At 43.6% G+C, this 144,179-nt stretch overlaps 1 protein-coding gene across 3 annotated transcripts; it reads right to left on the reverse strand.

Moving 5' to 3' along the window:
- Positions 1-30,570: 30,570 nt before the first annotated feature.
- On the reverse strand, positions 30,571-100,031 carry LOC147896312 (2-oxoglutarate (2OG) and Fe(II)-dependent oxygenase superfamily protein). Of its 3 annotated transcripts, none has more exons than XM_087382749.1 (8): positions 99,788-100,031; positions 99,468-99,594; positions 88,308-88,383; positions 88,153-88,225; positions 59,958-60,053; positions 48,756-48,800; positions 31,764-32,396; positions 30,571-31,523 (listed from the first exon to the last, which is right to left on the reverse strand). In XM_087382749.1, exons 1-8 carry the CDS (start codon positions 99,842-99,844, stop codon positions 31,173-31,175), a joined length of 1,458 nt encoding a protein of 485 aa, XP_087238875.1. In that variant the 5' UTR covers positions 99,845-100,031; the 3' UTR covers positions 30,571-31,172. The 3 variants fall into 3 exon arrangements, with proteins under 3 accessions (XP_087238875.1, XP_087238876.1, XP_087238877.1); XM_087382750.1 differs by lacking the exon at positions 99,788-100,031 and adding an exon at positions 99,714-99,768; XM_087382751.1 differs by lacking the exons at positions 48,756-48,800; positions 59,958-60,053.
- Positions 100,032-144,179: the final 44,148 nt, after the last annotated feature.

The following is a 144,179-nucleotide window of genomic DNA, read 5'->3' on the forward strand; positions in this document are numbered from 1 at the left end:
TTGCAAATGATGTCAGCATGACCAATCACTCTTGACAAGGCCTTGCACTTCAGGAGGTCATCAATGCCATGTGGAGAAAAATTTTTGTGGATAACCACAAAGTGCCCTTTTGCTTGGCCAAGGTAATGTGCTAGTGAGTGATCTCGGCCGAAGCTACTGCGAACAAGGCATTGTCGAGATGAGAATAGGTTGACATCAAATGCCTCTTGCAACAGTCCAACATTACATTAGAATTCCATTAAAGCAAAAGTATACCAGGAGAGAAGAAATTAAAAGCTCATAGTTTCTTACCACTATGGAGTCATCATGCTCAATCCCTTCCTCTTTGTCAATGAGGATGGATCCAGAGGCCTCCTGCTGTCTAGAGTGAGATGTGGAGGCTTCTTCTGGAACATCAGGTAGGTCGGAGTAGATTGATGTCTCTGCATCTTTGATTTGGGCCAGTGTTAAAGCAAGAACCTCTTCTATTGAATCATCTGCTCCCAAAAACCCAAGTTCTTACATACTTGTGTCCACCTCATATCCACACAGGATACCAAGAGCTTCATCCTCCCAGAGACCAAACATAACCTCTATGTCATGGAGAAAGAGGTATTGTTCTCCATCGACAAGAAGGGGAGCAAGAAACCATATCATTGTTGCAGGGTCAACAGAGGTGTTGCCCAAGGTGGATGGAATTTGAGAAGTAGAATGGGGTTCAGCACGTCGTTGGAGCACTTCCAGGGCCAATGCAGCTTCCCGCTCCTCAGCTTCTTCATCTATGGGCTCTTCATTGTAGATGTTGGGCTCATCTACAGAAATAAGAGGATCGGAAAGGGCAGGGGTAGGGTCAGGGCTTAGATCGAGGCCTCCTCTTCCATTTGTCCCTCCTGGAGAAGGAAAATAAAGGTCCTTTCCCAAGATAGGAACCTATTTCCTGTGTTTCCGATGACTCCACATGCTAGGAGGTCATCAGTGTCCACCTCCCTAAACCCTAGGGTGTGTGAGCTGGGCTCGAAAGTGATTTAAACGCTTCACGAACCTGGGTTCTTGATTGAACAAGTACTTGAAATAATCAATTGGGACCCATCTTTTTTGTAGACTCATCAAGTTGATATGCAAAACTCATGATGTAGTCTTGTATGTACTTGATGAGGTCTTCAAAATCATCTCGGGCTCCCAAGTAGGTGCCTAGGACATCTATGCTCTTATCAAAGACTAGAAATAACTCCTCCTCTCTATCAATTAATGAAGTACGGGAGATGAAATTGTGGAAGGCAAACCTAGCAGAATCCATGGTAGTTTGTTAGCTATGATAGTGAAACTTTGAAACTAAAGTAACTTTATAACCTATATATACCCAAATGTTCTAAATATAAAAAATAAAAAGAATTATAAAAATTTTGGGAAAACTTGACATTGACATGAAACCAAAACAATTCAAAACATCAAAATTAATTGCACCACTATTAATTGGAAATTGTCAAAATCCACAATTGTTCCACCCCACATTTTCTAGGCAATCTTCAATATTGCAGGAGGGATAAAAGTGGCACTATGCACGAGCTTCTCTGCACACTTTCCTACCTTTTCACCATTTAAGGTAAAGTGAAAGGACTCAGACATGCCATCCTCCATGACCAATATGTGTTCCCGCATGTCCCTGAGAGTCCACTGTGACATGACAGTCACATTCTTAACATCTCCTAAATGAGAACCAATACATAAACTTACCCCTATATTATCATCATCGTTAGAGTCAAGGGGGAGCCAATTGTCACCTGTTTTCTTCCATCGCCTATATTGGAAAGCAAAATATAACATTTGGTGGGAGATGTGGTACTTGACAACCACATTGTCCTTACATACATGGCATTGAAACAGATCACCCTTTTGTTCACCTGACCTACTTTCCCAATTCACCCCAAGCGATTCCTCAAGGGCATTCTCATGTAGGCACTTGCATGACCACATGGTTTTTGTTCTGTGCATCTGGATAATATGAAAACAAGAAGCAAAAATGTGCAGAGGCATAAACCAAGACAACCTTACCCATTTAGAGCCAAATGTAAACTTCATGGCCATGCCCACATCCTTTGCAATCTTTTCCTTGTATGATTGCATTGTTCTTGTGTCCACCATGTTGCAATCCATGTCTTCAAGTTGTGGTGTTGCAATGCATTGAAGATGGCCATAGCCTAATGCCATCCTTGGAGTAATGTACTTGGCATTATACTAATAGATATTTCTCTGTTTCAAAGCAGAGGACTTCTCTCCAGCATGCATTTTCCTTCCTAAATCCTCATGAATGTCAGTAAACTCACCTAAGAAGCACTCGACTGGTTCCACTCCTCAAAGTCTGAAGGAAATATGTTTGCTATGCACAAGTGCTATTTCAAAATACAATTTCAAACTGACTCATTACACTGGTTCTATTTCAAAATACAATTTTAAACTGACTCATTACACTTCAAAATCTTACACAAAATGCAGACTTACAATGCAATGGTATTGTCGATTGATTGCTTGATGGAGGAAGGCGCATGTCCTTCCCCATGTAGATATGTTGCACCTTTGCAAGCAATCCTTTCTTCCCAAGCTTGAACTTCATGATGCGGCCCTTCCATTCATACAAAAGATCGCCTCTTTTGCTCTTGGGAAGCTTATGTGGACCCTTGGCAAATCCTCTCATGACTATCCAATCATTCAAGCTGTAGGTGCAAGGCACCCATTCACCCAGTGCATTTTTACTCCTGTGGGACATAGAGTACATGTATGCTCTCCTCACCATGCTTGTACAGAGGTCACAACAGCAATAGTGGACTAGAAAGTGCAGCTTGGAGGGAGAGAGCAGCTCCGATAGAGGGAGAGAGAGGGAGAAGGTATAGAGGGTGCAACTGAAGCTTGAGAGAAGCTCCAAGAGGTGCTATAGCTAGGAATGGAGGGAGAAAGAGTAGAGGGGGATGAGCAGCTGCTCCAGGAGGTATTGTAGCTAGGAATGGAGGGAGAAAGAGCAGAGCAGACACTACAGGAGGTACTGTAGCTAGGAATGGAGGAACAAAGAGTAGAGGGGGATGAGCAGCTACTGGTGTAGGAGGTGCTATAGCTAGGAGTCGAGAGAGAATGAGCAGTTGCTACAGGAGGTGTTGGAGAGGGAGAAACACAGTGGACCAGAGCAGGAGGGGGCAGAGAAGATGCCAAATGCATTCCCACATTTGAAAAATGGAGGGAGAATGGAGTTGGACCAGAGAAGAGGAGGGGGCAGGCCTGTAACAAGCTGAGAGGGGGGGAAAATTCACCCAGAAGGGCCCATCGCCTCTTGAATGACTTGTAGGTTTGTTTGGGGGAGGTGGATATGGGAGAAGGGTCAAGCATGGGTTGAGGGGGGGGATGGTTTGAGTGGTCCTCATCAGTGTAAGAGGAGTAGCCAATAGGGGCTATTTGCAGGTCTGCCCACCCTCCACCTCAACATGGCATTGCCCCACAAAAAGGAGCACTCCCATTGGTACACCTCAAATACCTCCGTAATCCCTTGAAATTAGGAAACACTAATTGGGGGCCCTTTGGAGACCCCAATTCTCCCCTAATGTGTACATAACCAAGGTTAAGGTACAATGGCCTTTAACCCCCACACTTTTGGACTTGGGATACCCTGATAATCTTCCTATTCCTAGTCCTGTGGTACAAGATACTACTGCTCTTATATATAATAAAGATATTCACAACTCATTCACAAGAAGATCATCGAGCATGACTTGGTGGGAATTAGGCAATAATACACTATTACACACTCTAGGCATTGAAGAATGGACATTGATCCTTGCTACTAGTCATAAGAGTACAATGAAAGCTCATTCACTCCTTTAAAAAATGAAAACTATGATTGATGAAAGTATTTTTAATGATGATATCAATGTTCGTCATCATGAAGAAATGCTTCCTAAAATAGAAAAAGTTGTATCTTCTACTAGTGTATTGGAAGTCACTACAGAGCTCCCATGGTTCCAAAAAACTGTTCTTTCCTCATCTAAGCAAGAAAAGTAGGATAATTTCTCCAACTTACTTATTGCTTCAATACTCCACAAGGATCATCTTGTATTCCAACCATGCTTTCTAGGGAGGTGGAATTTGATGTGTCTCATGAGACTCATCAAAATAAGATGTGGACACTTCACAATCTAAAATACTCAAATTTTGCGATCCACTTGCAATTGAGGAAGTGGAAAAATGCAAGAAGCAGCTCTCAAAGGGTGTTACACTAAGAAACCTTCAAAAATGTTAGCATTCCTTGTGCACTGGCAATATCTACAATGGATGAAAGTAATGTTCCAATTCTAAAGTCCTACTATTAGTAAAAGGAGGCTCTAAGTATAGCATAGAAAGGGCAACAAATTACAAATCCCTTTGGTTGAATTGGTTATCATCATTCCTCAGGTGTGCTTGTGTACCAAACAAATGTGGGGGCTCTCTCATTTGAGCAGACCATGTCATTTAGTATAATTGTGAAGAGAGTGGGAGAGAAGGAAGGAGTCTCACTTGCAGCTTTCTCACGTACACAATGGGGGAATATACACAAAGGTGGAGGCTGAAAATAGTTTTCCTCTTCTTAGTTGTGAAAGCCAAAAGAACTCTAAGTACAAAAGAATAGGTGAACCCTATATGTGGGTCTCAAACCAAACTCAGCTAACTAAGGTGGCAAACTAACTGAGCCACTAACTAGAGTACATAAAGATAGTTGTCATCAAGCTTTATTCATGGGCAGTGTACCAACTGCATCTGTAGCTAACAAGTCGGTGACATAAATGCACAACGGTCACCCTAGCATATCACGAGTGGAGCTCGATATCTCAACACTCTCCCTTGGAGCTCAATCCCAATTCCTGCACACCAAGCAGGTCTCTGAACTTGCGTAGCTTCTTTGCACCCAATGCCTTCGTGAATATGTCAGCTACCTGATCCTTTGTGCTGACATAAACTAGATCAATAAAACCTACTAGAACCTTCTCCTGCACATAGTGATAATGCACCTCAATGTGCTTTGTTCTAGCATGATAGATTGGGTTATTTGCCAAGTGTATACTGCTCATGTTGTCACAATAAATGACAACTGGCCCATCTGTAGACTGATACATATCATAAAGTAGCTTATGCAACCAAGCTACCTCACATGCAGCCATTGCTGCACCCCTATACTCAGCCTATGTGCTCGACAAGGCAGCTGTAGGCTGTTTCTTACTGCTCCAAGTGACTGCAACACTCCCAAAAGAGAACACATATCCACTAGTAGATCGTCTATCAGAAATACTACCAGCCCAATCACCATTAGTGTATCCATGCAACTGTATCTAAACCCCAATCTCATAAAATAGTCCATACTGCAATGTGGACTTCATGTACCTTAGTATGTGTCTAGCCGCATCCAAATGTGGTTTCCTTGGATCCTGCATAAACTGACTTACCAACCCAACAGCATAGCTCAAATCTGGCCTGGTAATAGTCATAAATCAAACTTCCTATTATGCATTTGTACATAGTAGGGTCTTCAAGAAGCTCACCTGCATCTGCGATCAACTTCACATTCTGCTCCAAAGGAACTGAAATAGGCTTACAGCCTGTCATCCCATATTTGGACAACATGTCCAATCCATACTGCCTCTGCAAGAGCCATATCCCACTTGTGGATCTAATCACCTTGATGCCCAAGAAGTAATGCAGCTCTCCCAAATCCTTCATCTCAAACTTATGTTCCAATAGCATTTTCACATGAAGGATATCTTCATCACTATCACCTGTGATTATCAAAGCATCAACATAAATGACAAGCAACATAATGCCTTTCTCTATTTTTCTCACATAAAGTGAGAAATTTGCCTTGGAAATCTAAAAGCCAATAGTGACAAGATATTGTCCTATCTTGTTAGACCATGCTCTGGGTGCTTGCTTCAAGCCATACAAGGCTTTCTTCAACCTGCAAACAAACTCAGGATGAACAACATGAACATAACCTGGTGGCTGCTCCATATAGACCTCTTCTTGCAAATCACCATGCAAGAAAGCATTCTTTACATCCATCTAATGTAAAGACCATCCCTTTGATGCAGCCATAGCAATGACTGCTCTTATGGTTGCCATCCTTGCAACTGGACTGAATATTTCTTCATAATCAATGCCATATGTCTATGCATACCCCTTGACAACTGACCTTGCCTTGTATTTGTTCACAGAACCATCTCCATTGTGCTTCACCTTATAAACCCACTTGCAGCCAATTGCATTTTTATCTGTAGGCAAAGGCACCAATTCCCATGTAGCATTTGCTTCCAAAGCATCCATGGCTTTCTCCCATTTTTCTTTTCCCATGGCTTGCTCAAAAGAAGTGGGTTCTAGTTCATGTATCACTTTGACCATATAGGCATAGTGAATGGCTATAAATCCATCATATTTCAGCCTATCCATAGGATACCTAGCTCTAGTAGACCTGCATAAAATAGGCTCACTACTAGGTGCTCTCAAAACATCCCTTGTCTTCCTTACTCTAGGTGTAGCAATAGAAGGAATACCCAACTCATCATCAAGGCTCTGTTCTAAGCCACTGGATTCACCATCCACATAAGAGTGACCTGCATTCACATCAACCATGGGTTGATCTACTTTCTCTTTTTGTGATACTTGCATACCACTATCTGCATTGCTTTGAGGAGATCCTCCTGATCTCAATCTGCCTGTCCATGGTGAAGTATGTGAACCACTGCAAGAGGACACCATAGGTCCACTAATATTTTGTGATTGCTACTGTGAATTCTATGCAGCATTACCATTTTGTGCATCTACATCATCAATCACATTTAGTGATTTATACCAGCTGCTCATCTTATCAAAAACAACATCTCTGCTCACTGTAAATTTACGAGTAGAAGGGTTATAGCATCTATACCCTTTCTGTTGAAGAGAATAACCAATAAAGATGCACTTCTCAGCTTTTGGATCCAACTTGGATCTCAACTCATCTGGCACATGAACATAGGCAATGCAACCAAAAACTTTTAAATGAGAAATATATGGTTTCCTACCAGTATACCTCTCCTTTGGTGTCATGCCATATATTGCTGCAGTGGGAGTCCTGTTCATTATGTAGACTATTGTAGCAACTGCTTTAGCCCAATAATAATCTGGCAGGTCTTTCGGCATGCAGTATAGGGGTGGATGTGGAAATGCACGCATTGATCAAGTATTTTCAAAATTTGGAAGAGCCAATACATTGGCGACGGACGAAGTAGGTGCTTTCGCAGCCTTTTCGGCAAGCCACTATTTTTCCTTTCTACAAGTCCATTTTGCTGTGGGGTATGACTGCATGAATATTGCTGCTTTATGCCATGCTCCTGCAGGAAACTTGCAAACTCATTTGAGAGGTACTCTCCCCCTCCATCTAACCTTAGGCATTTTATTTGCAGGCCTATTTCTTTTTCAACCATAGCTTCAAAAGCTTTGAAATGCCCAAACACTTCACTTTTCTTTTTCATAAAATACACCCAAACTTTTCTGCTATAGTCATCAATAAAAGTGACAAAATAATGATAGCCTCTAATAGATGCAGCTTTAGTAGTCCACACATCAGAGTGGATTAATTCCAATGGCCTCTTACTCTCTTGAACATATGTAGCAAATGGTTTCCTTGCCTATTTTCCAAATTGACAAGCTTCACATACCTTATGCATTTCTGCAACCTTGAACTTAGGCAATCCTGCAATGATATTTTGGGCCTGTATTTATTTAAGTCGCTGTACATTAACATGACCAATGCGTTTATGCCAGATATCAATATTTGCAACTACACCGGTCCCATTGCGAACATTGCTGCACTCAATTTAGGCATGTCCACATCCAACGTAAACATCTGGCCCTTCTTCTTCCCTTTTGCTATCAAGCGACATTTATTTTTCATATCCTCAACAAAGCATCCATGAGGATTAAATCCGACCTGCAAGCCCTGCTCAACCATTTGACCACCAGAAACCAGGTTCTTGGTGATATTCAGGACATGAAATACGTCAGACAGGTATTTCTTTTTTCCATCCTGCATAGACAAATGAATTTTACCAATCTGCACAATAGGATGTACAGTATCATCACCAGTCTCCACAAATCCTGGTCTTTCCATTTTCCTTGCATCCTGCATCCATTCTGCATGACCTGTCATGTGGTTTGATGCACTTGAGTCAACATACCACACATCATTGCTTTCTTCTGCACTTGTCATAGAATTGGTCATGTGCTGCACCATAAACAGATGCTCACTTCTGTCATCACCATATCTACTAGAGAATGCATAATTTCCGTGTCGCATTTTTCCAATCATGATGTCATTATGCTTTTTATAGCAGTCTTTAACCATATGACCCATTTTACCACAGTAGTAGCATTTTGGCCTCTCTGCCATCCACCATGACCTCGTTGGCTCCCCCTGCCTCTAAAGTTACCACGTCCTCCTCCATAGGACTGGTTTTCTTGAATTTGCTACATATTCTGATTTCTACCACGGCCTCCAAATCGGCTTGCTCTACCTTTGCCTCTACGTCTTCCAGCATTTGAGTAGAAGATAGCTTCTTTTGAAGTTCCTCCTGAAGAAGATGCACCACCATTTCTCCGCTCTTCAGAAATTAAAAGAGCAATCAACTCCTCAAAATCAGGAAAATTCTCATGGATGGCAATGGATGTCTGGAATTGTGCATAATCCTTTCCTAGACCATTCAAGGTCATAGAAACTAAATCATCATCTTCCACTGGCGACCCAATAAAAGCAAGTGCAACTGCAATCTTCTTCACCTTCATGTGGTAGTCATGGATGCTCATATTTTCTCTCTACACATTATGCAACTCCTGCTTGAGTTGCATTTTCTTGGCTTGCATATTTGTGCTATACATTTTTGTCAAAGTATCCCATGCCTCCTTCGGCGTGCTTGCATCCTGAATATGCACAATCATAGAATCTGAAATACTGATAGACAGCCAATACATAACTTTTCTGGCTCTCTCATGCCACCCTTTAAATGCCTGCAACTCCTGTTGATTGGGAACATTAGGAATAACCGGTTCTTATTTAGCTCTAGTAATGAACTCCCAATATCCTTTTCCCTTAAAGAAATTCGTCATTTTAAACTTCCATGCTTGGAAGTTGTTCTTGTCAAGCTTTTCAGTGACAATCTGTGAAAGAGCATCAAACGCCATTACAAAACACTGCAAAATATTCTGTCACTGCAAAAAAACACAACTTCTACCTCACAAGGGCAAATCTCAAAAACTGACGAAAGTGGTATTTGACCACATAGTCACTTCCTAGTGATGATTATGCATCAATAGGAAATAAGAATGATTTTGTCACTCCCAATATCTCTGCACACAGGCATACGATGTAATTTCTACGATAACTTTTCACCGACCTACAGAACAGTGGTCGCATAGCAAAAACAGGGCACTTTCCTGAGTGCTTGCGAAAAACTTCTACCACCAAAATGGGCCCCGAAACGGCCTCAAATCAAAAAAATAATTTCACCAAGGGCTTGTTGGCCCTTACCCATAGCATATACTGCCCTTTCGCCACACCACGAAGGGCATCCCAATGGGAGACAGCGCACTCTTGCAAAGCAACACTGATCCTCTTACTAGGACATCGCGAGCTTGGTTTGCTTTCTTGAGCTCCTTACCATGAACCGAGCTCTGATACCTCTTCTTAGTTGTGAAAGCCAAAAGAACTCTAAGTACAAAAGAATAGGTGAACCCGATATGTGGGTCTCAAACCAAACTCAGCTAACTAAGGTGGCATACTAACTGAGCCACTAACTAGAGTACATAAAGATAGCTGTCATCCAGCTATTATTCATGGGTAGTGTACCAACCGCATCTGCAGCTAACAAGTCAGTGACATAAATGCACAATGGTCACCCTGGCATATCACGAGTGGAGCTCGATATCTCAATAATAATATGTTGAATCACCTAGATTTATCCTACCTTGGTATGAGTTGGTATGAGTTTGGTAGCATCCTTTACTACATTGCTCATATGATTGAAAGGACCTACAAACCCATAATTGAAATTCATGATCCAAGGGGTTTTGGAATATGTGGACAATCCAAAGGCCAAACTTTTTGCTTCAATTGATGGTGAGCAAGGGCTCACTATAATTGAAAAATTAGTTAAACCCCTTCATTTTCTAGGAAAAGTGCCAACCTTATGAAACCAAAACCTGTGGCGGCTAGAGGCAATGGAAGAGGCAAATATAAGGTTCCTTTTTGGGGTGGATCTAGATCTAGATCAGGAAGAAGCTACACAAGATGGTGATGTAATAATACTATGCGAGGAGCTTCTTTTCCTCGACAGGCTATTGTGTATGTGTCGACACCACCCTCGAATACACCCAATAGTATGGTCTTAATAATTGGGGATAGTAGTCCATCTTCAAGCTCCAGCTCCAATAGGGGCAAAAGGCCTATGATCAACAATAGTAATAGTATTCCTACCTTGGAAAAGAAACTCAAATGATCATTGGTGTGACACAGGTTCTAGGTCATTGATGGATTTTTTCAAAAGAAAGATTTTGTTGAAAAACTCTCTTGATAATAGACCATTGGCATTTTGTGCCATCATTACACCTCTTGAATTTTGGAGAGTTTCTCTTTAAGGGATAATTTATTTTCATACTTTAATAAATTTTATACCAATTCAACAAGTGTACTCTTCAATCTCAATTTTGGATGCAAGTATGATAAAACAATTAGTTAGATACTTCTTAATTGCAAAGGAGCATTCCATACTTTTTCATGGAAATAGGAAGAAATTATTTGTAATTCTCTTGTTTTAAATGATTTCAATCATTTACTATTTAATTTGTTAAAGGATAACATTAAAAGGGGACCACATGTTTAGACATGAGATATCAAAATCTTTCAATACAAAATTATTAAACAAACACATTACAAGGGCTTAAATGACATCCCTTCTAGACCTTGTTTTTTTTTCATCGGCCCTTAAACCCCTTAGTAATTTTTGGAATGATTTATTATCTCTATGCAATTAAAACAATAACCAAGCAGCTAAATCTTCTTTCTTAAAAGATTGTCCCCCCCAACTCAAAACTATCAATACTAGCAAATTCAAAAAATATACTTTTGGTTGGATAACAAGGACGCATTGGATGAAATTAACTAGGTGAAATGACACTTGTACATATGTAGATCAGACAAATGCTCAAATCCTTTGGTATTTGAATGCATTCACTAGATCTAATTTATGGCCAAACTTTAACCCATGCATGGAAGAAACTACATGGGCCATCCCTACAGATGATGTCACTTCTATTCTCTTGAAGGACTTAATTCCTATTTTTCCAAGAGTGGTACCATCACATTATAGTCTCCCTTTCCTTTGTTCAATTTTTAAACCACACAAAGGTTATCATAGATGGATTACCTATGCATAATTGTATCTATTCTACCATGGCCAAACTTCTTATGAGAATTTTTACACGGGGTATGCCAAAATGGTCTAAATACGTGACCAATACAGAACGTTCAATTTTCCTAGACCAAAATCAATTGATTTTAGTACAATCCTGGCTTATCAGTAATTGTTTTGTCCAATGTGGTGATAGATTTTGGAAATTGGTTAAAGGAATACCAATGGTATTTTCATGCTCCCCATTGTGGTGTAATTTGTATTTCTTTTAATATGAGTCTTCTTTCATTTTAAGGCTCATGAGGCTTGGTAGAGTCAATTTGTTACCACTCTTCACACACGTTTTTAGATACATTGATGACACTCAATGTATTAACAATAATCTTATTAAAAATTTTATTCATTCAATTGCTATCAAGGATCAAACTAAGATTTATCATTTACCTCTTATTGAGATAAAACTAACCATTTACAAATCCATACATTTTTTGGATAACGTTGATAAAACAAAAGCACTTCCTCTTTTTGTATCCAAATTTATCCACTTCTAGTTAATAGACGTATTGGCCAAGCATACAAAATGATTGTGTCCCAAATTTTTCATACTCCCTACTTATGCAACAATAATGCCACAGCTTTTGCTGCTATTTTAGAAATGGTATGTTTTACGACCAACAATGGTTTCAAAAAGCAAAAATTACTGCATCTCATACGATAATTCCTAACATCCTCTGAGTTTCTTAGTGTTCTACTAGATGTACCAGAGCTGGTGGAACTCCTTGAAGGTGTATTTCTACAAAGAACTTTATTTAGTTAAGGAGAATGGTAGTTACTACCCATAATGGGATGTCTACCATTCCTCCATTTATGGTATAGTTCCCACCATGGGATAAGGGTTGGTACACACACACACACACACACACACACACACACACACACACAATCCTTGACAATTCTTGTCACGCATTGGCATGCTTTATGAATACAATTGATTCTCTATATGAATGTCATACCCTGCTGGTAGTTGTTATCATTGTTGTGATCCCATGCCGAAAGATTGGTCTCTTCCCTAGTGATACCAACATGTATTTTGCATTCTACAATTTTAAAGTGTGGGGAGTTAGGATACTTAGTGCATAATTGTCTCCTACCCTTTGCACTGTAATACCCACCAATAACAAAATAGTCATAGCTTTTTGTTTGCTCACATCAAAACTGACCTTATCAAGACATTGAGCTGGATCCACCATGACAAAAAATGAAACCACATTTGCAAAAACATTTATCTTCATCTTTGATTTCAAATTTGATACATGGAGATGGTGTGGTGGTCTAACCTCAAGAGGTCTCCTATCTGTATTCGGGTCCATAGGCGACCTAAGAAGTTGTATGAATAAGGAAAGTAATAACATTAACAAGCTTTGTGTACTTAATATTTTCCCTTAACACATTCTGCTTTGTATCTACTATGTTGGAAGCTTGTTGCATGCTAGGTCCCCTAGTGTGAACATCAGTATCCTTAGAGCTAGGTGCTGAGCTAGAGTCTTTCTTTTGTCAAGTGTGCTTTTGTATCTTTCCTGCCCCCTTGGGACTGCCCTCTATGGTCCTAGGTGAGGAGTCAGTCTTGGTCCTCTTCATGCTCTCACCCTTTGTGAATTTCTAGCTCTCAATCTCCAATGACACTTTCTGTGCAAATATGTAAGAAACCAATATTGGTAGTAGATTCGAGTTGTCCTTATTATTTCTATAACTTGTTCTTTCAATTCAAGAGCCCAAATCTTATGAAAGTCATACTTAAGCTTAGACACTGAGATCTCTTTGAGAGGTGATCCCAAATCCTTAGAAACCGCAAAGGTTAAAAAATCACTACCATACTAAGTCCAAAGCATCAAAGTCCTCTCTAAGCTGCTTGATTTTGAGCTTGAGTGTTGTGCAACAAGAGACACATGACAAAATAGCATTTGTGTTAGAAAATTTTGTTAAAATGATGTAACAAAGTCTAAAACTAAGGACAATGTAAATTATGGAGCTTAAGTCATTTTTTAATGCCAAAAGCAAATAAAAAACCTACCAAAAACCAATATTTTACCAAAGAGAATTCACTAGAAGAAACCCCAAAATATGCTTGAAAATCACAAGTTTTCATAAAATTCTCATGAAAAAAATAGAAAAATCTAGTGTGCAAAGACCTTGCAAAAAACCTTTGGAAAGTTCTCTGAGTGGTTTTGGAGCAAAAAAAGACGCTTTTTGATGATTCCCTTGTTCCTTTCAACGAGACTAAGAGTCCGAAATGACCTATAGAGGCAAGCATTACCTTCTTTTGGTGTCCACTGTACTTCAAGAGTTTGAAAAAACCTTTACTCTTGAATTTGGCATCATTTTGTTGGATTTTTGACTCACTATCTTTGCTTCAGTGTTTTTATGCCAGTGTGTGGGAACTCGAGTTTGAAGTAACCATTAGTAGATCTCTCAATTTCGGTGCACTCAGGAGGTCCTAAAACTTTTGTGTTGCTCATGATTTGCACTCTGGCGGTGTTTACAATTAGATCTATTTGCAAAAATATTTTTTGGTCAGTGTGTTGGACCCAGTGATTGCGACCACGGTTTCCAAAACCGTTTGTTCCATTGCATTTTGGAGGCCCAAAGACCCCTACCTGCCAGATCTTGCATGATTCCATGGAGACTTGGAGAAGTTTCGTGACTCTAAGGCGCTGAATCATCTGTTCCTCTGTCAAAATTCAATTCAAAGGTTCAAACCTTTGAGTTTTGTATTACAAGTCAATTGCAAGGGTTGACTCCCCATTTCCCATTCATCGGTAGGGATTTTAAGCTCCAATAGAAGAGATATATTTACAGATTTTCTTGCCAAGTCCGATTATGCAGTGATGCCCATGTTTTGAGGCATCCCAAGTTCTATTTTTACTAGAGATCATTGCCATAGGGCCATGATTTCTTGTATATACCTTATGCAAATCACTCTAGTTGCAGTTTGAGCCATGTGTGCTCATTTGTGGTTTGCATTGGGTTGTAGTGGGTGCTTTACAAGCCATTTGGATGCATTGCGACCCTTGTTGGATGTGCTGATAGGATCAAATTGCCTTGTGGAATGCTTTATTGATGGACGTTTAGCACACAAATGTTATTTTATGCTATCGAAAAGCTTTGACACATTGCAGTTAGAGCACTCATAGTGCTATGCTCTCTTGGATGAGACATTATTGATGCTTATGCCCATGGACGATGTTTATGCTTGAGGCATTTGGCTCTTATTGGCATTGGGTTTGCCACTGCTTTGTCATTGCAGGTTGACATTTTCTTTTGGGCCAGATTTGCTCATATGGATGCATAGTATATGCACATGACTTAGATGCATTTTGATGCTTTGAGCCTTTAAGGTTTGGTGATATTACCTTCCATTTTGGTATACACATTTGGATGCACCTGGTATTTGGTGTGATTTCTCTCTTGCAGGTACTCGCATTTGGGATTTTGTTTCATTTGCATCATGGCATCCTCTTCCATGTCTGAAAAGGAGTTTTTCAGCATTAAAAAGTTTGATGGGACAAAATTTTATTTGTGGAAAGAACAAATAAGGCATGTGCTTATTCAAAAGAACCAGATTAAACCCTTGGTAGGGTGGAGCTAAGCTTGCAGATATGTTTGAGGATGATTGGAATGAGTTGGATGCATTAGCAAAGTCTATTGTTAGACTTCATCTTGCAGAGTCAATTTAGTTCATAGTAGTAAATGAGTAAACTATGGAAGATTCGTGGAAGAAATTATGTGCCACTTATGACAAGGAAACTCCTTCTAATAAAGTTTACCTCATGAAGAGGTTGTTTGAGCTGCAAATGAAGGAAGGGGTCTCCATTACTTCTCACTTGAATGAATTCAATATTATTTTTAGCCAGCTTCAAGCTTAGAAGATGAATTTTGATGCAGAGACTAAGGCAATATTTCTCTTGTGTTCTTGTGTTAATTGACTTAAATGTGCAAAGGGGCAAATCACAGTTCAGGGGGATGTCCCAAGAAAGAGGTAAGTCTCATAGCAAATCTAGGCCATAGAACATTAAGTGTTACCATTGTGGCAAGAAGGGCCACATGAAAAAGGATCGCACAAGATAAAAAGAGAGCAAAAGGATAAGAAAAAGATTGCAAATTGGAGTGCAAATAAGAAGGAAGAGGGTCCCCAAGGGAAGACAAAGGTAAAATGAAGATCCAGGAGAGCGATGACAATGACATTCTCTTCATGTCTAGTCTACCTGCAAACTTTCTTACCACTTCAGATGATGCATATGCCCAAGATTGGATTTTGGATTTTGGTGCTTCATTCCATGTTACTCCCCATAGGGAATGGTTCTCCACTTATGACATTGGAAAGACAGGTTGTGTGCATCTTGGAAATAACTATGCATGTGACATAGTGGGAGCAGGTGACACAAAGTTTTCTTTTGCAAATGGGTTTGCATTTGTTTTGAAAAATGTGAGACGTGCCTAAGCTGACCAAGAGTCTTATTTCAACGGGTTAGTTAGATGATGCTGGTTTTCAGACCACTTTTTGCTTTCAGAGTTGGAAACTTCAGAAGGGCTCTATGGTTTTAGCAAGGGGTACCAAGTGTGGGACATTATATCCCTTACATGTATCAGGGATGTCTGATCATGTTGTTGCAATAATCGAGCAACCAAGTACTTATTTGTGGCATTGCAGGTTGGGGCACATTAGCCAAAATGGAATGAAACTCTTATGCCATTTGGGTTATGTACTGCATTTGAGTTTTTCTAATTTTGAATTTTGTGAGCACTATCTCTATGGGAAGCAAACTAAATTAGCCCATAAAAGAAGGGGAAAGAAAGAGCTTGAAAGGCTTGATTGGTGCATTTAGATATATATGGTCCCATGCCTACATGGTCATTAGACGTGACTAAATACGATATGAAATTCATTGATGATGCAACTAGGAAAGTGTGGGCTTATGCTATAGCTTGGAAGAGCTCTATGTTCCAGGTATTTCAAAAATGGTTGGCTTTGGTTGAAAATCAGTCAGGTAGAATGCTTAAATGCCTATGGACTGACACCGGGTGGAGAGTATCTCTCTCATGACTTTTAGCATTTCTGTGATACAAGTGGGATCAAGAGTGAGCTCATGTACCCTCATACTCTAGAACAAATCCAGTAGCAGAAGAGATGAACCGCACCATTCAGGAAAGGTTGCAATGTATGCTTTCCAATGCAAGTCTTTCTGGTGGTTTTTGGGCTGAGGCAATGAAGACTACAGTGCATGTGATCAATAGATCACCTAGTAAGAGTTTGGATGGTGGTATTCGTGAAGAGGCATGGAGTGGCAAGAAGCCCTCTTACTCTCATTTCCTTATATTTGGGTGTGAGGCATATGCACATGTGCCAAAAGAGCTTCGGAAGAAGCTAGATCCTAAATCTAGGAAATGTATCTTTCTAGGTTATGGTGAAAGTGGAGAGATGGGCTATCATCTCTGGGATCCAGAAGAAAAGAAGATCATACGAAGCCATGATGTGGTCTTCAATGAGAAGAAGATGCATAAGACACCCATGAGGGATATGGAAATGAGGAGAATCACTTTCCAGGATGTGAATCCACCCGAACATGTTGATAGACAACAAGATGTCCATGCACCAAATGTGCAAGAAATGGTGCCACCAGATACTCCCATAGGTACACAATCAAGGGCAGATGATGGATCATCTATTGGTGGAATGATGAGCCAAATGTGGCTGATATGCATGTTGGACAACAAGTTGAAATGCCCTTCAGAAGATCATCTGGAGTATCTAGACAGCCTGAGAGATTTGTTCCAAGGGCAGACTATGTGATGCTTACTATTTGCAGGGAGCCTTCTTGCTACAGAGAGGCTATGATGCGTGAGGATCAATGCAAGTGGGAGTATGCTATACAATCAGAGATGAGTTCACTCATAAAGAATAAGACTTGGGACTTGGTTTCTTTGCCACATGGAAAAAAAGCATTGCCATGTAAATGGGTTTACAAGATGAAGGTCACATGTGATGATGTGCCTAAGTACAAGGCCCATTTGGTTGCTAAAGGGTTCAAGCAAGAGAAGGGTATGGATTTTGATGACTTGTGATAGTAGAGGATATGAAGCTTATGCAGATGGATGTCAAGACAGCTTTCTTGCATGGGGATCTGCATGAGGAAATTTCCATGGTACAGTCGGAAGGCTTTAAAGAAAAGGGCAAAGAGCATTTGGTTTGCAAGATGGAAAAGAGTCTCTATGGCCTTAAGCAAGCGCCTAGAAAATGGTATCAAAAGATTGATGCTTTCATTCAGTCCTAGGGTTTAGAAGAAGTGAGACTGATCACTACCTCTACACCAAAAGGGCTAAGGATAATAGCCTGATACTCCTGGCACTTTATGTGCATGATTGGCTAGCAAGAAAACTTATGAGCTAGATGCATTGAAGGCCAAGTTGCAGAAGGCCTTTGACATGAAGCATTTGTGACCTGCATGTCATATTCTTGGTAAGCATATCACGTGTGACTAGATTAGGAAACTCCTTTGGCTTTCACAGAGGGAGTATGTTAGAAAAGTGTTGCAGCATTTCAATATGGAGGGGGGGAAGGTAGTAAGTACTCTATTGCCTCCATATGTGAAACTAAGTCAAGAAGATAGTCCCAAATCAAATGAGAGAGGGCCATGATGGCCAAGGTTCCTTATGCACCAGCGTTTGGGAGTCTTGTATGCTATGATAGCTACTAGACCGGACACTGCATTTACAGTGGAACTTGTTTGCCGATATATGGCTAATCCAAGAAAGAGGCATTCGAAGGTAGTTAAAATGCATCATGAGGTACATGAAGGGTACCAAGGAGATGTGTATCTGCTTTGGTAGAGGAGAGATGCATGTACTTGGGTACATAGATTCAGACTATGCAAGGCATGTGGATAGTAGGAGATCCACTTTTGGTTATTTGTTCACCTTTGAAGGTGGCGTAGTGTCGTGGATGTCTCGCGCACAAAAGTGCATTTCTTTTTCTACCACAGAGGCCGAGTAGTTGCAGCCATAGAGGGTTGCAAGGAGGCTATATGGCTTGATGGGCTAGTGGGAGACTTGGGGATTCATACACGTGTACCGACATTGCATAGTGATTCCATGAGTACTATTCAGCTAGCACAGAATCCGGTGTTTCATGCAAAGACCAAACACATTGAGGTCAGGTACCATTTTATCAGTTGAGGACAAGCACATAGACCTTGTCAAGGTTCATACAGATGATAACCCTGCAGACATGTTGAGGAAGAGTCTACCTAGTTAGCGGTTTGAGTATTTTAGTGTATTGATGGGCATTGGATAGTATGGCTACTCTCCCTTAAAGGTACATTGGCCTTTAAATGAGAGGTTGTGGGGGTTAAAGCCCATTGTACCTTAACCCTAGTTATGTACAATACTCAAACACACATTTATATAGATTAGGGTGTTTTGCACCCACCAAAACTTGTGTGGCTCTCTCTTTTGGTTCTCCCTCTCTCTCACCTTCTTCCTTTCCGCTTCTATTGTTGAGATTTCTCTTAAACATCAGTGTGTCACTATAGAGCCATCTGAAATCACAAGATGTAGCTTTAGTTATATATTCATGGAATCAAGGTGAGCAAACGCTGATGGAAACATTTGTATGTGTGTGTAAGAGATTACATTAGACCCCTCAAGAAGGTCCAAGAATATATGCACAACACTTAACATGAATTAATTATAAAAAAGAGCTATTTATAAAGAGTAGATGTAGTTGAATCCCAAACAACATAATTTTAGGATTGGAAAAACAAAACATGTTAGAACCTTTGCAGAAAACCTCAACTAGCAATGCTGATATCTACCACCATCCATAAAGTTTAAGTTAGGACCAAAACAAAAATAGAAGACATGTGTCGTAGCATTGCTAGACTTGTTATTTATGTCCAAAGTAAAGTATAAGAATAAATCACAGAAAAAACACACGGATAGGAGAAATTCCTAAATCCTCACTCATATATTGTTGCTTATTGTACAACTTTTCCTCTCTATGAACATAAAAGAGAATGTCCATATGGAGGAGGAAGATCAATACGAGAATAAGCCATTACCATAAGTATGCGTAAGAGAAAATCTCTTAATCCTATGGAGCCTCATGTACATATATAAGAGCATGTACACAGATGAGAGTGTGCATATGTACATATAACAAAATGTACATATATATGAGCACATACATTTAAGAGTATCATGTACATACAGAAGAGCATGTTCATATACTAGAATGTACATATGTATATATGAGAAAACGTGCTTATAAAAGAATGTACATATATACAAGTACGTACATATAGGAGCATTATGTACATATATAATAGCATGTACATATGTATATATGTGCATATATATATATATATATATATATATATATACGAGACTTTACATACATGTGAATGTATATATGGCCATGTAAAAAGGACTGGCCCTATAGTACATATATATATATATATATATATATACGAGACTTTACATACATGTGAATGTATATATGGCCATGTAAAAAGGACTGGCCCTATAGTACAGTGTCTTGAGAGGTTAGACAAGTTGCCATGTATGTAGGTAAATAGGGGAATGGCCCAAGGAGAATGGCCATAAGAGATACCATGCCACTTGGTCCCTTATTTTGCACGACCATGCAACATGTTTAGTAGAGCATTAAGTGGTTTTGCTTGCTTTATGTTGGAAGACCCCATTGTATGTGTCTACTATCAACTCATGAAGAGAAGATTGCACTACCATAGTCAAGGGTAAAAAGGCTTTCATTATCTTGTTTTCCATAGTGAAGGGCTTAATGAGGTCAAGTATGCAGTGTATGCAATATTTCCATTACTACCAACTTGAAGAGCTCTCTAGATTCTACCTAGAACTCCTAGAAGGATGCATACAAGTAGCTAAGAACATTGAAGTAGCTGCCAAGGCAATATGCATAGCCTTTTGACCCAAGCAATGATACTTGTATAAAGTGGAGTGTTGAGCATTGTAATATGGTAGAGCAATGAATAGCCATATCCCCTACCCAAAAAATGGTCTTGGTGCATCTAGAATGTAGAAAATTCCTAACCATGACCATTCTCACAGTTGTGGGACTTGCTGTCCAACCAATTGAGCTTACAAGCAAGAAGAAGAGAGTTTGTTGGACCCATGTGTACATAGGCTGAGCATGGATTTAAATTGCACCATAGATCATACCTTGAAAGATAATAGTATCATAGTTCTTTGATGTTTCAATGTTACTTGAATGCTTTCAAAGCGATGTATCTGATTTGCACAAAGTCGACTAGTAGTGTGGGAATATATGGTCGCGGGGGCTGCATAGTGATTCAAATTTTTGCCTTGTAGGCTAACATTTGATAGCTTTTTCACCTCCTTATTTGCCCCATCATTTCCTTGGTTTGCCTTAAGCGATTCCAAAGAGAACCCACCTTGCTATACCCCTTATATTTTTGGTCCCACCACAAGGCAATGCTCATGAAAGACTCTACCCATTTAATCACAATTTTAATCACATGGGAATGCCCATGAAAGACTCTACCCATTTAGCTAACCCCGTTTCCATTGATCAAGGATGCCAATTCTTGACAAGAATTGTCAAGGATTGTGTTATGATTCTTGACAAGAATTATCAAGGATTGGGTTGTGTGTGTGTGTGTGTGTAGATTAAAAAGTCCCATCAATTATTGATCCATACAAATAATTTTATCAATTGGATAAAAAGTTTAAAAAGGAGAAACATATAAGGAAAAATGTTTGAGACATCTAAGTGGAAAAATGCAACTACCAAAGTTTGTAAAAATTTTCACCAAAATTAAGAATTTTTAATAATATTGAGTTTGACAAACACAATATAGAAAAAAGATAGATGTCAAAGTCAAAATTGAGTTTGACAAACACAATATTGAAAAAAGATAGATGTTAAATCCTCAACCAATCTAGGTTTCGAGGTCAGGGTCCACTTATCTGCCACCATCTAAACAAATTGGTGTTAGAACATCATAGTTATATTTATTGGGGAGCGGGAGAGGAAAGATGCATCATGCCAAGAGAGAGTGAGAACACAAATAAGCCAAAAGAGTGTGTTCCATTAATTTAAGAGGGAATCCTATCTTTTATGGAATGAGAGAGAGGGTGGCCTAAATCATAGGCACCTATCCTACATAAAAGGAGATAAATCCTCCATCATAGGGACTCCTAAATCATAGGCACCTCCCCAAGTGGGGGCATCACCACCGGTGTCATGGTCCATAGCACTAAGTGTGCTTCTCTACACACACACACAATCATATGACTGCTACTAGAGCAAGCCCTTGATCACACATATCCCAACATACCCTCCCTCAACCCTATGTCACGGATACGTCTAGTCACATAGTTTCACATGCCATTTCATGGTGGTCAAGAATAAATATATGGCTAAGATCTCATGCCAGCATAGGTGCCCAAGCGTCAAGGTTTACAAAATGGGATAAAAACCTCCCAAATGGTTCTTTCTCTTGCATGTACAAGGATTAATCTTAGGCCTTTGTGTGGACCTAGTTTCTCATGTCTGCTGCAAGAGGTACCATGGAGGCAAAGACATATCACATGGCCTACATCATATAGTGACCAAAGGTGATTTACAAAGACTATAAGGACTAAAAGACATAACCATAACATTCTTTTTGGACTGACCAAAGGTGATTTACAAAGATTGTAAGGACATTCTTTTTGGAGTAACCAGAGGTGATTTACAAAGACTATAAGGGCTAAAAGACATAACCATAGCATTCTTTTTGGAGTACTACTCCAGGCAGAGAACCTCAAAATTGACTACATGACCAAGTGATGACAAAAGTTCAAAGATGTTGGACTTTAGAAGGTCCAATCTTTATCTCCCTCTTCATTTTCTGATGCTACCACAAAATTTGTGACTTCATTTTCTGATTGAGTTCTTTCTTCAACCATATTTGCCTTGACTTTCTTCTTCTCATTGCAAAACTTCTCAGAGTGATTGTTTTTGTTGGGAACAGGGAAGTAGATGACCTGGATTTTGAAGCAGTGCCATGTGGAGAAAAACAAAGAGTGCGGGAGATCCGAGAAGGAAAATTTTTGTCGATCCCTTTAGTGAGGATGTGTGCCCCACTGAGATGAAGGTTTGGCTGAGAGGGCTCAAGGAATGATACTTAAGAGGCATAGAACGTCAGTGGCCTCCCTAGAGTTCCAGGTGGCTCTAGTGCCTTCTACATGCTCCTTTGCCATTCTTGGACCTTCTTGGGCCTTCTAAACTTCACATGTGTGGTTTTCTCTCTCATCTTCTCCCTTTGTTGAGATTTTGGACTGGTTTTTCAGCCTCCTTCAGCTGAATTCCGTTTTTCTTCATAACTCCTCACCCGTTTGGATTCCTCGACTTCCGTTTGGCCCGATGGCTTCCCCTCTGCCTCCCCTTCGTAGTGATATGCTTTTCCCTCCGTGCGTTTGGTAGAACGGGCAGAGCTGAGCACTTCTTTTGCTGGTCGAATTTGCAAAAGTGGCTTTTTCTGGACCTTTTTGCTTCTACCGCCTCTTAGGCCTCTCCTCTTGCAAAGCTACAGCTTTCTGTTGAATTTCGAGTGGTCCGATGCGCTGGTTGATTGGTTTTTCTCAGTTTTGGAGGACTTTCCTGCGATGAAACTTCTCCAAAACCTTCTCAATGCATTCCTCTCTGAAGCACGCTTCTTTTGAGCCCAAGAACTCCCACTTCTTCGCGACAGAAGTGCTTCTTTTTGCATTTTTCAGTGGAAGTAATTGTCAATGTCTATATAGGAAATACATGAAAGAAAAGGAATTCTATATAGTAATTTTCAACGTAGTACATCACTATCTAGTGAAAGAAGTGTGTGTGTGTGTGTGTGTGTGTGTGTATGTGTGTGTGTGTGTGTGTGTCCCATCCTCAACCCAAAGGGTATGACCACACGGAGGGAAGTAAGCCCACTATGTGGAACTTACTCCCGTCCTACTGATAATAAGTGTCAAAATGAAAAAATGATGCCAGTAGTAAATGTGTAAACCACTTATGAAAAATAGGTATAAAGGTTAGTAAAAAATAAAGTGGATCAGAAAATGACTAGGGATTATCCATGCTAAGGAATTATCCAATGGATGTGAATTAACTGTATGGCACTAGCCCGACCAAAGGCTAGTCGTGAAATCAAAGTGTGTGTTAGTCCCATCAATAATTGAGCCATACAATTAATTCCATCAATTGGATAAAAAATTTTAAAAAACAGGGGAACATATAAGGAAAAAATGTTTGAGACATCTAAGTTGTTGAAAAATGCAACAACCAAAGTTTGCAAAAATTTCACCAAAATTAAGAGTTTCTAATAATGTTGAGTTTGAGAAACACAATATTGGAAAAAGATAGATGTCGAATCCTCAGGCAGTCCAGGTTCCGATGTCATGGTCCACTTACTTGCCACCATCCAAACAAACTAGGTGTGAGATCATAGTTATGTTTGGGTAGATAGGTAATGCCTGTTTTCCCTAGCTTGTGATTGATTTACCTAGGAATATAGACAACCATAATAATTCTTAGATAATTTTAAAAAAAAATTAAGTCACAAGTGGACTAAGGAGCGAACGAGTGCATGGGATGAAAAGGGATTAGTGGAGGTATGGGAGGATTAGTGCGCTTGGTGTGTGGGGTGTCTAAAAAGAGAGTGTAAAGGGGAGATTTCATGTGGGGTACATAAAAGACTAATTCATAGTTAGGAAAGTATACATGTGTGTGTGTACACGTGTGTGTGTGTGTGTGTGTTTGAAATTTACATACTAACACGATCCATCTCAATCCTTACAAGACAAAACAAATACTGGCAGGAGATCACTTACAAGAACATTACAGTGCTAGCAAGATGAATACAAATTATAAAATTAAAAGATGATCTTCACATTCTCGAATATTGACATGGCAAAGACCATGTTATGAGGTACAGAAACAGAGGGTGGAATCCACAAGATGTACCAGACTGAATCACAGTTCATATAAAACTTGGTGGCGCCATATATTTTGCATAGCTAAGCATCATTGAAAACCATATTGTAATCATACATCTGATATCGAAGGAGCTCCACTCACTTGCACCCATCCACAAAAAAGTCATGTTAGAACAAGAAACCTTTCAATGTGGTACTACAGGCTTTAGTGCATAGCTCCACTTGTTATCGATGTCACAATATCAAATGAAATTACAAAATCGAATCAAATCAATATCTTTAGCTAATGGTACAAGTAAGGTGACACTATCTTTTGAGTCAATAGCCACCATATGTTCCAAAGAGAAGCAAGCACATACTGAAAGTGTCACAAGAACAATAGCATATATGTTGACAGAGTCAAAAAAACCAATTCTTCACTCCCCATGTGTTTGAGGATCACCATGGAACTAAAAAATTCATCATGTGGCATGATTATCCATAGCAAGCATAGCAAAAACCAATAGTATGCCATGATTAATTCCAAAGGAGTCATGACTAGCCATAAAACAAATATTTCCCTTGTGTTTGGGGACCAGCCATAAAACAAATCTACCCCATGTATTTGGGAAGTAGAAACAAACAAATATGCCCCATGTGTTTGGAGACCAGTTGCATAACTCGATGCTATGTAGTGTTATGGAGAACATCATGATGCAGTATCCCAGTGAGATGTCTTTCGAGATACAAGCATTTTGTATGATCCATAACATGAGGTAGTCTATGTTGTAACTTGGGACTTGAGTTATCATCCTTTTCACATATTCCACAAGAAGTAAGCATACTCGAGAAGAAGTACATGAGCCATATTCTTGTCCTTGTGTATTGAGGACGATATTCCAGATTTGTTAGTACTACCATAGATCACTTAACATAACAGTTGTCCATCACTCACTAGTGTAGTGATATCACCTATGATAGAAAAACATTGACCATTATTGACACAACAGTTTCGAGTGTCGTTGTATATGCATATATGATATTTTTTTACCTTCTTTTAATTGAATCTTTTGCAAGCTTTTGAGTAGGCCCATCCAAGATCTACAAGTGGTTTCATAGTTCAAAATCACGTCAAGAATCGGTTATGTAGCAAAAAGATACAAGTATAGCACACAGATACAATTTCAATAGAATCTTATGGCAGAATTCTTAAAGTTCGCCCTCTGAAAAATGGCCAACATACGTTTGGAATCACATGGGCAAATTTAGAATGGCATATATACGTATAGTGTTGACCTTCCTATCATAAACATCACTTGCAAAAGTTCAGATTTGTCAAAAAAAGTGTACTTCGAAATCATTTCTAGCCCATGCACGATGCTGGCAACATATGCAGATTCAGAACAATATATACCTATGGCATACCACGTGAAGGCAAGATCCAACTCATTGTTTGTTCATCCTTGTGTAGGTGAGCCTTAGATTTCAGCACAATGATCAAAATAACATATGGCCAAACCTTATTCTCCAACTAGCGTATGGATTGACTCACAACAATCAATCTGCATAGCAAATACATTCATGTTGTAATTGCAGCAATTGTAGTTTGTTGTTGCTAGGATCTTGGAGCATTCACCACAACCTCAAAGATATGCGTATCAAAACCCCACGTGTCCATGAAAAAGATGATGTTCATCCTGCGCAAGAAGGTAGAGGAGGGTGCAACCTTTATTCCACGCATATCTTGAGTGCAACACTACAATATAGAGGGCATTGTACCTTTACATAGCACAAGGATGAGTACCCATATAATCAGTTTGATCTCCTCCCACGTTCCTTCCAACAAAGCATGGAGATCAGACAGTCACTTGTCTAGGCAGAATATGGCGCATACGGAGGTCTCTTGTTTTGTATTTTGCGAGGAGAATATCTGTCCTTTACATAGCAATAAGCAGACTGCAGTCATACAATCTAAGCTATTGCTAGACCATGATGCTTTGATGTGAAATCAAAACTGAGCTGCATGTGTAAACCTCCTCAAGCGATCAAGTGCATACAGAATGAATGTCTTGCTCCTAAGGCATAAATAGCTTGTGTATATATAGCTAAAAAGCATTAAGCCGACTGAGTCGGTTGGTGATTCAATGCTAGAGTCAGTCTAGCTTTAGAATAATGCTCCCATATTCAATTTTGGCATGTCTTTACAAAAGGAAAAATCATGTCTTTTCTAGGGAACAAGTATGTCATCCAAGAAGTATATGTATGTATGTTCTTCTCGAGTAAGGTGCAAATTGCCCATCATCCAATAAATGCCATTTTCCTTTAAAGGTCATCCAGCGCGGAACAAGTATAGTCCAAGACACTAAGGTGTCTAATAGATCATGCCACACTAGGTGTGTCTAGTAGGCATCAAGTCATGTATAACTTCCACAGAACATCAAAAGCACATGTAATTGTCACGTGTACTGAATACAACTGGATCCTTTGATCATTTGTATCAGCATCCACCAATTCAACATAGTATCCACTTAGGAACAATTCCAACACATGTGATTGTGCATGTACCATCAACCACACCATGATAACACAGTCTTGTGTGTGTGTGTGTGTGTGTGTGTGTGAATAAATAAGTGGTTGTGTGAGATACATTTACTAATCAAAATTATTGTATGTGTGTGTGTGTGTGTGTAAATAAATAAGTGGTTGTGTGTGAGATACATTTACTAATTAAAATTATTGTGTGTGTGTGTGTGTGTGTGAGAGAGAGAGAGAGAGGAGAGCAGGTCGGCCCCTTGTCTACTGGTGCTACTAGTCAAGACGCCCCCTCTAGGGGTTCTATGGTCCCTACGTAGGCCTTCACAAGCCCTCGTGTGGCCTTTTCTAAGTCTCGAATGCAACCTTCCTTGCTTGCAACTACTTCTATCTCCCCTATGTAGACCTTCCCAAGCCCGCATGTGGCCTTTTCTAAGTCTCGAATGCGGGCTTACGTACTCGCAACTACTTCTATCTCTCTTTTGAGGTCATTTCAGCCTCTTTCATGATATTTTCAAGCTGCGTGCAAGTCTCTTATAGCCACTATGTATTTTTCCATTTGCTTGGGGATTTTGTTGATATTCGTTGTCCATAGCTGTCCATACTTTATCTTGGTTTGTAAAATTAGATTTTCTTCTCCCACACCATCTGTACATATTTCAACTTTGTGGTGTACTTTTGTTCTACTCAATTTGGCTCTTAGATTTTCTTCTCTCTTTGCATACAATGGTAGCTTATGGATTTGAAAAAACTTTTAGCAAAGAAAGATTGGCCCAAAACAAGAAGCAAAAGCAGGAAGGATGACACTGGTGTTAGGAGCAACACAAAAACAGGGCAACAATGCGAGAAGCAGAATGCGTAAAATACACAATACAAAAAGCACATAGAGACAGAGAGATACCGATATACGTGGTTCACCCAGTGTGGGCTACATCCATAGAGAAACAATAAGTCATGTGTTTTTCTTAGCCAACAAGTGAGAAGATACAAGATACAAGTAGTATATCTACTACTCTCCTGCTGTGTGAGCCACACCATTATCTTACAATTTTGACCACACAATTCATGAGCAACTCATACACCAATTCTAAAAGCAAAGAGTTAAAGAACGATAAGTATGGAACATTAACATATAAAGAAAAGACCTTACAAATCTACCTTAGTAGATCCACTATGCAGGAGACTTTCTCATTTCCAGATGCATAAGAAGAATATCCAAAGAAACATTTGGATGCAAGATTCTCTGAAATTCAAGATTTATTCCCACCTAACACAAAGTCACAAAGCGAGGGAATACGCCATGATATGATTCTGGACCCCATATGCAAAGAGGTAGCTAAGTTTTTGGCTGACATTTTCAATCATTCAAGAGTGAGAAATGTATTTTTACAAAATACATGAGAATGTATTTTGTAAAAACATAGCTTCAGTCACCTTGTGTAGTGCAAATACTTTAGACAGCAACCTCCACCATGGACTACTCCCAAAAGTAAAGGATGTTGCCAATCTTTTCTTGCGATCCTCTAATGTCCTTTCTTGCTACTACAGTCTAGTGCACATTATTTGGATCACCTCATTGAATGCCGACCTCCTTATTAGTATTTTGGATAGCCTATTGTGAGGCCCACCCCCTGGAACGAATGGATAGAAATCCCCCAAGCTTGAATACTTTCTAAAGGGGACTGGAAAGCCCCTAAATTGGTTGAATTGATCTGTGAAGAAATTTTCCCAGTTATCTAGCTCAAAATAGGTGCTAAATTGCTATGTGTTAGCTTTGCACTAGACAGTTGTGTTCTACCTCGTGTCCACCTACTTAGGTACCCTGACTTGCTCCTTTTCTTCTCTGCTTGCTATGTAGGTATACATCCCACTGCCATAACCCAAACAGCTTCATCTTGTATTCTTTGTAGACCTTTTTCTCCAACTAGGTGCAAAGCCCATCTCAATTGCATGATAGCTTTTGATGTTGTCCTTGCTACCCACCTTTGGTAGTAAGCCATGTGTTAGCCGTGTGGACTTCTCTTTCTACCTTGATCTCTCAAACCCCCCAAATCTATCTTGGCACCATGTCCCCATGCTGTTCTCATGTGTGGGCTCACAATTGGGACAATGGACCCTCATTTCCAACAAGATTATATATCAAGTACTCAGAGCTAGAGTCCCAAGTGCATGAACCAGCTCCACATATCCAGACTCCATGGTGGCTCTCTGATGAGATGCAAAGAGCTCACGTATCTGCATTTGTCAAGCTGTCTCCCATGGTGGTGGAGGACGAGGTCTCCTCGATCTCTGGATCCGATGGGCTATGTTAATGGTGATGCCTCATCTCGGTTGATCTCCCCTGAGGAGAGTTGAAATAGATCGAACCTCAATCGTGTGTGCTCTAGTTGCCTATCGCATCGTGTATAGTCTCTGTGTTCCTCGTCCAACAGTGTTGTGTCGGCTCTCTCCACCAATCCATATCTCTCTCATGTCAGCTAGCTCCTCCTCTACCCCAGAGTGCCCTGGAGCTAAGTCAAAATACATAGAAATCCATGACTTGTCTCTGCGCTCGATTTACCTCAGTACCTTGTGGTGCAGAGGTCCCATCCTGTTGTTCTCTGATATGTCATAGTAGCGTCTCTCTATGTCGTCGCATCTCCATCAAGTAGAGCCCAATACAGACCTGGTCCTAAAAGTAAATCAGTCGTGAAAGTGGGCCAAAGCCATGCCCCTCCTAATGAAAAGGACAATGGTAGCGCCCTTGGATCTCATAGTAGACTGGACAAACACATAGGAAGTGCTCCTCTGTCTTGGCCACCCCCATCGTGCACAAGCTGCAAGTCCGCTGCTCTTTACATATGCTTGCAGCTCTCCCTACCTTAATCCTTAGCTGATGGGACGATACCCACATCTGTCCAATGGCAATCCTCAACGCGTGTGAGGCTCCTCTATCCTCGAGATACTAAGTTCTGATGATGAGCCCATCCTCCGATACTCTCAGAAAATGGTCATAGTAGAGCTGGGTCTTGGTGGGGAACTCCTGGTCCCCCCCCCCCCCAAAGTGCGAGATGTGTGGAGCTGGAGGAGATCTAACCGTATGATGCGGTTAATCTCATCCCGTGGGATCGACTCAGGGGGTGCATCCATGATATATTGAAACAGGGAAAGCCGATCCATCTGAATGCTATGACTGGCAAACCATGCGGTGATGTGTGCATACCATGTTGTACCTATCCCGCTCAGAGAGAGAGAGAGAGAGAGAGAGAGAGAGAGAGTGAGAGAGAGAGAGAGAGAGCATGGCTTATTCTTTACATATATTGCCACAACGCCTTCATGGCAATTCCACTCTTTGGATTGTTCATGACACCCTCACCTTTTCTCTATTTGATTTATTAAAGGTTTTTTGTAGGATTTTATCATGTTTCCATGTACTTTGGTCATGCTTAGTAGAAGTTGAATTTTTTGAAACAATCCCCCCCCCTCCCAAAAAAAAAAAAAAAAAGAATTCAGTAGAAAACTATTCAATGACCACGAAACCAAATTTGATCACATCAATGGCATATGTAAAGGTATGCAACTGTAACAAAACATATACACCATCTTAAAGCGAGCCAATAGATTCCCCCTTGGGACATTACAGTAAACTCAAGCATTTTTTAAACTCTGCTAGTAAAAACCAGCCTTTGTAAATTATCTAAACAGATATCTCCATTTTGCCATATAAGTCCCATAATTCCTAAATGGAGCTTTGGCAAGAATTTGTTTATGGAATCTTAAGCACCGTACAAAGTATACCTCAGAAGTTACATTTGACTGAGCCTTACAGTGCAGAAAGAATTGCCATTTTTTTATTTTTTTGTTCCAAAGACAGCTTTGGGAGCAGCCAAAAATAACATTAGCATGTAAGCACATCTGTCAAGAACACTAATGTCAAAGTATGTGACGTGTGTGTGTAGGCGCACGCTCTTGCCTGTGCTTGTTCAGGGGCCTGACATGGATGTGGAGATGGGTGTGGGTTTGTGTGCACATTTGCATGCACACATGTGCATGCATTGTGAATGCATGTCTACAATGTGTGGGTGTAGGTGTGGGACATGTGTGGGCCTGGATGTAAGTGTGCATACACATGACGCACAGGTATGCATTGATGGTTTGGGGGAGAGAAGGGTAGAATTTAAGCGATTCAGCCAGTTTGAGAAGGAAAAGAATCTTTGTAATCCACATTTAGACTCAACTTTATGTAGGGTCTCTACTGGCTTTCAGGCTTCCATTAACAGCAGATAGAAACCCTGAACTCTTCCACACTGGATAGCATTCTACTAGGTGATTCCACTGTTTGAGGATGTATTGTTCCCACTCATTGGTAGGCAAAGTTCTCGAAAACCCTTGTCTTGCATGCATGGCCCCAAGAACATTTGTCTTCTCATTTATAGCATCAATGGAAACACACATATTATTACTTGCTTCTGCTTGTACATCATTGTTAACTATGCTTTGATCAATCCCTGATTCAAAAGGACTCAACCTGTGACTGTGATCGCCTCTGCAGTGACCTTCAGATTTCATCCATTCAGCAAAATATATCACCTTGGAAAAGAGGCACACGAGTACATCAGAGACAAATGCAAGTATGCAAAACTATAGAGTTAGCCATGCCAAAAATTACAGTCAGTCGTCACATAGTCATGAAAATGTCTATTCTTAATGAAAAGGATGTTTGTTTAGCAGGAGGGGCGGAGAGAAAAAGAAAGAAGGTAGGGCATGGCAGAAAAGAAACTGAGGAAAGAAATAAGACCTAGCAGTAGGCGAGAAACGCAATTGAGTTACCTGAAGTGCATGTATACTATTTGCAAATTTGTAAGGAATTTCATGGCCCTTGGATTTCAACTTCACAGGCCTATCAAGAATATCCTGCATATTCCAAAGCTGTGCACTTAACTGGCCTTTCGACTGTCCCAGGGCAGTATATGGACGCTCCTCTGCAGTACAAATGCAGAATTCAAACCCCAGTGCAGTTGCTCTGGCTACTCGTATATCAGACTCCAGAATTTGTTCTGATGTTAATTGTTTACCCTTATACTCTCCTGAAACACCTGTCAAGTTTTGCTCCTCTGCTTTACCAACATTGAGCAAATACATGCTGCTGGATGCAGGAAAAGGCATCCAGAATTTATTATCCGCAGGTAAGGAGCTACTTGATCTGGCATTGTTTCCATGCTTGAAACCCCCTTCCACAAGATACCAGTCAGAACATGCAAAGATATGGGTCTCTTCTGTAATACTACGATTAAGAACTTCTGTTTTGTCACAATATGAAGAATCTCCAGAAATATTTCCTTTAAAATCCATTGATAGGTTTAAAGGAGACAATGCAAGACTTCCAAGAATTTTAGCGTCTTCATCACATGAGCTGTCTAATGTGAACCATAAAGCCAGTGTGCAACGTTCTCCATCTGTTATCTGTCACAGTTTCCCAAGGTTCTTATTAGTGCCTTAGGGATGTTGAGAATAGAAAAGATCAGCATGAAGATAATAACAAATTCTTTTGCATATGTAAGGCCCCAAAATCTTTCGATTTGTTACTTTATAGATACATACTTCGTAACCATTTGCAATTGATGTCTTTATGTGAAACTCTATTGTCTCTTGTTTTCCTTCTGGACAATGCTTTCTCTGTTTGCGGAAATGTTAATATAAGATGTCGGACTCTCCAATACACAACAATGCTGATTAATGGCTTAGTACCCTGTAGCAAATGGTACAATGATAAGAAAAAGGCTTTACACCGTCAAACTCAGATTCGAGACTAAGCATCACTTTCCGAGTTAGGCAAAGACAATATGCAAGTACCGTTGTCTAGTATCCTGGAAGAAGCAGGCTTTCATTTGCCAAAACGAGGAGTTACTAAAAAAATTGTTTAGCAACAACTCCAAGGACTTCTTACGGAAGTCTCTTGAGCAGCGAGCCCCATCTCTCTCACCGACACCACACTCTAGCACTCTTATGCATGCACACTACATGACATTCCTCACCAGCCAGCACCCAATCTCTCACACTGACCACGTCCTACGTCTTGCACACTTTTCACAACCAATGATGTAAGCAAGTAGCTCTGAAGCATCATAACGGCTGAGCGAAAGATCACGAGGGCCTACGTACTAATTTCATTGCATATGGAATAAATACTACAGCCCCAATCTTAGTAGCAAAGCTTTTTAATGAAACGGTTTGCAGTGGTTTCCCTCACACCTAGACTCTTAACACCATCACTCCCATTCACAAGGCAGGGGATCCCATGAGCCTGGAAAACTACACGACCATTATGATTGCACATGTCATGTCTAAGATCTATGCATCCATGCTCCACACAGAGTTTAGCCGATTTGCAAAGTTTCAAGGAATTAGAGTCAAGGGATAGGCGGGATTCCAGACTCTAGATCGCGTACTCACACTCAGAGGTGTTATTGAGGAGGCAAAGCATGGAGACAAAGGGTTTCTTGCTGCTTTGTGAATTTTTGCAAAGCTTTTGACACAATGCCAAGGGCTCGCCTCATCATATGTCTACTGAAGCTAGAGTTGAAGATGCAAGACATGGAATGGAATGGAATGGAAAGGAAAAGCAAGACTAGGAAAGCATAATGGAATATAATGCGAGAAAGAAATATACAACCAAGCAAAGTACTTACATGATCAAGGAAGGCATGAGGCTTGATAAAAATGATAATGAACGTACAATGCCTTTATAGGATAGGCACACACACTCTAAGTGTCAAACTCTAGGATATAAAGTAGTATAGTACTACTCTAGAACACACTAAAAGTCACTCAAATTGACTCCATTTCCTAACACCCCCCCATGGAGGAAAGGTGAGGGACTACTGGAATGGAACCAAGAACAGAACATGACAATGATGGTCATCAAAACTGTGCATGCCAGTATAGAACTAGACATGGCTCCCACACAATCTCAGAGGCAAGTGAGCAGCATGGCTCAGAGGCTAGTGAGCATAACATAGAAATCTCATCTAGCATGGCTCAAAGGCTCATCATGCATGGATGCATGATCAACTCAAAGGTCTAGGAGACCAATGCACCAACAAATAGACCTATCAAAGCCAAAAACACATGGCTCCCAAAGTACATCCCCACCTGGCTCCAAAGACTAATGAGGAACATGGAGCCACACACTAAAAATATATAAGAAATACATCGTTTTAGGAGGACTATCCAAGGCAGAGGACCTTTATTGACTCGACACACATGATGTATCGCATTCATTTTTAGGAAACACCCCCAAGGCAGAGTACCCAAATATATTATGCTTTAGAAAGCAAAATCATGATCTCCATCATCCTCTAGATACGGGAGACAAACTGTAAGAGCATGATCTTGTGTTGGCGGGTCATCTTCGTCTGCATCATCACTAGTGGCAGATGCCACCTAACTGGCATGATCCTTCGATTGTTGTTGAGCAAGCTTCTGGTAACACCTGTCCTCCGTATGACCGAGCTTGTTGCAGTAAGTGCACTTGAATGGCTTGAATGTCTTTCCTCGTGCTAGTGGAGTCGATGGCCTAGGTCTCCATTTGCTGATGGAGGCAAGTGCCTATGTAGTAATGCCTATGTAGTATCTGCTGAATAGGATGGAGATTCTTTGTTGCAGCGATCCTTTTCAAGTAAAAGAGACACCACATCTTCGAATGTAGTCGATGCAATGCGAAGTACTTCAAGGGCATTCTCAAAGCGAGAAATCCCTTCCATACTTGTCACCAGGACAGCCATTTTGTCCTCGTCATCCGAGCAACACTTCAAATTGGAGAGTTGTTGAACTAAAGATTGAATTTTTGCTATATGCGCACTCAAAGTATCAGACTCTTCCATTTTCAGCTTATAAAATTGCATTTTCAGAAATACCTTGGAGTTGGTGATCTTGTTACCAAATATATTCTCGAGGCGTGCCCAAATCTCCTTTGCCTTGGACTTGAAGTCGATGTGATGAATCAATGAATCATCTAGGCAAAGCCCGGTGATTGCGACGGCCCTCGAATTGTGTTGCTTCCAAATCTTTCGTGTTTGAGGCTCCGTTGATGCCTCAAGTATTTCATCATCTTCAATGGCATCCCAGACATTCTTCTTCATGAGAAGGAGTTGCACTTTTGTTTGCCATGTGGAGAATCCGTCCCCCTTGAATTTGTCCACAAGGAGAGAGTTGGTGGAAAGCGAACCCATAAAGCTGGCAGCTAGGAGAGAGAAAAGTGATGGATAGAATGAAGGGCACAAACGAGCTGAGGGAGAAATGGAGGGCTAAGGAAGAAATGGGAGAAATGGCGGGCAAAGGAAAAAAAACGGCGGGCACAATGGAGATGCAGGAGAGGAAGAAATGACGGGCAGAACAGCAGCGAGTAGAGAAGAGGAGCGGGCAGGCTGTATGGGCAGAGAGTACGGGCATACTGTACGGCGCAACAGTCCGTACTGTTGTACGGCTGTTCGTACGGCTGGTACGGATCGAGAGAAGCGGGCAGAATGACGGGCTTGCTGCTTGCTGCGAGCTGGGCACTAGGCCAAGAGAATGGCACCTAGGAGCGGAGCATGGGGCTGCCACGAATCATTGGAGCTGAGCTGCCTCACACCATTGGAGTTGCCACGAGCCTTGAGTTGAGTTACCATTGTTGGTGTGAGGCTCAGGGTGGAGAGAGTAGAGCTCAAGATGGAATTGGAGAAGCCATTCCTCCAAGGGGAATGAGGGAGAGAGGCTTCAATGTCTTCAATCTCTTACCTCAACCTCTTGGAAGATAACCTCGCTCTGATACCAAATGAAGATGCAAGACATGGAATGGAATGGAATGGAATGGAATGGAATGGAAAGGAAAAGCAAGACTAGGAAAGCATAATGGAAATGAAATAATGCGAGAAAGAAATATACAACCAAGCAAAGTACTTACATGATCAAGGAAGGCATGAGGCTTGATAAAAATGACAATGAACGTACAATGCCTTTATAGGATAGGCACACACACTCTAAGTGCCAAATGTATATGGGATAAGTCCCATAGTGACACATGGCACTCTAGGATATGAAGTAGTATAGTACTACTCTAGAACACACTAAAAGTCACTCAAATTGACTCCATTTCCTAACACCCCCCCATGGAGGAAAGGTGAGGGACTACTGGAATGGCAATTATGAAAGCCTCACGCAAGGTTTGAACAGGTGCAAGGTAAATGGACAAGGGTTTGAACAAGTGCAAGGTCAAGAGATCATTTGAGCAATCATGGCAATTATGAGAGTCTCAAGCAGGGTTTGAACAGGTGCAAGGTGGATGGACAAGATTATGAGCACAATTGGGGTCAAACAAGGTTGTCCATTATCACCGACCTTGTTTTGCTAGGGTATGATCAAGAGATCATCTGACCAATCTTGGCAATTATGAGAGTCTCAGGCAGGGTTGTTCTCCAAGCATATAAGGGGCAGGCTGAAATGAAAGAATGGAGAGAAGTGGTCACTAAGGGCAAAGCAGCTCCGATAAAGAAAGAGTTCATTTCTGATGCCTTAAAGAAGAAAAGAGAAAAAATAGTAAAGCACTAAATGTCCTTGTTAGAGGTCTAGCACTTGGGAACACCGCCATGGTAGATGCTGAAGCTTTGATCAGTAAGGTAGGGGTCAATCTCACCTTCGAGGCAGTTTGGAGGATATGAAAGGATGATGCACCAAGGAGACCTATGATTGTGAGGTTCCGAACACTAGCAGACCGGGTCTACCTTCATGAGCATGAGGGCAGCTCTGAAGGGGACTAGAACATACTTGGATGATGATCTCACGCTCTTACAACAAGAGCACAGAAGGGAGGGGATGACCCGAGTGCTGGAAGAGAAGCAGGAAGGAAAATGGGCCATATATCCAGATGGTAAGGTTATCATCCCCGAGAAAGGATAGAAAGAGGTGAAGGAGATACAGATAGTGCATGATGCTGTCGGACCTCTGAGATAGAGACACAGGGCAGATTGAATTTGGCTGCATGGAACTGTAATGGTACATGGAACTGTAATGGTACTCTCTGGTCCGATCCAGACAGCTTTTCACAGACATATACAGATGGAGACATTATTTTCTACACCGAGACACATGAGAGCCTAGAGAGAGGGCTGCCCACAGTGACAGGTTACACTTGGGAGTCAGCTCATAGGAAAGAGCTGAGGAGAGAGAGTGAGGTACGAGGCTCTGGAGGAGGGGCTGTCCTCTTCAAAATACACTTGAGACCATTCGTATCTGAGGTACGAAAAGAGAAGCATGCACGTCATATGTGGATACGAGTCCAGCTGCCAGACGCCCGATCGGTCTTCATTGCAGTATGCTACTTCCCCCCAGAGATGTCATCATATGGTCACGAGGTCACTACAGAGGGACACAGCCCGTTTGAGACAATACATGACGACATCATAGAGCTCTCCAGGCAGGGGGACACCCTCCTTCTGGGGGACTTTAATGCAAGGACGGGAGATAGACAAGTGAGCCTACTAGATTTTGCATACGTGAGAGATCCCCACATGGTCCCGGAGCTGGATGCGGCAGAACTCGGAATCTCGAGACATTCTGCACATGCCTTGAATAATGTGACAGAATATGGGCAATTTTTACTTGAGTTGGGCGCAGTCCATGATCTCATCATCTACAATGGCCTTCAGAGATGGCCATCATCTAAAGGGTTCACTTGTTTCCCACATGGCGGTGGGAAAAGCGTAGTGGACTACCTGCTGGGCCCTTTAGCTTTTGCTTCACGCGCACAATACCCCCTCCTCCACTCGGAGCTGACCACTCATATCTGGCCTTCCGTATCTCAATTACCATGCCAGTCACAGAGAAAGCTCTTGCCACGCCTGCTCGTACCCAGATCCACTTTGATCGTGCCCTCGACCCAGTATACATTAGTAACTTAGCCAGAGAGCTTCCAACCCTACTGGGAGATGATATAGACCTTGCCCACGCCTTGGACACCCTTGCTTCAGTAGTACAGGACGCCGCCACCAGATCCTTCCCCACGACCCCCGATCCACACGGGCCCAAGATGGGAAGATGCCTCAAAACCCTTGGTTTGACGGCGAGTGCAGAGAGGCGCAAGCCCATCTCACACGAGAGTGATCCCTAGGTCATCTGATGCCATATGAGGCTCACCGGATCTTTCAATGGCTGACACGCCGCAAGAGATGAGCCTTCCTCACACACAGGATGGATGAGATCATTTCGAGGCGGGGACCTGACCACTGGATGGGGACTTCTTTTAGAAGGGAAGCCACCCATTCCCACCACTGATCCGGGAGTGTGGCACACTTATGCATGCTCCTTATATGATGTCCCAATGCAGGCACTACTTGACATGTCCTCTATGCCCAGACCCACTACCTGTCACTTATTTACCCCACAAAATGTAAGGGCCGTGCTCCGCCGGCTACACAACCGGAAGGAACAAGACCATGAGGGCCTACGGACTGAGCATTTCGCACATAAGCAGGAGATCTTAGCCCCGGTTCTTGCACAAATGTTCAACCATGTTGTATGCCATAGCTTCCCACCGTCTTGGAGCACCACTACTATTGTACCAATACACAAGGCAGGAGACTCCATGGACACTAGGTTCTACCGTACCCTCATGATTGGCCACACACTGGCCAAGATTTATGGATTGGTACTAGAGAGGGAGATCAGCAATCATACAGAGGCACGACGACAACGGGCACTAGGGCAGGCACGATTCAGAAGGCAGCACTCTACACTAGATCACATCTTCACTGTGAGGGCTATCATTGAGGAGGCGAGGTCCAAACACCAGAAAGTCTACACATGCTTCGTAGACTTTCGGAAGGCCTTTGACATAGTCCCACGTTCCCGCATGATCAGGAGACTACAAGAGATGCAAATTCCAAAGACACTGATTTGGGAAGTGATGAACCTATATGAGTCAGCCCCCTCTCACCGACTCTCTTTGGACTTTACATCAATGAGATCACATCCTTCATCGACCGCCTAGGAGGCAAGGGATCATTACTAGCAAACCTCATGATATAGATATTGCTATACGCTGATGACATAGTCCTTATATCATCTTCAGCAGAAGGGTTGCACAGACATCTGGAGGCCCTAGAGGTGTTTTGCTGAGAGAGAGACCTGACAATCAACCTTGAGAAGACCAAGGTTATGGCCTTCAACACCTCACGGGAAGTGCTCCGCCGACTCAGTGACTTTCATCCACAGAGTTTGGGATTTACCTCACTGGAAGTTCTGAGGCTAGCCCTGGAGTCATCCAAATGACTAGCAAAGGGCAGAGCAGACACATGGTATGCACGTATATCCATCTGGCTTGCCAGCACGGTATCCAAATGGACAGACTTCATCCCTTTCAGTACAGCATGGAAGCACCTCCTAAGTCGATCCCACGAGATGAGATCAACCGCATCATACGGTTGGATCTCCTCCAGCTCCACATCTTGGACTTGGGGAGGGGACCAAGAGATCCCCACCAAGATCCAGCTCTACCGCGACCAATTCCTGAGAGTATCGAAGGAGGGATTCATCATCATACCCTAGTACCTCGAGGACAGAGGAGTCTCGCATGCAGCACTGAGGATTGCCATTGGACAGATGCATGTTTCGTCACATCAACTAGGGAGAGCTGTAGGTATACCCAGAGAGCAGAGGATTTGCATGCTATGTACACTGGGGGGGTTGAGACAAAGGAGCATTTTCTATGTATTTGCCCAACCTATTATGAGATACGGGGATGCTACCACTGTCTCTACCTGGAGGAGAGTGGCTTCGGTCCACTATCACGACTGATCCATTTCCATGACCAGGTGTGTTTGGGGCTTTATCAGATGCGCCAGCACAAGGAGACTCTCCTGCGGCAGATCAGAGACCAACAAGAGGCGGCTAGACCACGGGACATGGAGGCTAACCAAGCACAAGGACGCGTCACAAACTTCTATACATATGAGTCAGCTCCAAGACACAATGGAGTAGAGGAGGAGCAGCTAGCCGATATAAGGGCAGCTTGGATCAGCAGAGAGCCGACACGGTGCCACTAAGAGACGCAGACATCACGCTCGAGACAAAGAGTGCCGAGAGCACATTCTATTGAGGTCCGATCTATCACAACTTTCCTCAGAGGGGGGACCAATAGAGACGAGGGGTCACCCTGGACATAGCCCAAGAGAGTTCAGAGATCAAGGAGACCACGCCCCCCGCCACAGCGCGAGACAGCTTGACAGATGCAAATACGATATATTTTCACAGCTCACCAGAGAGCCATCACTGTGCCAGGCTTTGATTTCTAAGTCCCAGCTCCAAGATCGACTTGATTCAGCTTATGATTGACTAGTTCTGATTACGGTTATGGCTATGATTTTGCTAGCATAGATTAGTACTCAGCAATGGGCCCTAGCGCGCCCTTTGCTCTAGCCCACTGAGGCTTGTATAAGTCTACTATTTTTGCGCACTTTGTCCCATAGGCCTGTGAGGCCTCCAGTGGACGTTAATACATCTTTCTTTCTTTCTCTTTTCAGTCCAGTTTGTGTGTGAATTGGTTTGCTTTGTTCTTTTCGTTTCAGTTTCTGCTGCACTTCTCACACAGTGTCAGAGCCAGAGGTTGGCTACAAGACCCAAGACTTGGAGGGAGCCTAGAGCCAACAAACTGTGGAGATAGTAAAGAACAGCTAGTATTGAAAACTAGAAACGGTGAAAGAACACTTCTAGAGAAGGCCACAGGAAGATCTCCCATGAAATGCGCATCCTGCAAGAAGCATAGCAGAGAGGAACGGAAGAAATGATAAACAGCCACAGCAGATTGTCCATAGGGTCGAGAGTTACGAGCATGATATAAAGTCCACAAAGCCCAATAATGACACCAACTGAAAAAGTGAATGTAGTCCAGAGTAGGGTTATATCTCCCAAACAACCAGAACTGCCTACCAAAGGCAATGCTAGGAATCGGGCACGAAGAAAAGTCCCCAATTTGGGAAGAAAATCACAAGCAACCGGACTGAGAGGGGGAAGTGAGGTGGAAAGGGAGCAAGAGAGTGAGAGTGAGAGAGACACAATAGTGCGGGTGTGAAGTGATGAGTGAGCCACACCACAAACTCACTTAAGTTTTATTAGGATTAGGTTTACCCTATGACTGTCTTAAGACAGTCATAGGTGTCCTAACTTTAATTCTTTAATATAAGGGTAGGCAATGTGCCTTTACCCCAACAACCTCCCACCTAAAGGCCAATGTGCCTAAAGGGGAGAAAAGAATAAAAATACAGCAATATACAGTTACTGTATACAAGACCATAAAGTAAGAATGGTCTCATCCTAATCCCATGATGTGGCGGCAATGTGCAAACCGCTCTGTAGGCAAGCTCTTAGTGAGCAAATCTGCAGGATTATCATCAGTATGTACTTTCACAAGCTCAAGACGCTTGTCTTCCAGTACCTCCCTGATGAAATGATATTTCACTTCTATGTGCTTGGTCTTCTGATGAAAGACCGGATTCTTTGCCAACATGATAGCACTCTGACTATCACAATGCAAAACTGGCATATCTCCTGTAATGCCCAAATCTTCCACCAGCCGAGTAAGCCATATTGCTTCCTTGCAAGCCTCAGTGGCTGCAACATATTCAGCTTCTGTGGTTGATAGTGCAACGCATTTCTGCAACCGAGACACCCATGATATAGCACCTCCTGCAAATGTAAAAATATAACCGGTAGTAGACTTCCGGTTATCTGCATTCCCTGCATAGTCTGAATCTGTAAAACCATGCACCAAAGCATCCTGCCTACCATAGCATATGCACAAGTCTTTGGTACCTTTGAGATACCTCAAGACACCTTTCACTGCTTCCCAATGCCGCTTGCCTGGATTTGCCATATACCTGCTGATAACTCCCACCGCAAAAGCAATATCCGGACGAGTGGCAACCATGGCATACATCAAAGATCCAACTGCAGATGCATACGGAACCTTGGCCATTTCAGCCTTATCATCATCTGATCTGGGGCTGTCCTTACTGCTGAGTTTTAAATGTGGAGGCAACGGGGTACTAATGGACTTCCCCCCCTCCATTTTAAACCTCTGCAGTACTTTGTCAATGTACTCTTTCTGTGACAGAAACAAAAGTCCCTTGGACCTGTCACGAGTAATACACATGCCAAGAATATGATTTGCATCACCCAAGTCTTTCATGTCAAAAGACTTATGCAGTTGGTTCTTCAAAGCACTAATCTCATGCTGAGATTTACTGGCAATAAGCATGTCATCCACATATAGAATGAGTAGCATCAAACTGCCATCCTTTGCCCGTTTGGTGTACAAGCAATGATCGGTCTCACACCTATGATACCCTTGGGACTGCATGAATGCATCAAACTTCTTGTACCATTCTCTTGGTGCCTGCTTGAGTCCATACAAGCTCCTTTTGAGCTTACACACAAGCTGCTCTTTCCCTTTAACAGCATATCCCTCTGGCTGACTCATATAGATCTCATCATGGAGATCTCCGTGAAGAAAAGCTGTCTTCACATCCATCTGACATAAATCCATGTCAGCATGAGCAACAAGAGCCAACACTGCTCTCAAAGTAGTCATCTTGACTACAGGGGAAAAGATCTCATCAAAATCAATGCCCTTCTCCTGCTTAAATCCCTTGGCAACCAATCGGGCCTTATACCGAGGTAAAGCATTTGAATCCACTTTGACTTTGTAAACCCACTTGCATGGCAAAACTTTTCTGCCTGCAGGTAACTGCACCAAGTCCCATGTATCATTCTGAAGTAGAGAGTCCATTTCTGACTGCATGGCTTTCTCCCACTTTTTTTTCTCTGTTCTTCCCATAGCTTCCTTGAAGCTGGAAGGCTCACCACAATCTGTTAGCATGATAAAATCAGCCACATTATTGGCTCCTGGAACAAACCTGACAGGAGGCCGTTGTGCACGGGTGCTCCTCCTAACAAACTGTTCCGGATTAGGCTGCTGTCCAGCCTGTTCTTCATGCATAACAGGTGGCTGTACCATTGTATCTGGCTGTTCTACAGCCCCATCAGTTGGCACATCCAGTGGTGCATTATTGGCAAAATTTTCTGGCTGATTTTCAGCCTGTATACCCTCTTGAACAGGGTGATCTGCAGCAGGCTGCTGCTGCATATAAATGGGCATTCTTTGCTGTCCAACATCATCATAAATAACCCGCCTGTATTCCACAGGTTGAACGGGTTCCTTGTGTACACTATCTTCTTTAAAGATGACATCATTGCTGCGTATAATCTTCCGTTTAACGGGATCCCATAATCTGTACCCCATTTCACCTTCATCACCATATCCCATAAAGATGCATCTAATAGACTTTGGATCCAGTTTGGTGCGTAGATCTTTGCGTACATGAGCAAAGCACTCGCAGCCAAAGACCCGTAAGTGCTTATATGAGGGTGGCTTGCCAGACCACACCTCCTCTGGCACTTTCAATTCCAAAGCCTTATTTGGTGACCTGTTAATAATGTGAACTGCTGTTTGCACGGCTTCTGCCCAAAAGCCATGGGGTAATGCAGCATAAGACAACATACATCGAACCTTCTCCTGAATAGTTCGATTCATCCGCTCACTGGCACCATTTTGAGATGCATTATGAGGAGCTGTGAGTTCCTGTTTGATGCCCTTAGCTTGGCAAAACTGCACAAAAGCATGTGACACATACTCACCCCCATTATCGGATCTTAGGCATTTCAGCCTACGACCTGTCCGATTTTCAACCTGAGCGACAAATCTCTTGAAAGCATTTAGGGCATCTCCCTTATGCTTCAAGAAATAGACCCACACCTTACGTGTAGCATCATCAATGAAAGTCATAAAATATTTGGCACCCCCTAGTGATAACTGTGGCATCTCACACAAATCAGTGTGCACTAGATCAAGTGGTGCTCTATTCTGGGGAGTCCTCCTCTTATGAGGAGTCACAGAATGCTTGCCAAAAATACAATGATCACAAGTAGGCAAATCTGAAAATGAAAGAGACGGCAGATAACCCAAACGGGACAGTTCTTGCATTCCTTTAACAGACATGTGTCCCAACCGGCTATGCCACAATGAAACCTTTGGCAGCTCGGTTATGGCAACAACATGATTACCCATACTGGAAACATAAAGAGGGTACAAGGTATCACTCTTAAAACCCTCAGCCACTACTGTTTGGCCATCAGTAATCACCCATTTGGAATCCCCAAATGTGGTGTGGTAACCACTGTCATCTAATAAGCCAGTGCTAATCAGATTTTTCTTGATTTCCGGCACATGGCGAACACCATCAAGCATAAATGACTGTCCATCAGGAAATACTATCTGTATACTGCCAATCCCTGCAATCTGACATGCATAGTTGTTCCCAAGATGAACAACTCCATGAGTACCTGTGTAGGAAGTAAACCACTCCCTGTGAGGTGTAACATGAAAAGAGGCACCTGAATCCAAGAGCCAGGTGTGCATGTCATGGCCATCAATAACCAAAGCATGTGCTATTACAGCAGAAGAGCATAAAACATCATGTATGTCACTGTCACTGTCCTCTGCTGCAACATTGACTGCATCCAATTCAACTAGCGTGGCCTTGCCTTTGCCTTTGCTTGCATTTCCTGCATCTTGTGTTTCAGCCTTCTTGGCTTTCTGATCCCGTATGAACTTGAAGCACTTCGACTTCACATGTCCCTTCTTGCCACAATAAAAGCATTCAATGTCCTTTTTGCCACGGGACTGACTGCGGGATTTGGACTTACTAGCAGATTTCCCCTTCTGCTGAGTCCTGCCTCTATCCTGTACCTGCAAAGCATTTGAAGACTTGCTGCCCGCATTATTCTTCCTGCTCATCTCTTCCATAAGGAGAGAGCTCTCTACATCAGCATACATAAGAGTAGCATTTGAATTAGACAGGGTGGTCTTGAAAGTGTCCCAACTCTCAGGGAGGGTACACAACAAGAAAGTGGCCTTGAACTCCTCATCAAGATTCAACCCCTGTGCAATCAGCTGTGTAAAGATAGCATTAAACTCACTCAAGTGTGAGGTCATAGCTGTACCTTCCTTCATGCGAAGATCGACCAGCTTCTTCAGCCAATAAACCTTACTGGCTGAGCTCCTTTGGGCATACAATTCCTCTAGTCTCTGCCATAGACCATAAGAGGTCTTTTCAGCCTGTACATTGAACACAAGAGTGTCTGAAATAGTGAGCATAATAGCTGCCCTCGCAGACAAATCAAGCTCTTCCCAATCATCAGCTGCCATATCAGATGGCTTGACACCCTTTACCCTTATGGGCTTAGCAATCTTCTTTAACAGAAGAACATTCAAGCACTGTTCTGCCCATAATGCATAGTTATGTGCTCCTTCCAGTTTCTTTATGTTCAGAATTGAAGAATCACCTCCTCCTGATGCCATATCAGATGAGGAAAGTACCTGACTCCCTGGAAGTAAAAAGACTGAATAATAAAGTTCTGATTTCTCAGAAAAAGCCTGCTCTATTCAAGAGCCAGAAGCACTCTCAAAGGTGCTGTTTTTACTGTCAGTAAAATCTGCAGCAAAACAGTAAATGTCCCTGCAAATACTGTACCTTCTGACAAACTGTTCTGAGCTCCAAGAAGGCATAAAACAGTGATTTCAGACTGCTGCTGCTGCTCAACAAGAGCTTAACAGTGCATACTTATCTGACAAAACCATTTCAGACTGCTGTAACCACTGCTGTACTGACTGTACTGATCACTTCTCCCACCTCAGATGAGGTATGTCACTGTCTCAAATTGCAGAAAATACTTGACTGACACCCCAAAAACAGTAAATGACTCTTCAGCCTGTCACACAAAACCTGCAACAGGAAATGGGATAAATCCCAAGCAATCACCCTTATACCAAGGGGAGAAAATGCATCTGAAGATCTCTGTTGGTAACCCAAGTGCAATCAAACAAAGTCTGGGCAAAAGCCCCTTGATCTGACACCTGAATCAAGTGGAGGACACCTCAACAATGAGGTAGCATGCAATATGAAAATCTCTCTGACTCTTGTACCTGACAATGTGCAAAGCATAGACTGCCTCTGTGTACTCAGTAACAACACAAACCACAAAGTACAAACACCCAGAAGAAAATCTTTTGAGCACTGTCAACGATGGGCAGTTAGGGACCGAGTAAACTCGATGCGCCCTGACCAAGCGTGGCTCAACTGAGATTTTCAGAATGTGTACAAAGAATGTGACCTGGAACAAATGTCACCAAATGCACTGCGGAAATAAAGCAAATGTGTGCTCCCTGGCTACACACTGCCTCAAGGCATAGACTGCAAACACATCTAGGCAAAAGCCCTTTGATAATTTCACCCAAAACTGAGATTTTTCCTCAGTAAATGCATAGAAACTCCTGCTGTCCTGCTGTACTTGTGTCCTTACAGCAGCACGCTTCCCCAAAAAAAAAATCTTTGGACACAGATCCCAAGAAAATGTACCTCCCTGCTACACACAGATCGAAAGAAGAAAAATCTGTGTAGCTTCCTGTGGATGTGGCGACGTCGTCCGTACAGCTGTACGGAAATCCGTACAACTGTACGGCAGTCCTTGGAGGAGTGCGCCGCTGCGCAGCGTCACGGAGCAGCTGTACAGCTGTACAGCTGCCTGATGCAGCTTCGCACAGCTGCTAAAGAGGAGCTGATACCAAGAAAATGCGCCGCCGCCCTGCTCCCGTACCGTGGCCCTGGTCTGCTCCCGCGCCGTCGCCCTGGTCTGCTCCCGCGCCGTCGACTGGTCTGCTCCCGCGCCGTCGACTGGTGCGCCGCCCGCCTGCTGTAGTCGCAGTTCGTCCGTACGACTGTACGGACGACGTACGGTCGTACGGCGCTGCCCGTACGTCCGTACGGAAAGGGTAGTAGGCTAGGGAGAGAAAGCTCGGGAGGGGAGGAAGCTAGGGAGAGAAGCTAGGGGAGGAAGCTAGGGAGAAAAGCTCTGATACCAGTTGAGAGGGGGAAGTGAGGTGGAAAGGGAGCAAGAGAGTGAGAGTGAGAGAGACACAATAGTGCGGGTGTGAAGTGATGAGTGAGCCACACCACAAACTCACTTAAGTTTTATTAGGATTAGGTTTACCCTATGACTGTCTTAAGACAGTCATAGGTGTCCTAACTTTAATTCTTTAATATAAGGGTAGGCAATGTGCCTTTACCCCAACACGGACAAGTCGAGAGCAGTTGGAGGACTGTCTCCCTCGGATGCGAAAAAGATGGATAATGCGAAGAAGCAATGCGCCTGGCAGCCAAGAAAGGGCTACTGTTCGGAGGTGTTTTAAAGAGAAGTGTGCAGAGGTGTGGACAGTTGGGTGTCAAGGAAGGTGTGCTATCTTTGAAGGGTGTTTTTAGCCACTGTCAGACGAGCTCCTCTTGTCTCTCCTCAGACATCCAGTCGTGTTGGTCCCATAGACAGCAAACACAACTCTAACCAGTCGGGTCAGGTGACCGATTGATAGTGTCTAGACTACTAGGGGATTGTTGTCCTCGGTGTTTTCTCCCCCTTTGTGGGTTTCTCTCGCAGCAATAGCATGATGTACTACTTTTATTGCTCATCAGACATTATCCTTGGATAGGGGTGCCCCTTTTAGTGGCTCCACCCTTAAGTTTCATTGCATCTAGTTTCTTTACAGTCTCATAGACCTTGCGATCTCCATCTACGCCTGAGCCTGCCATCTCTGTTGCGATCTGCGAATCCTGTTGCTGGGTCCTAATTCCACACTGGAGCTGTTGTGGCTGTCATGATTTATTGTTGCGACTGCTACTGGAACCTTGGTTCCACGTTGTAGTGCTGTTGTGGTTGCTGACATGGTTAGGCTGTAGTTGCTGAGTTAGTACACTTGCTGCTCGTAGTTACCAGCCTGGTGGTATTTGAGAACCCTGTGGACTGGTTTTGGCTGCAACAACAACCACAATATGTAAGGATACAAGAAAAACAGTTGACATGTAAAGGGAAAACTGCATTTCCAGGCATTTCAGATAGCAAGGAAGTGCAGGACTGTGTGTGCCCAAGGCGGTGTGTCAATTATGCCAACACGGGGCTGCGTAGAAGACACATTAGGGAAGCAGGCCCTTGAAAATGCTATGGCCTCCTACATGGCAGGAACACCACATAAGGCTACATCCAATGTCCTTTCTCACCTTTTAAAAATCTGTTTACTTTTGATTGAGAAAATTGACACTTTGAAAGCCACAAATGCAGCATTCTTGAGTGAGGAAACATATGTGGACAAGGTCTTGCTGAAGTGAAGAAGCAAGGGGGAAGGATACAAGAGTGGAGGAAGGAGAAAAATGAGAGAGAACAGTGGGAGAAAGAGAAGGCGAAGTGGGAATTGAGAAAAACAATTGGGCCTTCCATACGCATGAATAAACATTCCTTCCTTTCTTTTTTCCCCTCATGTGCTCCTTTTAGATGTCTTAGCCACAACATTTTCCACTGCAAGGCTCTAGGTAGAGCATTAGTATGCTTAAAGCATCATCATTTGCTTGACAAGCCCCCTCTTTACAACTTATGCATAAAATTATTTTCATAGAGATGATGGATTGTGAGCCTCTCCCTTTGCATTAACAGTTGGAAGTTATCTATTATCTTTCTTCAAGGACAACGCACCACCTGATACATAATATCGTACTAATTTTATATAGCTCTTAAATTGACATTGATAAACAACTTATAAATTGAATATTCCCAAAAACACCACCAAAGGTCTAGCTTATTCTCAAACCATGGTATACACAAGTAAAGCACCATATACAGTAATCTCACCTCATCAACGCAATGTACATCCTCTGCTCTATAAATGAGAACATCCTGCAACATTGCAACATCAAGACTTTAATTAGTAACACTATGAAAGTGTTCTTTGCAGTAGCATGATTCCCAAGAACTAATTAACTTGAATTTAAATACATTATACCCACAAACTAAAACTCAGAAAAGACAGGAGCTGAGTTTTAAATCTCAATCAACAATTCCCTTCGTCGACATGAGCACTACGTAGTTGGATCTGAAATGTGCCCCTTACCACAACCCCTCTTACCTACTATATTTAATTTTAGTAGAAAGAGCTAATTGACTCGTATGGTGCCCCAAACGAGGGGTTGGCAGCGACCTTCAACTACATACAGTATAGGCCCTATATCATATAAAAGGACCTAGGTATTGCAACCCAGGCCACACTATATTGTGTACATCGATTTACAATGGCTTCACTCATACAGACTGCTTGCCGAGACGTCACACGCACGGCCATCACGACTCACATGTTGTACAGCACTCAAGGTAGCTTGTCTTTTGCAGGTCCGGGCTAAGCTGGAGGGAGCACAAAAGTAGTGCAGGGGCCAACATGGCCTAGAGCAGGTCGGCAAAAAGGGGAGGGGAGGGGGGGGCTGAGGGTTGTCCTGCAACAGCCACAATAGAGATAGGAGGCAAGGGAAGGGGCTGGGAGGGTGGGTGAGGGAGAGGGGCTGGAGGGTGGGCAGGGGGAGGGAGAAAAGAAAGAAAGAAAGTTGTATTAACGTCATCGAGAGGCCTCACAGGCCTATGAGACAAAAGTACAATCAGCAGAATAACTTGTACGAGAGAGAGAGAGAGAGAGAGAGAGAGAGAGAGAGAGATTAATGTACACGGGAGGCCTTGCGGGCCAATGGGACAAGGTGACACCAAAGGGGGAAAAAATCATACAGGCCACAAGGGGCTGAGGCAAAGGGCGCACTATGACCCTTTGCTGAGTACTGTGCTGAAATAAAAAGAGCTCAATGGCTCATGCAAAATCAAGTACAAAAATATATATCATATCATGTGCTATCTGCTATCTGGAATTGGAAACTGGAAACTCAGAAACCAAAACCCGGCACTGTGTTGGCTCGTCTATGAGTGGCGAAAATGTCCCGAATCTAAGTCTGTCTGACTGTCTCATGCTGTGGGGTCGGAGGGAGGCGTGGTCTCCTCGATCTCTGAACCCACTGAGCTATGTTCAGAGTGACTCCTCGTCTCGGGCGGTCTCCTCTGAGGAATCGAGTGTGCTCTGGGAGCTCTCTGTATCATGGATGGCCTCTGCAATCCTCTCTCGGTGGTCCAGACTGCCCACATAGCATCTAGCTCCTCCTCCTGCACCCCACTGTGTCCTAGAGCTGACTCGAATGCATAGACTGTGCCGCTTGTGTGTGGTCAGCCTCTGCATCCTGTGGTGTGATCACCTCCTGTGTCGGCGCATCTCAAGCAGATAGAGCCCAATGCAGACCTCGTCATGGAAAAGGATCAATCGTGATACTGGGCCGAAGCCACTCCCATCTTGATAGAGGCAGTGGTATTGCCCTCGAATCTCATAGTAGGCTGGGCAAGTGCAAAGAAAGTGTTCCTATGTCTCAACCACTCCTAGTGTGCATAGCGTGCAGGTCCACTGCTCTCTAGGTATACGTGCTACTCTCCCTGTCTCAATCCTCAACTGATGGGATGAGACCCGCATCTGCCCAAAGGCAATCCTCAACGCATGTCAGACTCTTCTGTCCAAGAGAGAGAGAGAGAGAGAGAGAGAGAAATTTTAATAGAGTCTTCGGAAGACCGATGGGTCTATGAGACTGAAAGAAAACCTTATACAAATCACAGTAAGGGTGGAGCTACTGAAACGAGCATCATCATCCGTGCTGAATCCTAAGTCTGATCTGTGGCCCGATCAGAATGGTGGGTGGGAGTATTGGAGGGGCATCTAAACTGTACTGAAAAGGAGGTATCCTATCGATGTGAAACCCTAGTCTCACAAACCATCTGTGAGTCCGTGCATACCAGCATCGCTTGTCTCCCTCTGCTGCCAACCTCATGGAGGAATCGAGAGCCAACCATGGCAACCTCTGTCTCCCTGATGTGCAGTCCCCATATGATCTAACCCGGCGTAGATATGTGATGGTCTGAAAGGCTGCATCTAGCTGGAGTGGAGAAGCACCCAACTCGGCCTAAATGATGTGATGTGGTACAGACGGTTTCCCCCGGATCATCCGTGAGAGCATGAGGATTTGCAGGCGCTCCACCCGTGTCCACTCTATCTCTGACATGTCAGGCCTCCAACAAGGGCTGCCATACATACCGGCTGATCGGACCAAGGAGTCAAAGAGAAGAGCCTTGGTCCGAGGGTCCTGGAAGTGGAAGTGGAAGCATTGTCTCTTTAGCCGAGCCAGTGAGGTGTATCCCCTACTCAGTGCTTGCATCGCTAGTCCTCCCCCCCTGCGTGGGAAGCAAGTAAAACCACCTGAGGAGGGCCATAGGTCAAGCCCATTGTAGATGATGAGATCATGCATCCTGCCCAGATCAAGGAGCGCGTGTCCATATGGTGTAACAGGCCCATGTGGGTCCGATGAGGTCTTGGTCATACCTGCTCCATCTAGGTCCATGTCTGGTAGCATGATAGAGTCGTCTCGAAAGTTCAGGAGTGGTGCCTGGCGTGTGCTTGTCCTGGCGTTGAAGTCCCCAACAAGGAGAACTTCCCCGCAGGCTGAAAGGTCTGGGATATCCTGATGTAAGGGTGCATATGGCGATGTCTCACCCTCCTCTCGTGCCACTCTGGCGAAGTGGGATGTGTCTAGCGGGAAGTAGCATATTACTATGAAAAGGTCACGGGTGTCTGTGCGTCGGATCCGGATCCACATGAATCGAGAGTGTGCGTCCTTCCTCTCAATGGAGATGGCTCCAGCGAGGGAAGACCTGTACAATACTGCGACCCCGCCTGATCCTCGGAATCCTCCTGTATCCCTCGTCTCATCCCTGAAGGCTGACTCCCATGTGTAGCCACTGACTATCGGTAGTGGACGCTCTGGGCTCTGGTGTATCTCCGTGTAAAAGACTATGTCTTGTCCTGTATAAGACTCCAAGAAGTTCCCTAGGTCTGACCATAAGGTACCATTACAGTTCCAAATGGTGCAAGCTAGGGTCTCGAAAACCTGAGTCTCATAGGCCCCGTCCTCCTAGGGGGTACGGGTGGGAGCCCGACAGGTGCCGGTCAACAACCTACCATCTCGGACCACGGCCCATTTTTCCTCCTTGCGGGCAACATCCCACTACTGCAGAAGAACTCGTCACTTCTCAATCTGTAGTGGTGTCAAATCCTCGTCCATGGATAGGGTGGGATGCTCTCGTAGAGTGGCTCGGCGTCGGAGCGTCGCTAGTCGAGCATGTGAATCTCTGAAGCGAATGACTAGGGGCTGCTCTCGGTTGGGATCTCTCCCAACACACCATGCTCCCTCTATGCCATGGTCCAGGACTCCCATGGTGGTGGTCACAAAGGTGATCGCCTCCTCCATGGGCGTCGTAGTGATGATGGTGCTGTCTCGGGTGATCCCTCTGTTGGAACACTGAAAGGAAAGAGTAGAGTTGACACAAATTCAGAATACTTGCTTATAGAATGAAGAAGAAAGAGGTCCTTAAGTAGGCACCTCATACAAGGTATTTGACATCACTGATGACCTCAAAGCTCCTCAATCATCTCCTCAATCTGCTCCTAGATTCACTCAATCATCCTATGTGGCTTTTCCACCACCTAACTGTGCTTGTGGGCACCTAACTGTGCCTCTAGCACTCACACATAGAAACATAAGGTGTGCCTGAGGCATACACCTTGAGATATCCCAACAAACCCCCCCTCAAGGAAATGCCTCAGGCTATGTCAAGGATACATCTAGTCTCATAGTTTCTCATGCCATCTCATGGTGGTCAAGGATAAATCTATGGCTAGGTTCTCATGCTAGCAAGGGTTCCCTTGGGTGTAAGGTAAACAGAAAGGGATACAAACATACCTTCCAATGGTTATCTCCCCTACATGTACATGCACACAATGTCTGTAGGAGGTACCATGGAACAAAACATACACATGGCCTACATCATAAGGTGACCAGAGGTGTTTACAAAACACACAAAACACAATAGTTTATTTTCATTCATTTTGGAGGACTATCCAGGCTGAGTACCTTGACATAAAAGAGAGATCTGGAGCATACATAGAGATGTTTTAAAATGCATAATCTTCATGGGATGCCTCATCTTGTGGAGGCAAAATATCCATGTCAAGGCAAGGTCTTACCACATGGGCAGTGTCTAGTGCCTTATAAGATGGTACTATGATAGAACAAGTGGATCTGAAAGTCATATCCTTCAAGAGAACAATTATCTTGTCATCTCCATAGTTGTGTAGAGAAGCATATCTTAAGTATCTGACCTTCATCTTTTTCTTGTACTTGGAGTTAAATAAAAGTTCTATGAGAGGGTAGATCTCTGTAGTTGCTTCCTTTTTGGCAACCATTGTTTTGGCAATCTTCAACAAGGAAGTCAGGTTGGCATTTTCATCCTTTGTAGCATAACAAGACATTGCTTTATGTTTTGGCTTTCACATATTTTGCATAAGCAAGCCATGAGAGGCTCTAACCCAAGTATTGGGTAGTGTCTTCTCTCTTACAGGGCTTAGAATAACAACTGAAATGCTTCAAAATATAAGCATTTAATGTAGCAAATAGTAGTGACTAGATTTCAAACAATGATGCTTCCTTTTACATGCTTCATAGAAGTGGATGAAATAAACACTTTCCAATCACAACCAGGTCTAGCAAATCAAAGCAAAACTGAAGCAACACTTGTAATGAAGTTATTGAAAACTTCAAAAGACCAGAAATGCTAGAGTAGCATTTTATGTAGCATCATCTTCAAAACTTGTCCAAAACTGTCAAAAATGAAAAGCTGAACTTGGAGGGCTTGTAGCTCACTCTTCAAAGCAAGGAAAAGAGGGCTTTCTGAAGCAAAAGAAAGCTCATATACCAGAGAAGGTCCAGCACAGAGGTTGGACGAAATGGTGCGCACTTTTGCCCGGGAGAGTTGCTACAGGCTGAAACTGAGTTTTGACGATTTCTCCCTCGTTACTGAACCAAATGACTTGAAAAATGGCTCAAAATCTTCGTCTTGAGGTCGCCCATCTACTCCTAAGAGGGCTCAGGCAATGGCGGAGTATGCAGGGAGTATTGAGCAACAGAAGAAATTCGCTGTTTGGAGAATGGCAGCCACCACAGACGTTTTTTCTTCAATTGCTTGTAGGTGGAAGTTCGCCCATACTAGAGGAGTTTCCAGCTCAGAGGGTTTGGGCAATGGCTGTTTGTAGATGGAGAACCAAGCTCTCAAAGATTTTGGGAAGAAAGAGGAAAATGGAGAAGAAGAAGATGAAGAAGAAGATGATGATGTGGCAGAAATGGGCTCAAGGGGGATCAAAGGGCTCTGATACCATGTTGGAACACTGAAAGGAAAGAGTAGAGTTGACACAAATTCAGAATACTTGCTTATAGAATGAAGAAGAAAGAGGTCCTTAAGTAGGCACCTCATACAAGGTATTTGACATCACTGATGACCTCAAAGCTCCTCAATCATCTCCTCAATCTGCTCCTAGATTCACTCAATCATCCTATGTGGCTTTTCCACCACCTAACTGTGCTTGTGGGCACCTAACTGTGCCTCTAGCACTCACACATAGAAACATAAGGTGTGCCTGAGGCATACACCTTGAGATATCCCAACACCCTCCTATCCGGATGTTGAGGGCCTTCGAAGCCCTCTGCTGCTGCTCCTGTATGGCAACTGAAACGGTTGCCTTTGCGGGCTCCCGTTTTACCACGTCCACCCATCTAGTCGTCTCTGCTATAGTCGACTGTATCGTGCCTATCTATGCCTCCATCTCTGTGACTGGGGTCCCTCTAGGCGCTGCTCTAAGGGTCCCGAGCTCCTTCGAAGCTATGTGATGTCGTGTCTGAGTCCCTGGATAAGGGTGCCCTACTCGTGTATAATGCGGGTCTACTCCTGGGTGTATCCGGCCTGCTCCTGGGTGTAATGTGTCAGCTCTGCCTGACGGGCCCGGATGCTGTGTATCTCAGCCAATAGGGAGTCCCAATCATCTGGTGGGGGCCTAAGATGTCCTGGTCCAGGTGGGAACTGGATCTCGAGAGGGGTTGGAATGAAGGTGGGCTGCTGAGGTTGTACTGAGGGTGGGGACAGCATGATCTGGGTAGGGGAGTGGTATGTAGGAGTAGCGAGGCCTGATGAGGTGATGAAGGGTGGCTGACTGAGAGGTAGAGGTGATACGAGGGGAAAGTATTGTGGAGCCGTGGCCGGTGGGGCCAATAGTGAGGCTACTGGAGAGGAGACCTGTGATGATGATGCAGGAAAGGGGGAGGAGAGAGGTGGCGTAGATGATGAGGCGGATGATGGTGGTGAAATAGTGGTGGTAACCATAGAGGTCGAGGATGTGGTGAGCGGCATGGGCTTTGGGTGGGCCCCTTTCTTCTGGGCCGCAGTGCTGTCCACTGTCAAACCGCTCCGGTTGCTGCGTTTGTTGAAGTCCTCCAGACTGAGTTGCTTTTGTGTTTTCCCCTTGCCACCGTTCCCCTTTCCCATCTCCACGTGTATGCAAATTTGGACCGAAGGGTCTCCCGCCTAGTCTCCTGTCCTCATCCCCCTGTTCCCTTCATTATGGGGGAGGCAGTAGCGGGCAAAGAAGGGATTGCAGGAGGTCGGAGCTGTTGGAAGAAAAAAAAAGGGGGGGAGGGGGGGGGCAGCTGCAAGCGTTTTTTTTTTTTTAATAATTAAGAAAAAGCTGAGCGAGGGGTAGCGAGGGGCTAGCGAGGGGGTAGCGGAGGGGGTAGCAGCGAGGGGGTAGCGAGGGGGTAGCGGAGGGGTGGCGAGGGGGTAGCGAGGGGGTAGCGGCGAGGGGGTAGCGGAGGGGGTTCAGCGAGGGGGTAGCAGGGGGGATTCAGCGAGGGGTAGCGGAGGGCTAGCGAGGGGGTAGCAAGGGGGTAGCGGAGGGGTAGCGGGGGTAGCGAGGGGGTAGCGGGGGGGTAGCCAGGGGGTAGCGGAGGGGATTCAACGGAGAGAAGGAAAGAAATTTTATTAAAAGTTTTAGGAAGACCAAAGGGTCTATGAGACTAAAAGAAACTGAAGGATCTAAGGGGTGGAGCCGCTAGGCGGGCATGATGAGTACGAAAAAGAAAGCCGATAATCATGATCATAACCATAAACATCACTATAATGGCATCAATACATAGAGAGGAAAGCTCTCCGAGGTGAGGCATTGGTCCCGAGAAGGGGCGTCACTTTGTGAGGCTTCTATGGTGGCATAAAGCTTGTGCTGCCCGTCGGTGTGCGTGGCCTACTATGGTCTCCTGGCTGTGGCCCTAAGGCGAACAAGCACCACTGTCATGCATGTGGGTCATAGAGGAAAGGTCTCCTAATATGATATGTTCCTCAATTGCTGGCAAGTCTGTCGTATCTCTAACTCGGGTCCTCACATCCGTCATCTCCATAAGTCCTACTCATCGGTGCTATCTCGCAGAAGAACTCATTGATCGTGCTCTCAGAGGAGTCTGACTAGGTACCCTGATCACGCCTACGTGTCCAGAGCAAAGACTCCCTATGTCGGACAGCCTCATGAATGAAGGCTGCCAAGCATCTCTGATCTGGGTAGGAAAGGACATACATACCTGCTGGACGAACCAAAGAGTCGAAGAGGAGGGTTTAGGTTTAGGGGTCCTGGAAGGAGAGTGGAAGCTCTGACACTCAAGTCTGGCCAATGCGGCATACCCTGCTCGGTCAGGGCTGTGTAGTGCTGGTCGCATCATGAAGATCGGGGCCGGAAAAAAGGACCTCCAAGTATGTGTAGGATGCAACTACCTCCACTGACAACCCTCCTAGGGTGAAATGTTCTCTGTGCATGGCTGCACGGGATGTGTTGAAGACCATGACCTTGGTTCAAGGTTGACCTTCAAATCATGTGTCTCACAAAAGATTATGGTGTGCATCTAAGTGTCATCGGAGACCCTCTACTGAGGAAGAGAGTAAGACAACGTCATCTGTGTACAGGAGAATTTGGAGCAAGGATCCTGCTAGGGAACAAGCAGCCTCTCCTAGGGTCCCAATAAAGGTCTCAAGCTCATCTATGTAGAGGCCGAACAAGGTTGGTGATTATGGACAAACTTGTTTAACCCCAATGGTACTCCTGATCTCCTCTATCCACCTTGCACCCATCCAAACCTGATTTGAGACACTCTCACTGCCCAGGTGACCTCATGGTTGTCACGGAACTCCTGTAAATCTTTGATGAGTTGGGCTCTTACCACTGTGTCAAACGACTTGCGGAAATCCACAAAGCAACAGTAGACCCTTTGTCTCCGTGCCCTAGCCTCCTTTATAACCTCCTTGAGAGTAAGTATATGATCCATGGTCCGTGACCTATCCTGAAGCCTGCCTGTCCCATGGCTATGAAAATCCCGAAGCTCTGCAACCAAGCTAACCTTTGCGTCAAGTACTAATGCATAGATCTTGGACATGGCATGTCCAATCCTAATGGTTCTGTAGTTTTTCAAGCTCATGGGATCACCTGCCTTGTGTATCAAAGTGATGGCGTTAAGTGTCCAAGTGTGTGGGACACCGATGCAAACTGCTTCGTTGGAAAGCTTCGCTAAGATAGGGGCTAGGGTTTTTTTTCTTTTTAATGAAAAAGACTTCTATTAAATATGAATAAAACCCATGAGAGCAAGCTCAAATTAGAAACACAACATGCAGAGCATGAAATAAAAAGCCAAAAAAACTCACCCTCAAAATGAAATAGGAAAAATCCAAGGCTGAGGCTGAAACTTCCACCACAATCTTGTAAAGGACCCTGAGAAGAAAGGGGAGCTTCTCCATTCCCTAAGAAACGTAGCCCTACTAGCGGAAGCCACTCTAGAGGATCCATGTATGGTCATCCAAGTGGTCATCAATGTATGTATAGTATATTTTTTTGCGCAAAAAGTAGTGCTAGTTATATTACTTGAAAGCGAGAGTACAAGAAGGCCTGAAGGCCAGCGGGCTGTAATCACAAAACAGATTCAGCCCGAGAAGTCAAAAAGCTAAATACAAGCCTCCTAGGGCATAATCATCGGGGAGTGGACAAACAGCCACGGTGGAGGGGCGTAATGCCACTGAAGACTCTGAGTGGAGTGCTGAAAGAATAACTCCCGGTGATCCCAGTCGCGAAGGAAACGTCGTCTCTTTTCCTTCCCTGCTCGGGACTCTCCCTGTATCTGATCCCACTGACCCTTGAGCGTGTGAATGATCGTGCTCCAGATATCTGCTAGGGTCTGAGTAGTAGAGGTAGTCTGAGGTATGTATAGTATATGTCCAAATACTAGCCAAGGTAAGGGAGGGGTGGACTTGGGAATGGTCTAGAGCCTCTGTGCATCTAGCTCTCCAGATATGCCATGCTGAAATGCTTGCCAGAATCTCCCAGGAGGAATCCACTGAAGCATGTACCGCTCTGAAAGGTAGGGCTGGTACATCATCCAGAGGGCACGACACTACTAAGTGCCGTCTAACTGAGAAAGCCGAAGAAGAGTCATGCCTCTCGTAAAATACATGCGGACCTGAAAGGGGAAGCCAAGCAATCAAAGCCTAGTTCATGAAGAAAGTGTGACGGGAAAAGGTGCTGAAAATCCTAGCAATCCCTTTCCAAATGATCCTCGCGCAGTCCCATAAGAAATGCTGAACTGATTCCATCGCAGAGTGGCAACGACGACACTTAGAATTGGCGTGCTCCCTAGGACTGTATGGAAAGAGGTGAACTCCTCCTTGAGCTACGAAATGTCATGTATGAGCCCTTGGATAAGACCAGCCTGCTCAACACAGTATACAAGCGCGAGAGGGGGATCACCTCTATGACTAAGGCCTCCATGTGTCAGGTGGATCAGCTGGTCCCTACCGAGCTAAAACTGAAAACGCTGAGGTACAAAAGTAGGAGGGTGGGGCAGGATGGTAGGCGGTGACAGATCGAGCAGGGTAAGAAATGCAGATGGCTGAGATATGGATGAGAGGAGCCCAATGGGGTATAAGAGAAATGACTGGCGCATGGATGAGATAATCCCAATAGGATGTGGGAGAGATGGCTGACTGAGAGGGAGAGGTGAAAGGAAAGTGGAGTAATGTGGACCTGTGTGTATCGCCTCAATGTAGATGTAGATGTGGCTGCAGCTACTGTAACTGAGGCTGTAGTAGATCTCATCGCTGCGGAGGCCTTATGGATCGCCCTGCTATCCACTCCAAGCCCGCTCCGATTGAAGCGCTTATTGACATCTTTGAGTTTGAGCTGTACCAGTTGATGTTTGTCTTCCTTCTTGAGCTTGTGTTTGTCTTTGTCAGTGTCCTTCTGTCTTTCCCTTTCACCATTGCAACTACTAATTCTCTATTATTTCTTTTTTTTTCTTGCAAGTGCTACAAAGGGCCCCCTAGGTGGGCCAGGCTATATAGCAGAGCCTCCCATTGTGACCTGGTGGGTGACGAGGGGGCCTACTTTAGGACCTGTAGTAGGAGTTGACGAGGGGGGAGCAGTGTGAGGGATGGAGGGCTGTTGTTGGAGGAGCACCCAGCTGAGGGAATGGGAGTGGATGGAGGGCGAGGGGCTGTAGGAGTGGATAAAGAGCGAGACAGCAGTAGGAGGAGCACCCAGCCGAGGGGCAGTAGGAGTGGATGGAGGGCGAGACAGCAGTAAGAGTGGATGGGGGGCTGCGGGTGAAAGTCGGAGTAGGAGTGGAGCGGGGGGGGACCGCGGGGGGGGGGGGAGAGAAAATATTACAAACTTGTCATGTAGCGAGTAGTTGTTTGGCTGGCTTGTGTGCTAGTCCCAGTACCTTGTTTTGCAGTGTTCCAGATGACGTTTTCCAAAATTTGGGACAGGTAAGGAAGATTTGTAACATCCTACACCCTCCCTTTTATAATTCAGTCCGTGAATGTATACATAAGATGTGTTCCCTATCCTCATCAAATTTAGAAATACAGAAAAGCAGGTCAATATTTCATGAAACAGCATTGCAACATTTCCAAAACTGGCCAAGAAACACATTCATAGATACAAGACTACGATACAGATCACAAGGTGAGGTGAGGATAATTTTAATAAGTCTCTGTAGTTATACATACTCCTATTGACGGTACCACTGTTGCTGGAACACCCTCTTTGAAATGGAAAAGGCCACCAGAAAAATCAATGTCATGGCTGTTCAAGTAACATACTGCCTGCAAATCAAAAAAAGTGTATTGATTCATATGACAAACAGACAAACATATAGAGGGAAACAAAGGTGCCCTTGAGAAAGGAATGCATCTCCCCAATATGTGCTACAAAGGCTGTGCATGTGCAATCATCAATATATGGAAGAAGAACAACAAATCTGCCTCGGCTCAAAAATGTCAAAAGAGAGCAAGATATCTGCCATGCCATTCATATCTCAACTTCATAAGTGGAAAAACTTAACAGAAAATCCAGAGTCTTATATTTTTACAATATGTTTCCCATTCAACGTGCCTAGTTACTTCAAAGCAATGAGACCTACTTATGCTCAATTCACATGCCACTAAGAAATTTCATATGAAAACATCCAATCACCTCCACCACTCACCTGCCATAACAAGGTAATTTGGAGCAATCGTCCATTGGAACCCTACTAGCGACTTCTGTATCCAAACTAAATGGAAAGCAGTGTCACATAGGGTGCAGAGCCTTAGATCTCTACAATGTGTGTGGCTGCAATCTCGTGTCTTGCCTTGATCTAGAGCCTATGAGATGATGTTCTAGGCTGGCACATGGTGAACCGTACTGCATGAGAAAGGTGGATCTGAAGTATGATGGTGCTTGGATAAAGTCATCATCATCCAGATGAAGGAAAGAAAGAAAGGTTTACTAATGTCTGTGAAAGGCCAAAAGACCCTCTGAGAGCAAGAGATGGAAGTCCGTGTCACAATACAATCCCAATGGGAGGAACTGGAGGTGTCTATCACACCCCCAAACACAAAATATAAAATAAAATAGTGGTGATCCTAGGAACTACAAAAAAGACTCCATGTGTCAGTAGGACATGTTGAGTGAATCAAGTGTGGGTGATTGTGAAGGCCCCAAGTCACAGAAGTCGAGATATCACATAGAATAGCAATTCAAATTTTGGAGAAGAAAGAAAATCTTTATTCAAAAGAAAATCCTTTACAAGGAAACTCTTCCCGCAAGAAGAAGGATGTACCACACCGCCACCCCATTGCCCTACCTTCAGTATCTCAATCACAATCACAATCACAATCACAATCACAATCACAATCTCAATCTCAATCTCAATCTCAATCTCAATCTCAATCATAGTCGGAGGTAGATATCACAATCTCAATCTCAATCTCAAATTTGGTCCTTGGAACCTCGGTCTCAAATCTCGATATCGGTCACAAATCTATTTCTCTAAAAACAATCTCGAAATCTGCACATGTAGAACTATAGCGAAAATCTATGCCCCTGTAATGAATCCCGATTCTTGAGAATCTATCTTTCCAAAGTGTAAACCTACTTTTTCCCAAAATCAGTCCCTTGCTTTTTATAAACAGGCCACCGTTGTGATTTGGCAAGTTCTCTTTTTTTTAAAGACTGGAAGATTAGGCCTGTTTGAGGCCCATGTCTCGTAAACAGTATGGAATCTGGAGATAATCAATAGTATGACTTTGAATCATCTTTCGATTCCCTACAACTTTGGTCATCGTCACTTTCTGCCAAAATCCATCATCTTGGGCCTCAAATCTACGTTTTAGAATCTTGCATGTAAACCCAAACACGAAAAGCTGTCCAAAGTGCTTTTTCCTTATCTCCAAGCCATTATTTCCTCATCGAAATGTTGAATCACGAAAGTATCGAAACTCTAGCCTACTAGAAAGTCTACAACTCTCTCATGCAAAATTTCCTAAAAATAAATCATCTGTCCATACATATTTTCCTTTCAAAACTGGTTACTATCAATATTGATGAGAAAAAATATTCAAACTGTGTTACACACAAAAACATGGAAGCAAAATAGAGTAAGTGAGCTAAGGCCTCATAGTCATGAGTAGTTTGAGCTCTATATGGGACCGACTAGGGTCCCCTCGAGAGTCCTAGTATCTCTAGAGCATGTCTACGATCAGTTGCTACCATTCTCGACTCTTCTCTATAGGCATACTCTGGGGTGGCATGAGACTGGTTGTCACCAAGATGCTGTAGTGAGGGTGCCCCTAATGGGACAAGTGCTCGTGGGGTCTATGTCTGATCTCCTATTGACCTGGCATGCCTGAAGGTTGGTGTCTCGGTCTAACATCCACCAACTATCTCCTTGCATGTGCAAAAGAAGTTTGTGAGACTCCCCATGATTCCCTCCTCCCCTCCTTCCCCATGACTCCATCCCTCTCCTCCTCCCTATCCCCTCTCAACAACTCCCCCAACCTGAGAGGAAAATAGTGATTGCTTTCTAATGGATTTGCCTAAGACTTTACCACCTGAGAGACCCGAGGATTTATCCATAGATCTAATTCCAGGGACTATACCACCTAATACACCCTCCATACAATGTGAATAAAGCACAACAAGACGGAATTCAAAAAAATGTTCAAGAAATATTCATGAATGTGTTAATAAGACCTAGTAGTTCTCCTTTCTGTCGACGAGTTCTCCTATTTTTAGATGAATCTTAGCGTATGTGAGTGGACTACACAGCTTCCAACAATATGACTATCAGGAATAGGTTTCCAATTCCTTGGAAAGAGAGAGAGAGAGAGAGAGAGAGAGAGAAGGAAACTTTTTAAGAGTTGAAAAGGGCTCTTGCTTCAGCTCCAGTCCTAGCCATGCCACATTTTCAAAAACCCTTCGTAGTTCAAGCAAACGCTAGTGGAGGTTGTATTGGAGCAAATCTCTTGTAGGAAGGTCATGTTGTAGCATATGAAAGTAGACAACTTGAAAGATGCTAAACTTAATTATGATGTGTATAAAAAGAGTTACTTACAATGATACACAAATTTCAAGTTTGGAACCATTATCCTTTGAGAATTGAAAGCTGTTGAACTTAATTATGATGTGTATGAAAAAGAGTTACTTCCTATGATACATACATTTCAAGTTTGGAAACATTATCCTTTTGGAATTGATTTCATTATGCAAATTGACCATCAAAATGTACGTTGTTTTCTTACACAGCCGTCGGTGAGAGAAAAACACGAGATGGGAAAATTTTGTTGCTGTGTTTAATTTTCAGATCCAGCCTCCTTTGTTGAGCTCTTGTAGAATCCTCCCTCCTAGCCCAGCACTTGCCAAATGGCTCTCTCTCTATGCCATGTGTCCCACAAGTATCCTTCCCACTAAATCCCTCTCATGAAATTTCCTTTGCACCTCTTCTTTAGTGCCCAGACCCAGGAATAAACCTAGACCTAAGGCCTCAATGCCCCACTAACTGCAAGTGCTATCGGGCCCTTTGGTTTCCCACCTCACAATAACCAAGGTGCATGCTTCCATGATTATGGCTGACATAACAGAAAGGATAAATTGATGATGTACTTTATGTTTCAAAGCTTAGCAAAAGCCTCTTGTTATAGCTAGACAAATGACAAAGAATAATATGATAGAGTAGCTTTTGATTGAGATGATTACATAATCAAAGATAAGTGAAAAGGATGTCAACTTGTTGGAAAAGATGTTGAAAAGATGTTAAGGAAGGAAGGTTATATAGAATGATAGCCTCAATACTAAATTTTCATGCAATGTTGGTTGGGTATTAACCTATTTTAACTTCATACAAGATATGGACATTTTTAATACACTTAGAAATTAGAATATGGCAATTCATCTTCCTAGTACCCTTATAATAAGTTTGATAGGGAAGGGTGCATTGGAAGAAAAACACGAGATGGGAAAATTTTCTTGCTGCATTTAATTTCCAGGTCCTGGTAGCCGATGCTCTATCTCAAAGGCCACAGATTCATGTTATCTCAAAAGCTCATCATGAAGAATTGGCTGGCATGAAGCATGCATACAGAGAAGATCCAGATTTCTCTCATGTATGGACAGATTTGAGTGAAGGAAATGGCCATAGGGATTATAATTTGTGTAAAGGGTATCTTTGGAATCATAATCGTATTTGTGTTACTAGAAACATTAGGGAGAATATAATGGAGGAATGCCATAATACACCCTTGTCTTCCACATTGACTCAGAAGGTGATTGGGTTTTGCTGCGATCCAACAAAAGGAAAGCTGAAATCAAAAAGAGGTAACCGTATCATTTATATAAAACCTTGTTTACGGTATTATGGTCCTTTTCAGATTGAACACAGGATCAATGAGTATCTTTTTTCTTGTTTCTTCCTCCCCATTGTAAGATCCATGATGCTTTTCATATCAGTTTGCTGATGCATTATGAGAATCCTACATCTTTATCCTTTGTTAATGAGGTTCAGCTAGAGGTCGTTGATGAAGGTGAGGTTGTCATACCCAAAAAAATCATTTTCCATCAGGATAAGTGTCCGCAAAGAGGATGGCTTGAATGCAAATATCTCCTGAAATTTCAGAACTACCCCTTTACCAATGCAAAGTGGGTAGACCGACAGATTCTTTCTTATTATCCCTATTTCAGCTTTATCCGAAACACTTCGTTTCAGTACCTCTACTTAGTGGTTCCAGTTGAGGACAACTACATTAGCAACGACAGAGGGAATGTAACATGCCTACACATTTTCATTGGACGTTATTACTATATTGTCTTTGTTTTACTAATGTCATTATTTATTGTGTACATATTTATTGATCACACGTGGGAGTATTTGTGTGAGCAGAATTTTATACATCCGAACCGTCACCTTCTACAAATTCCATGCATTGGTCTTCTTGTTGGAGGTGGTGGCCTTCACCCTCGTGTATATGGAATGGTCAAGCAAATACAAAGGATTTCAGGGATGCCCCGGGCTGCTGACACGTGTACATGAGGGGAGTTGGATCCCGTAAATCATTTCAACCTTGAGAGAACCTTGAATATATGAGACTCTTGAGTACTCCACAGGCATCGCCTCTCAAAACTTTTTGGAAGGCTATGGAGCTCTACGCATGGCTATGGGCAAGGACTTGGGGACCCCGCACCCGATGCGAATCCAAGGACCCGTGGTGCGCTCTACGTGCTGGCATGGTATCAGAGCAGATTTTGGTGGTTGTCGTGCATGTTAATACGTGGCGGCTACGCAGTTTCAGGACCATTGGACCTGTGTGCTATGCTGAGATGTCGTGATCTGCACGGTCGACATTAAGTGCGAATTTGTCATGGAGGGTCATAATCTATAGTGTGATCTGAGTGCGACTTTGGATGGCGGCTGCATGGACCAACAGTTGGCTGTCCATGTTTGTTGTGCATGAACTTTGAGGCCCTTTGGAGTAGCTGACCCCGGTGCGGTTCGTCAACGTCGCCATGGTTGCTGTGCTTGCCTCTGATCTGGTCAATATGCTTGAATTGGTGCTTCAGGGTTCATCCACACGGGGGTGTTAATGGTGGTGGCCTTCACCCTCGTATATATGGAATGGCCAGGAAAATACAAAGGATTTCCAGGATGCACTGCACTGCTGACATGTGTACATGAAGGGAGTTGGATCCCATAAATCATTTCAACCTTGGGAGAACCTTGAATTTATGAGACTCTTCAGCCCTTCATAGTCATCCCCCAAGGGCTTTTTGGGAGGCTGTGGAGCTCTACTCATGGCTATGGGGTGGGACTTGGGGAGCTCGCACCTGACGCGAATCCAATGAGACTTCTTCAATTTAGAGATCAATTTATATATGATTCTTAGCCATGCGAATTTACCATGTTTACATGGTAGTGGCACCCTTCTACAAAAGGATTAACCACGGCTGAAACTTCCTATATGTATAGCCAGTCACATTACTGTAACATGGTGATGGGAGCTACTGCATAGGTGGGACTCTACTACATCAAGTTATTTCACAAACCATAGGGTTGTCTAAGTCCTTATGAGTTGATGATTATTTTTCGGATCACCCAACACCTGCCAACAATCTTTACAAGATTGGAATGTTCCACACACCCACCGGGTTCCCGTACCCAACCCAAAGGGATTTCATACCCTTCAGTTCCTAGTTGTTGTCATATTGGCTGGCTTTGGGGGTACCTCGGTGCATCTAGGCGGTAAATGTTTATTCTTATTACGAGGACAGCATAAGATTCTTAGGTTAAACCTATAAGAAGGATGTAATCTCCTAAACCAATAATCTTTGAGTGCAGTATTCTACACCATGATCACTCACATGCACATTAGATAGTACACAATGAGGTACAACTTGGATAGATTCTGATACATCAACTGAGTTTAACAACAGAAGTGCGGCTCAGACTTGTCGCTCTACAAACCCACCTATTAACTTGTACTGATGAAACAATCGGTGTAATAGGAGCATCCCTAGAGGTGTTTAAGTTAATAAGTTTCCCTTAGTGAACAACCTAGAGTATATGACTGCAAAAAATGATGGAAGGATAGTGTCAAGTGCCAGTGGTGCCCAAGAATGATATCATATCGGTTAGGGACATGATGTCAAATGTTAGCTTGTCCATATATTGTTGGATATAAAAGGACAACTATTGAACCTTATGTTGACAAGAAGATACTGTCATTGGCAAGTTCGATTTGGTGATCAACTTGGCTTGGATTTGTGTACAATTTGAGACGTTGCACCAAAGCACTAGCAAGAAAGTTATGGATGCAGCCACTATCAATCAAAATCGTCATTGTGGCACCATGGATAGATCCTATAAATATGGAAAATGTGTGGCAAGGAAGCTTCAGGGTTGCTAATGAGGCTCATGTGTATAGTATGGGCTACTCAAGGTGCCTGGCCTTTTTTAGCTTCTGAAGGAGGTGCATCTTCTACTCAAGTATGGTTGTTGGGTTTCATATTGAAATTTTACTTGGCTCTTTTAGCAAAGTCTTGCCGGTGCAGAATACAAATGGTGCATAGCCCTTTGGAAGAAGATCCATAATGCTTCGTCGATCCAGTAGCCGTGCCTTCAGAGTATTGAGGTCGATCGTTGCTACGTTGGGTTGACTTGACTCAAAGAAAAAGAAACACGTTCCTAAAAAGGACACTGGCTTGCATAAGGATGGCAAAACCTATTTGGATCAGAATTTGTTCGAGATCCTTGAGATCTGAATCTCTCCAGGGATCAACTATCGTCCTTAGAGCAAGAAGTACTAGCTAAGGCAATGTTCTATTGTTGTGTAGAACCACATCCGAGCGACTCTTGGAAATCAATTATCCACTCTACATAAACAAACCCATGTAGTTATGCATTTTCCATCTTTCGGGCATCTTTGCCTCTAGAGAAAGGCACTATCTTCCAATAGGGAGGCACCGAATGATATGTTCTATCAAGAAGCTTAATTGTGTCGGAGTATAAGTGCATCTTTGCAAGGACAATAGGAGACCAAGTCGAGGAGCACTTCGCTTTCAGATGTCCTATATACTATCAGATACGAGGTTGCTATCACTATCTCTTCAAGGATGGATTCAAATCCCTATCTAGTCTCTTGTCCTACCTAGATCAAAGATGCCTTGTGACTTTAATCCATGATGCCCACCGACACAAGGATCATTTATTCATGACACATAGACGAGATTAGGGTGTACAGCCAGACTCCACTTAAAGCGTGATCATTGGGTTTGCAACATGCAATGGTTAATGATCATATACTTCGCAACAAGACCTTCTTTAAACCTTATTGTGAGGCATCTTTCTGTATGCACCAAAGAGAGGGGAGAGAGAGATAAGGGTTACAAAAATAGAGTTGACAACCGATTCGATCCATGTGCCCACTAAGGGGCCCCTCCCCCAATATAGGGGAGAATTTGGTTTGATCTTGGAGAACTTATAACACAAAAGACGCTCCTCTAGAGCACACGGAATGCAACTATGAAGAGGACACTATGAGCACATAGAGCTGACCTACAAAACCTAAGAAACAGTTCCAGCCACAACCAAGGCCTCAATGCTGCCCACACTGACATTGTAGACCACTGTGCGAGGCTAATGATGAGGCTAGTGCTGACCACGGGCATGCAGTGTGACTGCATGAGTCAGAGAGATGAACTAAGGTGTATATGAGGACGAAGAGAGCTCAGATATGGAGCTGAGAAACTGAGAAAGAAAGAAAGAAAGAAAGGTGTATTAACGTGTTCGGGAGACCTCGCAGGTCTATGAGACAAAGTACAAAATATATGTAACCCATACAAGCCACTGCGGGCTGAAAGCAAAGGGCACACTAAGGCCCTTGCTGAGTACTAAGTGCTAAGAATGCAAAAAGCTAATACAAAATAGTAGGAAAAAGAGCAATCAAGTACTGCTCAGAGCCAGAGCTCCAAGTACATATGCAGGCTCCATATAACCCATCTCCCTGATGGCCCTCTGATGTGATGCAAAGAGCTCACGTATCTGTGTCTGTCGGGCTATCTCCCGCCGTGGCAAGGGGCGCGCTCTCCTAGATCTCTGTATCCGGTGGGCTACCTCGAGAGTAATGCCTCGTCTCTGGCGGTCCCCTCTAAGGAGGGCTGAGATAGGTTGGACCTCAATCGTGTGTGCTCTGGTTGCCCCACGTGTCGTGTGTGGTCTCCACGTCTCTCGTCCAGCCGTATCCTGGTGACGGATCTCACTGCTGATCCATAGTGCTCTCATCTCCTCGAGCTCCTCCCCCTCGATCTCATCTGGCGATGGCTCGGATGCGTAAAAACCAGTGACGTGTGTATGCTCAGTCTAGCTCGGTATCCTGAGGCATCAACTGTAGCTGATCTCTGGCCTGCCGCATAAGGGAGTCCCTATGTCTCCGCATCTCAATCAAGTAGAGCCCAATGCAAACCTGGTCGGGGAAATGTATCAGCCGTGTGAGTGGTCTGAAGCCGAGCCCCTCTTGAAAGAGACAATGGTACCACCATCCTCGGATCTCATAATAGGCCGGGCAAACACATAGAAAAGGCTCCTCTGTCTCGACCTCCCCCATCGTGCATAGTCTACAGACCCGCTTCTCTCTAGGTATGCCAGCCGCTCTCCCAACCTCAATCCGCAACTGGTGGGACGAGACGTGTATCTGTCCGATAGCAATCCGCAAGGCGTGTGAGACTCTCCTATCCTCGAGGTACTGGGGCCTGATGATGAAGAGCTCTTCCAATATCCTCAGAAAGTGGTCATGGTAGAATTGGGTCTTGGTGGGGAACTCCTGATCCCCCCCCCAAGCCCGAGATGTGTGGAGCTAGAGAAGGTCTAACCGTATGATACGGTTAATCTCATCATGTGGAAGGAGCTCCGGTGGTGCATCCATGCTGTACTGAAAGGGGGGGAGCCTATCCATCTGGATATTGTGGCTAACAAACCATGTGGACACCCGCGCATACCATGCTGTATCAAAGCCTCTCTCTGCCAGTCGTCGATGACTCCAGTGCCAATCTCGGTAATCTCCACTAAGGTAGGGCCCAAACTTTATGGAGAAAGGTCACGGTCTGGAAGAGGGCGTCCACCTAGAGAGGTGTCATGGCGAACTCTACTTGTATGATCTGATGGGGAACTGAAGGCTTACTCCAAATCATCCTAGATCCCATGATCACCTGTAGCCTTTCAAATCCCTTCTAGTTAGTAGCTGAAAGGTCACTCTCCCAAAAAGGTGCTGCATACATGGCATTCGGTCTTACAAGAGTGTCAAAGAGCCAGCCCTTCGTCGGTGGATCCTGGAAATGCGCCCCTTCGTCGGTGGATCCTGGAAATGCGCCTGGAAGCACTGTCTCTCTAATCGGCCAGAGGTTCCCACGTGTGAGTCGTGCTCTAGCAGCATGGGTCATTGTGAAGCCTGGTCGTGTGAACACTGCCCCTAGGTATGTGTAGGACTGCACTATCTCCACTGGCTCCCCTCGGTAAGTGAAACTATGTCGACGTCGATGTTGATAAAGCACTACTTGGGATGTGTTGAAGATCATAACCTTGGTTTTCCCAAGATTGACTGTCAGGTCCCTCTCTCTGCAGAACATCTCCAAGGCCTCCAAGTGTTTTTGCAATCCCTCGACAGAGGATGAAATGAGGACTATGTCATCTGCGTATAGTAGTATCTGTACCATCAGATCAGCCAATAGGGAGCCCTCTCCTCCTAGGCGATCAACAAAGGATGTGATCTCATCAATGTAAGACAGTCGGTGAGAGGAGGCAACCCTTCTTCACCCCTATGGTACTCTCAACCCAATCTGATAGCCCCCCACGAGCAAGGGCTCACCCTCTGACAGAGTCATATAGACTCATCACTCCCATGATCATGACCTCTGGGAGATGCACCTCCTGTAGTCACCTGATAAGGCGAGAGCGAAGGACTGTGTCAAAAGCCTTCCGAAAGTCCACAAAGCAAGTGTAAACCTTCTAACACCTTGACTTCGCTTCCTCGACGATGGCTCTCAAGGTAAAAATATGATCCAGCATGGAGTGCTGTCTCCGAAAGCCTACCTGCCCAAGGGCTCGCTGTCCATGATCCTCTGTATGGCTACTGATCGCCCTCTCCAATACCGCCGGTCCATAAATCTTAGCCAGAGTGTGGCCAATCATGAGAGTGCGGTAATTCCCAGTATCCATGGGGTCCCCTGGCTTATGTATCGGTACAATGGTGGTGGTGGTGCTCCAAGTAGATGGGAATCCATGGCATACCGCATGGTTGAACATCTGTGCTAGGACTGGGGCTAGGACCTCCTGCCCATGTGCAAAGTGCTCAGTGCGTAGCCCCTCATGATCCGGTGATCTCCGGTTATGGAGTCGCAGGAGCGCATCGCGTATGTTCTGTGTAGTGAACAGATGACATGTGGTGGGCCTGGGTATGTCTGACATATTTGGGAGTGCCTGGCCTGGGACATCATAAAGAGAGCATGTATATGTGTGCCAGACACCCGATTCTGTGATAGCAATAGGCGTCTTTCCTTCTATGAGAAGCCCCCTGCCGATAGTGAGATCACCTCCTCGAAAGGATTTGATCAACTCATCCATCCTGCGTGTGAGAAAAACCCGCTTCTTCCATCGCGTCATATGACATGAGACCCATTGTGCCTCGAGTGGTGTCATGTGTCCCAAAACTCACTCACGTATGAGGTGAGCTCTCGTCTCTCTGCACTCCTCATCAAACCAAGAGTTCTGGGGCATCTTCCCATCTGGGACTTTCGAGGACCGAGTCATGGGGAAAGATATGATCGCTGCAGCCTATACCATAGTCACCAAGGTATCAGTGTTATGCTCTAGCCGAGATAGCATGACCTCGGAAAGATCGGTGGGGATTTTCTCTTAGATGACCAACTTTTGTAATAATTAATGTGCGTAAATGAAATGGTCAAGAGAAGTAACTGCCAAGGTCCTAGGTGAGGGTGAAATGGCATTGACTAGGTGGTTCTGAGTGCTAAGGCCTAGGTGCACCTAAATGTGCGATAATGCCAAGGGGCAAAAGGTTTAAATGTGCCCCAAGAGAGGGGTAAATGGTGCACCAAGTGGAAAGGCTAAAATGATGACATGTGGCAAAGGGAACCATCTAGGGAGTTGAGGGTCTCGTGGATATGCATGAGGAAAACAAAAAGAGATGTATCTATTGGAAAATGCGTTCCAGGAGAGTATGGCTGGGTGGAACAATTGTGATGCCATCGCCCGTGATCTGAGTGTGAGTTAGAATCGAGATTGTATCAATCAGAGGCATGGGTGAGGTCCATGTCACCTCTAAGTAGGGCTGGGAGCTCAGAGGCTAGGTGGCTCACAAAGAAGGGGTCGAGCGTGCGGTCAAAGTGGATCTGGACACGAGTAGGTGCAGGAGGAGCTCTCTCAACAACTGGCATGGCGACCAAGATGCCGAAGGCCAAGTATGTATGGTCAGCACCAAGAGGGGGGACGGGCGTAGAGAGATCGAGTATCCGTGAAACAAAAGCTAGTGGGCCTATTAGGTCCACTGTGCTCGACCCTCCGCCATGTGGGAAACATGGGAGGCCTCCAGATAAGGGCCACCTGTCGAGGCCATTGTATATAATCAGGTCATGGGACAGCTCCCATCTCAAGCAAATGACACCCATATCCTGTCACATGTGATGTATCTGCTGAGTGGCTCACTATGCCAAACTCTGTTGGGTCCAGCTCTGGTACAATAAGGGAGTCAGATGCAAAATCTAGTAGACCCACTTGCTTGCCACTTGTGCATGCATTGAAGTCACCGAGGAGGAGGATGTCTCCCTGCTGGGAGAACTCCTTGATGTCATCGAAGATCATCTCATATGGGCTATGGCCCTCTATGGTAACCTCGTACGCATAGGAAGAGGTATCTGGGGGAAAGTAGCACACTGCAATGAAAAGAGGTCATTTCTCAACATGGAGCCGTATCCACATGTGTCGTGCATGTTCCTCTCTCCGTACTACAGATATGAGCAGTCTCAGGTGTAGTTTGAAGAGGGCTGCCACTCCGTCAGAACCTCTAGTTCCGCTGTCCCCTCTCATTTCCTTCCTGTGTGCTGACTCCCAAGCATACCCTGTCACTGTAGGCAGCCCTCTCTCAGGGCCCTCATGTGTCTCAGTATAAAAAATCAGGTCTCTATCAGTGTAGGTCTCCAAGAAGCCCCCAGGGTCAGACCAGAGAGTGCCATTACAGTTCCGTACTGCCATTTTCAGCATGTTTTGTGCTCTCACCTCAAGAGGCAGACACCGTCATGTGCTGTTTTCTGCCCTCCCTTCTCTCTCTCCGTTTTCTGCCCTCTCCTCTCTTTCTGCCCTCTCTCGAATAATCACCTTCCTGTCCCTGTAAGCTGCCCACTTCCCTTCTTGCCTTGCTGCCATAACTCGCACCATTCCTGCCCTCCTATGCTCTTGTTGTAGGAGTGTGAGGTCATCATCTTAGAAGATTCTGGTGCCCTTCAGTTCAGCTCTCATATCCATAAAAGCTGAGTGAAAGCCGAGAGATAAAAGCTGAAGGTAAACTGAACAGAGCTGAAACATAAACTAGAAAAGAGCTGCTGAAACTGGACAACCAAACCTCTATTGTTGGCTGGCCAAGCCCCGGCTGAAGTGCCACATGAAACCCTCTCTTGGATCGCGATCTTGTACCACTGGTTACTGCTTCTGGACAGCGACTTCTGGAGCGGGCAGATGCTGCGCACAAGGGGCAGGAGCTGGGCTGAAGGCAGGGACTTGAATGGGGGACAAGAGCCCCTTTTACGGCTCTAGCCAGCCGGCCCTGGTCAACCTACTGGCCAACCTGCCAGGTGGTTGGCCAACCTGGTTGGCTGGCTGCTAGGGCTTGCATAAGCATCCCTACTAGCCAACCTGAAGGAGGGCTGAGTCTGTGCCTATAAAAGGAGCCTCTTCCAGCATCGCTTTCCTACACAAGTGCTGCCCTTAGGGCTCCTTTGGGGCTCCTATCATGGGCTTTCTACCTAAACCTAAGAAGTAAACACTACTCTACTGAGTTCTCCAATGGCTACCAGTGATCAAGGACTTGACCTAAGGCTGAAATACTGACCTACGTAGCTCGTTCCTGACTGTGTTTAGACTAAGGAGTCACGACATACAACAAAATCACCTATTTAGGGATTTACTAAGCACTTGATGATGTAGCCAGAGTGGCACAATGCACCCAAGTGCACGGGTGCATGTGGCATTCCTCCTCATCAACTTGGCAGTAACTGCATCGCTTCCAAGTAGTCTACCAAAACCTGTGAGAACACCTGGAAAAAGCTTTCGTCTAACCATACCGCTTCATGGGTCCCTTGATCTCGGAACTTGGTAAAGAATTCCTAAATGCGTCATCCTGACCCATGCTTTCACATATGGAGAAGAATCTGTTCTAGCTCTATAATTTCCGTGTCGTCAATCACTTCGGGTTGCTTCTTGTACTGGGCTGATGTAAGGCTTCAACCACGAGGTGAAAGACATTGTGCATAGTCCAACTATATGAAAGCCATAACTTCATGGAGACGTCTTTGATCTTCTTAATAATCAAGAAGGGTCCAAACCTTCTGAAGGAGAGCTTACCTATTTCAATTTTTGCTTGATACTTCATAAATAAACCCTAAAGGTAACATCTCGACAAGACTTGTTGGTCTAGCACATGTGTGCTTTGGCTAGGCGGTCTTTGACTGACTCTGTAATCTCTGTCATGGATTCTATGATCTTATTGGCTTCAAGAGAAGGAGAAATCATCCTGGTAAGGCCTATACTAGAGGAAGAGAATACTCCCACTTCGTAAATCTACGGCAATGCCTTGAGCACGTCGAACACCAGCTGATTATATACTTATGCCTCCCACTCTGTCTACGGATGAAATATGCAGGACGTATGTAGCTTGGTGCCCATTCCTAAACAGGGCCCTCCAGAAATGAGAGGTGAACGTTGAATCCATGTCAGATGTAATGGTCTTGGCAACCCTCCAATGGGATATCAATATCTGATAAATAAGCTTGCTACATCTTCTGCACTGGCCGTCTGCTAACAAGGTATTGAGTATGCAAACTTGCTAAAGTGATCAATGATAGGTAAGCATTGAGTGTTTCAAGTACCTACGGATGCCAGAAGGGGCCCCACGAAATCCATAGCTATGTGCTGGAAAGGACCTTCTGATATAGGCAATGGCATAAGCAAACCTGCTGCATTCTTGTGGGACACTTTGAGTTTTTGGTAATCCAGGCATTTGAGAGCCATAGGCCTAGCAAAGCCCAACAAAAGATCGGTCTCTCCTGAGTCGTCGTGTGGGGACAGTCTAGCTTGTGATGGCCTGAGCCTTTTCGAGGTCCAAGCGGATGCCATCTGCTCTGATGAATAGCCTAAATACTTAATCTCCATCAGCCCAAACTCACTCTTTTTTGCATTAAGTCGAGCTAATTGCGTACGGCGGCGCCTCTGCTGCTGCTGCCCCGCTGAACGTTGTTGTTGCTGCCCCAGTCGACGCTACTGCTCTCTCTCCCGCTAACCTCCCCGCTCTCCCGCTAGCCTCACGTAGCCTCTCCACTCAGCCTCACGTAGCCTCCCGCTAGCCTCCTGTCACTCAGCCTCACGTAGCCTCCCATAACCTCTCCGCTCAGCCTCTCGACTGCCAGCCCCTCGTAGCCTCTTCACTAGTCCCTTGTAGCCCATCCGCTAATCCCCACGCCTCTCTCTCTCTCTCCCTCACGCTCAGCCGCTCTCCCTCCCCGCTCAACTTCTCCACTAGCCCGCTCAGCCTCCCCGCTCTCCCGCTCAGCCTCTCCCGCTAACCTCCCCGCTAGCCTCCCCGCTCTCCCACTAGCCTCCCCTCCCCTCCGCTCTCGCCACATTCGCCACTTTTTTTTTCCCCAACCCCCAAAAAAAAAAAAAAAATCCTCCTCTCCATCTTAACCTCTCCTTCTCCACCTCCCGGCTGCCTCTCCACCTTAGGCCTCCACCCCGCCTCTCCACCACCTCGCACTAGACATGTCTCCCATTATGGGGGGGGAGCTGGTGCTCCCGCTCCCGGTCGGACACTAAGACCTACACCCACTATTTTTTTATTTTATTTTTTTAAGGGTCCAAGAGAAATGGGGGACAAAGCCAAGAAGGACGACAACAACAACAACAAAAAGAAGCAAACGACACAACTGAAATTGGAGGATGTGAATACACGTTGATAGGATAAAATATGTATATATTTTTCTCCACATAGATTGTGCATGAGGGTAGACACTGAACACATGATAGTGTTAATTTGCGGGTTGTGTGTGAATAAGCCAATGTAACTGGCTGCACATGTAAAAGACCTTTTTATTTTGAACTTGAAAAATTAAAAGTTTTTTTTGCACCAGACCTCCAGAGCAAGGGTGTCCAGTGTGTGGTCAAATGAAATGTTTTTGGGGTCATGTTAAGTCAAGACACAGCACTGTTTGTCCAGGATGATGAGATGATGCTGGAGAGGGTGAGGATGGCCCTAGAGATCTTCTGTTCGGCTGCCGGTGCGAAAATCAACTGGAACAAATCAGTTGGTTTTCTCACAGACCCCGGGGCGTGCTCTCAGTGGGGGAGGTTTTTGGGTTTCAGGTGGATTCCGCGGGGACAGACAGCTAAATATCTTGGTTTTCAGGTCAGCCTGGATATCACACCAGCTCAGCAGTTTCTCCCGGTGCTAGATTCCATTCGACGGAAGCTGGCTTTCTGGAGCACTGCTAAGCTCTCCCTTGCAGGTTGTGCCCTGGTAGTCAACCAGGTCCTCCTAGCCACGGCCTGGTATGTGGCTTCCTGTTGGTGTTTCTCGAGATCCAGCGTGGCACAGCTTAGGAGGTTGGTTCGGAACTTCCTTTGGTCCGGGGAGGATGGCCTCAGAGATACCAGAGCCAGGGTTGCTTGGCAGACAGTCATTCTTCCGCAGGCCGAGGGAGGCCTGGGGGTCATCGATCCAGAGCTTCAGAGTCAGGCCCTGTTAGGCAAGCTAGTCATCCGTGGTTTGACCCCGGGGGGGCAAACGTGGAAGATGTTACTTCAGCAGGGGGTCGGTTCTTGTGTCCCGCGCCGAGGTGGAGAGTGGCTTCCGTCCCTCAGGTGGATCTTCACTTCCGCCCCGCTCACTCAGCCCCGTTCCCCACTCGCTCGTAGCCTCCTCATGGTGTGGAGGCGGCTCCGCCTCAGTCTCATCCAGTCCCCTCCTAGCTGTCAGGAGGAGATCGATCGCCAGCCGCTTATCTGGAACGATCGGGTCAGAGATGCCGAGGGCCTTCAGTTGGGGGAGAGATCACACATCAGGTGGGACGGCTGGATGCGGGGGCCAGCCCGGTCCCTTCGAGTTTGGAGGGACACGTACAGACATTTGGAGACGGCTGATCTTGCAGACGCAGCTGGAGGTGCCCGTGGAGCCCAGGCGAGACGTACGGAGATCGACGGCGCGATTCCAGCTGATTGGTTGGTCCCACCTGAGCTTCAGATCCTCATGCCAGGTGATGACCGTTGGCTGGGACAGTTCACCCCCCGTGGCATCCCACTAGTGGTCGCAGGGCTGATGGACGACTCCTCTGTTTCCTTCTTCGCGGTTTTGGGGGATGGGCGACTCAGTAGAGAGGATGTGCTCATCGACCCCCTACTCCCATGGCAGAGGATTCGGGTCGTAGGCCTTGTGGGGAAGGTTTGGCGCACCGACCCTTGCATAGAGCAGGATCAGCTGCAGCTTTGGCGTCTTTGGCTCTGGGAGGGGCGGGCCTTGTCAGAGCTTGATTGGGACCCAGGAGAGTGGAGATGGCCAGAGATTGCGACAGGTCAGGGGCCGACCTCCTTCTTTGCCTACAGCACGACTTTGGGCAGGCGAGTTCTAGGGAGGATGCAGAGCCGCCCTGTGGTTATCGTACCAAAGAAAGATGGACGATGGAGAGTATGTGTTAATTACAAACCGTTGAATGCTATGACGAAGAGTAATCACTATCCTCTCCCACATGTGGATGACATACTGGATAAGATAGCCGGTCATGAGATGTATAGTTTATGTGATGGGTATTCGGGCTATTTTCATATTGCAATTGCTCCTGAAGACCAGACAAAGACAACTTTCATTACTCCTTGGGGCTGCTTTTCTTATAAGAAGATGCCTTTTGGTTTGAAGGAAAACACAAATGAGGTACTTGCCCCTTTTCTTGATAAATTTTGCAAGGCTTTTATTGATGATATCTGTATTTTTAGTGATCAGAAGGATCATTGTTCCAAACTGGATCAAGTTTACTTGGGAGAATTGATGATAGTGGAGGACAACTTAATCCCAAAAAATGTAAGTTGGCACAGCCAAGCATTAAAGTATTGGGTCATGTTGTTTCTGAGAATGGAATAGAGCCAGACCCTGAGAAGATCAAAGCATTGGTTACTCTAGCACCTCCAACAGAGACAAGGCAGTTGCATACTTTCTTGCAAAAGGTTAAGTATCTTTCCAAATTCATTTCTATGCTTTCTCAAGTTTTGTATCCATTACAACAAGCAGTGAAGAAGGTGCCTTTGCAATGGACAAGTGAATGTGGAGAGGTTTTTGAAGCAGTCAAAGAGATTGTTGGAAGAGTGTCAAGTGTTAAAGCTCCTGATTTCGATAAGACTTTCTATGTTAATCCTTCAGTAGGGCCGGATGCATTGGGAGCCATTTTATTGCAGCAGGGAGAGCAATCAAGGTATATGAGGCCTGTGTTTTTTGCTAGTAGGGTAAAAAGTGAAGCAGAGAAGAAGTATTCAGCTACTGAATTGGTATTAGCCAGCTTTGTATTTGCATGTAGAAGATTTCGGAATTATTTATTGCCACATTCTTTTGTGGTACTTACCAGTTGTACTCTATTGCCACAACTTGTGAATGGTATTAATTTTTCACGAAGTATGGTGAGATGGGTAACAGAATTGCAGGAGTATACTTTTACTTTCCTGGTAGAGAATTCAACCAGAGCAACCCTAGCCGATTTGCTTACTTACAAAGATACTCCTATTTTAGTCAAGGAAGTGGAAGATCATACTGAAAGAGTGTAGGAAAAAAGTTTAGAAGACAGTTATACCTTGTTCTTTGATGGTTCTTACAGGAAGAGTATTGACAAAGCAACCGGTGGAATGGTTGCCTATGATCTTGATGGTAAGATAATTCGAAATCAGGTTTTCCCTTGAAGGTAAGCGGTAATAATGAAGCTGAATATGCTGCTTTAGCTGAAGGCTTGCAATCATGTTTGAAGATGGGAATAAAAAAACTGATCATAAAAGGTGATTCAATGCTGGTTGTAAAACAGATTCTGGGGGTGTGGAAGATAAAGCATGAACATTTAAAGAATTGGGTTAGCATTGTTAAAATTTTACTCAGACATTTTGATGCATGGTTGTTACAGCATGTGGACAGAAACTTGAATCATAAGGCACATGATGCTGCTTGTGGAGAGGAAAATGTTCAGGTGTGTGTAGTAAAAGTTCAAGAACCTTTGTACAGAGGGAGAGAGTATCTTTCGAATGTGGAGGCTTTCTTGCTCACAGGAAAAGTGCCAGAAGAGGTTCCGAAAGAAAAGAGGTATAGATTTGTTAAGACTTGTGAGCCTTATTGTCTTATTGACGATGTTTTGTATATGAAGGGTGCAGATTTAGTCTTGAGAAGAATCCCATGGCAAGCTGAGATCATGCATGTGCTTGAGGCAAATCATGAGGGGATTTGTGGCGGACATTTCGCATTCAAGACAATGCTAAGAAAGATACTAATGGAAGGGTATATCTGGCCCTCTCTACAGAGAGATATAAAGCATTGGTGCAGATCCTATTTACAATGCCAACAGATGGGAAGAAGAGTATTACATCCAGAGTTGAGAAATCTCATTATAGCATACAACATATTCGAGAAGTGCGGGATTGATGCAATCGGTCCACTTCCCATGACTTCAGGAAGTAAGCGTTACATTCTCACTGCGGTAGAGTATCTTTCGAGATGGGCAGAAGCACGGGCAGTTGCTTCAGTCAATGCTAAACAAGTGAGCAAGTTCATATATGAAGATATATGTTGTAGATTTGGAATGCCTCTGGAATTGGTAAGTGATAAAGGGCCTAGATTTAGGAGTGAGTTGGTTGACTTGTTGTGTGATAAGCTCAGAATTAAGCATAGATATGCTACTCCTTATTATCCTCAGTGTAACAGTAAGAATGAATATTTCAACGGCGGAGAGTTGATTAATATGATGAGTAAGATCATGAAGATGCATGGGAAAAGCTGGGATCAAGTTGTGCCACAAGCACTATGGGCTTACCGAATAGCAGTCAAGGAAGGTACACAGTTTTCTCCTTTTCATCTTGTATATGGAAAAGAAGCTATGTTGCCATTGGAAGTAGAAATTCCAGCTCTGAAGTTGCTCATGAAAATGGATGAAGAACCTAACACCGAGTATGAAAGAAGGTTGGTTGAACTACAGGAAGCTCAGCTTGATAGAATGAAGCAGTTGAACACTATGCTCAGACTCAGGAAAAGAATCAAATGAAAGCTAATTTGAAGTATAAGGATAAGAACATCAAAGAAGGAGACTTTGTATTAAGATATGACAGTAAACTGGATAGTACCTTCAAGACTAAATTTGTGACAAAGTGGGTGGGTCCTTTCAGTGTGTTTAAGAAGTATTCGAATGGATCTTATCAGTTGAGTGATTTGGATGGAAGTTTGCACACCAATCGAGTGAATGGGTACCGGTTGAAGAAGTATGTGATAAGAATAATGCAAGTGTCAACATGTGGGCCAGTTGTGATGGAAAAAGATGCATCCAGTGAAGTTTTGACTGAAGATATACTTGCTGCAGTGCAGTTTATGTTGGCTTCAAACTGTCAAACATGAATGTTTGCAGCCTTTTGGTTGGGCTAATATGATAGGATAAAATCTGTATATATTTTTCTCCACATAGATTGTGCATGAGGGTAGACACTGAACACATGATAGTGTTAATTTGCGGGTTGTGTGTGAATAAGCCAATGTAACTGGCTGCACATGTAAAAGACCTTTTTATTTTGAACTTGAAAAACTAAAAGTTTTTTTGCAGGGACTTATCAGGGAAATGATGAAATGCAATGTGGTTGTACCAGACCTCCAAAGCAAGGGTGTCCAGTGTGTGGTCAAATGAAATGTTTTTGGGGTCATGTTAAGTCAAGTCATGAAGGGTTTTTTTCTATTTTCCTGAGTCACTGTGGTCTTATATGTTATGGGAATTTGATGTGTTCTGGCGCCCATGTCAAGGGGCTTTTCATGTGTGTGTATGGGGGTGCATGCAAGTCTTAATGTGCATGCTAATGTGTGTGGGAATTGTGTGACTAAAGGTCCAAAATGTGCATTTAATGTGATTTGGGGGAAATGTCTTGAGAGTGGTAAAATGTCACTAGTGAGGTGGCAGATTAGGCTGAGGTGGCTGGACTGATTGAGAAGGCATCATGCTCATACATGTGGCTACGTGATAGAAGAAGGAAGCTTCTGGTTGATGAGCGAGCATGGTACGTGGAGTCTTGGGCTTGCAGATAAAGGAGAAGAGGCAGGAGATAGCGAAAAAAAGGAGGAGTCGGTGAAGAGCGGACGAGCTGTACGAAGAGCTGGTGCGATGGTGGGAGGCTCCTAGGGTGAAGAGGAGAGAGCAGCGCAAGGATCGCAACTGCTAGCTGGTTGAAGGGCTACACTGTAGGAGGGGGATTCCGTAGATGAAAGAGGCTGTGTGTGTGTGCATAAGCGAAGGGCTGAGCGCCTATGAAGAATACGGGCTAGTACGTGATGAGAAAGGAGCTTTGGGAACAAGCGTAGCCTTGCATCGGATGGCGTGCGTTGATTGAAGGCTGGAAAGAGCCGTACGGGTGGTACGGAATCTGAAGCGTGGGTTTTGTACGGGCTGCAGTATGAGGTTGTACGGGGTGTAATTGTTGATCAGTACGGGCTGATAGTACGGTGCCTTGATTACAGGCTGAACAGGCACGTACGGGTCATTAAAGATGTCTTCTATGAGCTGTACGGAAGATGGTCATCATTAAATGCAGACTGTACGGATTACTGTGTGGTTGTACGGGCCTGCTGTCGTACGTATAATTGTACGGCTGCTTGTACGGTGAATATACCTGCAGGTTTACAGATGATGGTACCCGCCAGTTCTTCTTTTGAACAGCTTGTGGCCTTGGGAGTCGTGCTGGCCATTGAGCAATGCGCTGTGGGTTCATAGTGTTCTGAGGCTGACTGCTTTCTGAGTTTTTTTTGGGGAAAAGTGCAGTTCTAAGTTTAGTTTGTTTCGGGCTGTGTAGGCTTTCCCCTCTTTTAAAGAGTCTGGGTGTGCTCTAGTCAGATTGTGTGGGAGGTTGACTTGTTACTTGTGTGTTCTGGATACCCGCTCTGAAAGTCGGTGCATAAGCTCTACCTTGAGAGCTACCACATTACAGTACTGATCCCGGGAAAGTCCTGAAGATACGATTTTGTCTCTAGAGTTGGATTCTAAAGAAGTGGATATGATTGTATGGGGTCAGCAGTAAAGTACTGAGTCATTTTGTGTTTGTCCGAAGACAGTCCTGTGTTTCTTTTTTTTTCACATCAACGTTACAACCGAAGTGGACTCGGGGTAGACAGCAAGGCAAAGGCAAGACCCGCCTCAGCTTCTTCAGCCCCTATCTCTACCTCAACCTCAACTCCCACTACAGTTTCAGTTGCTCCAAGCCTCAGCTCCCTCTATCTCTATCTCTACTTCGACTTCAGCCCCCGCTTCAGGCTCAGCTCTAGTTCCAGTCTCAGCTCCCTCTACATCTACGATCAGTGACATACTCATGCCCATGGCGCCGGTTGTTGCTCCCTCCCCCTCCTCTCCTGTTACAGCTCTTGCACAACTTATGACCCCTACTTCGGAGGTGTCATACACTGTTCCGCATTACGCTTCACTCTCCCCTCTCCCTCTCAGTCAGCCCACGCTCCCACACCCCGTTGGGACTGCCTCATCCATTCCACTTTCATCTCCGTTCCTCACTCAGTCACCATCCAGTTTCCGGACTCAGTCCCACACTTTCATGCCACAGTCACCACAGTTTCAGCATGGACATGGGTGGGCTGATACACCAGAGGCCCGTGAAACCTTGCTCATGGAGATACATAGTTTCCGTGAGCGTGAGATGGAGCTGACTCGCTTCGCACGGGAGCAGGTCCGCTTCAACCAAGAGCAGAGCCGCATCATACAAAGAGCAGGCTAGGGCCATTCGAGAGCAGGCGGGTCTTATTCAAGGACTCAGACAGGATATCATACAGCTCCGACAGGAGGTCACAGCCATACACACTGTCCCAAGGAGTACCCCAGTGGTCAAGGCACAGATTGCGAGCATGCAATCTGCTATTGAGGAGACTTCCAGATGGGTTGACGTGGCCAAACGGGAACCCGCAAGGGTAACCGTTTCGGCTACCCTCATGGAGCAGCAGCAGCAGAGAGCCAGTAAGGCTCTCAACATCAGAGTACGCAGGATCCCACGCACTAAGGCTACACAGATGGTAGATGCGACTGCGTTCGTGGCTGCTACACTGGGTGTGGTTGAGCACAGGATAGAGAGGGCATGGCGGGTGGGGAGAGATCCCAACCGAGAGCAACCCCTGATCATACGGTTCCATGACACTCGGGCACGACTGTCAGCTCTACGACGCAGGTCAATCCTTCGAGACCAGCCAGCGATCTCTATGGATGAGGACCTCACACCTTTACAGGTTGAGGAGAGGCGCTCTTTGCTGCAGCAGCAGGATCAGGCCCGGAAGGAGGGGAAGTGGACAGTGGTACGAGAGGGACGACTTCTTACAGGCCCCCGTAGGGCACCTGTCCCCTCCCCTACATAGGGAAGCGGGGTCTCTGAGACTCAGATATCCGAGACCCTGTCCTGCACCATTTGGAACTGTAATGGTACCTTATGGTCAGAACCAAGGAACTTCTCGGAACCCTATACAGGCCACGACATAGTCTTTTATACAGAGACACATCAGAGTCCAGAGTGTCCTCTTCCAATAGTCAGCGAGTATACACGGGAGCCTGCCTATAGAGATGAGACGAGGGGTACAAGAGGAGTTCGAGGTTCAGGTGGAGTTGCAGTCCTTTTCAGATCCACACTTCGGGGGACCATTTCAGTAGAGCAGAGAGATACGCATTCCAGATTTCTTTGGATCCGGATTCAACACATGGACAGCCGGGATCTGTTTGTCACAGTTTGCTACTTCCCCCCTGAGACCTCCCACTTTGCCAGAGATATTCAAGGTGATGATGAGACATCCCCATTTGCTACCCTTTATCAGTCCATCGTTGACTTCTCTAGCCGCAGAGAAGTCCTTCTAGTAGGGGACTTCAACGCGAGGACAAGGGCCCGTCATGTACCACTTCTTGACTCCAAAGATGATTCCACTCTACTGCCAGATATTGACCTTGAGGAGGCAGGTATGCTACGGGTTTCGGCTGACAGGCGAGGTCCATTCTCATCTTATGGACAGGCCCTATTAGACCTCGGTAGGATACATGATCTCATCATCTATAATGGTCTTGACAGAGGGCCCGCCTCAAGTGGTTTCACATGCTTTCCACATGGGGGGGCTCCAATGTTGTTGATTACATCATGGGATCCCTTGTCTTCACATCTCGCATTACTAACTTCACTGTAGCATCTCTCCCCCCCCAGGGGCTGATCGTCCATACCTTTTCTTTAGCATCTCCACCTCCCTTTGCACAGTACCTCCCACCCCACTCAGTGCTTACTCCACTTACCACGATATACGCTTTGATTGGGATCACTCACCTTCTTACTATGGCCATCTATACATACTTCTCGCTTATATTGACTTCATACCCCTTTTAGAGGATCGTGCTGCCCTTGTCACCCGCTCACTACACGAGGCTGCCATTCACGCTTTCCCCCATACCACCCGCTCCACCCGCCCACCACCCCCTGGAACCGTACCCTATAATAGTTGGTACGATGATGAGTGTAAGGCTTTACGCCGTCAACTCAGATTCGAAACCAAAAACGGTCTTCCGAGCGCACCAGATATGCTACGTGTATACCGTAGACTAGTACGGAGGAAGAAACTAGACTTCGTTCGTGGCTATCTGTGTCGAGAGAAGTTTAAGCGCCAAACCCTTGTATGGCATCCAGAGGCTTGGGATTAGGTGGACTACATGTTGAGCGGCAGACATACATTGATTGGGCACACTAGGACAATAGCTCAACTAGTTTTCTGCAGCATGGAGTCGGCTTTCCCAAGAGACAGCGGTATGCAAAGAGCACTCTTTTACCTGAGGGGGGTAGACAAGGATGCTGGAGATAGACGTCACCATTCCCAACTCCTGAAGGATTGGTCTATAGAGCCTCATCTCACCTGAGCTAGTATAGGCAGTTCTCTATGGCAACTCTGCCCTAAGGATCCTTTAGATGCACCAAGTTGTCGGTGCCTTCTGATCCATCATTACAAAGTGCAGTCGGAGGGTTTCTTAAGCCAGAGTCAGAGGAAGAACAAAGTTGGATGGGATCTTGGAGATACTTGAGTGGTAGCAGATCAGAATAGTTGGTCGTCTTGGTAAAGGTTGGTCCATTGACCCAGCACTAGTGTCGCGATGGCAGCTTTGGTGGTGGAAGAGTTGTCCCCTTCAAAAGGTACAGTGGGATCTGGGCAAGTGGTGTTGGCCTTCCAAAGTAGGACACTCATATATATTATAGAGGTGCCCTTTTCCTCGTACACTATACGCATTGGTTGCCATGTACAACTTGAGGCAACCGCCTTGACCCCTTCAAGAGAGCGGCAAGAGTAGAGTAGCAGGTGCCCCATGAGGTGACTTCCCGATTTTGGTCACAATTGTGGACTATCCTTTTGGCCATGATTACATATTTCTTTTGGATGGTAGCCCACAGAAGATTGCGCATTGCCCCGTGGTTGGACAGTGCTGGCAGATGGGAGGTGCCACTGATACATAGTGCTAGAGCTGCCCCACAGAACAGGGACCCTCCGCATCGTTGCAAGGACACAGAGGATGCAGCGGCACGTCACTTGGGGCGGCATGGCAGCCTCAGCTGATAGAGGGGGTTCATGCCCTCTCTATTGACAACGTTATGCCAACCTACAGGATCCAAGGGCAGAGATCTTCCAAATTGAGGTGCAGAATGCAACTCCTTTTCATCCGTACCCTCACCTGAGGACAGTATTTGGGAGAAGGTGTCTAGCACTACTGCTGGGACATTTGGGTCGCCCGTTGTGCAGTTTGGTGATGGGAGGCCAGAAGGTCCCTCCAACAGCCACCCCTTAATCTATAACTTGTGCACAATATGGGAGCGAGGGACAATGAGATCTCAGGCGACCTCCAAAATGCAAGCAGTTTCTGCAAGGCTTGGCCTGCATGTCTTCTACACATTCACTGATTGTATAGTCCGCCACCTTGGTTGTTGGCCCTGTTTCAGAGATTCCCTAGGCAGTGAGCTGTGTTCTCTGTGAACAAGATGGTCAATATCTCTATTGTGTTTCTTCCATAATCAGCACCACAATGGATAGTGATTTGTATGGTTGGTTTTTTCTGAAGCTTTAATGGAATGCTCCTTTTCTCTAGATAAAAAAGAAGGTCTGGGCTGTTCCTTGAAAATATTCACATCTGATACAACAAGGGTGATATCAGATCTTAGCTCTGATGCCACTGAAGAAATCCTAGTAACCTAGTATCATTGGTGAGCTGCGTAAAAATATACATCAAACATTGATGATCGGTTTTCAGCACGGAGTGAGATCGCATAAGATAATGTTATCATGTGCGGTAGGTATGAACAATAGCACGGAACTCTTTGGCATTAACCGGATATCTAGACTGGATGTCATAGTGTTTATGGCTGTCAAAATTTTCCGTCTCGAATCAAGACTGCTCCAATATCCATTCGTTCTTGACCTCAAATGAGGTTAGTAATAGCCATAACCAGTGTTGTATCCCTGAAAATACATCACGAGTGTACCTTCACAATTGGGTGCATCCCTAAAATAAGGGAGCGTGTCATTTCACGAAGGGGTGTGTCCCTTCATGATCGGCTGTGCCTTTGAACGAAGGATATGTCTTCACAAAGGGAGTCTATTTGGTGAAGAGTGTATCTGGGACAGCCGGTCACACAAAGGGGCATAGGTCTAGTCTTGATTATTCATGTCATTTGGTGACGTGGGGGATGGAGAGGTCACTAAGAACATTCTGTGTGATGGGTGTTTTAAAAAATAAACATCAAGACTTCTCCATCTCTTCCATGTGGATGCTTTCTAGTGTAGTATCTACTATCAGCTGACCTACAAAGTAGTAGATGGAATTGCTTTCTATGAGCATGAGTTAAAGATTGCTCAAATACCATTGTAAAAATCCTAATAATCTAATATCATTAGCGAACTGAGAAGGTAAAAGACATTGTAATGATAGCACAAAGCAAGAATATGTATTGCATCAAAATGTTGAAGAAGCACTGATCCATACAGTATGACTCTGTCACAAGCGTCACACTTGAAAAGGTGTGTCCGAAAAAGTGTATGCGTAAAAAGGTGTGTACCCATTGTGAAGGGTGCAACCCTTTATGAGAGGGCGTACATAAAATTTATACAAGTAGAAGCATCCTCTTCATTAAAGCATGTGTCTCTCTGTAGGCCTTGTAAAGGGTTATGCCTCAAAAGAGGAGTCCTATCAAATGAGCATACCTTTCACAAGGTTCCGTACATTCAACCATCTATAAATCTAAAATTTAGAGAAGGGATAAGTAATGAATTGCGGCAACATCTACACTCAAAACGAGCACATCAGGGAGAGTCGTTAAGCACAAACACACTTGCACATGTTTATCCTTATCGCATTTTGTGAGAACTTTTTATTCATCCAAGGACACTGAACCCATTGTCTAAAAAAACATCTGATCTATTACAATCTGATGTTCAATCCCTTGAAAAAAATGCATGTATCTTCAAAACCTGGGTAAAGAAATGTATTTTTTCTTGGCTGACCTCCTTTCCTATACTAAATGAGACGTGTAACTTAGTCCTTGTCATTCCGAATGCTACACCATTGGAATATAGTGCTTAGTTTTTGCCCAGCAGCATGCTCTTCATTGAGACCTTTCTTTCCCACTTTTAATGGTCCTCTTGATTTCCCATCTTTTTATAGGACATCAGCTTCACTTTAAGGCCATTGTTCCAACTTGACTCTCTTCAACCGCTGCAAAATGCTCACTTCATAAAATACTAAAACTCTTCAAGAATCTCTCTTTTCTAACTGAATGAGATATTTAAAATCTTGTATATGCTCCCTTGGAAACCGTTCTAAAGCTACTTCTTTATATAGAAAAAGTTTGAAGTTTAATATGATTAACGAGCTCAAGGTGGATAATAAGTTCGAATTATGACCTTGCTTTCCCAAGCTGACCATGTATAGAACTCAAGATTGATAACTCATTACACTGCTGGTTGGATTTCTTGTATGAAGCTGGACATCAAAAGTAAATTTTCATCTAAAGCCCAAGAGATCATGAAGCCTATTAAAACATTGAAAGCATTGCCTCAACATTCACTGCATGCAACACCTGAAAAAGTCCAGGATTCATCTTTGAACATGTAAACTCAAAAGCCTTGATTTAGTATGAGGGACATATACATTATGGCTTTAGAGTAGGCAGCATTAGAACTCACTAATAGATTCAACAAGTGATCAACCACATCCTAAATAATAACAATCTCAAGAGAGCTACAATCCATCAGTATAGACAAATATTGATTCCCGATATCCAATACTCTTGTAAAAATCTCAACTAGGACTGCAAATTCAAAAACTAATTCTTTGTAATCAACTTACCGTGTAATGCCTCTGTTTCAAGTATGGTCTGTCCCTGTCACTATGCCATCCTATCTTTGCCCCTGTGGTCCAGCTGTGTCCAAAAACCGCGATATAAGAGTAAAATCAACAATTTAGCAAGTCAGCGCTCTATGAACCCAGCAGAACCAACTGACCTGATCAAGCCAGTGAATTCCACAAACAGCTCAAACTCACACCCATATTGCTCTTCAACCAATTCCTTCAACTTCTCTGGTCAGAACATATGCATTTTGAGCATGCCACATACTCTATCAAGCAAGTAGCTAGAAAGTAAATACAATACAAAAGTCGCCAAAGTTAAGTTTAATGCATTAATGACAAAATAAGCAATTGTAAAAGTGCCTCAACTTTTCATGCATCCAAATCTTGATAGATTTGGTTTTGCTAAAAGGTCTTCTGAAATAAAAAGTACTAGTATGGTTTTGGTTCCTAGTGAAAGTACTCTGCTTCTTGTCTTATGCTTTCTCCCACATTCAGGGCAACCCGAAAGACATAGTGGCTGCTCACATACCACACGGGTCCTCATTCTAAGGTTCCCCTTTCGGGCACACTCAAGGACTCACTTACAATTCCTATGTGAACTTATAGTCACATAGTATGGTTTTGGTTCCTAGTGAAAGTACTCTGCTTTCTTATGCTTTCTCCCACATTCAAGGCAACCCGAAAGACATAGTGGCTGCTCACATACCACACGGGTCCTCATTCTAAAGTTCCCCTTTCGGGCACACTCAAGGACTCACTTACAATTCCTATGTGAACTTATAGTCACATAGTATGGTTTTGGTTCCTAGTGAAAGTACTCTGCTTCTTGTCTTATGCTTTCTCCCACATTCAAGGCAACCCAAAAGACATAGTGGCTGCTCACCTACCACCCGGGTCCTCATTCTAAGGTTCCCCTTTCGGGCACACTCAAGGACTCACTTACAATTCCTATGTGAACTTATGGTCACATGTCCAGCTCATTTTGCTCTACTCCTACGTCCAGCATAACGCCTGTACAAAGGGGATACCAGCACCATCATCACATTATAGATGATGTAACATCTTTTTCCACATAAATATATACCTTTGGAAGACTAGAATGTATCCAATCTTACAAATTGAATTTTTAGTTAAATTTTTAAATTAAAACTTCTTCCACAACATCTACTTACATCCTCAGAAACAATCTTTTAATTTGCTTACACTTCCTAAAATGCGTTTCCTTCCGCTATCTTTCCTTTATCTAGATGATACTCTAGAAATAATGTATTGATTCCTTAAAATCAAGGATTAACTTTTCGTGCAGAAGGGTGGCTTGTTCAATCAACTCAATAAAAGTCATTCTCCTACTACTGTCAATTTCAAGTAACCATTTCTCTAACCAGCTGACATGAAATACCAGATGCATTTTACAACTTTCTTGTAGTGCTAGCTTGAAAGCAAGCTCACGATTCTATTAAAGTATTGCAAAAAGTCAAGAATATTTGTGAAACAATTCAGACAATCACCAATTTTAAAACAATTCAAATAGACTTTCTCAGATTCATCAAAAATGACTTTCTTCTATATGGATTCACATATTTATCTCTATCTTGAACCCTTTTAATACTAACTTTGGCAGGTAACATTTCACTCATATTATCAAGAAAGTCCTTAGCTCCTTGTACCTTTTCCTTCTTAGACACTAGTGCTCTAAACTGAAACTCCACACACTAACATGAATGGACTGTAGCTATTGCAAAACTCCAAAATTGAAAGGTACTCTTCCCAATTCATCTGGCCTACTCATATATGCTCGTAGCATACATTTGATTAATGCTTTCTGTCTACATATGCAACTGTTGGTCCAACGTACTGAAACTTGTTTTTAACCTCGGAAAGATAGCCCTGTAAAATTGGTAATAAAACTCACTCACCTGTAAAATTCAGACAATCACCAATTTTAAAACAATTCAAATAGACTTTCTCAGATTCATCAAAAATGACTTTCTTCTATATGGATTCACATATTTATCTCTATCTTGAACCCTTTTAATACTAACTTTGGCAGGTAACATTTCACTCATATTATCAAGAAAGTCCTTAGCTCCTTGTACCTTTTCCTTCTTAGACACTAGTGCTCTAAACTGAAACTCCACACACTAACATGAATGGACTGTAGCTATTGCAAAACTCCAAAATTGAAAGGTACTCTTCCCAATTCATCTGGCCTAACTCATATATGCTCGTAGCATACATTTGATTAATGCTTTCTGTCTACATATGCAACTGTTGGTCCAACGTACTGAAACTTGTTTCTAACATCGGAAAGATAGCCCTGTAAAATTGGTAATAAAACTCACTCTCCTGCTCACTAATCCTTTGAAAATGATCTCACTCGGTAGTTTTCATAGTGTTTTGTTCGAATAAAATCAGCCATCTCAATCAACAAATCCACAAACATCCGCATAAAGTCATGGCCTCCTGTAATTTAGGTGAATCAAAACCAAAAAACCATCAAATTGCTTTCCCATTTGCCAAATGGATACTACGTGAAGCAAGCCTAGCTTAATGCCATCCACTTTATTCACTTGAAACTTCTGGCAGTTAATAATATAATGTTGGGCATCCTTACTCATACCTTGCTAGAAACAGGTTCCTTCAAAATAACATGAGCCTTCCAAATATTTGGGCAGCCGAAAATTGAACAGTCATGAATTTTTTAAAAATGGGCACCTTAATTCTTTAGCATTTGGAACATGCATTCTCCCCCATTTAACCACTTCAATAAGTACCTTTTCGCTTGAGTTCTTAGGGCACAAACTTAAGGTGAAAAGCTTGAAAAGTTTCACTACAGTCCCAACCATTATGTGTCACTCATACCAACATATGATAATGTACCATTGATGCCAATGTCAAGTATCTCACCTTTGGATTCCACACCTACTTCGGATGCTTCACGCATGTAAACTCTATTAACTTCTTTCCATATTTCAAAGTAGAGAGCATCATATTCACATCTAAGCTTTTAGGACAATAGGATGAAATCAAGTAGAGATCAATTCACTAGCATTCGTCTAGGGGCATTAAATATCATGTCTCACTAAACAATAATTCTGCCATCAACCGAGACACCACACGAAATTCAAGAAAGCATAAGCACGGCTGTCAATCACCAATTATCCGTAACTCAGAGAATTTTGCAAAAGAACTAGAACCTAGTGGACCCTTTTGGAAGAAGCAAAGACATCAAATGTGTGAGAGAAGCATTGGCACAAATCACGTGACAATAGATGGCATCAAGCTCAGCTACTTTGCTCATGCATACAAAGAAAAGGCATCTAGGTATTTCAAATGGCACCCACCTGCATGCACGGAGAAAGAATACTAAGAATCAACTCTTTCAAACTTTCCACAATACCGAAGCGGAAAGAAGACAGCTATAGTGTATGACGAGCTGACAAATTTACTTAAATCCTCAAAAGGCCATTGCATCATGTACTCAATATAATAATTAGAATCCTGTGCACAGCTCTAGGAAAGGAACCTAGTCTTTGTAAGCTTGTTAATATCAATTCAAAAGCCCTTGAACATTCATACCAAAAAGCCAAGAATCTTGAAAATATGTTTATAGAGACAAGCAAAGTATATGTTAACCAAAGAGAAGAAGGACAGGATCACATGAATGAGCCTCCCGAAATGGCAAATTGAAAACAGACAAAGAGACCAAGAAGAATTTTGAAGGGACAGAGGACCTAATAGTAAGAAAAGGACCAAGAGGTCTTGCACTATCAAGTCGGTGAAGATCTGATTTTCTTCACTCATCTTTGGGTGGAAATTTGGTCTTTTGCCTCAAATTGGTTCAAGATCAGGATTTGACAGATTTTGTGAAATTTCCACTCAGTTTTGAGTGAGAAATTTGGAGCTTTTGCCTCAAATTCAGTCATTTGCAGATTTTGGCAATTTGGGTTGTTTTGCTGCAGGCAGATTTAGTGACCTTGGCAGATATTTACTAGACATTGCACATTTTGCAGGCAGCTTTAGTGGCATTTTGCAGTGTTTGGAGTATTATAGGCATTTGCAGTTTTGGGATATCCTACTTCAGCTTGTTTTGCAGAATTTACTTTGTTTCAGACTAAAGCTCGTATTTGAAGATGGCTCAGAATCAAAATTGAAATCCAGAAGATGTTTTTGGTGTTTGGCCCTAGAGGATAAATTGGATGGCACCAATTATTCCCTATGGAGTTCTATGTTAAAGAATCTATTGGCTGCAAAGAGTCTATGGGGGTTTATCATGCAAATCCAGGAGATGCAGTCATTGCTCCTAGTACACATCAACAAGGAGGTAATCCCCATTATAGGCAGCAAGCTTAGCTGAGGCTAGAACCAATTGCACCTCTCCATTCCAGAGATGCCCAAGCTTTGTCACTGCCTTGCCTTTTAAGAGATTCATCATACCTCATATCTGTTCCTTTAGGACCTTCAAGCAAGCTTGGGATACCTTGGAGAATATGTGTCATGCAAGGAATGAGCCCAAGGTCTCTTACTTAAAAAGATAGCTTAACTATGTCAAGATGCAGGATGGTGACTCAATGTTAGATCATTTGACTAAGATCCAGGATCTTAGAGAATAGTTGTTGAACATTAATGAAGTTATACCTTATAATCAAGTTGTGTCTACAACTCTGAGTTCTTGTCTTTTCATACTTCTTTGAATTTGTCCATGAGGAGTAGTACAAAATTGTGGGGCTACTATTGCAAGAATAACAAACAAGGAAAACCTGAAGGAAAAAAGAAGCCTCATTTTGGTCGCTCTCAGTCCAAGATTCATTCAGCTCAGCCATCAAAGAAAATTTCAGAGAATGTGGGTCAGCCCAAAAAGAACAAGAAGCCTGGACACCACATCAATGAATGTAGGAAAAGGTTGGAGACAGAAAAGCAAAAGAAGGAAGCTGGAATGACAGTTTCAAATTCCAATGCATCAATGCAAGCAAGGGTAGTGCTTCAGCAAACCTTGTTACCAAAGATTGGTCCTTTTTGGCCTGCAATTATGATGCCAAGATGTCAACCATGAGGTTGCCTCACTCAATGTGAGTGATGCTTCAAATGCAGTTTGGTACTCTAACAGGTATGCCTCACTCATTATGAGTGACGTTTCAGATGCAGTTTGGTACTTTGATAGTGGTGCTTCCAGGCACATTAATTCCCACAAAAAAAAAACGCAGATTTGCAACCTGCACTTGTTGGCAAAAGAGTGTCTTGTCCAAACAAATCTTCGTACCCTGTACAAGGAATTGGGAGGACTTTGCTGTCATGAGTTGATCCGACTGATATGACTCGCTAATGTCCTGTATATGCTAGGGATTAGGAAGAATTTACAATCTGAGTCCTCTTTTGGGAAAACAGGTTTTGCTGTCATTTTTGAAAATGACAGGTATATTGTCAGGGATGGAGAAAAGGACTATCAGATAGTCACTGCAGGCATTTCAGATTTTCATCGGTATATTCCCCAAAGGAAAAATCAATTGTCTTTCAGTGCTTCGGGCAGTTTGTTCCTATGGCAGAGAACGAGTCTGGGTGCAAAGTGCAGACTTTGAGAACAGACACAGGGGGGGAGTATATGTCAGATGCCTTCAAAGATTTCTTTGATGAAAGACGGATTATGCTTCAATCTACAAACCCATATACACCTCAGCAAAATGGTGTTGCTGAAAGGAAAAATAGGTCTCTAATGGAGATGCCCAAATGCATGATCAAAGAAAAGAGGTTGCCATATAGGTTTTTGGATGGAGGCAATAATGTGTGTAGCACACGTCTTGAATACATGCCCCACCAAGGCCTTGAGAACTATGACTCCCTTTGAAGATGTGTTTGAAGGGTTCTTCCCACTGGCAGTTGAAGGCAATTCAGAGCAGCCAGTAAAAGCCCAGAATATTCAACCTATACGTGCTGATACACATAAGCCTTTGCATGCTCCAGAGTAGGTCCAGGATCAGCCTATCACACATGAGGATGTGCAAGAGGTTGTCAAAAAGGAGAGGGCTGCTTCATAGGAAGCTAGAACCAAGGTGGTAAGAGGTGTGCTGTAAGGGGCACGTAAGGTACGAGACTCTAAAGACTCTTAAATTTTAGAGGCATAAGAGGCATTAGTTAAGTGTTTATATTTTACTTTTCCAAGTGGCTGGAGTAGACTCAAAAACTATTCCACATTCACAAGACATGTATGTGTACTCATACTAAACATAACCATCATTGATCAGCCTGCATTATAGAAATTTAAATTGCCTTGAGGCATGAGAACTGAGGCTAGAATCTAAAGAAGTTTAACATTTAACACTCAATACATATTACAAGTCTGAATACAATTGATAGCTGATAAGTCACATATGATATGAATCATATCTCATCACATAAATTAAGAGCTTGAGTGCGGATGAGCATGAGAGGCTAAACATGGATGAGCGTCAAGCATCAAATCACAGCCTTAGCAATAGAAAGGCTTTGCAGTGGCGGAGATGCTATGGAGAGAGAAGGTAGAGCTAAAGAGACTAAGGGCATAAGCATATCAATGTATGGGCATTGTGCATGCTTACAAAAATTTGAAGTCTTGACTAGGCAATGTATGAAATGCTTTGACCTATGTTCTAATAACTTGTTAATGCAACTTACCAACTTCAATACCCTACCTCCCCTCCAAATCCCACCAACCCAATTCATAGCCCCACACCACAATAAACTAAAAACCCCCACAATTTTTTTCCCTTTTCTTTTGGCAAACCTCCCATACATATCCACAATGCCTCTAATGCCCCTTATAGTAAGGGGTGCATTTCAGATCCCACTATGGCTAGAACAGTCCTTAGATGGCTGTTGCAAACTCCGCAGGACAGCAGACTTTCAGCCCCTCTCTCTGTTCAAGAGGGACAGGTGGAGCAAACTTTGTTGATGTAGCTTGGATGACCTCTTTGTATGATGTAGATGAACCAAGCAGTTTCGAGGATGCTCAAGACAGTGATCGTTAGATGAGGGCCATCCAGTTAGAATCCGATTCTATCATGAAGAACAATACATGGGAACTAGTAGATTTCCCCACAAAGAAGAAAGCAATTGTGATAAAGTGGGTGTACAACATCAAAAGAAAATCTGATGGTACCATTGATAGTACAAGGCAAGGTTGGTTGCCAATGGCTATTGTCAGCAAAGGGAGATAGACTACGTGAAACCTTTGCCCTGACGTGTTTTTTCAATTGGCTGCACATTTTGACTGGACGTACATCAGTTGGACATTGAAACAGCCTTTCTCAATGGGGACTTGCAGGAATAAGTGTACGTGAGTCAACCTCTTGGTTTTCAAATGCATGATCAAGAACACAAAGTATGCAAACTTCATAAGGCACTTTATGGGCTGAAACAAGCGCCATGGGTTTGGTATGAGAAAATTCATACATTTTTTACCGATCTGGATCTACAAAATAGTCCAACCGAGAACATCCTTTATGTCAAGAATGACAAGAAGGATTTGTCATCCTGTATGTGGATGATATGTTGCTCTCAAGCACGAATGAAGAGAATTGTAGAATTCAAGAATGATCTTGAAGCTTCATTTGAGATGTCTGATGTCACGGGACATGAAAAGTGATGTAAAGTATCTTTGTAACTCAACCTACGCTTAACCCATGGTTAAGTGTAGTAATGGTTTGGCCGTGAGGGATTGGCTAGAGGAAGTGCATGCTTCCTAGAAGTTCCTAGGAGCAAAGTCTAGGTGCACCACTAGGTCCTAGGGGCAAGGCAAAGGCTTTAAAAGAGGGACCTAAAAGTTGGGCCCAAGGACAACCAAGGTTTTCCTTGGTATGGGGGTTAGGACTTTAATGAAGAAGCAAATGGCAAGGAGGTGCCATTTGTCATGCATGTGTATGCATGCCCTTCCCCCACCTTCCATCTCTCTCCCCTCACTCTCCTAGAGGTGCTGGACGTTTTCAGTTGTTCTTGTGCAGTTTTTGAGCTGTTTCAGCTGTTTCAAGCCTGTTTTCAGCCGTTTTAAGCCTGTTTCAGCTATTCCAAGGCTAGTACGTACTTCTATGAAGTGCTAGAAGTCATTTTTCAACTTTTCGAAAATTTACGCTGATTGTACGGACGTCCGTACAGCTGTACGCACGTCCGTACAGACGTGTACAACTACCTCCAACAGGTGCTCGAGGTTGTCTTTTGCTGTTCTGGACCTTTCTACACGTGTTTCTGGCTACATGGTGGCTTCTGGAGCTGTTTTGGACCAGGAACTTTCCTTGCTGCTTTTGGCATGCTCTCTTAGAAGGACTTAGGCACAGATCTCGAGGCAAACCAGTGGACCATCTTTCCTCTACAGCTCTTTCTTGTTCACCCTCCACTCTCTACCTTCATTTCTCTCTTATCTTGATTGCTGGAAGTCACCTGCACCCTGGGGGGGGCCTCGACAGAGGATAGGTGTAAGGAAGGAGCTCGCCTCTCTGCCATAGACAGCGGAAATTGATTCCTAGTTCTGTTTTTATGTGTTCATTCTTGCTTTGCAGCTTCTTGCAGTGCATGCGTGTTGTTTGAAGTCCTTTCAGGACTCCTACAAGTTCTAGCAAGCACCCAGAGGCAAGGGTTTTCCTGTGGTAGGCCCAAGGACAGTATGGATGCATGTGATGGTCTTGAGGCTGCTTGAGCTCAATTTGCCAGTGGTTTGGATGCCTGAATGCCTCTCAGTTGGGTCAGATCTAAAGTAGATGCTTGAGTATGCCTTGCCAGTGGGAATTCTAGTGGTGCACTTGGATTAGATGCCTTGAAGACAGGTAGAGGATTTGCAGAGAGGAACAGTGCAGGGTTGAACCCGTGTTGTAAAGCATTTCCATTCAGAAGCATTAAATAAATACTATAAGGGGCCCCAAGGCATTTGGGGCCAGTGGGTGCACTGTGTACTATTTTTGGTGAGGATAATGCATATTATTTTGTTGGTGGACTCTGCTAGTCCATCCCTTGGGGGGGTAGTAGGGTGTGCTTTTTCTATGGATTACCATGAAGCCAGATAAGAGTTCTTGGATTACCTCATTGACAAAATGTGTGCCTCTATCTGACACAATTTCAATGGGGCATCCGAATCGAGTGATCATATTTTCATATAAGAATCTTACTGTGCTTCTGGCATCTGCCAGGGGCATTCTAGCCTCATCTTTGTTGTTGTTGAAGTTTGTTTAGTGGTGCTAGGTGGTTGAAGTGATTGAAGCTTGCTTTGTGGCAATTTATGAAGTTTATGACTGAGTAGAAGAAGATCACTCCCTTTTAGTTATTTAAGGCCGGTTTCATCTGATCTGGGATTTTTATACTATTATTTGAGCTTTATGCAAACAAATGAAGGCACTACTCAAACAGTCGAAATACATTTGGGGACTCTTACGAAGGTTCAATTTTAAGGACTGCAAGCTTGTTTCAAGTCCCATGAAGCCAAGGATGAGGCTATCACATGCACAATGCAAATGAACCTCTTGATGTTTTTGTATACAGGTCGTTGGATGCCTTGTTTATCTTTGCAATACCCATCCAGATATTTAGTTCAGTATACCCCAATTGAGCAAGTATACGCACAATCCAAAGACACAAAGTTGGTGTGCTATAAGGCTTGCTACAAGCCAATCTCTTGGTTTGTTCAATACTAGGGGGTGACTCTAATTTGCATGCTTTCAATGATTCAGATTGGGCTGGGGATTATGATACCAGACATTCCATCAGTGATAATTGTTTCTTTATTAGCAGTTCATGCATTTCTTGGTTGAGCAAAAGCAATCCACTATGGCAACATTATCTTGTGAAGCTAGGGTACAGGGCAGTCATCACAACTACAATTGAATGTATAGGCTATGGGAGATTGATGGTAGATCTTCATGGTGGTTTGCAGCCATCTACTCCCATACTCACTGAAAGTTAGAGTGCTCTTGCAATGGCAAAAAAACTCATGTCTCGTGCACCCATTCATTATCATTATGTCAGAGAGATATTGCACACAGGAGAGATAGATAAGTTTGATATAATCTCTTCACCAAGGCCCTGTCCAGAGAAAAGTTTGAAGCTTTGGGCTTACTTCCATTTGGTAATTGAGATCATTCCTTGTACACCAAGACATTGTCACTATGGGGTGCTGCTGGAAATATTGCAATATTAAAAGCAGCGGCCAATGTATCAAGAAGTCAAGAGGGTTAGGTTTTTTCCCTAACCACAATTAGTAGTTGAGTTTAGGATTGAGTGAGCTTTAACTCACACGAGGGTTTACCCAGGGTTTTAGGGTTTTCTCATGCCAGGTCGTGATAATGGCTGGCACATATCTTCCAATCCCTTGCCTTTCTAGACAATCTTAGCTTTACCTCACGTATTCTTTCCGACTGCATCCAGAATCATCATTGCTCTTTGCATATTTCAAGCTGTTTTCAAAAGCATTTGATCTATTTCACCGCTCACCAGTCTAATAGTTGAGAGTGCTTGAGAAGAAGGTAAGACGAGTTCAGACACCAGAAAGGAGAAATGGGACTCAATCTGTTCCGAATGACACAATGATAGTCAAAGTGAGTGGAAAGGATCAGAGTTCCAGCAGGACATAACTCTACAAGCAGGAGCAACTGAGAGAAGCTTTCCATAACTTCTGTTGCTTGAATTGAAAGCTTTCTAAGATTTGTTGATGATCTCAGTTTGAGCGCAATTAGCTATGACAAGTGATTCTAATCAGCTCAAAATGACTTCATTGTTCTTTTGCAGTGATAGATTGTATGAGGGCAAGCAAATACGAGTATGAAAATAATTTTCATATGTAGTGACCCTCTTCTACGATTCCTGAAAAATGATTACACTTAAGTGAGCAAATGCCTCGTTTAAGGATCTAAGTAGCTCGATTTATGTGATAATATTGTTAGATGAGGAAAACTCTGAGCTCTGTCTTTGCAAGACAATTCATTTTGTGCATATATGCTCCATTCCTTCCATTTGTAACTCCCCTAATCGTTTTCCATTTATTGCTCATAGTTCATGCATGAGCTCTTCTTGACTATCGAACAAAGTCAGCTGTCTTCTGTTATAGGGATCGCAAGGTTACGTCCAACATACAAACATCCTTGGCAACTTTCTTCTCCAATAGAGATGCTTAATGGGATTCCTGCTGCATATGAAAACTCCCACTTTTCCAAACTTCATCGACACAGGTGCTGAACTCTCCACTAGCTTGAGAGAGAGAGAGAGAAGACTCCTCTCTCTCTCTCTCTCTCTCTCTCTCTCAAGGCTACAATAATTTCATAGTCTCGTATGCTAAATGGAACTTTCCTTTTATTGCCTACCTCTGATTGGGATGAATGGCATGATCAATGAAGAACAGTTGGTGGCGACCAAATGCAAAAGGGTAGTCGACAAAACAGAAGGCCGATATCCAGCAGCGCCACAGCTTTTGTGAATAAATTCCAACTCCTGGAAAAAGATTGTCTTGAGTTAATAAGGCTCTTAATCATAAACACTTTTGAGCGAGAGCGGATGGTATTGGGCAGAAGTTTATACAAGAGCGACAATGTTTGAATTAAAGAGCCTACTAATTTTTGCATGTCCTGTTATGTGCGTCTTTCTATGTGATAAACCCAAAACGTTTTGAGAGACAAGAAAACACCTTGCAAAGGCTGCTGGGCAAATAGTTATGCAAAAGAACCCTCGCATTGGCAGCCATACTGTTGTCTGCCTGCCTGCCTTCAGCTGTGTTGTAAACTTCTCAACAAAAACATACATTGCGAAACGCGCGCCTTAAACGTGTCGGTCAGCATCTGCCCGTCCTGAGTTCAAGCCCCAGGGGCAGCCCCGGGCCTCTATCAGCACAAAAACAAGGTCGGAATCCCACTAAGGCCCTGCCTTTTGGATTGTTATTGTTTTAGTGTGCATTATTATTAGTAAATGGAATGAGTAAGTTGTTGGTTCTTCGAATTTTAAGTTGAAGCGAAAAAGATCCATCATGGTTTGTAGATTTGTTGATTTTGGTGTTCTTTGAGAGGTATCTATGGTGAAGCCACTTCCTACGGCCTTGCTTTCAACAAGGTGGCACAACCACTAAGTCCCCATTTAGAGAAAATGTATCGTGAAAGGAAAATTTTTCAATAACTTATAAAAGGGAAACAAAAGGTGTACGAAAGGAAAAGAGAAAAATGCACGTAAAGATGAATGGTCATTAAATAACATGGCTATTTTGGCAAGAGACCCTCTTTTCACATGCTTTTAATGAAGGTGGTGTCATCGAAGCTAAATGACATATAATTCACTACCGCTCATGTAAGGCCAAAAACTTAATCAATACGAAGTGACAAAATCATTTAGGACCCTCACAAAAAGACAAAAGCCTAAACCTAAAACTCATTACAATGGCCTAAACTACTAATCCTAATACTAAACACCCAATTGTCAACTTGACCACACAAACTAACTTCTAAACAATGAAGCCGATTAGCCTATCACTAATAATGAGCAATTAATACAGTTTAATGGTTGATCCTTTTGGCGATGGACATTGGTGGTGGTTTGAACTCCTAGGGATCTTCTTTCATGGGGAAGAAACTTCATCCCTGCTCCTAAGTTCTCTGATTCACTGATGTACTAGCAATAATAGCTTAGCTTCAATTGCGGTCTTTTGCTTTTGTCCCCCACCTTGGCTTGTTTGCAGGGGCTAAAGACCACTGTGCCTTAACCTCGGTTATGTACAATACTCAAATACATATATATATGGATGACATAGAAGATTAGGGTATTTTGCACCCACCAAAACTTGTGTGGCTCTCTTCTAGCTCTCCCTCTCTCTCACCTCTCCGTTCCACTTCCGTTGAGAGCACTCTCAACTCTAGTATCAAATCTCGAGTAGTCTATTTAATGCTTGTGGGTGATCTAGCTGAGCCCGAGAGGTCATTCTGCATCCATACAATTGTGTGGGTGCTTGTTTGAGCTGCCCAGGTGGTATTTGAACCTTGTGGAAGCTTGTTGGTGGTTTTGGAAGTCTCTGGAGTGGTTTTCCAAGCTTTTGGGTGGTTTTCTGAGCCAAAAAAGTAGTTTTGAGAGCCAGTGACGAATTTCGTGTCTAGTGTGTTGGAATTTGAAGCAACCATTCGCAGATCTGTTAGTTCCGGTGGATTTAGGAGGTCCTAAAACTTCTGTGTTGCTCATCAATCGCACTCTGGTGGTGTTTACAAATAGATCTGTTTGCAAAGATATTTTTCAACCCGTGTGTTGGACCTGGTGATTAGGACCACGTTTTTCGAAACCGTATGCTCCATTCAATTTTAGAGGCCTAAAAACCCCTAGCTATTAACTCTTACACAATTCCGTGGAGATTTAGAGAAGTTCTGTCTCTCTAAACTCTCCCTATGTCCGGACGCCCGTGGTTCGGACCCACTCGCACAAGCTGCTATTTTGGAATTCGTCTATTCCGGTGGATCAGGGACAGGCTAAAACCTCTACCTACAAGTTTTCAGGCGGTTCCGTGGAGCCTTTGCAAATATGTGATACTCTGTGCCTACGAATTCGTCTTCTAATTTAGATTTTCTCTAAGGTTTCAGATTTTTGCCACGTGGCATTTTTGCTAAGGTCTAAGTTACATTTTGCTGGTAAACTGCAAGGGTTGACACCTAGTTTCACATCCATTGGTTGGGATTTTAGAGCGTAGCAAAAGAGAGATATTTGTAGATTTTCTTATTGAGTCCTATTATGCAGTGACACCCATGTTTTGAGACATCCCTGGTTCTATTTTCACTAGCAATCATTGCTATGGGACAGTGGTTTCTTGGATATACCTTATGCAGACCACTCTGGCTGCAATCTGAGCCATTGTGCGCTCATTCGTGGTTTGCATCGGGTTGCTGATCGGGTTGCTGTGGATGCTTTACAGGCCATTTGGATGCATTGTGATCACTATTGGATGCGTTGATAGGCCCAGATTGCCTTGTGATGCTTTTTTTATGGACGTTTAGCACACAGATGCTATTTTATGCAGGGACAGCTTTGACACATTGCAGTTGATGCACTCATAGTGCTATGCTCTCTTGGATGAGACATTATTAATGCTTATGCCCATGGATGGTATTTATGCTTGAGGCATTTGGCTCTCATTGGCATTGGGTTTGCCATTGTTTTGTCATTACAGGTTGACATTTTCTTTTGGGCCAGATTTGCTCATACGGATGCATAGTATATGCACATGAGTGAGATGCATTTTGATGCTTTGAGCTTTGAGTTTTTGGTGATATTATCCTCCCTTGTGGCAGACATATTTGGGTGCACCTAGTATTTGGTGTGATTCTTTCTTGCAGCAGGCACTAGCATTTGGGATTTTTCTTTATTTGCATTATGCCATCCTCTTCCATGTTTAAAAAGGAGTAAACATGAAAAACCTTTTTGGTGGAAAGAACAGATAAGGGATGTGCTTATTCAAAAGAAGCAAATTAAACCCTTGGAAGGGATTGCAGCTAAGCCTGCAACTATGTCTGAGGATGATTGGAATGAGTTGGATGCATTAGCAAAGTCTACTATTAGACTTCATCTTGCAGAGTCAATTTATTTCACAGTAGTAAATGAGCACACTATTATGTGCCACTTATGCGAAGGAAACTGACTTTATAAAGTTTACCTTATGAAGAGGTTGTTTGAGCTACATATGAAGGAATGGGTCTCCATTGCTTCTCACTTGAATGAATTCAATTATTTTCAGCCAGCTTCACGCTTAGAAGATGAATTTTGATGCGGAGACTAAGGCAATATTCCTCTTGTGTTCATTGCCATCCTCATGGGATACCTTCCATACAGCTGTCAGTAACTCTGCACTTGGTGGAAACTGAAGTTTGATGATGTTGTGGGTAGCTTGTTGGCTGAGGAGATTAGACGAAAGTCTATGGACAGCAACAAGCAGGATGCATCCTTAAATGTGCAAAGGGGAAGATCACAGTTTAGGGGGAAGTCCCAAGAAAGAGGGAAGTTTCGTAGCAAATCCACGGCATGGAACATTGAGTGCTACCATTGTGGCAAGAAGGGCCACATGAAAAAGGATTGCCACAAGCTGAAAAGAGATCAAAAGGATAAGAAAAAGAATTTAAATTAGGGTGCAAATAAGAAGTAAGAGAGCCCAAGGAAGGACAAAGGAAAAGTGAAGATCGAGGAGATCAATGCAGTCACACTGATATACTGACAATGACATTCTCTCCATGTCTAGTCTACCTGTAGAATTGCTTACCACTTCAGATGATGCATATTCCTAGAATTGGATTTTGGATTTTGGTGCTTCATTCCATGTTACTCCCCATAGGGATTGGTTCTCCACTTATGACAGTGAAAAGACAGGTTGTGTGCATCTTGAAAATAACTATGCATGTGACATAGTGGGAGCAGGTGACATAAAGTTTTCTTTTGCAAATGGGGCTGCTTTTGTTTTGAAAAATGTGAGACATGTGCCTAAGCTAACCAAGAGTCTCATTTCAGCGGGTCAACTAGATGATGCTGGTTTTTAGGCCACCTTTGACTTTCAGAGTTGGAGAATTTCAAGGTCTCTATGGTTTTGGCAAGAGGTGCCAAGTGTGGCACATTGTATCCCTTACACGTATCAGGGTTATCTAATCATGTTGTTGCAATAATCGAGCAGCCAAGCACTTCTTTGTGGCATTGTCACTTGGGGCACATGAGCCAGAATGGAATGAAACTCTTATGTTGTTTTTGGGTTATATACTGCATTTGAGTTTTTTTTACTTTGAATTTTGTGAGCATTGTCTCTATGGGAAGCAGACTAAATTAGCCCATAAAATAAGGGGAAAGAAAGAGCTTGAAAGGCTTGATTTGGTGCATTCATATGTGTGTGGTCCCATGCCTAAACGATCATTAGGCAGGGCTGAATGCTATGTGGCATTCATTGATGATGCAACTATGAAAGTGTGGGCTTAAGCTATAGCTCGGAATAGCGATGTGTTTCAGATATTTCAGAAATGGTTGGCTTTGGTTGAAAACCAATCAGGTAGAACGCATGCCTACGAACTGACAATGGTGGAGAGTATCTCTCTCATGACTTTCAACATTTCTGTGATACACGTGGGATCAAGAGGGAGCTCACATCCCTTCATACTCTAGAGCAAAATCCAGTTGCAGAACAGATGAACTGCACCATTCAGGAAAGGTTGCAATGTATGCCTTCCAATGCAAGTCTTTCTGGTGGTTTTTGGGCTGAGGAAATGAAGATTGCAATGCATGTGATCAAAAGATCACCTAGTAAAAGTTTGGATGGTGGTATTCCTGAAGAGGCATGGAGTGGCAAGAAGCCCTCTTACTCTCATTTGCGTATATTTGGGTGTGAGACATATGCACATGTGCCAAAAGAGCTTTAGAAGAAGCTAGATCCTAAGTCTAGGAAATGCATCTTTTTGGGTTATGGTGAAAGTGGAGAGAGGCTATCGTCTCTGGAATTCAGAAGCAAAGCGATCATACAAAGCCATGATGTGGTCTTCAATGAGAAGAAGATGCATAAGACACCCATGAGGGATGTTGAAAAGAGGAGAATCACTTTCCAGGATGTGAATCCACTTGCATGTGTTGATAGACAGCAAGCTGTCCATGCATCGAGTGCACGAAATCGTTTATCAACAAGGAATTTTTCATACATGTTTGCCGTGAGCATAAATGCTTGAAATAATAGCAGTTCAGCTATTGACACCAAGGGAAGAAAGCAGATGCTACAAAAAAAAACGCGTACACAAGGCTCCAAATATGGCTTCCAGGGTAGGCGCTTTGAATAGGACTAGACATCATTAAAAAAAGAGAAAAAGGGGGACAAAGAATAAGGTCAATTCCAAAAGTTAATGGAGTCAACCCAATGTTTGACTTGCCCAATTCTTAGGGCCTTAGCACATGGATGGGACTAGTATGGGTTGAATCTATTTGCCAAGTGCTGTAGGATGGGTTTATGATGGGAACCACCACTTTTTTTCTCTCTCCCTCCCTCTAGCATCTGGCTCACTCTCTCTCTCTCTCTCTCTCTCTCTCTCTCCCTCCCTCCCTCCCTCCCTCCCTCTCTACTCTCTCTCCCTCTCTACTCTCTCCCTCCCTCTATCCTATGGGGACCATGGCCCCCAGGTTTTGTCATTCTCTCTCTTAACCTTTCTTTCTCTCCCACCTCTCTACTCTCTCCCTCCCTCTCTCCTCTGGCCATGGCCATGTAGTTCTCTCTCTTTATCTTTCTTTCTACTCTCTCCCTCCCTCTCTCCTCTGGCCATGTAGTTCTCTCTCTTAATCTTTCTCTTTCTCCCTCCCTCTCTCCTCTGGGGGCCATGGCTGCCACGATTTATCATTTTCTCTCTCTCACCTCATCCCTCCCTCTCTACTCTGGCCATGTAGTTCTCTCTCTTAATCTTTCTCTCTCTTTCCCTCCCTCCTCTAGCTTCCATAGCCGCCAATATTTCTCACTCTCTCTCTTCCTCTCCTCCTCCCTCTCTCCTCCCTCTCTCCTCTTGGGGCCATGGTAGTCAGGATTTGTCATTCTCTCTCTTAATCTCTCTCTCTCCCTCTCACTCTCTCCTCTCTCTCTCTTTCTCTCCCTTGGACTCCCTCTCTCCTCTAGCGGCCATGACAATCACACACTCTCTCCTTTAGGGGCCATGGCAGCCAGGATTTGTCATTCTCTCTCTCTCCCTCTCACTCTCTCTCTCTCTCTCTCTCTCTCTCTCTCTCTCTCTCTAAAAGTGGAAAAAGTAAGGCTCCGCTTGCCCTTGCTCTTTTGCTTGGTCTTGGTTGCTTTAAGAAATGAGGAGAGAATGAGAATGAATGAATGAAAAGAAGAGTATATAAAAGAAAAACTAGGGTTTTACTCCCACTCACGAATAAATTTGAATTTTAAAAAAAGTGAGGGAAATTTGAATTCAACATTCTTCTAGAGAAATTTAAATTCAAAATTTTGTTCAACATTCTTCTCATACATCCCTTTTGTTTGTCGCTCTTGCTTGTGCTACACTCTTGTTTGTTGTCACTCTTGCTCGTGGGTCACTCTCCTAATCTTCTACTCTTAGTGGTAAGATTTTGACCTCTCTCTCCCTCCACTCCTCTTCTCTATGTTGTGCTATCTCCTCTCTCTTTCTCTCTCTCTCTCTAATGGCACTCCCTCTCCCTCTCTAGTCGCATACTTTGCATACTTTCTCACCTCTCCTCTCTCTAGTCGCATACCTTCCCCTCTCTCTCACGTCTTCTCACCTCTCCTCTCTCTGTAGTCGCATACCTTCCCCTCTCCCTCATGTCTTCTCACATCTCTTCGCTCTCTAGTCACATACACTCACCTCTCCTCTCTCTCTAGTTAGCATATTTTCTCACCTCTTTGACTCTTCTTTCTCTCTCTGTCCTCTTCCCTCCCTTCCCTCTTCTCTCACCTGGGGGCCGCACTCGCCAGGAGTCCTCTCTCTTTCTCTCCTCCCCTCCCCTTCCCTCCTCTCCCTCCCTTACTCCTCTCTCTCTCCTCTCACCCCTGGGGGCCATGGCTACCAGGGCACCTATCTCTCTCTCCTCCCCTCCCCTTCCCCTACCCTCCCCTCACTCCTCTCCCTCCCCTCACTTTCTCTCTCTCTCTCTCTCTCTCTCTCTCTCTCTCTCTCTCTCTCTCCTCCCCTCACTCCTCTCACTCCTCTTACCCTTGGAGGCTGCAGCGGCTGTGAGGGCTCCTCCTCTATCCTCTCTCTCCTCTCTATCCTCAATCCTCTCTCTTCCCTCACTTTCTCTCTCTCCTCTTCCTCCTCTCACTCCTCTCACCCTGGGGGCTGTGGTGGCCGCTAGGGCTTCTCCTTCTCTCTCCTCTCACTCTCCTCTCTCTCTCTCTCTCTCTCTCTCTCTCTTTCTCTCTCTCTCTCTCTCTCTCTCTCTCTCTCTCTCTCTCTCTCTCTCTCCTCTCTCTCTCTCTCCTCCTATCTCTCTCTCCTCCCCTCCCCTTCCCCTACCCTCCCCCTCACTCCTTTCCATCCCCTCAGTTTCTCTCTCTCTCTCCTCTCCTCCCTCTGCTCACTCCTCTCACCCTTGGGGGCCGCAGTCACGAGGATGACTCCTTCTCTCTCCTCTCTCTCCTCTCTCTCCTCACTCCTCTCTCTTCCCTCAAATTGTCTCTCTCCTCTCCCTCCTTTCACTCCTCTCACCGCGGGGGTTGCGGCCACCAGGGCTTCTCCTTCTCTCTCCTCTCGCTCCTCTCTGTCTCTCTTCTCTCTCTCTCTCTCTCTACTTCTCTCTCTCTCCTCTCACCCTGCTGCCTCCCCTACCCCTCCCACAGCCTTCCCTACCCTACCCTCCCCTTAGTCCCCTCGCTTCGCCTCCCCTCCCCTCCCCTTTGCCGCCCCGCCGCCTACCCCCTCCCACTAGCTGCGCAGCCATCTCCCTCCTCCCTCCTCTTGCTACCCATCCCCTCGCCCCACCCTGCTGCCCCCCCTCCCACTACCTTTTAGCCTCCTCTCTACTACCCCCTTGCTCGCCCCACCCCTCCCCCCCTCCCACTACCTCGCCTACCCCACCACCCCTGCCCTCCCCCCCCTCTGTCGCCACAGCCTCCCCCTTCCCCTCCCCTCCCCTCCCCCCTCCCGCCGCTGCCTCTCCTCCCCTCGCCGCCACCTTGCCCTCCACCCCGCCTCTCTCTCTCTCTCTCTCTCTCCCTCTCTCTCTCTCCCTCCCTCTCATACCTCTCTATCTCTCTCCTCCCTCCCTCCCTCCCTCTCTCTCCCTTCTCCTTTCTCTTTCTCCTACTTCCCTCCTCTTGCTGGAGGCCGTGACCCCCAAGGCTTCTCTCCTTCTCTCTAAACTCTTTCTCTCTCTCTCTCTAGTTCCTCTCTCTTCTATCCTCTCTTTCTTTCTTTCTTTCTTTCTTTCTCTCTCTTCAAATTAAAAAAAACAAATCTACAAAACTTAGATAAGAAACTAATCAAAAAAAAAAATTTTACAAGTACCTAGAAAAAGGTTTGTAACTGCTCTTCCTTACTTTCTTGCTTCAATGAAATGAGGGGAGAATGAATGAAGGCAAGGAAGAGTATATATAAGAAAAAGTAGGGTTTCCCTCCTCCTCTCCTATTGGCTCCCTATTCCTCCCCTCTCCCATTGGGCTCCCATTCCTCCCTCTCTCCCATTAGGCCCCCATCCATTGGCCCTCCCCCCCATCCATTTCTTCTTCCTCCCCCATTGCCACCACTCCCATCCCACATTTCCACCACACCCATGCTCCTCCCATTTCCTCATCCCACCCTTCCATTTCCCAAAATTCCACATTTCCGCATCCCACCCTCCTCTTTTTCATCCCCTATTAACTCCTCTCACTCATTCCACTCCCTTATTATCCTACTCCCCTATTACCTCCCTCTCTCCCATCCCACTCCTCCCTCCCCACTCCCTCCTCAGTCCCACTCCTCCCTCCCCACTCTCTCACTTCCACTTCCCATTACTCACTTGCCATACATATTCACAAACTATTTTTATATATTATATACTATTTTTTATACTATTTGCAAATATACATGCTAACAAAATCACAGGTGTTAACTAACTTGACATCCAACGTAGACGCTCCTGCGAGCCCTCCTCCCTCCCTTCCGCAGCCTCTACCTCCCTACCCTCCTCCTCGCCCTCGCCCTCGCCGCACACCCCTCACCCCTTGCCTCATCCTGCCTCCACGCCCTCACCCCTCGCCCCTCCGCCCCTCGCCCCTCGCCTCGCCCCTCGCCCTCACCCCCCCGCCCCTCGCCTCGCCCCTCCGCCCGCCCCTCGCCTCGCCCCTTGCCTCACCTCTCTGCCTCGCCTCGCCCCTCGCCACGCCCCCGCCCCTCGCCTCGCCTCTCGCCCCTCCGCCCCTCACCCCTCTGCCCTTTTGTCCTGCCCCTCGCCCTTCACCCCCCCCGCCCTCCGCCCTCGCCCTTCCCCCCCCTCCGCCCCTCCGCCCTCCGCCCTCGCCCCTCACCCTCGTCCCTCCCCCTCCGCCCGCTGCCCTCGCCTTCGCCGCCGTCCCTCTCCCTCGCCTTCGACCTCCGCCCTCCACTCTTGCCTTCGACATCCGCCCTCTGCCCCTTTCGCCTTCCGCCTCCGCCCCCGCCTTCGCCTCCGCTTCCCCCGCCCACCTTGATTCGTCTCGCCTCATCCTCTTCCGTCACACCCAGGCTCCATCCCTCGTCTATCTCCCCCCCTTTTTGGTGGCAGCCTCTTCTTCATCGGAGGTCTCGCAGTTTGTCTTGGCAGTATGGCGGCTTCCTGCCCGAAACTGGAGGTCCAGCTGGACCCTCCCTCTCCAGATGCCTACCACGTGATCTTGACAGAGCAACAGTCGTTCGTCTCGGGTTCAACATGTTACCAATTACTTTGCCCTTACTTCAGTCTATGGCAGAGTCATTGGACACTCTCCCTCCAGATCAGCCATCAGGGACTGGCTCCAGTCCACTCTCATGCTAGAGGACAGCCACATTGAGGAGGTGGCCCTTATGGGAAGGGGCATCTTCTGGCTTAAACTCTCCACTATGAAAGCTGCGAGCAACCTGATTGCTGGTTCCTCCACATCTGTGGATGGAAAGATCATCATGATAGTCCCTTGGTACCGTGGATTCAGCGCAGCCGACTTTGATGCTCATTTCCGCATACCTCGCCACCCAGTGACGCTAGTTTTTCCAGGCCTTGCTGTTGAGTTGCGGCCGATAGTCAGGGACTTGGGTTCCCACTTTGGCTGGGTGATGCATGACACTTTCGTCGACGCGATTACTGCGGCAGGAGCTCCCCGAGTCCGTGTTGCTGTGGCAAACCCTGCGACTCTCCCTGTAGTGATTGAGATCGTGACAGATACTGGTAGCATTACTCAGAGCATGGTAGTCACAGGACAGCCAAGCCAGTGCCTGAGGTGTCACGGCTTTGGGCACCTGGCTGCTGCTTGTCCACGATTCTTCAGCTCCTCTCGGCCCTCTCGCCCCCCCTCCGCCCCCTCCCCCCCCTCCGGGCAGCCACGTCAGGAGGAGCAGAGGCAGCCGAAGTCCGGTCCAGAGGTGGCTGGCGGCTGGACCGAGGTCAGAAGGAAAAGAGGAAAGAATAAGAAGATTTCTGAAAAAGGCAAGGCGGCAGAGGTTACCCAACCTACAATAGCGCCACAGAGACCTGACAGGAAGCCGCCCCAGGGTCCTGGGAGAGCTTCTTCTTCGACTGTAGCCCGCCCTCCGTAGCCTCAGGTCCCCCTCTCTTCTGCTCCCCAACCCCCTTCCACTCAACTCCAGCCCCTTCCCCAGCCGCAGCCCCCTCTTCCCGACCTGCAGCATCAGCCCCCACCTCTTCCTCTTCAGCCCCCTCCTCTTCCTACTCAGCCCCAGTCCCAGTTTTAGCCCCATCCCCCCTCCCCCGCCCCTCTCAGCTCTCCTGCAGTGTCAGCTGCACCGATGGTTCCTCAGCCGCGGGCAGCCCCCACTCCCCCTCCTCTGCCCCTCCCGCTAGCCGCTTCCGTGGAGTCTGAGTTGCCTACCCCTCAGCCTCCTTCCCCTTCCCCACCCCAGGCAGGGCACCCCGAGTCTACACCACCCCTGGAGCAGTCTTCCCTGTCTGCTAGCCCGACCCCCTTAGTTTGCAGACTCTGGCGGGCCTCAGCTTCAGGAGAGAGAGCTTCCTCGCGACTTCTACAGATCTGGTCCCTGGGATTACTTGGATGTGGCCGACCTTGGGACCTTCCCTGCTTGCCTCGACATCAGTATCTTCCTGCTCCGTAAAGGGGCGGATGGGAAGATCACAGCCTTGGCTCCGAGGGATGGCCCTAGTTTTGCTTTCACCTTTCTCAGTGACGGCACCGAGACGGCACCGAGACTTGGACAGATGACTCGGTCTGGGAGGCTCTCAGAGAGCAGACGCACGCTCAGATTTGCTCCTGGATAGGCCCGTCGGGTGGACAGCTTCTTGAGACTCAGTGGTCCGAGGGTGACATGCGCTTGCGGTGGCGTCGCGCCGCCAAGCGCTTCAGATTGATTGTGATCCTCAGGCCCCCTCTGTCGTGGCCCCTTCCCCAGGATGTCTGGACTCCTCAGAAACTCCGAGCCTTCTATGGGATGACTACCTCAAAGATCTCGAGTTGGCTCAAGAAAGCGTTTGTCCATGGCACTAAAGGCCTCACGCCTTTGCTAAAACTTTTGAAGAACGGGCAGGATGACCCCGCCTCCCCCTCCAAACCCTCTCAAAAGCATCAGCGCCTTCATTCTGAAATGTCAACTTCTTCATCGACATCAGCTGCGAGCAGACAGTTGTTTGCAGCCTACCAGTCCTCATCATGAGCTTACACCTTGTCTCCTGGAACGTGAACGGGTTTCATTCTTCTGGCACCCGTGGTCCTAGGAAGCTCATCTTGAGACAGGAACTTCAGCCAGCGGTGATTGGTCGCTTGGATATACTCCTGCTCTAGGAGCATAAGCTTTTAGTGACTCATTCCCATAGCTATGGGAAGATCCTCCCTGGACGCTCTCACACTTATTGGAAGCCCTTGATCGGTGCACAGGGGAGGAGTGGCGGTGTCTGTACTTCCATTTGCGAGTCGTTTGCCCAGGGAGTTTTTGGTCATGGTACCTTGATCCCAGGCCGTGCACTTTGGATTGGCCTAGAGTTGGAGGGCTCCAAACTAGGAATCCTCAACATCTATGCACCCACAGACCTCCGACGTAGAGCCACTTTCTGGAGGACACTCACAGAGATTCTCCCAGACATGGATTCCTGGATTGTTGAGGTGACTTCAACAATCTGGAGACTTTGGAGGACAAGCAGGGCAGAGGACCAGAGTTTACAGGTATAGCTCAGGCAGAGCAGTCCGCTTGGGACTCCTTTATCTTTGCGACAGGAGGTAGGGACAGTTGGAGAGACCCATCCTTCCACCGATGGCACGGGAGCTTGGACTTCTCGTGGGGCTTCCGTAGGGAAGGAGGCAGACTCCTGGAGAGACTGGACAGATTTTATGTCAGTGATTGGGCCATCAGTAGAGGTGGTCAGGTGGGTATAGTGCCAGGGACGACACTCTCCGACCACGCACCTGTGCTCTTATCACTAGACTCGGTAGCTCAGTCCCTTCCTCCCCGTTCGTGCAGGATTCCCGATTCCATCTTCTCTTAGGGAGGAGGTGCGCAGTAGTATCGGTAGCCTTTGGGACAGAGATTGGGGCGAGTGCGTGGATCTGGTAGAGTCGGTGGCACAGGCTTTGCAGGAGTCCAACTAGATTTGCCAGCTCGCAGCCCTTCAGGTTCGCCAGGAGTGGTGGGGCAGAGAGAGAGTTCTTCGTAGGGACCTCGCCTCCATTTAGCGACTCCAGCAGGCAGCTCCGGGTTCGGGAGGAGCTTCGGATCCAGGCCCTTCGAGCCAAAGCCCTTCTTGAGGAGCCTCTCCAGCACCGCTCAAAGTTTTCTTATCACGCCCTCTCCTATTGGGCTCGGAAGGGCGACCGGATGAGAAGAGAGTTCTTCAAGACGCATGGCCAGAGGGCAGCAGGTGATCAGCTCTGGAGTCTTAGGATAGCGGAGGGGCACATTGTTACTGATCCAGAAGAGGTCTTGGGGTTGGCTACCGACTTCTACAGGACTCTTTTCCAGCAGGAGCAGCTTGCCCCTCGTACTAGACGTTCCCACGAGGAGGTGTGGAGGCACATTCCAGCCCTTGTTCAGCCCAGTATGCAGGCGATGTTGATGGCACCATTCACTACTATCGAGATGCAGGAGGCCTTGATGGCCATCGATGGGCAAAAATGCCTTGGCGAGGATGGGCTCTCCCGCGCTTTCTTCACCTCTTTCTGGGATCAGATCCATCAGCCCCTCCTAGCATCCCTCCAGAGGATTTTTAGCAGCGGACATATGCCAGAGAGCCTCTCCTCGGGATTGATCTGCCTCATCTTGAAGGGAGAAGACCGACAGAAGATCCGTTAGTGGTGCCCGATCACTCTCCTCACTACTGCCTACAAAATCCTTGCCAAGATGATCAGCGCTAGAGTTCTCGGCCTCTACTTCCTGACCTCATTCATGACACTCAGACAGGCTTTGTCCAGGATCACAGTATCCTGGATAATGTCTTTATCTTCTCAGAGGAGACGGAGTGGCAGTGGGTCGCACTTAGCCATCCTACTTCTCGACTTTGAGAAGGCCTACGATCGAGTGGACTAGTCCTTCCTGGAGGGTACTTTGGAGAGACTAGGATTCCCAGTAGGATGGATTCAGGGTATCTCAGCGTTATACAGGACAGCTTCCAACAGGGCCATCATCGGCGGCAGGATGGGAGAGCAATTTCGTTTGGAGAGATCAGTGCGTCAGGGTTGCCCCCTCGCTCCTTACCTGTTTCTCTTCTTCGTCGAGGTGATGACATACTACCTTCGGGCGAGGTCGATCAGGATCCGGGGTGTTTGCCTTCCCATCAAGGAGGACATGGAGCTCCTGGACTCGGAGTATGCAGATGACACAACGCTGTACATTCAGGATGATGAGATGATGCTGGAGAGGGTGAGGCTGGCCTTAGAGGTCTTCTGCTTGGTAGCCGGTGCGAAAATCAACTGGAACAAATCAGTTGGTTTTCTCACAAACCCTGGGGCATGCTCACAGTGGGGGAGGTTTTTGGGTTTCATATGGATCCCGCGGGGACAGACAGCTAGATATCTCAGCTTTCAGGTCGGCCTGGACATCATGCCAGCTCAGCAGTTTCTCCCGGTGCTAGATTCCATTCGATAGAAGCTGGCTTTCTAGAGCACTGCTAAGCTCTCTCTTGCAAGGCGTGCTCTTGTAGTCAACCAGGTTCTCCTGGCCACGGCCTGGTATGTGGCCTCTTGTTGGTGCTTCTCGAGATCCAGCGTGGCACAGCTCAGGAGGTGGTCCGAAATTTCCTGTGGTCTGGGGGAGATGGTCTTAGAGATACCAGAGCCAGGGTAGCCTGGCAGACAGTCATTCTTCCACAGGTTGAGGGTGGCTTGGGGGTCATTGATCCTGAGCTTCAGAGTCAGGCCCTGCTGGGCAAGTTAGTTATCCGTGGTTTGACCCCGGGGGGGCAAACGTGGAAGATGTTACTTCAGCAGGGGATCAGTTCTTGCATCCCGCCATTAGGAAAAAAGGGAGCTCATTTTGGGGCCCTGTAAGAAATTCACTATTTTCTCTTTTCTCTCTCTACAAAAGCAAGAAAATATGGATACTTGCGTGAGAAATATCAATGTGAAAAGGAATAAATATATTCTTTCACATGCTTTACATTCAATGTTCATATAAGAGCAACACTTTTCTGTGCAGAATTTGGTGATTCTGACACCGCAGACGCGTTCGGAACGGCCCAAAATCCCAAGAACGGCACTGGAAATGCTGGAATCGGACATCCGGAGGCCCGAAAACGGCCAAAAAAGGCCGAAAAACGTGATTTGCAGTAAAATACGATCTGGCACCTTTTGAATGCACCATTTTTAAGGGCACGCTCTAAAACCAAGGGAATAAGATACAATTTGATTAATAGTCCATGCATGAAATCTTTTAGCTAGTGCATGGAATCCATAACTCAAGCAACTTATTTTATTGAAGTCCATTAGAGAGCATGCCTTTTTTGCATTTAATTCCATGATTGAATTATACTTCCACCCTAAAAAGGATAGCCTCTCTCTCTCTCTCGTGCTCCCGCTGTCGCTGCTGCAGCAGCACATCTCTCTCTCCCACTCTCCTCTCTCTCTCTCTCTCTCTCTCTCTTGCCCATCTCTGCACTTTCACCATAACTCAAAAAGATGCATTTCCTAGGCTTAGGATCTAGCTTCTTCCAAATCTCTTTTGGCACATGTGCATATGCCTCAAACCCAAATATATGCAAATGAGAGTAAGAGGGCTTCTTGCCACTCCATGCCTCTTCCAGATCGCATTTTGCTGCAAATCGCGTTTTTCGGCCTTTTTTGGCCGTTTTCGGGCCTCCGGATGTCCGATTCCAGTGTTTCCAGTGCCGTTCTTGGGGTTTTGGGCCGTTCCGGATGCGTCTGCGATGTCAGAATCATCAAATTCTGCACATAAAATAAATTTTTTAAAGATTCAAATCAGATCACCTCATTAATGTGACATGCTTCTATGAACATATAGTACTATTTCTTTTTCTTATTTTCATCTTCTTTTGTTGAATTTTCAACGTTACGTTGGCCCACTCCTAATTGGTTGAGAGCCTATTTTCTCTCTCTTCTAAAAGGCCCCAAAATGAGCTCTCTTTTTTCCTAATGGCTGAGGCGGAGAGTGGCTACCGTCCCTCCGGTGGATCTTCACCTCTGCACCGCTCACTCACCCCTGCTCCTCGCTCATTCGTAGCCTTCTCATGGTTTGGAGGCGCCGTCTCAGTCTCATCCAGTCCCCTCCTAGCTGTCAGGAGGAGATCGACCGCTAGCCGCTCATCTGGAACGATTAGGTCAGAGATGCCTTGGGTCTTCAGCTGGGGGTGAGGTCACATATCATGTGGGATGGTTGGATGCGGGGGCCAGCCTGGTCCCTTCAAGTTTGGAGGGACACTTACAGACACTTGGAGACTGTTGCTCTAGCAGCCGTAGCTGGAGGTGTCCGTGGAGCTCAGGCGAGACGCACAGAGATAGACGGAGCGATTCTTGCTGATTGGTTGGCTCCACCTGAGATTTAGATCCTCATGCCTGGTGATGACCATTGGCTTGGATAGTTCACCCCCTGTGGCATCCCATTGGTGGTTGCAGGCCGGATGGACGACACCTCTATTTCCTTCTTCACGGTTTTCGGGGACGGCCGAGGAGCGAGGGTGTGCTCATCGACCCCCTTCTCCCATGGCAGAGGGTTCGGGTCGTAGGCCTCATGGGGAAGGTTTGGTGGACCGATCCTAGTATAGAGCAGGATCAGCTGCAGTTATGGCGACTCTGGCTTTGGGAGGGGCGGGCCTTGTCAGAGCTTGATTGGGACCCAGGTGAGTGGAGATGGCCAGAGGTTGTGGCAGGCCAGGGGCCGACCCCTTTCTTCGCTTATAGCACGACATTGGGCAGGAGAGTTCTCGGGAGGATGCAGAGCCGCCCGCCCACCCAGCGGCCCAGTTGGTATGCTTAGGGTATCTCCAGGCGATTTTTGCATGCCTTCTGGAAGGCCTTGTGGGAGAGCTGGCGGCCGCGGAAGATTTCCTACTTCCTTTGGCTACTCACCCACAAGGGTCTTCCAGTGGGGAGCTGGTTGCGGCAGGTTGGTCAGGATGGACTTTGTCAGATCTGTCATGAAGACAAGGAGTCATCAAAACACTGCCTGTGGAGCTGCAATCGCGCCCAGGAAGTGTGGAGGTGGACCTTCGAGATACTTACTCGCGCAGCACCGGAGCTAGGTTTGATCACTTGGGGCACGTTCTGCTGGTGCAGCACCACACCTGGCTTTCATCAGTTGTTTGAGGTAGGCCTGCAGGACCCCATGTTCCTTATCACACAGGGGACTTGGGGGCCGCTAAAGGGCATTCCGCCGCACCTGGCAGAGGCTGACACAGGATCTCAAGAGAGGCAGCCAGTCTGGAGATTATTAGCAACATCGCTGGATGGCACATTTGGACCTTGCGCTGTGCGCGCAGATCCTCGGTGGCACCTCTCTTTCGACTGCCCAGGTCATGACCAACATCTAGAGTGAGATTATACACACACTCAGAGGCCAGTGGGACCAGATACAGGGAGATTCTCGGGCTGGTCGGGAGAAGCGGAGACGTTTCCTTCGTGATTGGGATACGTAGGGCCTCTTCTTCGAGCATACTTCTCAAGGCCTTCAGTGGCGCTATTCACCACCTCTCTGGCTATTCATTCACACTCGCCTGATCCCTCCATGAGAGAGAGCTTTCTGTTTCCTTTTAGGGCTGCATCCGATTTGTGAACGCAGCCCCGTCAGCTGTAAAACTGACCTCATGTATCTTGTTTTCGAAATCAGCACTATTTTTTCGGGGGAAAAAAAAAATCACAGGTGTCAAAGCAAGCTTATCATGGTCATGGAACAATTGTCCTTTTATTCAAGGGCATATTTATCCTCATCAACAAGCTTATTTCAGCGTTTATTTTGACACAATACTCAAGGTATGAAGTGCATGATTTGTGGATGAGGTGTTTACTTTGTTGTATAAAAATTGTTTGCCACACACACATACTGGGAATTTGCTAATATTATTGCATCTACATTTCTCCAATGGGTATCATACTTTGTACCTTGGGGCACCAACTCAATAGGTATATGTTACTACCCCATCTAAAATCCAGAGTATGGGAGGACAAGGTCCATATAGAATATGCATGGATTTCCTTTAAATTTTTTAAATATTTAAGGGAAAATTTTGAAAATTTCATGTGCCCCCTCCCACAAAGTATAAGATATATACCTTGAAAAATATGCAAGATTTTAAGATTTGTACATATTTTTCATAATATGTGAGTCCCAAAGGGGGAGGTCTTTTGGATGAGGTGGGGTAAAAGAAAAAATACACTAAAATATAAACCCATCTCCTTTCAAATTAATGTAACTTTTCCATGTGTTACCCAAATTTCAAGGTGTCAAGACATATTTGAAGCTCTTTTAGTGCATAACACAACCATGTTAATTTGACTAATTTTTACTCATGGCATATTGTTAAATACATCTCATCCTCAAGATTTTGATAAGTTTTGTTATTTTTACTGAAGGGAGTTAGCGCCTGAGGCTTTGTACATGCCTTAAAATTATTTACTTTAAGGCTTGTGCAAAGTATCATGACCGTCTAATATCATTTATATTGTTGGACATGCATATTTTTCCATTTTTCACCACATCGTGTATAAAAAAGTACGCATCAGCATGCTCCTATCACATGTGCATTTGTCTGATGGGTACGATGCATTGGACATGCCTTAAAATTATTTAATTTGAGGACCATGCAAAATATCGTGCCCATCAAACACCGTTTGCATGGTTGGGCAAGCATATTTTCTCGTTTTCCTCCACATCTCATATGTGAGTATCAAAAAACTAAGCCATTGAGCGGTCCTATCGCATGTACATTTCTCGCATGGGTATGATACTTTGCACACATCTTAAACCTATTTATTTTAACTCTCGTGCAAAGTTTGATGACAGTCTTATATCATTTGCATGGTTTTGACATGCATATTTTTTCATTTTTCACTACATCCAATGAGTCTCAAAAATTACACATCGGGGTGCTCCTATCGTATGTTCATTCATCTAATGGGTATGATACTTTACACGCACCTTTAAACTATTTACTTTAAGTCCCATGTATCATGCCCATCAAACACTGTTTGCATATGGATGGACACATATATTTTTCTGTTTTCCATTAAATCTCATACATGAGTATCAAGAAAATACACATCCACGTGCTCCTATGGCATGTGCATTTGTCTAATGGATGACATACTTTGCACACAATGTAAACCTATTCACAATAAGGCCCATGCAAAGTATCATGTCTATCAGACACCATTTGCGTGGTTGACACACATATTATCCTGTTCTTTCCCATGTCTCATACATGAGTAACAAAAAATATGCATTGATGTGCAACTATCACATGTGCATTAATTTGATGGATACAATACAAATTTGATGGACACACATATTTTCCAAATTTTCACCACGTCCCATATATGAGTATCAAATCACTATGGGAAAAATAGTGTTTAATGCGTGATCGACCAAGCAAAGCATATTCGATGGGCACAAAACTTTTTATGCACCTTAATATAGCTATTATTGACTTGCATGAATAACACACCTAGGACCATGTTTTTGACGGTTGTGCATGGCACTAAGGCAAAAACGGTGTTTAATGCTTCATCGACAATGCAAAGCATATCTGATGGGCATAATACTTTGCACGTAGTTCAAACTAGGTGTTATTGACTTGCATGCAAAGTGGCACCCCCATCCCATAAGCACTTATTCAAATAACACCTAGGACCATGTTTTTTTATGGTTGTGCATGACACTGAGGCACAAACGGTGTTTAATGCTTGATCGACCATGAAAATCATATCCAATGGGCACAAACCAAGGCAATCACCTCAACCTAGGTGGTATTGAGTTGCATGCAAAGTGGCATGCCTATCTTGTTCGGATAACACACCTAGGAGCGTGTTTTTTTACGGATGTGCATCACACTGACTCAAAAACAGTCCTTAATACTTGATCGACAATGAAAAGCATATTAGATGAGCACAATACTTTTCACGTGCCTCAAAATATCTGATATTTACTTGAATGCAAAGTGGCATGCCCATCCCATAAGTACTTGCTCGGATAACACACCTGGGAGTGCCTTTTTTGACGATTGTGCATAACACTAGGGAAAAAACGGTATATAATGCGTGATCAACCATGCAAAGCATATCCAATGGGAACAAAACTTTTCACATGCCTCAACCTATGTGTTATTGAGTTGCATACAAAATAGGGCTCCCACACCACAAGTACTTGTTTCGATAACACACCAGGGAGCGCGTTTTTTTTATTGTAGTGCATAACACTAGGGGGAAAACAATGTATAATGTGTGATTGACCATGCAAACAATATCAAATGGGTAAAATACTTTGATCCCATCTCAAAATAGGTGGTATTGAATTGTGTGAAAAGTGGCACCCCCATTGGATAAGTACTTGTTCAAATAACATACCTACGATTGTGTTTTTTTATGGTTGTGCATGACACTTAGGCAAAAATGGTATTTAATGCTCGATCGACCATGCTAAGAATATCCTATGGGCACAATACTTTGCACTCATATCAAAATAATTGGTATTGAGTTTCATGTAAAGTGGCATGCCCATTCGATAAGTACTTGTTCAGGTAACACACCTAAGAGCGTGTTTTTTGACAGATTTGCATCACACTGAGGTTAAAACAGTGTTTAATTTTTGATCGACAATGCAAATCATATTCGATGGGCACAAAAATTTACTTGCATGCAAAGTGGTGCTCCCATCCCATAAGTACTTGTTCAGATAAGACACTTGGGAGCACATTTTTTGACGGTTGTGCATAACACTAGGGGAAAATGGTGTATAATGTGTGATCGACCATGCAAAGTGTATTCGATGCACACAATACTTTGTACACATGCCCATGTAGGTGGTATTTACTTGGGTACAAAGTGTCACCACCATTTGGTAAGTACTTGTTTGAATAATACACCTAGGACCGTGTTTTTTGATGGTTGTCATGACACTAATGCAAAAACAATGTTTAATGCTTGATCGACCATGTAAAGAATATCCGATGGGCACAATAATTATCACACACATAATCCTAGGTGGTACTGACTTGTGTCCAAAGTGGCATCCCCATCTAATAAGTACTTGTTTGAATAACACTCGTAGGACTATGTTTTTTTACGGTTGTGCATGACACTAAGGCAAAAACAGTGTTTAATGCTTGATCAACCATGAAAAGCATATCCAATGAGCAAAATACTTTTCACCTACCTCAACCTAGGTGATATTTACTTGCATGCAAAGTGGTGCTCCCATCCCATAAGTACTTGTTCGGATAAGATTATTGGGAGCGGGTTTTTTTTAATGGTTGTGCATAACACTAGGGAAAAAAAGGTGCATAATGTGTGATTGACCATGCAAAGCATATCCAATGCACACAATACTTTGCACATGTTCCTGTGTAGGTGGTATTGACTTGGGTATAAAGTGCCACCCCCATCCTTGTTCGAATAACATGCCTAGGACCGTGTTTTTTAATGGTTGTGCATGACATTAATGCAAAATCAATGTTTAATGCTTGATCAACCATGTAAAGAATATCTGATGGACACAATAATTTTCAATCCTAGGTGGTATTGACTTGTGTCCAAAGTGGCATCCCCATCCGATAAGAACTTGTTTGAATAACACATGTAGGATGATGTTTTTTGATAGTTGTGCATGACACTAAGGCAAAAACGGTGTTTAGTACTTCATCGATAATGCAAAGCATATCCGATGGGCACAGCGTCATTGTTTGCTTGGGCGTAGCCATTTTTGGTAAGGTTCAAGGACTTTTCTGTATATGGGTATCTTGCATGATCCATTACTTATGCATTGCTCAACGGAATTCGGCAAACTTTGTCTTCAAGTTAAAGTACACATTTGAAACATGAACATGGAATAAGGATTTGGAACAAGACCATTAAATCATTATAAGTGCTATGTTGCATGTGAAGCATGCATCATCAAGACTATAGGAGATAGCAATTTATTTAAAAACATCAAAATTTTATTCTATATATACATGTAAGCAAGTAATCATTCTAAAGTACACTATGTGAGCTTCTCCTCAACCCAAGAACACACCTAAATGAGATCATTATGCATGGGTTAATGGGCCTCCAATGTTGTGCTAAAGTGATGCATACCCATTTGAGGGCACGCTCCATAACTTTCTTTTGATTTGTTGAAAACCAAAACAAATTGAAAACTTGGAATCCAAACTATTGGGACTAGTGCATGGTGGTCTTAAAACATTGATGGTTATTAGTATTGGTATCTAGATTCACCCTAATATGAAAGAAGTTGGAAAAGCGCAATTTGCGCATGTGCAAATATATTTTAATAAATCCAACACTATTTACAATTTTGAATTGTTTCTTTTTCCATGCACTTGCTTGCTATATTGCTCATAAGTATGCCAAAGGTCATTGCATTTAATAATACATAGCATCAAACCCGATAGCATGCACTTTGGCCTATTTGTGTTTTGAAGCATTTTAGGCCACATTGCAGTTGTTTGCGATATCCAATTCTACTGACGTGTATCGTTGGAGGGGGAAAAACCGGTGGATGAAATTTTGATATTCTCGCGAATTTTGAATTTCCACACCTCTTGCTTATCAAATCTTGGAAGATTTAAGTACCTGCAACCTGCCCCCACCCTGCAAACGCCTTGCAACCTGCACTCACCTCGACGTAACCTTGCGTAAACTTTGGTTTGCCATTGTATTCTTTCGGATAAGTTGTCTTCTATTCTTTGCTTCCCTCACCAGCTAGCTTCTCTTGGTGTATTCTGGATTGATCGTGGCCATGGCGTCAATGGCAACATGCAGCTCGCCATGGCTTGCAAGAGAAGCAGACAGAAGCTGTGAGACAGGAAAGCTAAAAAGCCAAGTCAAGGCATAAGGAACAGAGTGCGAATCGAGAAAAGCGCTAGCACAGTATCGAATCGACAATGGAAGACACTTTTGTAGCATCTGCTAAGGGAGAAACAACGAGAACAAAGAAGAGTCCTTGCAGAGCAGTCAGCAAGAAGTGATTGTAGATGCATGCATTCGATCATTGCCATCAGAGTGAAGAACACGAGATGTGGTGTCACGATTGGTGGGAGCATTCGAGGTAGCAACATTAGGCCATTTAGGTGATTGCCAGTCTTGAGTCTTCACAAGCTTTAGCTTGCACCCTAAAGTTCATAGAGTAACAACCCTACCAACACCTCAGGAGATGCACGCCCAAGAGGCGATACTCTCTAACCTAAGAAATGGCCTATAGAAAGTGAAAAGGGTGCACAACTTAGATCAACTAGCTACAAAGAGGGCAACATTAACTATGTTGGTGTCCCCTGAAACAAAGGAGAAATGACTTGGGCGCACAATGTCGAAGATGTTGTTAATCAGAAGGACCAACATGGCTTTAACAATTGAACATAGAGCCGAAGCAATGCATGATCATCTTGATCTGGGAAGCCTATGGGCTTCAATAGAACACAAGAAAAGGAGAGACAGCCTAAGTGCGGTAGTCATTGCTACAGTGACGACGTTTTGGCATGAAAATCTGAGAGTTTCTCCAAATAAAAAGGACATCTATAAGAAGTGGACAGGATGAAAGGTGTTTGAGGAGCACATCATACACATGCTAGATGCATATGAGCATAAGCATAGGCAAATGCATATGCTTATGAAAAGAATAGAAGAGAGGATGAAAGAGATGAAATAAGAGAGGGGAAAAGAAGAGAAGGAAGAGAAAGGAAGATGAGAAAAGAGAAGGAAAAAAGAGAGGGGAAAAGCATATGAGCATATGAGCATATGCTCATGCATAAGCATAAGCATATGAGCATAAGCATAGGCAAATGCATATGCTTATGAAAAGAAGAGAAAAGAGGATGAAAGAGAGGAAATAAGAGAAGGGAAAAGAAGAGAAGGAAGAGGAAGGAAGAGGGGGAAAAAGAATGAAAAAAGAAAGGGGAAAACAAGAAAAGAGAGGAAAAAAGAGAAAGCATATGCATATGCTTATGCATGAGCATATGAGCATATGCTGATGCATAAGCATAGGCAAATGCATATGCTTATGAAAAGAGGAGAAAAGATGATGAAAGAGAGGAAATAAGAGAGGGGAAAAGAAGATAAGGAAGAGGGAAAAAGGGAAGAAAAAAAGAGAGGGGAAAAGCATATGAGCATATGAGCATATGCTCATGCATAAGCATAAGCATATGAGCATAAGCATAGGCAAATGCATATGCTTATGAAAAGAAGAGAAAAGAGGATGAAAGAGAGGAAATAAGAGAGGGGAAAAGAAGAAAAGAGAGGAAGAAGAGGAAATAAGAGAGGGAGGGAAAGAGGGGGGAAAGAGGGAGGAAAAGAGGAAAAGAGCGGTTCAAGAAGAGGAAACAAGAGAAGAGAGAGGAAGAAAGGGTTCCTACACCCATCACTGCAGCTAGTGCTTAAAGCGCTAGCTGCAGGCCAACACAAATAACAAAAACAAAAAAAGGAAAAAAGAGGAAGCACTTTCTTACCTGGAAAAGTCCCGCTCGGTCTTTCGTGGACTGGCCCTACAAAAGAGAGGAAACATACCATTTTTCAAATAACTAGTTAGAGGAAGGAGGAGTTTGGAGAAGCAACTTTCCAAAGGGATTGGATTGAGGAGACAAGCATAAGCCTACAAACAAGGAGAAAGCACTGAAAGGAAGGGAAAGAGGAGAAAGAGAAATACCAAAAAGAGAAGAGCAAATCTCATTTTTTGTCCTTAATCTCTGAAAATCAAGCATGAAAATTAGCACATAGGCTTAGCAAAGCAAGGAGAAACATGCTTCAACACTCACAAAATGAAATCTCACAAAAAATGAACCTACATTGCTTAAAGAGACACCTTCTTGAAAAACTTCCTTTCACACAATTAGAGAGGGAGGAGGTGGAGAGGGAGCACAAGTGTCAATGGGAGAGGGGCTTGGTAGGGGTGAGGAGTGTGGGGAATAGAGGAGGAAAGTGAGATCGCCAAATATAATGTTGGAGGAGAGAATTTTGCTTTTCTCGCAATAGAGTTGTGAAAGATGGCATCGTGCGGGGTTTCGGGTTTTAGTCCCCCAATATCGCTATATAGCGACATTGGTCAGCCGTTATATTGTGACACTTATATCCTAAAAGTATCACTATATAGCGACCTTTAGGGTATAAGAGTCGCTATATAGCGACACTTATATCCTAAAGGTCACTAAAGTGTCGCTATATAGCAACCTTTAGGATATAAATGTCACTATATAGCGACACTTATACTCTAAAGGTCACTATATAGCGACACTTATACCCTAAAGGTCACTATATAGCGACACTTATACCCTAAAAGTATCGCTATATACTTATAACCTAAAAGCGTCGCTATATAGCGATGAAACAGGGCAAAGCGTCGCTATATAGCGATGATTCAGGGCACTTGATCTAAGAAGAGAGGGAAGGAGCTCATGGGTGGCTATTTTTTGGATCTTAATGGATTTCCTTGCATTTTGTGTTGTGATTTTGGAGGTGTGCAGATGGAAGGGATGAGTGGAAGCTTGTCAGATGATGCGCCAATGCTCGGGAGAGCAGAGTGGCTTACGAAGAGGTTGTATTGTCATTGCACTCATTGCAAGCGAGAAGTACAACATCAATGCCATATTGTCATGCACCACTTGAGGATGTATGGGGAGGAGCCCAAACCAGTACCCACCGTTGGTGGTGCACATGGTGATGGATCATCGAAAAGTCAATGCTATTTGAGTTTGTGATTAATATTTCCTACGTACATGACACAAAATCTTGAGACAAGATCTTGTATTTACACGAAATCTTGAGATAGGATGAGGAGGGTGGCGAGGGTTGTGTGCATATACCTCCACACTTTGAGAAGGAGTATGGCTAACAAAAAGGTTGTATTGTCATTGCACTCATTGCAAGTGAGAAGTATGACATCAATGCCGTATTGTCATGTGCCACTTGAGGATGTATGGGGAGGAGCCCAAACCAGTACCCACCATTGGTGGTGCACATGGTGATGGATCATCGAAAAGTTAATGCTATTTGAGTTCATGATTAATATTGCCTGCGTATACGACACAAAATCTTAAGACAAGATATTATATTTACACAACCTTGAGATAAGATCTTAAATTTACACGAAACCTTGAGACAAGATGAGGAGGGTGGCGAGGGTGGTGTGCGTATACCATCACACTTTGAGAAGGAGTATAGTCTCTCGGATGTGCCAAATGATGAGGAGGGTATGGAGGACATGATGGATTCTATTTTTAGGGACAATGCACGTGATGTTCGAGTCTGAGGCCGTGTACATGGTACCTTTGATAGAAAAGCTACAGATCTTATGGACAGGAGTGTGGGTCTGATATTTCCAGAGCTCCTAGACATACCAATGACATTTTTGTGTGGAACACATCGATTGAAAGAGAGTCACATATGATTGTGAAGTCATGGCTAACTTCACACAAGATAGCTGAGCAAGTGCTTTGGATACCAATCTTCTCTCCTCGCAGTTGGATTATTGTGGGACCATACACAAACTGTATGAAATTGATTTCAGACAATTTAGTATTTTCATTCTTGATGTAAAATGGTTTAGAACTATTTACGACGGTCTTTGTTCTTCCCGAGTATTGTGAGCAGGTGCATACTAATGATTTAATTAATTGAATCTTTTGTTTTTAAATATTAATTGGTACATGTACTTAAGCATAGTTTCATATAACTGATGGCATTTGGCACCCATCTTCAATATAGGTGGTTTTTCATCTGGATTGTTCTGGGTGGTACGTGATCCAAGTTGCACCACGAAGTAAGCAAATTTTTGAAGATAGAGATGTGGATATGGAGATGCCACTACCAATGCCTGATCCAGATGGATTTAGAGAAGAAGATGAAGATCACAATATGAGCCAAGGGAAGATGTGCATAATGACATCATACAGGAGGAAGATGGAGATCATGATATTGAGGAAAAAGATGACGATCGTCAAGAATCACCCGACTTTATTGAAGAAGATGACCAAGTCTATGGTGAATGTACGATGCCAGAGTATGATAATGATATAGGAGATCAACTCAGTATAGAGTTGGAGATAGACTTGTTTGGCGCACTAGACTTGGCTCAAGATGAAGCCAAGTATCAAACATGGACATGAATATATGAGCTTCAAACTTGATGTACATGCTCTTGTACTTTTATTCTTTCAAAGGATCAAACATGTATGAAAAGAATTTTTTTTAATCATTAGGTAAAACTATCTTTAAAGGTTGGCATGGGGAAAAAAACACTCTATAAAACGTCGCCATATAACGACTTTATACAAGTCTAGCAAGTGTCGCTATATAGCGACATTTATAAAAGTGTTGCTATATACATAGAACTTATTTAAGTTTTTATATGTTTCTCTTACAACCTTTATTGGAAGCATGGCTCCAAAAAAACGAAGAAGAAATCCAACAAAGGCTCACAATTACGTGACGATGTTGCCTAACAAGAAGTGGAAATGTAACTTTTGTCATGAAGAGTACTCAAGCTCCGACACAAGAATGCAAAAGCACTTCTTGGATGATAGAAACAAATAGATTGGAAAATGCAAGGGGCCATGAGTTGAGAGAGTTATAGCCACTCTAGATGGCCAAATGCCTAAAAGTATGGACAAACAGGTAGATGATATAGTCGCACGTCACCAATCCCAACCTCAAGAACATATGCCTGCTAATGATTTACTCACACCTCCAGCTAGTCAATCTATAGATGTGCCAGCTCAAAGTAGTGGTGTGGCCTCATTCACACAGATGGCAAGTTGCTCTATGAAGTATATGGATAGTGAAAAATGTAGTGACATCTCTCATTCGCAATCGCGTGTGCGTCTGCATCAAAGATCTTTGGAAGAGTCATTTAGACAACAATGTATAGAGAAAGCGCAACAAGAGATTTTTGAGGCCATTTGTCGCACCGGTTACCCACTAAGTATGGATTAAACCCCGCATTGGAAGAGAGCTATGGCATCTGTAGCAAAGGCAGGTCCAGGCTTTACATTGCTCAGTTATAATGCTATCCGCAACAACTACCTGGATGCATACTATGACAGGATGAAACTAGAGATGGAGCAAGTAGTATACAATGTTATTTAGAGAACAGGATGTACCATTGTTAGTGATGGATGGAAAAATGTCACCAAAAGGCCTCTTATCAATATCATGGTAGTGACATTTAAGGGGGAGGCTTTTCGTCAATCCATCGACACAAGTGGTAATGCCAAGATAGGTGAATACATTGCTGAACAATTGGAGGCTGCAATCCTAGATGTTGGGGAGCATAACGTTGTTCAAATAATCATGATAATGCGAAGAACTATAGGAAAGCTGGAGAATTTATAAATCGGAAATATCCTACCATTTGGGCATCGCCGTGCTCTTGCCATTGCCTTGACTTGTGCTTGAGGATTGGTATAAATCAGCGGAGACTATGTGGTTCAAAGCCACTATAGATAAAGGAAAAAGATTGGTGTTATACTTAACCACGAGAGATTGTCTAGCATATTCAAAAACCACCAACCTGCAAAACATCCACTAGAGTTTTTGAAACTTGGCAAAACACGTTTTGGAACAAACTATATAATGTTGGACCGTTTGCTCAAGATATAGGGAGTTGTGATGGAGATATTATTCAGTGTAGAATCTAGCGAGTGGATAGCTGAGTCAACCACACAAAATGCTCGCAGTAAATTCACAAAGATGAAGAAAATGGCTCACACTGCTAGCTTTTGGAAGAGAATAGCTGATGCGGTTGATGCAATGAGGTTGGCATGGCTTGCCATTTGGAAATTAGATGTGAAAGGTCCAAGTTTGGGCAATGCTTACCTGGCATGGTGGACTGCTGAGTGAGACCTCTTAAAGAAAAATAGAAGATCCACAGTGACAACGTTGGCTACAATGCCGTTCATCATGCCACTTTGCAAAAGATGTTACAAAAGCAATGGAATCATGCTCACAATGACCTTCACTATGCTGGCCATATTCTAGATCCCCAATGGTGGGAGTATCGTCTGAAAACATTGTAACACGTAATCCATCCTTGGCATAATCTCTTGGGAAAATTTCTTGAGGATGGATCTGAATATGCTACTGCTATCAAGGGATTATCCACTTTTTGAAATAGGGAAGGGTTGTTTGCATATACAAGAATATGAGACCTTGCAAAGGAGATGCCTGCATGGAGATGGTGGGAAGAGTGTGGAGCTTCGACACCTCATTTACAAATGTTGGCATTGAAAGTGCTATCCCAGCCTTGTAGCAATTCATCGAGTGAACGAAATTGGAGTAATTACAAGTTTGTTTATTCAGTCACAAGAAATTACTTGAAGACAGAAAGAGCATAGAAATTGATATATGTTTATGCAAATGGTAGAGTTTTTGATGATGTTAAGGGAGAGAGCAAGGATGGAGATTTAGCCAAGTGGGTACATTGTGGTCTCCCAGGTCCGTCACATGATCCTCCCATTGTTGGACAATTGTAAGTCGTAGCAACCGAAGCAAGCTCTAGTGATGAGGAGGATGAGGATGAGGAAACTTTATGATCACTCATGAGCAATCATTCCCACGCTTGAAATACTATATACACTGTTGATCGTGCTTACATTCTGACTTATTAAATATTATACTAATTGATTGACATCATACCAATTTTGTTGATTGACATCATACCTATTGGAAATTATGCTAAAGCATTTTTTTGTTTAACATCCACATCAATTTTGTTAATTGATGTCATATCAATTGGAAATTATGCTAGAGCATTTAGATGGTATTACAATCGTGCTTACATTCTGTTAAAATAAAATTGATGTACATTAAGGTCATCAATTTTATTGATGGATATCATACCAATTGGAAGTACTGCCACAATATTTAGATGGTATTACAATTGTTTTACTTCAATGTTCAAACTTGGAACATGTTATCCAATTTATTGCAACCTTAATGTACTTGTGTAAGTGATGCTAGCTGATCCACTAGTGTGTGTAAAATACCGACATCCATCAATAGAACATGATATTGTTGTGGATGACCATAGTGTAGATAGATGCTTCCTCAGGATAGAGAAGGATGTGGGAAAAGGCAATTTGCCATCCCACACCTATTTTAACATGTACATTAACACGTTTGTAATCATTGAACCACGTCAAAAGGGGGTAAGACAGTTGGATGATTTCTCTCTCTCGAGGTCTAGCAAGCTTGCATGGAGTACTCATATGTTGGAAGTTAGGTTAAAAATGCATTTCAAAGGGATAAATAGTTTTTGATGATTAACGCAACTAGGTTACAATGATAGTTGGAAATCATTGGAGATGTGATACCTGCCATCAAGAATTTCGAGGGTCACCGGCGAGGATGTTATGGCACTTCATGGGAGATGTTAATAGGAAAATGCCACAGTGCATAGGCAATGGTGCACAAAGAGTGGCCACCATCTTACAGCCACCTGCTAGTATTGACGTTGACATAAATCTAGTCTATAGAGGCAGGTGAAGTTGTCGCAAATGTGGAGAATAATGTTACAATGCTAGATGGTGGACGGTGGAGATGTAATGTCTGTCATCAGACATACATTGTCTCTCACTTAAGATGGAAATTACATTTCTTGGGTGATGTGCATGGAAGAATTTCAAAATGCAGTGGGAAGTGTACTATTGTAGAGCACATGTCGGCAAACTTCGTGCACAGGTCTATTTGCACCTTGCCATCTTGACTTCTTGTGTCTATTCTTTCTGATGAGCCACTAGCAACTTGGGTATAATATTGTATGGTGACATTTGATAGTCTACTGATGGCACCTTTTTCCTTTTGATTTTTCCTATGAATGGCAGTGCGGGATTCTTTCCATTCTACAAGCCACCTATCCAACTTTGACCTTGCTGCATCTATCAAGGGCTCTAACTACTTTACCATTTCCCATTGTACAACTATATCACCCAACACTCTAAGTAGGAAATTTAGTATAGCCTCTTTCTCCTCTATCCGCTCCACCTCTCCGTGCCTTGTCGAGCTATAGTTAAATTGAGCAAGTATGTGCTGATGGATTTCTGTCTCTGCATTTGTAGGAACGCGACCCATCGTAGCTTGCTATGGACCCAATTTACGAGAGTTAGATAAAGTGCATGTAATATTATGTAGTAAAACAAATAGAACAATACATTAAATGAGAAGAAGTAGACTTACCACGGTTGCCTCGAATGCCAACCGTCTGTCTGCACCAAAGTGCAAAGTACCTACGACATCTAGCCGTCTCCTCGCAGCCCTCCTCTGACCCTCGAACATTTCGGGATGGTCCCTGTTCTCCTTCTTGAAAAACTTCCAATCAACTTTATCTACCTAGCTGGGTTTAGCCCTCCCCTTTGCGATGGAAGTACGCAAGGTTGATCTACAATGCTTCAAGACCAAACCCATGTGCTCTCTCATGTAATTCTCATTGAACTCCCAATTTGGGGGGTTAGGGTATTTTTCATTTAATTCATCGATGACTGCCTACTTCTTTTGGTCATCTTGATACTGCCAATCAGTAGCAATACTGCTCTTGAAGTGGTGGCTCATCAACTGCCTCATGGTGGCCATCACTGCTTTGCCCTTTTCATCTTCTATTATCTCTCCAGCAGCCGTGATTTGATAAGACAGGTCCTCGACTAGCTAAGGAGGACGCATGGTAGTGGCAGAGTCAGAGCGAGTGGTGTTTGTGCGAGCGCTTCCGGAGCGAGGAGTAGCAATGGGAGTAGGAGAGGGCAAGGGACTTGACTGATACTGGGTCTCCGGACCAAGTGGAGACCTGTAGGGATGTGAGTGTGCTAACTCATCTACATCTCCCGAGTCATCACAACATAAGCGACCCCTCCTACTCTTCCTTCCCTTACAATGGGCACGCCCAAGTGATGACCCCTCAGTTAAAGGGGCATAAGGGGATGGTTGGGCAGTAGGTCCAGCTATCAATGTAGGAGAGGGAATTGCTGAGGTCCTCTAGGATAGCAGAGAGGAGAATCTTGCTGCCTCCTCATCGGTCATCTGTGCCACAAACTTGTCGGGACTCTCGACAAAGCCATGGGCTGCTAGCAAAGGAGTTCCCCGAGGGGTAGTTGCAGTGCTATGTCTGAGAGGAGTTGGGTCAGGGGTAGTCACAAGGGTAGGCCCTTGAGGTGTCACCTGAGGGAAATCAAAGTCCTCTGGAGAATAGAGATCATGATGTCTCCTCCTACAGTGTTTCTATACTCGTCAGACGTGCGACATGATCCCATGTCTAACGTAGACACAAACATGAAAATAAAAAACAAAAACAAGAGAATACATTGAGAAAGCATATGAGAATACATTGACAAACATAAAAGAATACATTGAGAAAGCATATGCTTATGCTTATGCATAAGCATATGAACATATGCTCATGCATAAGCATAAGCATAGGCATAGGCATATGCTTATGAAAAGAAGAGAAAAAGAGAGGAAAAAAGAAGAGAAAGAAAGGAGAAGGAGAAGGAGAAGGAGAAGGACACGCATAGGCATAGGCATAGGCATATGCATATGCTTAGGAAAAGAAGAGAAAAAGAGAGGAAAAAAGAAGAGAAAGAAAGGAGAAGGATATGCATAGGCATAGGCATAGGCATATGCTTATGAAAAGAAGAGAAAAAGTGAGGAAAAAAGAAGAGAAGGAAAGGAGAAGGAGAAGGAGAAGGACATGCATAGGCATAGGCATAGGCATAAGAGAAGGAGACATATGCTCATGCATAAGCATAAGCATAAGAGAAGGAAGAGGGAAAAAGAGCATAAGCATAAGACATACGGAAAGAAAGCATATGCTTATGCTTATGCATGAGCATATGAGCATAAAAGAAAAAGACAGAAAGCTTAAGCATAGGCAAATGCATATGCTTATGAAAAGAGATCGAAAGAGGGGAAAGAGGGGGAGAAAGAGAAAGGAAAAGAGGAGAAGGAGACATATGCTCATGCATAAGCATAAGCATAAGAGAAGGAAGAGGGAAAAAGAGCATAAGCATAAGAGAAAAGGAAGGAAAGGATATGCTTATTCTTATGCATGAACATATGAGCATAAAAGAAAAAGAGAGAAAGCTTAAGCATAGGCAAATACATATGCTTATGAAAAGAGATCGAAAGAGGGGAAGAAAGAGAGAGGAAAGGAGGAGAAGGAGACATATGCTCATGCATAAGCATAAGCATAAGACAAGGAAGACGGAAAAAGAGCATAAGCATAAGAGAAAAGGAAGGAAAGGATATGCTTATTCTTATGCATCAGCATATGAGCATAAAAGAAAACGAGAGAAAGCTTAAGCATAGGCAAATAATATGATTATGAAAAGAGATCGAAAGAGGGAAAGAGGGGGAGAAAGAGAGAGGAAAAGAGGAAAAGAGGAGAAGGAGAAAGAGAAGGAGACATATGCTCATGCATAAGCATAAGCATAAGAGAAGGAAGAGGGAAAAAGAGCATAAGCATAAGAGAAAAGGAAAGAAAGGATATGCTTATTCTTATGCATGAGCATATGAGCATAAAAGAAAAAGAGAGAAAGCTTCAGCATAGGCAAATACATATGCTTATGAAAAGACATTGAGAGAGGGGAAAGAGAGGGGGAAAGAGAGAGGAAAAGAGATTGAAGGAGGGGATGAAAGAGGGAAAAAAGAAGAGGAAAAAAGAGCATAAACATAAGAGAAGGAAGAGGGGAAAAGAGATTAAAAGAGGGGAAAAAGAAGAGAAGGAAAGGAGGAAGAGGGGATAAAGAGATTGAAAGAGGGGATAAAGAAGAGGGAAAAAGAAGAGAAGGAAGAGAAGAAGAGAGGGAAAGAAGAGGGAATGGGGGAAGAGAGGGGAAGAGAGGGTTCCTATGCCCATCACTATAGCTAGCGCTTAAGGCACTAGCTGAAGGCCAATGCAAATAACAAAAATAACAAAAGGAAAAAAGAGGAAGGACTTTCTTACCTGGAATAGTCTCGCTCGGTGTTTTGTGGACTCGCCCTACAAAAGAGAGGAAACATACCATTTTTCAAATAACTAGTTAGAGGAAGGAGGAGTTTAGAGAAGCAACTTCTCAAAGGGATTGGATTGAGGAGACAAGCATAAGCCTACAAACAAGGAGAAAGCATAAGCCTACAAACAAGGAGAAAGAGGAGGAAGAGAAATACCAAAAAGAGAAGAGGTGAGTTTTCTTTCTTTCATAAAATCTCGTTTTTTGTCTTTAACCCTTGAAAATCAAGCATGAAAACTAGCACATAGCCTTAGCAATACAAGGAGAAACATGCTTCAACACTCACAAAATGAAATCTCACAAAAAACGAACCTACATTGCTTAAAGAGTCTCACCTTCTTGAAAAACTTCTTTTCATACAAGCAAAGAGGGAGGGGGAGCACAAGTGTTAGGAGAGGGGCTGAGTAGTAGTGAGGAGTGCAGAATAGAGAGGAGGAAATCGAGGTCATTAAATATAAGGTGGGAGGAGAGATTTTTACTTTTCCCGCAATAAGAAAGCATCGCGGCATGGGGTTTTGGGTTTAAGCCCCCAGCATCGCTATATAGCGATGCTTATTTCCAAAAAGCATCACTATATAGTGATAGAACAGGGAAAAGCGTCGCTATATAGCGATGGAACAGAGCAAAAATTCGATATATAGCGACGGTTTAGGGCACTTATTGTTAGAAAAGAGAAAAGAAGCTCATGGGTGGCTATTTTTTTTATCTTAATAGATTTCCTTGCAACTCATGTTGTGATTTTGGAAGTGTGCAGATGGAAGGGATGAGTGGAAGCTCATCAAATGATGCACCAATGCTCAGAAGTATAGAGTGGCTTAAGGAGAGGTTGTATTGTCATTGCACTCATTGCAAGCGAGAAGTACGACATCAACATCGTATTATCATGTGCCACTTGCGAATGTATGGGGAGGAGCCCGAACCAAGATCCCAAACCAGTACCCACCCTTGGTGTTGCATATGGTGATGGATTATCAGTAAGTCAATGCTATTTGAGTTCGTGGTTAATATTGGATACCATTATGACACGAAACCTTGAGACAAGATCTTATATTTACACGAAATCTTGAAACAGGATGAGGAGGGTGATGAGGTGGTGCATATACCTTCACACTTTGAGCAAGACTATAGTCTTTCGGATGATGACAAGGTATGGTGGACATGATGGATTCTATTTTTAGGGGCACTACATCACATGTACACATGATGTCAAAGTCTGAGGTCAAAATGCAAGAGTTGCAATCAACACAGTTGTACGAGGGTGCTAGGATGTCTAAACTACGTGCTTGTCTCTCAATCTTGAATGTGCAAGCAAAGTATGGGTGGTCGGATACAAGTGTCTTGGGCTTAATGAGGTTAGCTCCTACATTAATTTGACTCATTATTTGGATATTGTTTGTTTTGAGAATCATCATTATTCGAAGCCTTTGTATCCCCACTTTATGTATGTTGTAAGATTCTAAGCTTGCTCAATATCTTACAGGGATTCTAAGCTGTAGGATTAGTGTACCGAATCATCATTATTCGAAGCCTATGTATGTTTGAATTGTGATAGGTTGCTCTAGAAGATGTTGCCTGCACCAAATACCATGCCCACATCAAGAGATGAAGCAAAGAAGATGCTAACAATGGTGGGTATGAATTATAATACCATCCATGCTTGCCGTAATGATTGTATTCTCTTTCGTCGTGAGCATGGAGATTTGGCTAGTTGTCCGAAGTGTGGGGAACAATGATATATAGATGACAATAAGCATTGCTTGAAAGGAGCATTTTCAAAGGACAATAAGCTTAGTGGGGTCAAGTCCCATGATTGGCACAAGGTCTTACATGTATTCTAACCTGTAGGATTAGTGTACTGATAATCATGATCTGTTAGCGTAATTATGATTATGTTATATTGTTGACATGACTTCTTTGTTGCTTTGATAGTTCATCCTCCCAATTACAATAAAAGGGTGCTTATAAGAAGATGTTAGAAATGCTATATTCAAGATCAGTGGTATTGTGAGGTATGCTTACTATCAAATCGCATTGATTGCATTTTCTTCAATTTAAGCTGAATAATCTGTAGACTGATTATGAATATATCTTACATGGGCATGTAAAATAGATGGATATCTCAAAAATAGATCTCCATATCGAGCATTGAGAAGGCTAGGGTGGAATCCATTGAAGCCATATGCTTGCTTGAGAAGCACTTTGCCACGAGCATTATGACAACTCAAGTGCACTTGGTTGTGCACATAATGGATGAGGTGGCCATTGCAGGTACCGTTTATAGTTGGTGGATGTTTTTTCTCAAGCGGTTTATGAAAACTTTGAAGGGATTTGTAAGACAAAGACCAACACTAGAAGCAAGCATGGTAGAGGGATGGCTTGTGCAAGAGTCATTAGTATATATCACAGAGTTTCTTGCATCCACAGATCCCGATATGCCACAAGCTTGGCATAACAAGGATGATGATTGCATCATTGGCGAGGTTCCCCAGGAAAAGGGATTGAATGAAAGATGAGTGAAGAGCAAATGGAGAAATTCAATAAGTTTTGTATTCTCAATAGCAAGGAGATGCAGAAGTGGATTGAGAGATATGAAGCGGCCAAAGCAGAAAGAATAAATGCAAGGACGAGATTTAGAGTAATGTATAGGCAATCGCAACCATATCCATGGGATCTGGCTCTTCTCCCCACTCACATGTTACTTGATTGGCTACAACTAGCTCTACATAAAGCCGAATGTGATGGAGAGACAATAAACGAGTGTGAGCGAGAGTTATCATCTGGATGTATGATGTATTAAGTTTCTTACCTCTTGACATAATTAAGTAATTATTTGTGGCAATATACGCTATAAAATAGATGCATCTTCATTGTTTTAATGATGCTCTTCTACAATACAAAAAGTACAGTGCATTATGGTCATATGGATGACATTTTCACATGGAAGGCATTGATTCAAAGAGAGTCGCATGTGATTGAGGAATCATGGCTAACTTCACACAAGATAGCCGAGCAAGTGCTTTGGATGCCAATCTTCTCTCCTCACAGTTGGATTATTGTGAAACCATACGTGAAATCTATGGAGTTAATTTTAGATGATTTAGTATTTTCATTCTTGATGTAAAATGGTTTAGAACTATTTACAACGGTTTCCATGCAACAATGAGAAAAGACAATAGCGGTTTCTTTGCAATAGACTCCACTAAACTTTGGACCGATGAAAGTGATACTTTTGTTCTTCTCGAGCACTGTGAGCAGGTCCATACTAATGATTTAATTAATCGAAGCTTTCGTTTTTAAAGATCCATTGATACATGTACTTAAGCATAATTTCATATATATAATTGATGGCATTTGGCACCCATCTTCAATATAGGTGGTTTTTCATCTGGATCGTTCTGATCCAAGATGGTGGTACGTGATCCAAGTTGCACCATGAAGTAAATAAATTTTTAAAGATAGAGATGTGGATATGGAGATGCCACTACCAATGCCAGATCCAATTGATCCAGATGAATCTAGCGAAGAAGATCAAGATCACAATATGAGCCAAGAGAAAGATGTGCATAACGATATCATACGGGAGGAAGATGGAGATCACGATATTAAGGAAGAAGACGATCATCAAGAATCACCACACTTTATTGAAGAAGATGATCAAGTACTCTTAGATGAACATACGATGCTAGAGTACGATGATGATATAGGAGATCAACTCGATACAGAGTTAGAGATAGACTTGTTTGGCATGTTAGACTTGTGAAATCGTTGATGTAAATGCTCTTCATTGATTTTTTTCATCTCAAACTTGGACATGAATATACGAGCTTCAAAGGCTTGATGTACATGCTCTCGTACTTTTATTCTCTCAAAAGATCAAACATGTATGAAAATTAAAAAAATTTTGTCATTGGAAAAAACTATCTTTTAAGGTCGGTATGGGAAAAAAAACTCTCTGTAAAACGTCACTAGAAAAAACTATCTCAGTGTCGCTATATAACAACCATTACCAATATGATAAAAGTTGCTATGTAGTGACTTTAGGTAAATGTCGCTATATAGAGACATTTTACTAAAGTCACTATATAGCAACCCTTAACAAACCCCGCTTCCAATACCGATGATTAGCGCCCCGTGCATGCTAAACATCGATACTTAAGCATCGCAATAGGATTCTGTGTAGTAGTGCCTTTATGTGATGAGGTATACTTATATGTCTTTCACGATGAACACATATGGCTGACTTATTGAGTACTTGTTTGGTCGTGGCACATATGGATTACTTATTGCATACTCATCTGGACATGACATTTAGCTAGCTACTTGAGCACTCGTCTGGATGTGGCACATGGATTATTACTGAATCCTCGTTTGGATGTGCCACATATTTATCTAGATTTCATGATGAACACATATGGATTACTTATTGAGTACTTGTTTGGACATGGCACATATGGATGACTTATTGAGTACTCATTTGGGTGTGACACATACTGATATGGCTTTCAAGATGAACACATACAAATTACTTATTGAGTACTCATTTGGACATGACACATACTTATATCGCTTTCACGATGAACACATATGGATTATTTATTGAGTACTCGTTTTGACATGGCACCTATGGATTACTTATTGCGTACTTATTTGGGCGTGGTGAGGTTCAAGATGTTTAAGATGACAATATTTATGAACACCTATGGATTACTTCTTGAGTACTCATTTGGACATGGCACATATGGATTATTTATTAAATCCTCGTTTGGATGTGGCACATATGGATCATTTATTGAGTATTCATTTGGATGTCATCACCGTGATTGTTGCTTCTCTTTTCTCCTGGTGCTCTCAGATGCCCATTTTCTTGGTTACTTCCATATGTTCTTTGTAATCTCTGATGCTTGTCTTCTCAGTTGTTTGGTACTTTCAGATGCAAAGAGGATTATGTAAGCTGTGTCTAATCCACACAAGCTTGCCTCTTGTCATATGTGTGTGGCTTATGCTTGTTGTATTGCTAATTTTTTGGTACTTTTGGGTGTCTAGTTGCTCGGTACTCTCGGATGCCCATTTTCTTGGTTACTTCTGGATGTTCTTTGTAATCTCAGATGCTCGTCTTCCTAGTTCTTCGGTACTTCTAGACACAAAGAGGCTATTATTTCATTCCCAGTATGATTATGCAAGCCGTGTCTAATCCACATAGCTTGTCTTTCATCATATGTGTGTGGCTTGTGCTCGTTGTATTTCCAGTTGTTCGATACTTCCGACTGCCCAGTTGTTTGGTACTTTCGAATACCCAAGTGTTCGGTACTTCCAGATGCCCGGTCGATGCTCGTTGTGTTTTTGGATTATTTGTTCTTGATTTGTAGGATCTTTATGGGTGGCTTATGCTCATTGTATTTTTGGTTGTAACATATGGATTACTTATTGAGTACTCATTTGGGCGTGACACATAATTATATGGATTTCAAGATGAACACATATGGATTACTTATTGAGTATTCATTTGGACATGAGACATACTCTTGGGGGGTTTACTATGTATAAACCCTCTCTATCACGTGTGTTGAAGGCCTATTTCTAAAATTTCTTATCTATAAGTTTTTCATTAATAAAAATGTACCCCTTTTCTATACAAATCTATAAATTTTTTCCAAAACTATTTTAAATAGTCCCTTATATATATTTATTTCTGTAAATTTTGGAAATTAAAAATATCCTTTTGTTGAACTCACGTGATAGGGTTACATATGATGAGTGACCCCCTCGAGCACATACTTATATGGCTTTCATGATGAACACATATGGATTACTTATTGAGTACTCGTTTTGATGTGGCACCTATAGATTACTTATTGCGTACTTGTTTGGACATGGCAAGGTTCAAGGGCATTAAGGTGACAAGATTTATGAACACCTATGGATTACTTCTTGAGTAATCGTTTGGACATGGTACATATGTATTATTTATTAAGTCCTCATTTTGATGTGGCAGATATGGATCACTTATTAAGTACTCATTTGGGCGTCATCACCATGATTGTTGCTTCTCTTTTCTCCTGGTTCTCTCGAATGCCCATTTTCTTGGTTACTTCCATATGTTCTTTGTAATCTCAGATGCTCGTCTTCTCGGTTGTTTGGTACTTTTGGATGCAAAGAGGTTTTTATTTCATTCCCGCTATGATTATTTAAGCTATGTCTAATCCACACAAGCTTGCCTCTTGTCATATGTGTGTGGCTTATACTTGTTGTATTGCCAATTGTTTGATACTTTTGGGTGTCCAGTTGCTCGGTACTCCCGGATGCCCATTTTCTTGGTTACTTCCAGATGTTCTTTGTAATCTCGGATGCTCGTCTTCCCAATTGTTTGGTACTTCTGGATGCGAAGAGGTTATTATTTCATTCCCACTATGAGCATGCAAGCCATGTCTAATCCACACCAACTTGCCTCTTATCATACATGTGTGGCTTATGCTCGTTGTATTTCTAGTTGTTCGATACTTTTGGCTGCCAAATTGTTCCGTACTTCTGAATGCCCAAGTGTTCGGTACTTCAGAATGCCCAGATGTTCGCTATGTTTCTGGATTATTGGTTCTTGATTTGTAGGATCTTTATGGGTGGCTTATGCTTGTTGTATTTTTGGTTGTTCAGTACTTCCATCTACCCAGTTGTTTTGTACTGTCGGATGCCCAAGTGTTCAGTACTTCTAGATGCTTGTCTTTCCATTGTGTTTTTGGATTATTGGTTCTTGATTTATAGGATCTTTATGGGTGTTCCTATTATGTCGCTATGCCTTTCTTACAGTACACAAGCAACATTTCAGCCTTGGCTTTGTGGACATCTCAAATCAACCCTACATACTCATCTTTGAAGCGGCCGATGGAATTTTCTCATACATTGATCCTTGGTACAATAGAAAAGGACACTTACATATTTGTTGTGTTCATATACGCCGTTGTTGAGAGGAACAGAAAGAGGAGAGAGATAGACACAAGAGTTGCTCCCAAGGAAGTGATTATATTCATATATCAAAGGAATTTATATAGTTGAGGACTAGGCTGAGTTAGAGCGAGCTATATATAGCTCTAACACCCCCACTCAAACTAGGCCCTCTAGCTACGGATGAAAAAAACTATTGGAGAGTACAAGGGAAAAACCCAAGCCACTATATATATATCTATGTGAAAATATATATACAAAGGATGGCCATAGGTGTTGTAGCTTGAATGATACAATGTAATGTTGGATGATACAGTGCAAAGTGCATGTGGGATAATGTTGGATGATACAGTGCAAAGTGCATGTGGGAGGTAGCAAGCTAAGGGTGTCCACTTCTGGACCACTTGCGGGTGAGTGTGACACCCCCTCGAGTGAAAATACAAAGGTTTTGCTTCGGTATGAAATACCTCGATTGAGGTATTGTCTCCAATGAAATTCGCACGAGGACAACCGAACCAATCCAATACCTCGATCGAGATCGTAGACTTTCTTTCACTGAACCAAGCCTATACCTCAATCGAGGTATTGTGGCAAGCCACCTATACCTCGATCGAGGTATCGTGGCAAGTCCACATACCTCGATCGAGGTATCGTGGATAGATGACATCGGTTGTGTCAAATACCACGATCGAGGTATCTAGCATCTGACATGGTAGATGACATACCTTGATCGAGGTAGCGTGGCAAGTCCACATATCTGAATCGTGGTATGTTGGACCAATGACTTGGCCGCATGTCAAATACCACGATCGAGGTATCTAGCATTCGACATGTACTATGTTGGTAGCTGACATACCTCGATCAAGGTATCATAACAGGTCTATACCTCGATCAAGGTATGCTGAACCGATGTGTATGTGGCATGTCAAATACCATGATCGAGGTATGTGGCATCCGACATCTCCTGTGCTGGCAGCTGAAATACCTCGATCGAGGTATGATGGAGCGATGTGTATGTGGCATGTGAAATACCACGATTGAGGTATATGGCATCGCAAGTATTATGCTGGACCGATGATGTATGTTGCATGTCCAATACCTCGATCGAGGTACATAACATCCAATACCTCGATCGTATAAAATGTGAAAATATATATATTTTATTTTTTAAAATCATCTTTTAAAAAAGAGAGATTAAAGTAGTTTTTATGTTATTTTTTAAATTAGTGCTTTTTTTATTTATATAAAAAAATATTTAAATTTTATTTTTAAAAATCATCTTTAAGAAAAAAAAAATAAGAGTTTAAGGTAGCTTTTATATTATTTAAGTTAGTGAAGTTTTTATTTAAATGTAAAAAACATATATATTTTATTCTTTAAAATCATCTATTTAAAAAAAGAGAGATGAAAGTAGTTTTTATGTTAGCTTTTTTTATTTAAATAAAAAAACATTTAAATTTTATTTTAAAAAATTGTCTTTAAGAAAAAAAGAAAATAAGAGTTTAAGGTAGCTTTTATATTATTTAAGTTAGTGAAGTTTTTATTTAACTGTAAAAAATGTATTTATTTTGATTTTAAAATCATCTATTAAAAAAAAAAGAGATTAAAGTAGTCTTTATGTTAGCTTTTTTTATTTTAAAAAAAATGTTTAAATTTTATTTTTAAAAATCATCTTTAAGAAAAAAAGAAAATAAGAGTTTAAGGTAGCTTTTATATTATTTAAGTTAGTAAAGTTTTTATTTAAATGTAAAAAATGTATATATTTTATTTTTTTAAATCATCTATTAAAAAAAAGAGATTAAAGTAGTTTTTATGTTATTTTTCAAATTAGTCCTTTTTTTATTTAAATAAAAAAATGTTTAAATTTTATTTTTAAAAATCATCTTTAAGAAAAAAAGAAAATAAGAGTTTAAGGTAGCTTTTATATTATTTAAGTTGGTGAAGTTTTTATTTAAATGTAAAAAACATATATATTTTGTTTTTTAAAATTGAATCTATTTGAAAAAAAAGAGATTAAAGTAGTTTTTATCTTATTTTTCAAATTAGTGCTTTTTTTATTTAAATAAAAAACATTTAAATTATTTTTAAAAATCATCTTTAAGAAAAAAAGAAAATAAGAGTTTAAGGTAGCTTTTATATTATTTAAGTTAGTGAAGTTTTTATTTAAATATAAAAAATATATTTTTTTGTTTTTTAAAATCATCTTTTTTTAAAAAAAGAGATTAAAGTAGTTTTTATGTTAGCTTTTAAATTAGTGAAGTTTTGAATTAAATATAAAAACGTTTAAATTTTGTTTTTAGAAATCATCTATAAATAAGAGTTTAAAGTAGCTTTTATATTATTTTTCAAGTTAGTGAAGTTTTTATTTAAATGTCAAAACGTATATATTTTATTTTTTGAAATCATCTATTTCGTTTATTTTAAAAAAGAGATTAAAGTAGTTTTTATATTATTTTTCAAATTAGGGAAGTGTAGCATCTTTAACACAAAGTTTGAAATTTCTTTGAAAATGAAATAAGACCAAGGATGTATATCTAAATTCCTTTTTCAATAACATCTAAATCCCAACCACATCCTACCCCATCAAGGAGTATGTGACTAAGTGTAATCAATCAAACAAATAGGATGATTTGAATAACACATTCACGTACACATCATTTTCAAATCATATGGTATGAGCGGTTGATGCCAGGAGAAGGTAGATCATGTGGCTAGCAATCCCTTTAGGTGGCACGTGAAACTAGAGAAATAGGGAACTAGGAAAGGTTGTAGATCTATGTATGGATATAGTTACATAGACAAATGTGATTCCATGAAACCTTGTCATGAGCTTTTGCAAAAATTCAATCAAAATTGGCTAGCTAAAAATTTTCATTACGCAAATAGATTATTAAGTCCCATTGAATAGAATATTAATTTTCATTACCCAAATAGAATATTAATTTCCATGTGTTTTTTTGTGCATGCGCCAGCCAGCACGCAGGTTCTGGCACCACTGTTCATATGCAGATAGCGATTTTGAGAGCTGAGATGAGAGCACTATAGGATGCTAGGGCACCCCCTCACTTGGTTGTGAGTCTAGATTCAATCATTGATGCTCTAGGTTGATTAGACACAGTTGAGGATGTTTTGGATACCTTTCAGGCACAAGTTGAGATCGGTGGTCATGGCTTAGATTGGAGAGCCATTCGAGAGTTGTTTGAGCGTGAGTCACCTCACAGGCAAGCCTTAGAGGATATGTTTTGGGATGGTCACACTGAGGCAATGCGACCACGATCAAGGCAGCCCTTTTATATTTTACATTGTAGGCAGCCCTCATAGCAGCACACATTTATCCGAGATATCTCGCTGCGAATGGTGGTCGATTGCCTCACAACCGTTAGATAGCCAGGTCATTTGCCATGCAGCTATACGCCGAGTTTGTGCTTGGTCATCGGGTAGACTACCTTAGTACCCGTCTAGGATCAGGAGCAGGACATGGTAGGATGGGGCATCAGGAGTGTTAGACTGCAGGTGTTCAGCATCAACGCGAGGCACCAAAGCTGCACACTATCCTTGCACCGACATTGTGAGCTGTTGGAGGATGGATTAGGGGGGATTTTCATTCAGTTGCCTCATCCTTGCACGACATAGTCTCTGCCCTATCGAGATCACTTTTGATTCCACCTCCCCCACCTCCCACGTCTATGGAGCCTCCCACATCTACACCACCTCCCACATCTACACCGCCTCAGCATGAGTTGGAGACTCGAGACGCACAGATCGCAGAGTTGGAGGCATTGTTGGACGAGTCTAGGGTCGAGGTTAGTTATTCTGATTATTTTAGTTTATTTTTTTATTGCGTGTTTTGAACTGAAGTT

Source organism: Dipteris shenzhenensis, chromosome 12 (genome assembly GCF_047967505.1).
Source record: "Dipteris shenzhenensis isolate YYH24624 ecotype China chromosome 12, Dip_SZ_1.0, whole genome shotgun sequence".
Taxonomy (NCBI): Eukaryota; Viridiplantae; Streptophyta; class Polypodiopsida; order Gleicheniales; family Dipteridaceae; genus Dipteris; species Dipteris shenzhenensis.

What these genes read in the sequence shown, in the direction of transcription:
- LOC147896312 (XM_087382749.1), bottom strand. Translation starts at nt 99,844, where the DNA reads ATGGCTGCCAATGCGAGGGTTCTTTTGCATAACTATTTGCCCAGCAGC. An exon ending in GCCATTCATCCCAATCAGAG is followed by an intron (nt 88,384 to 99,467) that starts GTAGGCAATAAA and finishes TGTTCTGACCAG; the next exon opens with AGAAGTTGAAGGAATTGGTT. An exon ending in GAATTCACTGGCTTGATCAG is followed by an intron (nt 88,226 to 88,307) that starts GTCAGTTGGTTC and finishes TTTTGGACACAG; the next exon opens with CTGGACCACAGGGGCAAAGA.